Genomic DNA, 144,179 nt, shown 5'->3' on the forward strand with positions numbered 1-144,179 from the left:
GTTTCTTTTCAGCACTGTAGCCAGGCTGACTGAGAGTCAAAGCTCTATTGAGCCTTGTATTCCTTTAGCCATTAGCAGTAATGATTTTATGAGCTTTTTTAATGACAAAATTCTAACTATTAGAGGCAAAATTCATGACCTCCTGTCCTCAAACGGAACCAATCTTCCCTCACTACAGCTGTAAGATCTAATATATATCTAGATAGCTTCTCCTCGATTTCTCTTCAACAATTTACCTCAATCATTTCTTCATCTAAATCATCAACGTGTCTCTTAGACCCCAACCCAACTAGGCTACTTAAGGAAGTCTTACCTTTAGTTAACACTCACATATTAGACATGATCAATATATCTTTATTAACAGGCTATGTACCACAGTCTTTTAAGGTAGCTGTTAGGGCTGCATGATAAATCGATTTTAAATTGAAATCGGATTTTTTTAGTTAGGCCGATGTTAAAAAAAAGAAAATCTTAAAATCGTTTTTCCCTTTAACTAGGGCAATTATGGTACGGCTCTCTCACGTGTCTCTGTGCTACGTGCATCCGGGTTTCTGTAGTAACCTCCTAAAAGCTAAAATGACATGGCGTCGCCGTTGGCAAGAGGCAGTGAGAATTTTGTTGGGAAACCATGAAAGAGCAAGTCTGTCATCTGGAAGTGGTATGGCTTTGCAGTTGCAGACGAAGAGCAAACCACTCCTCATTGTGTAGTGTGTGTGAAAGCCGTGGCTACGAAAGATAGCAGCACAACTAATTTTTTTCAACACCTTAAGAAGAAGCATGCGTGTGAGTGGGAGCAGTGTGTTAGCAACATCATTTTCATTTGGTGTTCCATATAGCAAGACAGCCGTCAAGTGGAAAAGAATTACGGATGCGGTGCCATTTCACATAGCAAAAGACATGGTCCCGATATATACTGTTGAAAAGACTGGTTTCAAACACATGCTGAACGTGATAGACTCCCGCTATGAGCTACCAAGCCACAAGCATTTTAGCGACGTGGTCTTGCCCCCTTCTGTACAATGCCACTCGTGCTAGAGTGACAAAGCAGCTGGAAGATGTGCCATTCTTCTCGGCTACGACGGACCTGTGGTCCAGCCAAACGATGCAGCCATACCTGAGTTTGACGGCGCATTTTATCACCGACGAGTGGACTCTGTAACATGTCTGCCTACAGACCTCCTTCTTCCCAGAGGACTATAAAGGTAACTTAAGGGTTCTGTTTGCCTGTTATGTCCCAGTGCTCTTGTAGACATTAACGTTTTTTCTTGTTTTATTTTATTGGTATACTTTTAGATTTGTGAGTCATGTTAAATTGTACACACAATTCAACTTGCTGTTGCCATGTGTACAATCCTGTGAGTTGTCTTCTTATAAAGAAACTATTTATTACTAAGGTGAAGAGACTGCCCAGGGGTTGAGAGATGCACTTGAGTCCTGGCACCTGAGTGAAGACCGGCTCGTTTGTATGACAACGGACAGCGGCACCAATATGATAAAGGCTTTGAGACGGAACGAGTGGCCCAGCCTACAGTGCCTTGGGCATAAACTGCACAACGCCATCGGTAAGTGTCAAACATGGCAACGCATGATTGCATTTATTTATCTGAAGTGTAGTGCTTTCTAGATGAATCAATATGATAGCATATATCACACACACACGCACAGACACAACTATGTATGTGCTAAACGTGATCCTAAATGCATCAACATTTAGCCTCTTAACATATATGTGAATGTAGTCCCATGTGATGTCACAGTGTTTGTTTGTTTTTTCTATATTTCTTTTTATACAGAGAATGGTGTGAAGAACCCATGGATTGATCGTGCCATCGGAGTCTGTAAGAAGGTTGTCAGTTCTTTTTCACTTAGTTGGAAAAGAAGAAGAGAGCTGGCTGAAGTACAGACAGAGCTCGGCCTACCCGTTCATCAGCTCATCACCGAGTCCCCAACCAGGTGGGGATCCAGACAAGCAATGATAGAACGTGTCCTTTGAGCAAGAGAAAGCCATAGCACGTGTCCTGGGGTCAGAGATGAAAAGCAGGCACCTCGTGCCCACCTGGCAAGAACTTGAGGTTTTGGAGTCAGTGAATAAAGCTGTTAAACCACTGGAAGATTTCACTGATGCACTGTCTGGGGAGAGTTATGTGACTGTCTCCTTCATCAAACCAACTCTCAGCATGTTCAGAAACAATCTCCTCAAGCCAGCAGATGACGATACTGAGCTCACACAAACTATCAAAGAAAACATTCTGAGTTACATGACTGACAAATACAGTAACCCTGACCAAGACGAACTCTTGGACATGGCCTCACTTATGGATCCCAGATTCCACATGACGTACATTCGCCCTGAGAGAGAGTGGAACCCATTAAGAACAGAGCTGTCACAGAGCTGCTGCGTCTGGCCACTGACAACACCACACCAGAGCCTGGCCCAGCTGTGCAGGTGCGCCAGGAAGGAGAAGAAGAAGCTCAGACTGGCCCTAGCCCTGCACCCAAGAAGACGAGGAGCTTGGCAAGCTTGTTCCAGAAGAAGGATGTGCCCCCTTCCACCCTGTCAGAGGAAGACCAAATCAGAACTGAGCTAGAAACCTACCTGTTGACCACTAAGATAAGGGAGGATGCTGATCCACTTCAGTGGTGGAAGAAACACGAAGACAACTTCCCCAGGCTCAGCAAGCTACCCAAGAAATACCTCTCAATCCCTGCGATGAGTGCCCCATCAGAGAGGCTCTTTAGTGTTGGAAGGAACATTGTAACATGCCACAGGGTGTCCCTCAAGCCAGATGTTGTAGACAGGCTTGTGTTCCTTGCAAAAAACTTGCAATTGCCAATGTGACTAACAAATGTAATGAGTGACTGAAACAATCTGACTGACTGGCTGGCTGACTGACACAATCTGACTGACTGACTGACTGACTGACTGACACAAACTGATTACATTACAGAAGCATCTCTACCTCTCTCATTATGATAAATCAAATGAGTCTCATGATTTTGTTATTTAGCATGCAAATAACATTTATTTTTTTTGCACAAGTGCTTTTTTTCCCCCAGTAGGCGTGCAAATAGCAATTAATGTTTGCGTTTTTTGTCTCAGGGATATAGGACATTTTTTAAAGCTTTATTTTACAAAATGTCAAAGTTTTGCACTTTGAATATTCATCTTTATTTAAGAGGATAGGAAAACCTTTTATTTTTTTAAGGGAAGTTTTGTCACTTTATCCCAAGGGGGAATCATTTATGTTTAGGCTATTCAATAATTTTTGAAATAAAACAAAATATTTGAAATAATTTATTCTCATCTCATTTGTATGTAGCCCTGTGGGATATAGAGTTCATAGTCCATACATACAGTTAAATAAATAAATAGTTAATAAATAAGTAATTCATCTTAATTCATAGTAATTCATAAATATATATCTAAACTTGTTAAAACGTTAAAAGCATTAAAAGTGATGTTTTGGGCAGTTTCTATGTTGGCCATGTAGCCCTACTTGTTGTAATATTTCATGATTAGAAATATAGGTATTGAAGGTAAAATCTGAGTAAATAATTTGGAAGGTAACCAATTGGGATTGAAGTATACAATAAAAAAAAAAAAAAAAAAAAAAATCGAAATTTTCAGAGAGAAAAATCGGGATTTTATTTTTAGCTAAAATCGTGCAGCCCTAGAAGCTGTAATTAAACCTCTTCTAAAAAAGCCCACCCTGGATCCAGAGGTGTTAGCCAACTATAGACCAATTTCTAATCTTCCCTTTCTTTCAAAGATCCTTGAGAAAGTAGTCGCAGACCAGCTGTGTGATTTTCTCCATGATAATAATTTATTTGAGGAATTTCAGTCAGGATTTAGAGTGCATCATAGCACTGAGACAGCACTAGTTAAACGCAGCGGCACGTGTACTGACAGGAACTAAGACACCAGATCACATTTCTCCTGTTTTAGCTTCTCTGCACTGGCTCCCTGTGAAATCCAGAACTGAATTTAAAATCCTACTCTTAACATACAAAGCTTTAAATGGTCAGGCTCCGTCATATCTTAGAGAGCTCATAGTGCCATATTATCCCACCAGAACACTGCGCTCTGAGAACGCAGGGTTACTCGTGGTCCCTAAAGTCTCCAGAAGTAGATCAGGAGCCAGAGCCTTCAGCTATCAGGCTCCTCTCCTGTGGAATCATCTTCCTGTTACGGTCCGGGAAGCAGACACCGTCTCCACATTTAAGACTAGATTTAAGACTTTCCTTTTTGATAAAGGCGCGAACCCTCTAGGGGGGTCCAGGGGCGTGCTCCCCCGGGAGAAAATTTTGTATATTTGATTTAAAGGCATCAATCTGGTGAATTCTGAGAGCCAAGTTATGATGGCAGAATATGCCTAGATTTCAACATCTTTGTCTTTTTTACGTGTGAAAAATGTTGAATTTTAATGATAAAAACACTAGTGGTATGTTATGGTGAGGGGTTACACTTAAAATATGGCTAAGGATTAGTGGTTAAGAAAAATGACATACTGATCTGCCTCTGGCGGGCCAGTGTTTTCCCTGTATGCAACTAGCAGCGGCAGTGCGATTTAGCTCTTTAGAAACTACCGTTATATATTTGGCGCTACAGTTGCTTCATATCCAGGCCTATAATAATAATAATAATAATAATAATACATTTTATTTGTATAGCGTTTTTCAAAACACTCAAAGACACTTTACAAAAACAGAAAAAACAAGACAAAAACAACATAAGAGCAGCAAAACACAGTTAAGAGAAGAACAGGTCTATCTAAATCAAATCAAATCAAATCAACTTTATTTATATGGCACTTTTCATACAACAGTAACACAAAGTGCCTCACAGAGGTTAAAAACAACAAAGACAAAGACAACGTCAGCACTCGTGCAGCTGAATTCTGTAATAATTGTAGATTTGAGATATTCTTTTTGGGAAGACCAGAGAGCAGGGCATTACAATAATCTAACCTACAGGAGATAAAAGCATGCACCAGCACCTCCGTGCTGGCCTGAGAGAGAAACGGGCGGACTCTGGCTATATTCTTAAGGTGGTAGAAACCTGCCTTTGTTATGTTTTTAATATGTGGAATAAAACAGAGCTCAGAGTCAAAAATCACACCCAGATTTTTTACAGATTGTGTTGGTTTAAAATCCTGTAGTTTTGGTAAAAGTTTCTCTCTCGGGCCTTCAGGACCAATGACTAAAACCTCTGTTTTGTCCTGGTTGAGCTGCAGGAAGTTCGCTGCCATCCATGACTTTATATCTAAAATGCAGTTAAGAAGGGCATCAATTGGCCCTGTGTCATCAGGAGACACGGCGATGTACAGTTGCGTATCATCAGCATAACTATGAAAGCTGATGCCGTGCCTCCTGATGATGTCCCCCAGAGGAAGCATGTAGAGATTAAAAAGAGTTGGACCTAAAATTGACCCCTGGGGGACCCCACACTTTATCTCATGGGTTCCTGAGGAGCATGCATCCATACTTACAAAGAAGTGTCAATCAGTAAGGTAAGAGACGAACCAGTTAAAAACAGTACCAGAGTGGCCGACCAGGTGCCTCAGTCTATTTAATAAAATGTGATGGTCTACTGTATCGAAGGCGGCGGTTAGATCCAGTATTACCAAGACTGTGAGTTTATGGTTATCTAAATTGCACCTAATGTCATTTAAAATCTTTAAAAGGGCTGTCTCGGTACTGTGGTTCATCCTAAAACCAGACTGATACTTCTCTAAAGTGTTATTTGTATTTAAAAAATCATTTACTTGGTTAAAAACCAGTTTTTCTAAAATGTTGCTTAAAAATGGTAAGTTGGATACAGGTCGATAATTATTAAAAATGTTGGGGTCTAAATTGCTCTTCTTCAGAAGGGGCCTCACCACTGCCGTTTTCAAGGAGGCCGGGAAGACACCTGTCTGAAGAGAGCAATTCACCATGTACACTAGCTGTTCCTCAAAGAATCCATAAAATGTTTTAAAAAATGGTGTGGGAATTGGGTCTAAAAGGCAGGTTGTGGGCTTTACTTGGGAGAAAACTCGACCAAGTGTCCTCGCATCAACCAGGGCAAAACTCTCCAGTGTTTCCTCAGGTAAAAGCAATGATCCAGGTGTGTCGACAGTTAAAATCTGTTGAGATAAGAGACTGGATCTGATGTCATTGATTTTACTTCTGAAGTGGTCTGCAAAGTCTTCACAAAGGGCATTGGTTGTTGTCTTAGGTGATCTGTTAAAATTACTGTTTGTTAAAATATCAATTGCGGAGAAGAGGAATTTGGGATTGTTTTTATTGTCAGAGATTAGTTTTTTGAAGTGGGAAATTCTTGCCTGTTTGACTGCGTTATTGTAGGTTTTGAGATGTTGACGTAATATTTCGTAGTGGACTGTTAGGTTTGATTTTCTCCACCTTCTCTCAGCACTTCTGCAGTATCTTTTCAGTTGTTTGATTTCCTGATTTCTCCATGAGGGAGTAGGTTTTGTTCTAATTGTTTTGATTAAAAGTGGAGCCACTGAGTCCAGCGTTGACTTGAGTTTGTTGTTAAAATTGTCCACAATAAAATCACAGGGTGCAGGTAAAATTTCAGCAGGAGTGCTCTGTAAAATCTGGATAAAATTTGCAGCCACTTCAGACGTTAGGTAGCATTTCCTCACTGTTCTCACCGGGGCCTCCTGTTGGTTAAAACTGGTGATGTTAAAAAACACACAAAAGTGGTTGGACACAGCCAGATCCACAACAGAGAACACACCCACGGACAGGCCATAGGTTATGACCAGGTCCAGGGTGTGCCCTCTGCTGTGGGTCGGTTGTGTGATATGTTGTTTAAAATCTAAACAGTCTAAGAGGTTTAAAAATTCTCTGGATACTGGGTCTGAGGTGTTGTCAATGTGTAGATTAAAATCACCAGTTATTAAAATCCTGTTGTAGGTGGAGTGAATGATTGATAATAATTAAGAGAAATCACTGATAAAAGAAGTGGAGTACTGGGGTGGTCTGTAAACCGTTATGCAAAGGATAGGAGGGCTGCTAAAAACAAAGGCATGATGCTCAAATGACGTGTAACTGCTAAAAGAAACTTCATTTGAGGACATTGTGGTTTTTGTTACTGATGCAGTTCCGCCTCCTCTTTTACCTCCCCTAATAGAATATAAAAAGTTAAAATTTGGTGGGGAAGCCTCGGTGAGAACAACAGGTGCGTCGGTGCCAAGCCATGTCTCTGTAAGGAGAATACTGTCTAGGTTATTGTCTAAAATTAAATCATTTATGATAAAAGATTTGTTTAAAAGGGAGCGCACGTTCAGCACTGCCATTTTAATGTTTGTGCTGAACGTGCGCTCTTCGTGACTTTTCAAATGGATGTTAAAAACACGGTTAGGTCTAAAAACATTCCTGGGTTTCAACTTTCTAAGTGTAATGATAGTTTTTATGGTGTGAATGTCCTGTGTTTCCGGTTGCAGAGAAGGTGCTGCTGAGGGAGAAGTGTGTGTGGTGCAATGTGTAGTGGAGGAGGGTGGAGGTGGGTGAGCAGTGAGTCAGGAGGTGGCTGTGGTGCAGGATCGGACGGTCAGGTCGATGTTGACTGATAAAAGCCGTGATCCCTCCTGGTTTGGGTGGAGGCCGTCCCGTTTAAAAAGGTGGGGTCTGTTTAAAAAAGCTATAAAATTGTCCACAAAAGGGATACTTTTGGACAGGCAGTATCCCTTCAGCCACAGGTGCAGCTGACGAAGGCGGCTGGTGATGACGTCACCATAACGAGGCGGGGGAAGCGGGCCAGAAATAATTAGCCGCTTCCCTGCGTCCAGCAGGCGGTCCACCAGGGAGATGAAGTCCTGCTTGAGGACCTCTGACTGCTGGTTCCTGAGGTCGTTGATACCGACCTCCAGGACCAGCGTGGAGGCCGAGCTGTGCCGTGCAGTCAGCTGGAGGACGGAGGATGCAATCTCATTGACACGGGCACCAGGGTGGCAGAAGGTGCAGCGGTTGTGCACTTCCACGTGCCTGACCATGGAGGTCCCGATCACTAGCACAGAGGGGGTGCGCTGCTCCCGAGTGCTCGCCTCCGGCTGCCTGGAGGTTCGACGGTGACGGGATGGAGCCCGATGTTTGTGGCGCCGGGCCGCGGTTCCTCCTGACCGGGATGGAGGGGAGGGGTCAGGCTGGACAAGCAGACGCCGATTCCTGGACTGGTGAGAGCCACGGCCAGCTGGATGTAGGCCTACAGGTTCCACGGGCGAGCTGGACAAAGCATCCACAGGAGGGAAGACCTGCAGGCTTAGGATGTCATACCTGTTATCCAGCAGTAGCTCCGGAGGCGGAGAAGGAGGAGATGGATGAGCCCCAGAGCCCCTGGCCACCACCGACCAGGGCTCCCTCGGCTTGAGTGGAGTTGAGCTCACTGGTGCTCCCGCTCCACCCTCCGTGATGAAGCGCTGCGGCTCCGCGGGGCGAAGGCAGGAGGTGGAGAGTGCCGATGATTTGGGCTTGGCTCCCTGGCAGTGCCAGCGGGACTCGGCTGGTGCTGGTGTCGGAGTTCCGGTGGTTATGGAGCCGGTCCACGGCAGGGTGGTGATGTTCGTGGCCATCATGCTCCGGTCACCAGCGCTGGATGCCGTCAGGTGAGCAATATGTTTCGCCTGGGTCGTGGCGACGGTGGTAAAATCCAGGAGGATCTTTTCCCTCTCCTTGAGGTCGGCCTGCAGTCCAGAGATGCTCTCCCTCAGTTTTGACAGGGTCAGGAGGCAGGACTCACACACCGCCAGTGGTTCATTAATAAAAGAAGCGAGAAATTGGATTAAAAGCTGTGTTTTACCGGACCGAAGTGGCGGGGAAACCAGTGACGCCACGCATGCGCAAGCTCAGAAGAAACTATAGCTTGTCCTTTTATTAAACAAACTAAATAGCCTCATGTTATTTATTTTATTTACATGATGGCATGTCACTTCTGTCTCTACATGGTCACTTGTTTACAATTCTCCTCTGCCCTCTGTGTCGCGCACGGCAGAGTCTCGCCCCAATGCGCACACACACACACACATACACACACGCGTGCACACACACACACATGCGCACGCACGCACACATACACACACACACACACACACACACACACAAAGACATGTGCGTACATACACAAACACAGGTGAGCAACACACTAAAGTGCAGCTCGGGCCGCATTTTCCTGACCAGGGGTACGTCCCAAGTCTCAAGTAATTTTATACTGCTACCTCCTAATGTTGTGTAGATTACATACAAAGTCAATGCAAAGACGCGATTAGACGCAAATTCGTGCCGGGCAGCACGATGGACATGTCTAGCGCGACGCGATGGACGCAATAGACGCGCAGGCATGGCGCGATAGCCGCGAAATTTGCATCCATCGCCTCATCGCTCGAGTTGAAAATATTGAACTTTTGAGGCGAATTCGCGTGACGCTGTGCTGCGAAAGCCAATCAGCGTTGAGATTCTCCCGACGTCTTGACACCCTGACGTCCAGTGGCTGATGCCAAGATGGAGGAGAAACTCATTGTTGCGGTGTGTTATGATGTGTGTTATTACATTATTATACTTTTGATCCATTTATTGAAATTGAATCACAGCAAAATGTGGGTTCATACCACTATAGTGGTGATGTGTGACTTGCTAGATACAGTGAATATTTACTGATTTTGACACAACAATAAACTGCTACTCACCGGAGACAGATGGACAGGCGCTCTGCAGCTGAAATGGAGCACATGTAGTTAGTGTCCTGCCGGGAGATCCTGGTGCCAACCCTCGCCAACAGGTCCTCAAACTGGGCCCCAGTCAGCCTGAAGTATTGCTGGAACCGACCGTCGTCCAGGCAGAGCTCCTGTAGGAGACGGTGGAACTCGCCGAGCTCAGTGCGCCTCCGCAGGGTATCATGCACCCAGAACCGACGGCGGCGTTTGGCCCTCAGATGAATCTGGGACCTCCAGAGCAGGTACAGTGCAGCGATCGTGGTGATCTCAGCCATGGTCAATGAAAGAAAGAAATGGCGGAAGTAATGTTGTTGTTATCTAGTGAAAATGGGCGGGCTCGTACTCGCGCATCTGATGCGATAACGCAAATTTTACATAAATGGCCCAGCGTCCAAACTCGAGCGAGTAGCGCGATGGATTTTCATTTACTCGCATGAGTAAATCGCATTCATCGCGTTTGGTGGGAACACACGGTAACTCCTTACTTGAATCGGAAGTCGTTTTAGGTCTGCCATCTTTAAGGCCGTCTCATGTCTCTTATTAGGTTTGTTCGAGATGAGCCAGTCCTGCGCAGATTCGATCACTGGCGATCGGCGCACAATGCATGCCGGTTAGTTTTGTGTCCGACTTCATCCCAACTTGCTCTGACATATTACAAAAGTGGACGGCGATAAAACCGCGAGAGCGAGGCGGCCGCAGTTTGTAGAGCCAGGCGCTGCAGTTGCTCTCCACCGACTGCACTGCCTGGCTCTCACCTGATCTAACAGCTCATTCGTTCAGATGTCGACTCAACAAGATGACGTTTTAGATAAACTAGGCTACTCATTTTTGTTGTATTTTAGAGATTAAGATTGTAGCCTATTTGTCTGACCTGAAGGTTTATTCTGTGAACAGAAAACATGTTATGTGACTGATGGTGAAAACAAACTGATATATGGGCCTGATCACTTTTTTAATGAATTGACATCATTCCAGACAGGATGTTAGTGTGTCTGTGACTTCCTGTATGGACTGAAGGCTGCTGGAAACTGTCGGGAAACTGTCCGACTTCACCACAGCTTTTTGTCACCGCCCCCCGCTGCGGCCGCCTGCTCTTGTCTACTTTTCAGGCGAGGCGGAGTTCATCTCGAACAAGCCTATTCCTGCCAGTAAGGAGTTAGCAATAGGAGTTAGGAGGGATCTGTTGGGTGCGATGAGTAAGGTAACACGAGAGGTTCCTAACAGGAAGTCTTTTTCAGCTTGAGGCCCTGACGTATAAATACCTGCCCCCTACGTCATTTGAACGAGATGGCGGAGAAACAGCGCAAGTGTACCCGTTAGATACATTCTTTGCAATGAAACGCTGTAATTCACACGTCTACGTGACTACGAAGAGTAACGTTAATGATATTTCGTGCAAGACTGTCATGTTGTAATTAAGTTTATTTCATTCACAACCCGTTGCATTGTTCAGCGGACTGTCGGTGATGTGTGGCTGTTAAATGTACAGCTGCTCATGTCCAGAACCACACGTGTTGATATAACACCACGCACGCACACACACACACACACACACACACACACACACACACACACATACACACACAAACACACAAACACATTTGCCTATCATTAATTGTCCTGCATGTCATGTGAGTGGAATAATGTTTAATAGCTTGTAAGTAATATTAATTATTAATTATTAATATTAATATTAATTAATATTATTACTTTCATCAATGTTGTTGTAAGCTACTGTCATTACCGTCTGTCCAGCATCTCTCTCTGTCTCATTGTGTCATACAGATTACTGTTAATTATCACGTTGATCTGTTCTGTACGACATCTATTGCACGTCTGTCCATCCTGGAAGAGGGATCCCTCCTCAGTTGCTCTTCCTGAGGTTTCTACCATTTTTTCCCCCGTTAAAGGGTTTTTTTGGGGAGTTTTTCCTTATCCGCTACTGACAGGTCTGATATATGTCTTATTCACTCAGCAGCTGACTTGTTGAATGATGGCGAGTGGATTTAATAATAGTGATAATAATGATGATGATGCTCATCACAGTGACAGTGGCAGGGCTACAGACAGTTCTTTAACTCTGACAAACTTCGGCAAATGACTTAATAACAATGGTAATACATGCAAAAGTGTGTGACCAAAGTCATGACGGCGGGGGCTGGGGGTTACAGCTTTGAACAGCGAATATAATGTGACTTGGGATGTACGCCAAACGCTGGCTCCGTTATGCAGCAGATCCAGCTGTGCCGCCGTCATCAGAAAAGGACGTCGCTTTTACGTGACGCTTCAGAGTAAGGCCATTTCATGTCTCTTAATCAGCAATCCTCGCTCCTCACTCCTAACTCCTGACTCCTTGCATGTTTTCCTAAGTGGGAGGGACTAAACAGTTAGGTAAGGTGGCTAGGTAAGGTGGTTAGCAGTAATTTTAAGGGACTTGGGACGTACCTTGGATCCCCAAGTCCGAGACAATTATAACCGAGCCTGGCCCGAACCCGCAGCACGGCACTAATGCTGTTACGTTCAGGCGTTGTCACGTAAATAACAAATTCCAGCACTTGAATAGGCCATAGCACAACACAGCAGCATGTCAAGTGAGCCGAACCAGAGCAAAATTTTTGATTTGTTATCCACCCCTATCCATAGTTGAATGCCTCCGGGACAGGGCCATTTATGGCAACCCTCAGGCAGGCAGCTAGGTGCTCTCCCTGCAGCCTGTTGTGGAGATCAGTTTTGACCTGGAATGGAAAGTAATTATCATGAGCCAAATGAGAAAGAAAAAGTTTTCAGAGCTTAGTTCAATGGTGCTGTGTGTTGCCGTGCAGGCTCAGAGTTGTCTTAAATACAGCCACTCTACTGATGTTTTCCGGGTGTTTCCAAGAATGCTTCACAAAGTGGATGTCAGTAGGCTATTCCTCAGTATTCTGCTTAAAAATGCGTTCTGCTCTATCAACTCAAGCTCACGCTAGCGCTAGGAGAGCGACGTCTTTGGTGAGGCCAGGGAGGGGGGAGTCAAAGAATTCTCAGTCGGTGCTCAAGCTGGTGCACTACAGAGTGACGTTCATTGTTGTCATGTGACATTGGTCACATTGATGAGTTTTAAATTGACACATGTATTCCAATGCATTTTATACCCCGATGAAGACTGCCTGACACTGAAACACACTGGTCTATCCATTGTCTTTGTCATTGACAGTCATTGCTTTTTATTCCTATGTGACTATTTGCCCTATCCTTGAAAAGCACCCATTTTCTACAATAACCTACATCCTGTGTCTTGACCCAGTGCAACACTCTCAAGTTTTTCTTCATACATAAATTGCAATGATGCCCCAAACAACAAATGACTATCAACAAGAGCTGGATGACACTGTCTGACTGTCTGGGACGAAGTATGCCAATAATTTAAAAAATAGTAAAGATACAAACAAATAGGTGAAGAAAACTATTATTTACGAACAGCTATTTCTGTCACATTGGGCACTTTTTGTCCTCCCTACATGCCATCTCCTCAGCCCATTCAGTAATTTTCCATTTACCCCACCTACCCCACCTGTGTCACCACACCTACCTGCCAGCCTATCACCTGTCCACTCATTTCCCGCTCCTGCCGGCCCGCCATGCTCACCTTATCAGGCTAATGCCTCTCACCTGTGGATCATTGCCGCCTGTCACTATAAAGACACCCGCTTCACAGACACTCCTAGCAAGACTGTTCTGATGCAAGCGGAGTGGATGTGTGATTAACTTTGTAAATTCACATGGAAAAAGAACACTCTGCTTGTTCAAACAAAGCTCTCCCAATTAGTGTAGAGTGTCAGATTAGATTTACAAACCCACCATCAGCAAAGAAAGCTTAGTATTGTATGCACCATAAAAGGATATGTTTATACATGGTACATAGGCTGTCCTACATGTTATGTTGGCCCAATTGAATATGCAACTGAGTTGGGGGTTCCTGCTCCGTTTCTCTTTCAGCCAAGGGGTCCTTGGCCTGAAAAACAATGACCACTTAAGACCACTGGTCTTAAGTTTAAAATTTTAAGAGCTGTTTTTCTTTACATGTAGCCTCACTACAAATTGTAAAGTGCATTGATCTCATCACAACACTTCTTGCCTTTTTTTTTTTTTACTATTTTACATCAAGGTAAGAACTCATGTACTAAGATGATGTCCCACTTCTTGTATTATTATTGTATATTACAGTAATCCTGTCTGCTAATTCAATTGTTTTCTAACCATCAGACACAGGCATTAATGGACGCAATGCCAGAACTATTTGAATAGCTGACTAAGTCAAAGATGGAGGCTATGATTCACAGGTCTGGATTCAGGCTAAGGTCAAGCTCCAAATCAGTTAGATCCTACATTTCCCACAATGCAACCAATAGTGTATATTTGGTTGACAGTTATCAGGATTACATCCCCTGACTTGACAAAGCATCTCCAGAGCCTCAGAGGTCACTACACAACTGTTGTTACAGACAGGGTGACAAATAAACAGATGTTAGTGCATTAAAAGGTCGGTTTTCTCCTTTAATAGTAATAATCAATTAATGATAAATGATCTCTCTGAAATCATGCTGCTTATTATTGTGTTATATTTACATATTGCATCATTTTAAATGAATAAAAACCACATTGAAGTACTAGTCTGTTAATTTACAGCTTAGAGCACGACACCCTTTAATTCCATGATCTCTAATGGTCCCTCACATGGCAGCCACTTTTACATCACAAGACAAAAGAAACATACCACAGACTTCTTCTTTAATGGCAGAATTTAATAACTTTTATTAAGACAGTGGTTCAGTGAGAAAGAAAGTTGCTGTTCAAAAATGATGACACTGTCCAAAAGCATGCATATACAGTATTCAACTTTTTTATATTTAGATATCTTTAAATTTTTAAAGTTTATGTTTTTTAAATGATTCTGATAATGTGTCATGGCATCCTTTCTTCATCTCCAGTGGTAGTTCTTCTCATCTCAGCTGCGTATGTTGCATCTGATTATTTTGAATGAAAAAAAGTAACTTCACATGATCCTGAGCACATACAATAATCTGTGAAACAAAAGTGTATGTTGTCTTACCTGCTGTTAATCATGATATAAAATCTTGTGTGACCTCACTCCTTTGGTTTAATGGGCACTTCTGTGTTGATTAGTGATGTTATATCTGTGGGAAAAGACATAATTACTTGTTACGCATGCATCCTGGCACGCAGCACAAACAATACTGACCACAGACCACTAACCCTCAAAGTCGATGAAGATGATGAGGTCATCGTTCTTGAGATAATTGCGCCGCCTGAGGTCAAAGTGCTTGACAAAATTCCGCCAGCCCCATGATTCACTTTTGTAGCAATCACAGGAAGGGTCATATGTCCCCACTTTGGCGGGATTGTCCCAAAAGAACTTTCCATCTGGGGCTAGAGGGCACAAAAAAAACAATCTGTCATGTGAGTAGTGATCCCACTATTTCAATCATACTGTAGTCATCCAAAAACCTGTGACCTCGTATTGTTGGAAGCTGGCATATGTGTTTGCTTAGTGTTTCAGAGTCCAATTGAACATGTTTGCAACTTTCACAGTACTATGTTTGATTCATTGTACTGCCTGTTGAATTTGTGTGCATGATGCCACTGCAGTGCTTTTGTCTTAATCTGTCTGGGGATAATGGATATGCAACACTTACTCTTCCTCATATCAGTTGTGAGGCTGCGAGCGGTGGACATCCTCAGCTTAATGTCTGGGTCTTGGTCCATCACAACCAAGGTGGCCTGTCTGTTTACTGCTGGCCACTGCATCACCACATCATTTGCCCCGCTGGCCAGGAAGAAATACAGCCCTGTGTAGTTCCCAGTGTAATCAGCATAAGTCGACAGTGGCCAGATACGGACACCGTAACCGTAGCCTTCAGGGCTGTAGAAACGAGGGCTGTCAATGAATGTGTCACGGTCAGCCGTTTCCATGATCGTGGAGAAGTTCTGGATCCTCCACACGCCGTTGGGGCAGCGTGTCTCCGTTAGGCTGATGTCGTCGATGAAGATGCCACCAGCAGATGCAGAGGGATCACCGGGCACAGCTTGGAAAGCATAACGGAATTTTACTCCTACTTCCATTGGGACATGGGCGATCTTCCATGTGTGGTCAGAATCAGCTGGGTCACAGGAAAAGGACAAGAGGACAAATCTTACCATATGTGGCAATATGGTTTGTACATTAAGTGGTTTTGCTTGACATTAGCTGTTAGTCCTCATGTTACAGTATGTACTGTAAAGGACTGGTTTGACATTTTGGAAAGTACTCTCAATCACTTTCTTGCCAAGAGTTGGACGAAATAATACATACCATTCTCAAGTCTGTCCATTAAGTATGAATCTAGATTAATCTTAGCATAAAGACTGAAAGCATCCTGAAGTTGTCAAATACTGCCATTTTATCAGTGATTTTGGCCTCGCTGCTGTTTGTTATAGCTGCTGTTTGTTATATGTCAGTCAGTGTTATGATATGCAGCCGGTCGGCTGGATGGCACCAGTCATGGCAGTATGATACACCACTGGACAACGTCAGGTTGAAATGCAGCCAGTAACGACTTAATGTAAGGAGCTGGAAAGTCCCTATAGGAAGGATGGGAGGGGTGGTGGATGGGTCCAACAAACCCTATACTTTCATCTGGGAGCCTGGTGTTCGCCTCCTGTATGAAAGTAGAGCCAACCCATGATGGCTTTTTTCCCCATTTAAGTTTTTTTGGGGGGGAATCTTTCCATAATCACTGTGAGGGTCCAAGGACAGAGAGATGTCGTATGCTGTAACTTGCTGTTATTTGTGATATGGGCTTTATAAATAAATTGAAATTGAATTGACATAGAGTTTTTTTCTAAACCTAACCAGGTCCTTTTATTGGTGTCTCATCAGGAAACGATAACAGCAGATGCTGAAGGATACCTAGAACATTATATGTAGACCTGGAGGTCCACTGATAAAGTGTATTTTGTTTGTTTAATCTGGAACAATTTCTTTTCTAGGCCAGCGATTTCCTGGAACTGCACCTCTTCAAAAACCAAATGACTTGAAGATGAGGCAACTAATGCACCACTAATGACACAGAAGCAAACTTTAGTTCACTTTTCTGAACCTGTCACCAGTGACTGTGTGTGTATGAATGATGTTAGTAACTGTCTATCTTGTATATTTTATGATGTCTGGAAATAACTTGATTTTGAATATCAGCTGAGAGCTGATGAGCAGCTAAACCAATGTGCAAATGAATATTTGCCTTGATGCAAAGCTGTGTATTTCCAAGTAGCTGCTGTGAAATGTGTCCACCATAAATAAATACCATAAAAGGTGTGTATTTTCTTCATTCTACGAATGGTGCCTGTGCCATCATCCATCTTAACCCAGATCACCAGCCTGTCCTTGGAGCTTCCCGTCATCTTGTAGAAGAACTGCAGACACTGAAGCTTCCTCTTGGGATAGAGGGTTCGGGATTCCAGGAGTGCAGACTCCTGAGGCTTCCCAGTCATGGTGCTAAAGTGCATGAAGTAGCCAGCATCTAAAAATTAAAGCCAAGATAAGCCCTTACAGCATACAACTTTATTTTTGCTCATTGCTGTCATGCTGTCTGAACTGAAAATAATCTAACTGGGAGACAATTATCTAACTCTGACCTCTGCATTTTCCCAGAAGTGTGTGATCCTCAGCACCCACACTGCTCTTGGTATGGACCCAGTCGGCACCATCAGTGGAGGCCTGGATCATCCCGCAGATGCTGGCATACTCAAAGGCACACTGGTCTAGCAGGGTGAGAGGACCAGCTGGGGAGGGATGGGGGTGACCGTTTGGAGTCATTTGAAAGTTTTCATCCATTTTATGCTGAGCAAGATTTAGTGCACACCGAATCTTACTTCCTAAAGACTCTCATTACTCTCTCATCACTTCTGTCCAGTAATATTTAATTCTGTCAATTGTCAGCTTTTAAGAAAATACAGAGCAACATAGGTAATTATGCAACATATACGTACAGCAGTTATACATCCGGTTCAGCCTTAGGGTATCCATCTCGCTGAAGTCGAGGTACTGACCAATGATGTTGTAGAACTCTGGAATCTTGGTGGTGATAGTGGGGATGGAGTCATTCTTATTGAAGGAGAAGGGCCTGTAATGCATCACAGACTCGTAGTCGTATGCCGTGTTTTGATCGGTGACGTAGTCATCGTTGTATTTGTTGAAGTTGTGTTCAAGTCCTGAGGAAAATTTCATGTTGATGTAGTCATTCTTACCATAAGGAATGCCATCAGAGTTAAAGACATGCTGCATGTTACAACCCATTCTCATTCCAAAGTCATCAGATACCGCCGCTTGGTCAGTGATTTTGGTGTCGCACACCGATGAAAAACTCATCCTTTCACATGGTACGATACGGCAGTGGGCAGCATCAGTGCGTAACATCACCAGACAGCATCAGTTTGAAACATTACCAATAACAGCGTAATTTGAGGAGCTGGAAAGTCCATACAGGGTGGATGGGAGGGGAGGTGGAGGGGTCCAAAAAATCCATACTTTCACCCGGGAGCCCGGTGTTTGCTTCTCATATCAATGTTGAGCTTAATCATGATGTTTTTAACTATACCTAACCATGCGCTTTTGTTGCACAAGGAAATAATGTAAATTCAAGGTGTTTTACCATGGTTGTAAGTTTATGCTGAAAAATACATTGCATGCTTGCATTTAACAGGCGTAAATTGACACGGTGTCCCAAAATGTCAACAACAGACTCACCCAGGATACCTACCAGGATACCTACCTGTCATTATGTCGACATGAAAGTCCACTTACCAAACACTGATATTTGATGCGTTGGGAGTCAGAACGTGTTGTATGCTATCCTGTCTGGGTTCAAAGTATCTAACTAGACAACATTACATTTCACAGCATTAGTCTTATTAATAAAAATATTGTTTTTACAGAACATGAATGACAAAAGAAAGGAAATGATGGACCATGAAGTTCTCAGACTAACCTGGTATAACCTGATCCAGCCAGATGTCAACATAGTCATCCCTGTCTGTTCGGGACTGTTCATGATAAAACCCCAGAGCGTGGAGTAGCTCATGTTCAATCACTGCCTTGTGGTCACAGCCTGTGCCCAAAGACAGAATCTGGCCAATCTGCTGGTCACCAACACTGGAGAAACATCTATGAAAGTACAGACAGTCAAGGAACGTTAGCTTAAACTTGAACCCATGAATAAAGCTGCTTTCAGAGAGTCATTAGTTAATTTTAATGTTTTACTCTATAAACTGGTATCTACTGTTTAGCAGTTATTAGCAGAAGATTTTGTAAATGCAGCCATACCCTCCTCTCTTTTCAAACTTGATGAATGTCTTCTCTCCCTCATAAGGCTTGAAGTCAACACAAGACTTGAGCCGATACATTTCAAAAGCCTGGTGGACGCAGCCCTTGGCATTCAAATCTAAGGATTGAAAGGAACAGTCACAACAGAATATTTTTTTCATGCAGATGGTTAGTAGTGTTTGAGACAGCCTTCAAGCTGAGGAAGACAACTAAATTTTGGCGTCACTGGACAAAAATCCCATAATGAAGTGTATTAAATCTTAAGTCTAAAAGAGAGAATGACAATAAACAAAATAAAACATATCAATATTGGCAAAGCATTTCAGAGATGGAGAGAAAATGTTTCTAATAGTTTAGCCTTCTGCTAAACAGGGCTAAAGGCTCACGGCTGCAGCTTCAAGTTCATTTTTCTGAAGCTAACATGTCCTTCACCTAACTCCCCATCACTATAGACCACCTCGCCAGGAGGAGAGCTGGCAGCAGCTCCAGTGGCAGACCCCCAGTCAGCAGCCACAGTAGCCCGAACCTAGCTACCAGATCAACAAACGTTCTGTTGCTGCCTTTACACAGGTTAGACCAGATGCTGCTGCTGCCCACCTGCCACTGTGACAACCAGTGCTAGGGGGTTTGCGCTCATCAAATTTAGGTTGCGATAGTTGATTGAATGTCCAAACTGCTGCCCATTCTCCTCCTCAAAAAAGCAGTCCACAGTGGCAGGGTTCGAGGAGGAGGGACTGTGGGATGGCTAGCAGCTAATTCTTGTCTTACTTGTGGTCTGATAAACAGAAAGAGAGCAGAGCAAGAAGAAGCTGAGCGAGCAAGCTGGAAATAAGATGAAATAAACACTGTGTTCCTGTATAAAGCGCATGCACATGCCCATGATCATCTGGTGGGAGGGGCTTAGGAACAGAGTGGGGAGAGCTGCAGGAGGGGTTGTTGTTTTGTTTTGTTTTGTTTTTGTTGTTTTTTTCCCCAGATTTCTGCCTACCCCAGGGGTCTGTTTCACAAAGCAGGTTTAGTGAAAACTCAGAGTCTGTTAACCCTGAAATGAGGGAAACTCTGAGTTTTCCGTTTCAAAAAGGGAGGTAACTCAAACCAGAGAAAGAGGAGTAACTCTAGCCTGTTTCAGAGAGAGAGGTAACTTAAGCTCTCGGTCAGTTACCGTAGTAACAGACTCTATGAACCTAACCTGGTCGGGACCAGGTTTTTGTCAATGAACCTCGAGTTTCTCTCTGTCTCCGCCCTCTTTCAGAGCCACACAGTCCATTTGATTTCCTCATTCATTCAGTCAGCAGGCGAGTTTTGGCGTAGCCTAGTTCTGCTGTCTGTCATTTTAAAAAATCAGAGTCAGTATATTAGAAGTCCATTAGGCACAGTAGGTGGCGACTTTTTTCACTAACATGGCATGTCCTTTTGATAACGATCCCTTGGATGAAGGTGCAGCATTACTGCGCAGAGAATTAAATATTCATCGGGAGATGGTTATCAAACCACGCATAGATGTTTTAGCATTTCCACACAATTATCTTTTTGAGCTGTACCGTTTCACGTCACAGTCCATCATCTACATACACAACCTAATCCGTCCTTACATTTGCAACATTACCAATCGTAGTCATGCTCTCACATCCCAGCAGATATTATGTGTTGCGCTGCGTTTCTTTGCAAATGGAAGTTTTTGTACAATGTCGGAGACGCTGAGCACTTGAGTAAGGCAACTGTACGCAGGGCGGTCAGAAAACTGTGCTCGTTTTACGGGCATCTGCCTTCTTTCTGTTCGCTGAGTAGAAGTCTGTGTTAGTTTAAATAGGCTTAATTATTTAACAGAACATGATATAGATGAGAAGACATTTATGTGTGTGAAAACAGCATTATGTTGGGGATAAAACAACTGCACAGTCAAACAGCCACTTAATATTTACTTTACAATGTAAAACATGATCAGAATGAGGTACCCCCATGAGATTATGCCGAGGTCTTACCTGTTTGAACAATGTTTTTATATTTCATCCTAAACTGCTGCCAAGTGCACTTCTCCCCTGCGGGATTGCACCTAAATGAAATAAATTAATAGGCTACCATTCAAGCAGTTTTCCCCTGTAATATTATTGTGATTGCAAAGGACTACATTTAAACTTACGCATTGACCCAAGCAGCAATGTTCTCCCACGCCGTCTCCCTCTCTTTTGCAGCTGCAGCAGTGTTGCACTTCTTTTTGAAAACGTGTTCAAACTCGCAGTATGAGCGCATTAAGATTTCTAATTCTAGTGGGGTGAAAAACGCCCTCCCCGTCCCCGTTGCCATGGTGACTCGTCGAATCGGGGCTCCATTGATGCTGGCTTTTTATAGTTGTGGTGCACGCGCTTAACTCCAGGTGAAACTACTCTGAGTTGATTAAACTGATTCAAATCAGCTGTTCTGGAACCGGAAACTCAGAGTTTCCTATCTCAGAGTAGATCAACTCAGAGTTCAGGATTAGACTCAGAGTTTGTTGAACCTGCTTTGTGAAACGGACCCCAGCTAAACAACTGCTTGAGTTTTTCAAAGATAGCCAGATATTTTATTACTTAGAAAAACTCTCTGTGACTGGACTGGACTGGACTCCCAGTCATATGACCGTTAGTATTTTCTAGTGATGGCCTCATGAAGCCTCATGAAGAATTTTCTTTATTTTCTGAGCCCACTATATGGCACTTTTTTTTTGATAAAAGGTTGAAAGCACACTGGATTGCTATTATTTGAGCCTCTCGTTTTAAACCAAGAGCACCATCTAGAGGGCTCAGAAAATAAGGAAAATGCTTCATGAGGCTTCATGAGGCCATCACTAGTATTTACAGACCACACAGTGTTCAAAGCCTGCTGAATATTAAAAAGAAACTCACCCAAATCATCACCCAGAATGTAAGGAATTGGAAATTTCCATCTGTATCTTTTGTCAATCATGGCATTCTTTCCTTGCTGTTGCATAAAAGAGAGAAAGGACATAAGCAAATTATGACCATAAACCTTATCAAGACTAATAAAAAAAAACATACAATAAAATCAAATAGATATAACACAGTGGTTACTCAAGAGCAAAAGAACCAACAGTGCCAACAGGCAGATATTAGATTGCACACAATTGCCAATAAAAAACAGTCAAGGAACGATTGCAATGATTAAGCAAAAGCATTTATCTCCAAAATAAGAAAATATTCTCATCAAAATACAACTTACTGGAACATAAATGTCTCCTTCAAACAAGTTGGCATCTGATCCTGCAGCACAGGAACAAATTATATTTCAGTCAGCAAAAAACACACAGCTTGATTCAATATTTTACTCATTACCTCAGCAAAGAAAGGAACATTTAAGTATTAAAATGTTGTAGCTCACCCAGGTTTAGGATTGGGTTCTCATCCTCACCATTCTTATACACCTCTGTAACACAAACAGTCTCAGAATCTTTTCACAGCCATTCAACATCTGTTTTTTTCTTCAAGTAAAGATTATGTTTTGACCTACCATGTATCTCAGAGGAAACAGGTATCTGAATAAAAGGAAACCAGTGTAAGTCAGCACAAGTTAGCAACCATATCACATTGTGCTTACCTTAATCATTAATCAATAAATATACTTACAGTATATGAAGTGGCTAGGGCCACCAATCCAAACAATAGCAGCACTCGCTTCATCATCATGCTGTGTAGAGTCAATGGTGCTGCTTTGCTTTAAATGTGCATGTTGACCAGATGTGACCTTTAACCCTCTATAAAGTTTATCCTGGGTGTAAAGAGTAACTGAAGGACTTCGACTCAGCAGTGTTACTGATTGGTGAGCTGATTTATGAAGTGTTCGCGCAAATGGCTGCAGTGGCATGCTTTTTTTAATGCCACTTGTTTCTGTTATCTGAATGATTATCTGATTTTGTAATAGCATCTCATAGCACACCTAAATTCAGAAATTTCCTCATGTTGGCCTCAGTTTTCCCACATTGTCTCCAATTTTCCAAACATAAGGTTTGCAGTTAGACTGGAGAATCATAGATCTGAAAGTAATTTCTGGACATCAATAAAAGTACTGGTTCTGGTATGTCTTTTGTTATAAGCATTAACCAGTAACTAACCTGTTCATTTTTAAGGAAACTAGAATTACCGCCCCATGGTCGCACCAGTCAAGTTTCTTTTACAGTTTACATCCACATCTGGGAAAACATGAATGTCTGACACCCATTGTGCCCCCAGCAGCACAGAATGTCTATACGATCAGCACACTTTCAAGGTGAACACCAAAGATAAGTTTCACTAATTAAATATCTGATCAAATGTTTCCCCTTCCATTCCTGAGATATGACACTGAATAATGGCAGGAAAGTGTTTTATGCAAAACCTTATGATGTCACAGTGAAGCTGACCTTTGACCCTTTGAATATAAAATGTCATCACTTCATTATTTTGTCCTATTAAATATTTGTGTGTAACTGCATATTATATGAATTTTTAACTGAGTAGGTGGAACCTTGTATGGTTGCCTCAGACACCGGTGTATGAATGTGTGTGTGAATGGGTAAATGTGGCAAGTAGTGTGGAAAACTGCAAGTCAATTTACCGTAATATAATTATAATTAGTATACAGTCCAATGGCTTTGCAAAATGTTCTCACATTTCAACTGATTCATGGCTAGTGTGCTCACTGCTACAAAATGTTTGAGCCATGGCAAACTTTATAGAGTAATCAAATACAAATTTCCCTGTGTGAAACTAATATCTTTCTTTTTTGAATTAGACTTTTGTCATTGTTATTATTATTATTATTACTATCCACTATAGCTAGAAGATGGCTGGTTGTCACTTTATCCTCTCATACTTTGCATTTGCTTTGGATTGCAAATGTGTACTCCAGCCATAACAACTAAGGCACGTCAGCACCCACTTGTGGCTCATCAGATGTATGTTATAGCCATTCACACTGAGACAGTGATTATTGTTTGTCCATGGATTATGTAATGAACATTGTCAGTGGAGGATATTGGCTTAACAGCCATAAATCCACAGTTCAGGAAAAGCGAGACATTGAGAACATTTTAAATGCTGGATTTAAAGTATCCTAGTAGGCTACATAAAAATGTCATGAATATGCTGGCTTATGAGAGGTGAGGGGGGTGGTGCAAAAAGTGGGAGGCATGTCAAATAATTTTTTAAGCAGTGGGGAGGGATTTATATATACTGAACAAAAATATAAACGCAACACTTTTGTTTTTGCTCCCATTTTTCAAGAGCTGAACTCAAAGATCTAAAACATTTTCTATACACACAAAAGACCATTTCCCTCAAATATTGTTAACAAATCTGTCTAAATCTGCGTTAGTGAGCACTTCTCCTTTGCCGAGATAATCCATCCCACCTCACAGGTGTGGCATATCAAGATGCTGATTAGACAGCATGAATATTGCACAGGTGTGCCTTAGGCTGGCCACAATAAAAGGTCACTCTGAAATGTGCAGTTTTGCTTTATTGGGGGGGTCTGGGGGGTTTAGAAAACCAGTCAGTATCTGGTGTGACCACCATTTGCCTCACGCAGTGCAACACATCTCCTTCGCATAGAGTTGATCAGGTTGTTGATTGTGGCCTGTGGAATGTTGGTCCACTCCTCTTCAATGGCTATGTGAAGTTGCTGGATATTGGCAGGAACTGGAACATGCTGTCGTATATGCCGATCCAGAGCATCCCAAACATGCTCAATGGGTGACATGTCCGGTGAGTATGCTGGCCATGCAAGAACTGGGATGTTTTCAGCTTCCAGGAATTGTGTATAGATCCTTGCAACATGGGGCCATGCATATTATTATTATATGCATTATGGGGCCAGGCACAACAATGGGCCTCAGTATCTCGTCACGGTATCTCTGTGCATTCAAAATGCCATCAGTAAAATGCACCTGTGTTCATTGTCCATAACATATGCCTGCCCATACCACGACGCCACACACGCTGTCTGCCATCTGCCCTGAACAGTGAAAACTGGGATTCATCCGTGAAGAGAACACCTCTCCAACATGCCAGACGCCATCGAATGTGAGCATTTGCCCACTCAAGTCGGTTACGACAACGAACTGCAGTCAGGTCGAGACCCCGATGAGGACAACGAGCATGCAGATGAGCTTCCCTGAGATGGTTTCTGACAGATTATGCAGAAATTCTTTGGTTATGCAAACCAATTGTTGCAGCAGCTGTCTGGGTGGCTGGTCTCAGACGATCTTGGAGGTGAACACGCTGGATGTGGAGGTCCTGGACTGGTGTGGTGAGGCCGGTTGGATGTACTGCCAAATTGTCTTTGGAGACGGCTTATGGTAGAGAAATGAACATTCAGCATGCCAATTGCACGCTCCCTCAAAACTTCAACGACATCTGTGGCATTGTGCTGTGTGATAAAACTGAACATTTTAGAGTGGCCTTTTATTGTGGCCAGCCTAAGGCACACCTGTGCAATAATCATGCTGTCTAATCAGCATCTTGATATGCCACACCTGTGAGGTGGGATGGATTATCTCGGCAAAGGAGAAGTGCTCACTAACACAGATTTAGACAGATTTGTAAACAATATTTGAGGGAAATGGTCTTTTGTGTGTATAGAAAATGTTTTAGATCTTTGAGTTCAGCTCATGAAAAATGGGAGCAAAAACAAAAGTGTTGCGTTTATATTTTTGTTCAGTGTGTATATACAGTACAGGCCAAAAGTTTGGACACACCTTCTCATTCAATGCGTTTTCTTTATTTTCATGACTATTTACATTGTAGATTCTCACTGAAGGCATCAAAACTATGAATGAACACATGTGGAGTTATGTACTTAACAAAAAAAGGTGAAATAACTGAAAACATGTTTTATATTCTAGTTTCTTCAAAATAGCCACCCTTTGCTCTGATTACTGCTTTGCACACTCTTGGCATTCTCTCCATGAGCTTCAAGAGGTAGTCACCTGAAATGGTTTTCCAACAGTCTTGAAGGAGTTCCCAGAGGTGTTTAGCACTTGTTGGCCCCTTTGCCTTCACTCTGCGGTCCAGCTCACCCCAAACCATCTCGATTGGGTTCAGGTCCGGTGACTGTGGAGGCCAGGTCATCTGCCGCAGCACTCCATCACTCTCCTTCTTGGTCAAATAGCCCTTACACAGCCTGGAGGTGTGTTTGGGGTCATTGTCCTGTTGAAAAATAAATGATCGTCCAACTAAACGCAAACCGGATGGGATGGCATGTCGCTGCAGGATGCTGTGGTAGCCATGCTGGTTCAGTGTGCCTTCAATTTTGAATAAATCCCCAACAGTGTCACCAGCAAAACACCCCCACACCATCACACCTCCTCCTCCATGCTTCACAGTGGGAACCAGGCATGTGGAATCCATCCGTTCACCTTTTCTGCGTCTCACAAAGACACGGCGGTTGGAACCAAAGATCTCAAATTTGGACTCATCAGACCAAAGCACAGATTTCCACTGGTCTAATGTCCATTCCTTGTGTTTCTTGGCCCAAACAAATCTCTTCTGCTTGTTGCCTCTCCTTAGCAGTGGTTTCCTAGCAGCTATTTGACCATGAAGGCCTGATTGGCGCAGTCTCCTCTTAACAGTTGTTCTAGAGATGGGTCTGCTGCTAGAACTCTGTGTGGCATTCATCTGGTCTCTGATCTGAGCTGCTGTTAACTTGCGATTTCTGAGGCTGGTGACTCGGATGAACTTATCCTCAGAAGCAGAGGTGACTCTTGGTCTTCCTTTCCTGGGTCGGTCCTCATGTGTGCCAGTTTCGTTGTAGCGCTTGATGGTTTTTGCGACTCCACTTGGGGACACATTTAAAGTTTTTGCAATTTTCCGGACTGACTGACCTTCATTTCTTAAAGTAATGATGGCCACTGGTTTTTCTTTAGTTAGCTGATTGGTTCTTGCCATAATATGAATTTTAACAGTTGTCCAATAGGGCTGTCGGCTGTGTATTAACCTGACTTCTGCACAACACAACTGATGGTCCCAACCCCATTGATAAAGCAAGAAATTCCACTAATTAACCCTGATAAGGCACACCTGTGAAGTGGAAACCATTTCAGGTGACTACCTCTTGAAGCTCATGGAGAGAATGCCAAGAGTGTGCAAAGCAGTAATCAGAGCAAAGGGTGGCTATTTTGAAGAAACTAGAATATAAAACATGTTTTCAGTTATTTCACCTTTTTTTGTTAAGTACATAACTCCACATGTGTTCATTCATAGTTTTGATGCCTTCAGTGAGAATCTACAATGTAAATAGTCATGAAAATAAAGAAAACGCATTGAATGAGAAGGTGTGTCCAAACTTTTGGCCTGTACTGTATATTTATATATATATATATATATATATATATATATGTGTGTGTGTGTGTATATATGTATATGTATATATATATACACACACATATATATACAGTACAGGCCAAAAGTTTGGACACACCTTCTCATTCAATGCGTTTTCTTTATTTTCATGACTACTTACATTGTAGATTCTCACTGAAGGCATCAAAACTATGAATGAACACGTGGAGTTATGTACTTAACAAAAAAAGGTGAAATAACTGAAAACATGTTTTATATTCTAGTTTCTTCAAAATAGCCACCCTTTGCTCTGATTACTGCTTTGCACACTCTTGGCATTCTCTCCATGAGCTTCAAGAGGTAGTCACCTGAAATGGTTTTCCAACAGTCTTGAAGGAGTTCCCAGAGGTGTTTAGCACTTGTTGGCTTCTTTGCCTTCACTCTGCGGTCCAGCTCACCCCAAACCATCTCGATTGGGTTCAGGTCCGGTGACTGTGGAGGCCAGGTCATCTGCTGCAGCACTCCATCACTCTCCTTCTTGGTCAAATAGCCCTTACACAGCCTGGAGGTGTGTTTGGGGTCATTGTCCTGTTGAAAAATAAATGATCGTCCAACTAAACGCAAACCGGATGGGATGGCATGTCGCTGCAGGATGCTGTGGTAGCCATGCTGGTTCAGTGTGCCTTCAATTTTGAATAAATCCCCAACAGTGTCACCAGCAAAACACCCCCACACCATCACACCTCCTCCTCCATGCTTCACAGTGGGAACCAGGCATGTGGAATCCATCCGTTCACCTTTTCTGCGTCTCACAAAGACACGGCGGTTGGAACCAAAGATCTCAAATTTGGACTCATCAGACCAAAGCACAGATTTCCACTGGTCTAATGTCCATTCCTTGTGTTTCTTGGCCCAAACAAATCTCTTCTGCTTGTTGCCTCTCCTTAGCAGTGGTTTCCTAGCAGCTATTTGACCATGAAGGCCTGATTCGCGCAGTCTCCTCTTAACAGTTGTTCTAGAGATGGGTCTGCTGCTAGAACTCTGTGTGGCATTCATCTGGTCTCTGATCTGAGCTGCTGTTAACTTGCGATTTCTGAGGCTGGTGACTCGGATGAACTTATCCTCAGAAGCAGAGGTGACTCTTGGTCTTCCTTTCCTGGGTCGGTCCTCATGTGTGCCAGTTTCGTTGTAGCGCTTGATGGTTTTTGTGACTCCACTTGGGGACACATGTAAAGTTTTTGCAATTTTCCGGACTGACTGACCTTCATTTCTTAAAGTAATGATGGCCACTGGTTTTTCTTTAGTTAGCTGATTGGTTCTTGCCATAATATGAATTTTAACAGTTGTCCAATAGGGCTGTCGGCTGTGTATTAACCTGACTTCTGCACAACACAACTGATGGTCCCAACCCCATTGATAAAGCAAGAAATTCCACTAATTAACCCTGATAAGGCACACCTGTGAAGTGGAAACCATTTCAGGTGACTACCTCTTGAAGCTCATGGAGAGAATGCCAAGAGTGTGCAAAGCAGTAATCAGAGCAAAGGGTGGCTATTTTGAAGAAACTAGAATATAAAACATGTTTTCAGTTATTTCACCTTTTTTTGTTAAGTACATAACTCCACATGTGTTCATTCATAGTTTTGATGCCTTCAGTGAGAATCTACAATGTAAATAGTCATGAAAATAAAGAAAACGCATTGAATGAGAAGGTGTGTCCAAACTTTTGGCCTGTACTGTATATATATATATATATATATATATATATATATATATACACATACATATATGTATTGGATTAGGTCAGGTGCATTTGAATTTATTTTACTGCCAGTTTTTGGAGAAAACATGCCTTCCAAAGTTTTCTTTAAAAATCACAGAAATTACATCATTTATCACAGCCAGAAACTATGAAAACAGAAATTATCAATGGACTTTCAACTTACAACATGCTACGAACACACAAAAAATATAGTGCAGCTGCATAACTGACGAATTGCTCATTTTGTGATAAAAACACCAAATTTGGTGTAGTAGTTTCCCCTCACAACTACATGGGATTTATTAATTTATTTGTTTTGTACTTGCTGTGAATATAATCTAATCAATCTTATTTCCACATGTATTTTGTATCAGCTCCACGTTAAGGAAATATTTGAAAACAGAGGTAGTCATGTGTGTCCTGGGCAACAAAAAAAAAAGTTCCTCAAATGAATGATTAGAGAAAAATAAATTCAAACACTGACTGAAAAAATTATTGCAAGGTATTAAATTATAAGATCATTTTTTCCTTCATTTTTCCATTCAATCTTGAGGCTACTTAAGTCAAATATTGGTCAAATTGTGTGCAGAACACTAGGGTGGAGGAAAAATATAGTATGGCTGTCAACTCTCAGTTTTCCAGTTATACCTAACATGAAATTCCAAGACTTTTAAGGGACCACAGTATGCAGATATCTGAAAAATGACAATATTCCAAAATCAGCGTAACTTTGGAGCATTATTTGACCCCCTTTCTGACAAGATAGCTTGACATGGTTGGTAACATTTGATGCATCAGGCCCTCTTGTTGATACCTGTGTCTTCTCTGTAGGTTTTATTCACTAAAATTTAGTCTACCTTACCTTCAGCTCTGCCTGTCATACCTGGTGCTTCTGCACTCTTTTTTTTACCAGACATTTATACATTGCCTCTCTGCTCCTTTTATTCCTTTGTTCTCTCTGTGCCCTGATTATCTTTTAGGAGCCCCTGGCCCTGATTTTTGGTGAGGCACTCTGACTTAGTTTGCAGCACAGCGTTTTGGGGCTCACCTCATACATCCATGGCATTTATGGTGGAAATGTCTTTAAATGTCCTTCTAAACTTTGAGAGAGACGTGTCCGTTGTGTACGTCCCCCCCCCAAAAAAAAACATCTACACCTATGTTCAGTACCACTACAGCACCGTCTTTTGGCCGAGTGGGTAAGTTAAGGCGACAGATCGACTGCAACTATTATGTTCACTTGACCTGGTAAGTGGTGGTAAGTCTGTAAACTGGTTAGAAACAGAAAAACGACTGAACGAAAGCTACACGTATTCGTTAGCTAACGCTAGTGAAAAAGTTATATCCAACTGAATGCTAGTTTAGCGGTGTTGCAAAATACTTTAGGTAACGTTAATGCTAACGTTACCAATTCACGTCGCGGGGATGTGCAGTGCTTGGTTATGGGTGAAGGACGGGGTATTGCACATGACACAGATACGTCGTAGTCAACATTAGCTTGACTTATTAGCACATTAGCATTCCGCAATAGCACGTTTAAGCCTGCAAGATAATGTTTTCAGTCATGACTATAACAAGATGCATTACATTGATATAGCTTCATAGTGACTGTGTTTACTGGACATGGTACCGCGGACGAGGTGGCCGAGTGGTTAAGGCGATGGACTGCTAATCCATTGTGCTCTGCACGCGTGGGTTCGAATCCCATCCTCGTCGATAGGTTTTGTTTTTCAGCAGTATTCTATTAAAACTGTGCAATATGGTCAGTGCTATTCGTGTTTTACCAAATTTACATTATGACCATATTACATGACCGCCCCTTTAGATAGTGTTACCAGCAAACAGCAGCTGGTGAAGCCATTTTGCAGATGCGCCACCCATTCACATTTATTATTTATTATGATGCACTTTTTAATTTGAATTTTCCTTGTCTTTCGTTTTCATGCCTTGGAATCTCCTGCGTTTTGTTGTTGTTTGCCTTGGTCGTTATCATGATGAAGATATGATGTCTGGTAGGATGAGGGGATGGTAGGTGTGGTTTAGTCTATATGAGGGACAGGTGAACAGGTGTGCAGGAGAGGGCAAACAATTTTCAACCGCACAATGAACCGAGGTGATTTATCAATTTTCTGTTTGTCCTGAGCCGAAATAAAAGGCCGTATGATAATTTAAAGTGAGTGCACGTTGATTTTGTGACCGCTCCTACAGCAGCATAGCATTTTTCTTTAATAAATCAGCTAATTATGCAATCATGATAAAATAGGCTACTTGATTTAATTTGATTAAAACAAAATCTTACAAACAAATATACTACAAATAGCCCTCACCATACTAACATGATGTACATTACAATACTACTTTTCATTTTCTTGTGCAACATCATGTGCAATAATACCATGGCAATCTGTTTTAGTTCAATTTTGTAACTCTTGCACCTCTGTTGTTACTCTATTAGGAGCTGATTTTTGCTTTTTGATCCTTAAACACTTTATATTTTGTATATTTTGACTGAAGTGATATTTAATAATCTATTGTTTTAAAAACTGGGCCCAGTGTGTGACCCTGACTCGGGTAACCCACCAATTATTCTGGCTGTTACTAGTTTGTGAACGTTAATTGTTGTTACTGTAATTTGTGTTACTATACTCAAAGCATTCTCTGGCACAAGAATTTCCCTCAGGATAAATAAAGTTCTATTGAACTGAACTAAATTAAAGCAGGCAATACTGCATTATTTTTGACACAGAAGACTTTCACATCAAATCACAACCCTTTATTTTCCTTCTTCTAGTTTCATTTCAAATAATCCTCATCTGCCTGATAGGCTCTGTTTTGACATCCTCTGCTTGTGTCCATATGTTTCTCATCGCAGCTCTCCTGGGAATCAGCAAGGCATTTCATATGTCCTGTAGCTCCATAATGACTCCCATCCAGTCCCGGAGAGAGTTGGATCGTCTCTGCCTGTCCTTCCATCAGGTTGTCTGTGGCTTTGCTGCTTTTTCTCTATTAGTGAGAAAGAGGAAATGCACTGAGTGAAATACAGTAAAAAAACAAAAAACAAAAACAAAAACATCCATTGGCCTGTCAGTTTGTTTTCAACAGAGTGGGAATTTTTTTCTCATTTTGTAGCCCTTGAATTTTACATTACCTTCTGATTTCGATGATGCTGATCTATAGCATACTGGTATTTGGCTGCAGTCAATCCTAGTGCACCAGCCAGTCTCTCTCCAAGGAAATCACAAGCTAATTTTGGCAACAAAGATGCAGTAATTCAGTGAGACTTTTGTCATAGCTATGGATAGGTCTACTGTTGATTTGGTATGTTTAGCTGCAATTAATTGTAAGGTTACGTACTCAGCAGTGAAATCCTCCCAACTAGAATGGCCACATTCTTGAATGACAGCCTAGCCTGAGAAAGAAGAGGCAGAAAAAACAGATGACATGACTGCCACTTAATGACATCTAATATGAAATGTCGCCGGTGTCCTACCTTCTCTGCAGGTTCCAAGAAGGGAGGTCTGTTTGAGACCTGCTCCTCCTCCTTACTGTCTTCCTCCTCCAGAGTTTCTCCATTGGAGAAGTGGATGATCCTCCTCTGTTTGGACAGGGCAGGACTCCCAAACTCTGTCTCCTGTATGTCTGCTGATGTCTGACAGATTGGACAGGTCTATACAGAAGCTGTTGATTGTATTGACATGCTGTCTTTATATGACATTATCTATGTCCTGCATGTTGTTATTTTATAGGCTTTTTTACACACACACACACACACACACACACACACACACACACACTGCATCAGACTACAGAGTGGAATGAGTCACACACACCTGTTAGCTGTTAACTTCCACCTTGTTACTGAACACAATGTAAGCTAACATGTCTGTTTGTCTTGCTTCATTATTACAACACTTACTTCCTGGTGCCTGCTGTTCATTCTTCACACGCTTAAGTCTTTCTTTGTCGCTGCAGTGCAACACAGTCAAGTCTTTCTCGTGTCACAGCTGTACTGTGTGTCCATCCATCCAAGCTGACTCTGCGTTGTGGAGAAAAACAACAACAGGATCACTCCTGAAACCTGAGAAGGCAAATACAGTAGTGCAAACGGTATCGCAGACAGGTAGTTAGAGGGCTGGCACTGTAACCCTCAGTTTCACTTTAAGGCTTAAGGGGCTGGGCTTGCTGTGCTGTTGAAAATGTTGAAATTTTTATACAGCTTGTCACCTTGATTCTAATTTCTGATACATTAATTAGCCTCACTGGATTAGTTTAAAGATATAAAACATAGAAAACATAATGACTAAAAGTTGACTTAAATGTCAGGAATTTTCATCAACTGAAATGTTTTGAATTTTTGTTGACTAAAACTAGACTAAAACTATTAAGGATAAAAATGACTTAAACTACTAAGCATTTTTGTCTAAAGGATAAGACTAAATCTAAAATAGTGGTCAAAATGAACACTTTTTAATTGGCAGTAATGTTCAACATTCAAAAGTTGCAATTTGATTGACAAAGAATGTATTGTATAATTTCCATCTTAAAATGGGATGATTATATTGGATACTAACTGCTTAAAGTGTATTTTTAGGATTTGTGACCCGCCACATGTCTTTGAAACGAAGGCTTTCTGTTACAAATTTATATTCTGGAAGTTCAAGCCTTGGTAACCCTGAGCTCCTCCAGAGCCACACAAGTAGTGATGTCCAAATAAAGCCTTGTGAAACACTGTCTGCATTTTCAGAGACCACCAGATGGCGCTCTTTGCTCAACTGTTGAAAGCACACTGAATTGCAATTCATTGAGCATTTTTCTTTCAACAAACGGCGTCATCTAGTGGGCTCAGAAATTTTTAAAAAATGGTTCACGAGGCCTCTGCGTTGGAGACTCCTCGGCTCTTATTGGTTGTTTTTGTGCAGCTGTGGTAAATTCAAATAAATACTATCAGAATCACTATGAGACAGAGGGACTTTTTCCCCCCACAGATAATCTGTCTCACGTACTACTGTCAGATATTGTGAGAGTGCCACAAAAACAAGTTTATATAACATTACCAACTGCACCTTTAAATCATGTTGACATACATTAGCACAAGTCATGGAAGAATGGAGTTTTATGGATGATTTAATACTGCTATAGAAATACATTTTACATGAAGGACACCACTAGAGAAAGAATAATGAGCTACAAGAGTGGAATAGTGAATGGACACACCCTTTTCATAAACAGATGCCTTGAAAGAATAAAGGTCTAGCATTGGTCTGATTTCTTATCATTTAAATTGCTGTTCCAGGTAAAGTGAACAGTGTTTACATGGCTTGGCTATTATAACTCCATCAGATCCCCACTGCAACCCCTGCACAACTCAACATAAAGTGTAAAAGTGTTACAATGTGCTATAATAAATTCAGCAAGACAGCTTGTCTGCTTTTCACTGCTGTTGGAGTCTAGCTCAGGGAAGCCAATATACATGTAGGGGCATAAATGAGTACATGTGAGCAGTATAATACAATATATGCAAGTCTCCCGCAGTTTAGTTTAGTTTAACCGACACGACTTTATTTTCAAAGCGGGAGAGGTTTGACAGCATCAGTCAATCAGCGGAGTAGCTCTTCAGCAGCACATAAAATAATTAAGACACCACACTTCATCTGATAATGCTCATTCTCCAATCTCTGTCTTAAAGGAAAGGAAACACTCAATAGATGTAGTGTACATACATTGTGTGTGTGTATTGACAACAGCACTTTCTCAGCAATTGAAAAGTTTACATTTGTAACGCCCAGGCCACACTGCCTGCAGAGCAGTGCGTGTGTCACAGAACCTCTTTTATTTGTTTTTGGTGCCTATGTTAACAAGTTAAAGTACGTACGTAAGCACGTAAGCAGTGTTGCTCAGTGGAGAACAGCAGTCTTGTCTCCTTTTTTCCATGTAACATGCAGTTTCAGCAAAAATATAAAGTGAAAATGGTGTTTTAACAATCATATTAAAATTATACCGTACAGTTTACTACAGTTTTAATGTCTTCATCAGTCACAGTTGGATACATATAATCTTTTTAACTCAACGTTCCCTATTTCCGTTTTAAAATAAAAGGCTTTTGACAGTGTTTCTGTCGACAGAATCCCTTCATTTGTTGATAAAAGGTGAAGTGAAATATGTGCTGACAAGGCAGTGGCTTTCAGGTTCCATAAATTAGTAGAGTACTGTCTTTTAATTGTGGAAGGCAGAGCAGCAGGCAGCTCTGCAGCAGCAACGCTGTCTGTGTGGAATCCTGAACACCATACACATGAGCTGCAGCAGTTCAGCGAGGTAGCCGTCACATGCTGCTCACACAGGCAGTGTGGCCCGGATGTAAGCATTTTACTGTATGTGTTAGTGGGTGTTCTGGTGCATCCACTGAAACGCTAAAATCAACATCACCTGAAACAAAGGATTTGATTTACATAGAACTGTATACTATCAGAAGTGCTTTTAACTAAAATATCATTACATAACAACAGAAATAAATTAAGATCTACTACTAGCAGGGATATATCACAGATTCCCTAGGCATGTTATAGAATGATTGATCCAGTAATAAAGTTTTCTTAAATGAATAGAAGTTAAAAAAAAACAGCTATGTTGTGTTATGTACAAAAAGAGCTACAGTACATACATCATGTGATCCAAATTAAGTGTTGACTGTAAACTACTATAGCTAATATAAACCAAATGCACCAGCAATGACACATGCAGTCCTGTTCTTTTTGTCTGTCCACTACTCATTTAAATTTCAATTTTGTTCAGTATCATGTGTTGAAATGCATTCAAATCATCTAACAGTATTTTAAGATACAGGCTGATTGTGAGTTTCCAGAGTTTTCTGCTGTGTCTTTGTTTAGATCCATATCTTGAGGCTGTTTCTCAGCATGTTTAGTAGGCCAGTGTCCGATATTTGAGTCCTCTTTAATTAGACCAGAGCACTCTAGGGCTAGAAAGGTGAAAACCAGACACTTCTGTAATACCCCTTTTACACCAAAGTAGTTCTCGTTCTTGAACCGGTTCTGTTCAGGTTTTTGGAACCTTGGTCCACCAGTATTGAGAGGCAACACTGTCATCGAGATTGGATGGTGTTGCACAATGCACAGCAGACGTAGACAGTAGTGATGGCCAAATGAAGCCTCATGAAGCATTTTCTTTATTTTATGAGCCCACTAGACGGTGCTCTCGGGTTTAAAGAAAGAGGCTCCAAGGCTGGCATTTCAATGTGCTTTCAACCATTTGTTGAACAAAAAGCATCATCTAGTAGGCTTATAAAACAAAGACAATGCTTCATGAGGCTTCATTTGGCCATCACCAGTAATTAGTGGTAACAACATGGTGGATCTCATTGATTACCCGTGAGCTTTTGTTCTATTATTACAGATATTTGTTTTTATCCAATAAACAAGCATGGACTATAGGGCTGCCCCCTTAAAGTTGGAGATTCGAACCATCAGTCAGAGACCCCTGAATCGACTGAGATTGCTTCATGTCAAGCAGTCTTTTTTTTTTTTTACTAGTCAGTGTGTTGTTCAGTGTACTTCTGGGGGAGTTTTGGCCCACAGATTTTGCTGCAGAGTGAGTGCCCTTTGCTTTCATGCTACTCTTTGTTACAGGTAGCTGGGGATGCAGCAGCAGAGATGAGGAGAGACTCTGCATCATAAGACTCTGAGATAACATTATCTCTTTTCTGCTGAGAAGTGGTGAGTTTACAGCTCACTGCAACTTAACGCGACACAGTCTCTGGCTTTTGTGTAATATCTAATGTCAGCAAAAAATGTTTCAGATCCCCCATCTGCGCAGTTAACTTGGTAACTATATTACATTGAATGCAGCTGTCACTGTGCTTCCCGCTGAGCCTGCTCGCTGAACTGTTCAAACGAAAGGGGCAGGAACCCGAATGGAACCAGTTCCATGTTGGTGGAAAAGGGGTACAAGAGGCCACAGTGAGCAGGTTTACATTGCAGCCAAAGGCACCATTAATATGACTACTTTACCAATAAGGCTTATTTATCATCATTTTACTTGTAATTCCGACATGTGAGGACCTAATTCAAAGTCATCATTTCTGCTGACTGGCTCTGGCTTATATGCTAGGATACTGGCTGTAATACCCAAATACAATACACAGCATAAAATTTAAAACACCATGGATTAATATGACAAAAAAAGACATTTTTCCTATGGAGGTTTACATAAAGAGAAATATGAATGCCATCATTACAATAGATGGTACTGAAGCATGAGGCTAAAAGTGGAGAGTGCTTAGAGTTTAGGAGAGGACACAGCCTGTGTCCTTCTGAGGCTTCAGATCTGGCTCCTTCACTGGTTTCACCTCCTCCTCCTTGGGTTTGGCCTACAACAGTCACACAGATGTGAAACAACACAGCGTCAGAAGCAGATGGAAATTATTAATCCGGTTTTCTTCAGAGTAAAGACTTGATAAGGTGTTTGTGAATGCTGTATCCCAGCCTATGTTGCAATAAAGGTGGGGAACTGCAGTACCTTGTCATTTTTGGATCCCTTGGTCAGGTCAAAGGTGGCATAGACTTCAGCAGTGCACTGCTCACTGAGAGGCGGCAGCTCAAAGGGGATTGGCTCAGCCAGGCCGTAACTCGCCTTCAGCTCCAGCTGAGGCGCCTCAGCTGGGACCTTGTGGAAGTATCTGAGGAAATACATCCAGTGTTAACATTAGAAAAAAAATTAAAGGCTTTGTTATGATTGGCTGAGCCATGTTTGAAGTCACTGTAAAATACTCTGCATCAATTGTAACTATTGAGACACAGAGCTCAAGAGAGCTACTGCTAACTGAAGCCTGAATCATCCACCATTTGCCAGGACAAATATGGCCAGAATTACGCAATGCAGTCATTTCATGAACGCACAAAAACTCAAAAAAATGCTGTGAAGGAAACAAAGAACATTCAAGGATTTATGTTTGAGCAGCAGGGGATCAACTGTGTGTCCTGTCACTTTGCTGCCGGCCAATAAACCATACACGATCTAACCAACTTCAGCTAGCCTACATGTTTTTAGTTGTAGACTATTACGCTCACTTTTCCCTCACTATGTTGTCCATTACTAGCAAGCTTGTGGAAAATGAGCACAACATGATGGGGACTTTATATCTCTAACTCCTAATGTTACGGATACTAGAGCCCATAGAGGTTAACTTATATCGCTCCATGTTGCCGCAATTTTGTAAAACAGACGGCACTTTCCACTGCAGCAAGAACTACATTGCTTGGAGAAAGAATGATCATTCATTCATTCATTTTCTGTATACTCTTATTCTGTTAGGGGTTGCAGGGGGGCTGTAGCTTATCCCAGCTAACATTGGGGGGGTACACCCTGGATAGGCAGAATGATTGTTATCAACACAGTTGCATTTTTTTTCTGGGTGTTCATTTTATGAAACATTGCCAGGTACATAACAGTTAATAAAAATGCAATAAGCCACTTGACGCCATGGTTTACACTGGTTTTAGAATGGTATAGGGGGTTTTATGCGCAGACCACACTGCCTGCATGAGCAGTACGTGACAGTTACCTCGCAGATCTCCTGCGGCTTGCATAGTGTACAGTGTTCACACAGTGTGCAGTGTTCACACAGACAGTGTTGCTGCTGCAGAGCGGCCTGCTAATACAACTACAGTATTTCCACAGTTAAATGCTGATACTCCACTCATTTATGGAGCTGTGCAAGCCACTGCATTGTCAACATGGTCATGCAAATATTTCACACAATCCTCTATCAAAAAACAAGGAGATTTTGTTGACAGAAACATTGTCAGAGTGTTTTTATTTTGAAACTGAAACAGGGAAGGTGGAGTAGAAAAAAAAATTCCATGTCAGTGACAGATAAAGACATTGAAACTGTAGTCAAAGTTTGTATATTTTCAATATGATTATCAAAAGACAATTTTTGCTGAAAATCGCATGCGTCACACAGAAAAAAATAGGCGAAACTTTTATTCTGTGGATGTTCCACAGCTGAGGCGCATCTGAGCAGCGCTGCTCATGTTGGCAGTGTGGCTGCTCTAACTTGGAAACACAAGCACTGAAAACAAAAGGTTCTGCAACACATATGCACTGCTCATGCTGGTAATTTGGCCCAGGCTTTAAACTCAGCCCCTTGTTGTGCCTATCAACGCCCCTTGGCCATTCTAAAGTCACTGTAAACCATAGCCTCTCATGGTTTATTGCTTAAATTTCAGAGTGGACAACAAATGTAGATTTTAATTTTGATCATTTCGATCGCTTCTTGAGGCTTAAGGCTTACCTAGCTCTATTTAGCAACCAAAAATGTTCCAACTGGGGAATACAATATGTACATCCAACTAAAAAGTGTGCACACCACTAACTTTTATAAAAAATGTTGTGAAAATGAAGCTGCTCCACCTAAAATGCTCCCACTTAACAATAACTGTGTTTCACACATTGTCAGAGATAAAGATGTTTCCATTTAAGAACAACAGCGTATGTACAGTATACAGTCTACATGCAAGAGTGTATGTGTCTGCCCTGACTGACTCACATGAAGCCATTTTCTCTCTGACACTTCTCCAGCGTGTTTTTAATGAGGCCGCCCAGTTTGAGGAAGAACAGCTGCTCTGATGGTTTGGCTGTGGTTCCTGGGCCTTTGGTCTGACGATACTCTTTACACAGCGCCTCGGCACGGGAGTAACCTAAACAGAGAAGCCTTCAAGTTAATAAATAACAAATCCAGGCAGTGAAGCAAGGGAAGCGACAAAGCTCTTCATTTCATGATGAGATGATGCAGCAACACACAGGAAACAAACACAGGAAACACCTGTGTAATGATACCCTATATGCAAAAATTCATTAAGTGTCAACTGCATCTTACATAACATAGAGCTGAGCAGTATATTCAGGTTATATCATTATTGTAATATTAGAGTAGATATTTTCTTGGATTTCAAATATGGTAATGTGTTGTGTTTTCCTGGTTTTAAAGACTACATTACAGTACAGTGATGCCATTTTCTGAATTTAGACTGTTTCCGCTGTTCTATTCTTTGCCTTTAATCATACAGTGACTATATCCACATTACTTATGATTATTCATCAGAAATCTCATTGTGTCAAAAATTTCAGAAAGCACCAATAGTCAAACCATTGCAATGTTGATATTTAGGTATTTGCTGAAAAATATGATTTGATATTTTATTTTCTCCATATCACCTGAACCCAAGTGAGCACACAATTTATTCTCTAAGCACTAACAGTAATATTACTGCATAATCTCAACTCTACCCTGCTTTATTGTGTAAGTCAATCTTGCATAACGGACTTGAAATAAAGATTACATGCATAATATTCTGTCAATGTTTTTCAGGCCATGGACCTCTTAGCTGAAAGTGAAGTGGAGCAGGGGCCCACTACTGTGTATACTGAATTGAACTGCACTGGATTTTAAACCGGGCAGATTGAGGTTGTAAAGCAGAGAGCCACATCAGCCTTTGGGCTATAGCCTTAAACTGTACCTGCTTTTCAGGTGGCTAAGTTGTTGCAAAAGGCAAAATATGCTGCATTCATGTTAACGTGTATTTTCAGATGTATATGAATATTTTAAAAGAAAATTAAAAAAAACTCTCAGTAACTCTGAGCGACCCCTAGGGGTCCTGGCTCCCCCTGTTGAAGACCCAGGCTGTAAATAATGTTACATCACACTAACTGCATTCATGTCACATGGCGCATATCTGAGTGACTTTTATTAACAAGACACGATGAGTGTATTAAAATTAGGGCTGCACAGTTTTTGCTAAAAATGTGAATCACAATTTTTTTCCCCCTAAGAATTGAGATCTCCATTCTTTCACACAACACTGATTTTTCCTCAACAAAAACATTTATTGAACTCGTAGATGCTCAAGTGAAAAACATGTCTGCTTGTTGTTGAGATAGCACTTTAACAGATGACAACATAAGACATATCAAGGTGCTGGACTTAAACTTGAAAGTCTCTTCTAACGAAAAAAAAACCCTTTTTGTCTCTTTTTGTGCTAGTTTAGAACATCAAAGTGATGAACTGAAATGCTTAGTTACAGGTGTAGAATAAATAACATACACAGACCATTATGACGCGCTTGTCTTGAGTTAAGTCACTGTAAAACAGTTGATGTTTCATTTTACTATAAATTCTTCACAATAAGAGTCCCAAATTGTTTTATTATTTAATAGCTTCTATTGTGAAGCAGCCACACCAGTAAATAATGAGTTTTCATCTGCAGTGATTTAACACAAATCCTATTCATCTGAAAGTGAACATGAAATGGTAAAATGCAGTAGATACCTGAACACAGGATAAAAACTAAACTTCAATCCACAGAGATTCAGTTCAAAGCTACAAAAGTTCTGAACATATAGACACTTTGAAAACTCATGTATACTTCACAGACATGAGCTGAGCCACAATACACACTTGTTGGAGGGAGAGGAGCCTGTCAATTTCAGCTCAACTAGTTTGGGGTTGATATGTGTCTATCTTTGGTTTTAGGTGGATTACAACGATAAATTATACTTATCTGGAAGATTTTACTTCCCTTACAGTAAAGTAACAAGAGGTTGTTAACTCAAGTAACGTCGCCTGTGACTCTCTCTCTCTCTTTGCCCCTGTGATGAGCAACAGGAAAACACAGTAAAGGCTCTCACACTGATCTAAAATGAAACGAGTGCACATACAGTAGGTAAAAAACAAAAACAGAATATTCTGTTTTGTTTGGGGGGTGGGGGATCCCATTGAGAGAGGAAACACTTGATAGTAACTGGGAATGTTCTGCAGCAAATAAGCCACATGTGAATGCAGCATGACATGAATGCATAGGGAAATGGGAGTGAGTGAATCACCATTATGTAGAAATTAGATTGCACAAATGTATGAACCGAGATCATGATTTTATTTTTTATGATTAATTGTGCAGCCCTAATAAAAATCAGCCTAAAAGAATAACAACATACTTTTTACTAATGTGTTTGGTGACAAAGAAACAATGACAGGTTTATTGTTTCTTTGCTTCTTTGCTTGAAGCTGAATTATTGGCTGAAGGTAACTTGATGAACAGATACATAAAAAACATGTACAAATACATGAATACAATATGTGGTTAAAAGCAAAATTTTTAGGTGCAACAATGGATGACACAAATGTTGAATCCAAGACACAGATATACATACACTTTTCTGCCTCCTGCAGAGATCTTATAGCCTCACCACACTTGTCACTTGCCAGCAGTGTCTGTCCATGATAGCAGTATGCCTGTAAACACAATGAATGAGTACAATCAGGAGCCTTATTTGTCTTTTTTTTTTCTTTTGTAAAGACAGCAGATTCCATCCAAGGTTCTTTTACAGGGACAAAAGTCTGCTAAACTGCATTATGATATGCATGAACTTACATAAGCCATGTAAAAGTGCTGTTTCAGCTGAAGGTACTTCCTCCATTTGCTACTGCACTCTGGCTCCAAGGTGTTCAATGTGTGGTCTGCAGACAGAAATACTGACCTTTAATAGTCTTTTATAGAAGAGTTATAGCTTTAGCACTCTCTTGGTGACTGACCAACAGTCACATTACTACCATAGCTGTCACATGGTGTGTTAGAGTGGTGCAGCTGCAAAGGGCACCACGCTTTGCAAGGGCCTTTTATTACATCCAACATACTTCCTGTCAGTTTTACACAAATGCAGCAGTTTTTGGTTTGTATACTAAAAGATATGATTAGCAAAGGCACTGCAACAAAGTGATGCACTCTGAGCATGTGTTACTCTTAGGACATGACACAGGACCTGATCCAGGAAGCAACTGCAGCACCCCAAACATAACATGACACTGGTGCCAAACTAAAAGGTGCCATTGTGACTGAAAGGAAAACTTTGTAAAAACTAATTTTCTTTGGTTTTAAGTAAAAATTGTCAAATGAGACCACCCTATTATGTTGCAGTTGGGTATACATAATACCGTTGAAAAGTTTTGTGGGTTTAACAAAGTGCAGTTAGAAATATACTAGGCTGGATTTTCCTGTATAGACTCAATGTTTCGACTCATACAGTCTCAGTCATCACGTGTATTTATCTCTGCCTGGATTTTCTTATTTTTTTCTTATTTTCTGTGTTTAGGATATTTATGGGAGTGTACTGCACTCATGCACACTGGTTCTGAATGTGGGCTTTAGCAGGCAGCCACTCTCTCCTCTTCCTGGTACTGCACATCGCCACGGAATCTTTTAGTGGTACGCAGTACTGGACCATACCAGCTTACTTTCAAGCACTTGCTTCCGCCATCCTTTCACGTGTAGGTATGCCATGTGTAGTTCTACCTCCTTGTCACCCCCTCGCTCTGAATGTAGGCATGGACTGTAACGCTATATGGCGTATACTGCCCCCATCAGTTCCAGAAGAGTCATAGCACCGATTCTTAAGCTGGTATCGGTTCTTCCGGTTTTTCAAAAAAATAGAGTATCGCCGTTTTTTTCATCATGGAATCGAAAGGTATCGTGAGTATCGGTTCTCATGTCATCACTAGTTCTTAAGACATCCCATTCACAAGAACGACACAGAATCAAGGACACAGTGACTTTGACCTTTGACCAACAAAATCTAATCAGTTCAAAGCCTAAGTCCAAGTGAACGTATGCACCAAATGTGAGGAAATTTCCTCAGGGTGTTGTTGAGATATTGTGTTAACAAGAATGGGATGGACAGATGGAAGGACAAACCACAGACGTAATGCCTCTGGCTACAGCTATCGCCGGCACGGAAGCATTAAAAAAACACACCCTTAAACCTTTACACCAAATTTTGAAATGTTTCATCTCAATGTTAACCATAATGCAAGTGCATTGCATTTCTACAGACTTGTGCTTCACAACTGATCTTGACCTGGGATGGCCACAGGATATATATGTCAGTGATAAGGACCTCCCGTGTCGAGTTCGCACAGAGCCTTGCATCCCTCCCATGACAGCTCTGATTATTACACAGTATTTTACACAAAACTGACATGAAGTATAAAAAATAATGGCCAAATATAAATACTTCAATAAATCTTTTCAAAATCACAAGTGCCAAAATACTGACCAGCTTTCTGATAGAAGTTTGCCGTCTCAAATGCCAGTGCTGCGATGAGTGTGGCGTTGTGCTTTAGTTCAATCGCTCTGGCAATTGTCACTATAAAAAAGAGAAATAGATGGTAAATACCTAAAATATGGATACAAATTAATACATTTTGAAAATGATAAGCAATCATTATTGATGTAATATTTATCATGGTGATGAGTATCTGCTGTCACTGGACTCAGATGTTGGTCAGCTGCTGCTTCAATCAGTTAGTTAGTTTGTGTTATAGTGTGACTTTGGTGAATCTGAACTAACCCTTATAAAAGGTCACACAATACCACAAACAAAACAAACTTAAAGCTGCAAGCAGCGATGAACGGGGCTGTCACACCTCTGCGCAACTCAGGTGTGCTGGCAGGACGCCGTCTGACGCAACAGTTCATTTCTGTTAAAGTCAGGCACAGCACTCAGTGAGATGGCATATCCTTCATGAAGTGTGGGGGCTGTAATGGCCTATTTCACATTTTGTACGATTTCCTCTCTCCACTAGAGGGCGCTGGAGAACACACTATTGATATGTCATGTTTTTGTACATCGAATATAAAACACAGCATTTAAATTTCAGGTAAATCAAAAGATAAGTGTCTGATAAGATGTACTTCTTGTCACCACTAGGTGGCGCTATGACTATCGAGGAATATGGTTGGATAGATGTGTTCAGGGCGGGACTATTGTGAATCCTGTGAAGTTTGGTGGAGATTGGACCATGTACTCAAAGTTAGAGCAATTTGTATTTCATGGAAAGACATCAAAATTCAATGCTCCACAGCAGGCGTGCCCTTCAACATGAGGCAGATCTTGTAATAATTTTTGATCACAATGTAGTCAAGCTCACACAAACCAAGTTTGAAGCCAAACCTATAAAACAGGCATTGTGTAGGAATTTCTCCCATCTAGTGTTGAGATTGTATATTGCATTCAAACGGAGAGCACACTCTAGCGCCTCACTGTTTCAAACGCGTATTGCGTATAACGCATATAACGGTAGCTGCTGTGTACCAAAAAGCAATGATAACGTTGATGAAACCATGTCATCCAATACTACATGGAGTATTCATTCAGGCTCCTACACAGACATACGCGACGCGAGTTGACAAACCCCCTCCTCACCATGCTGGCTGTGTTTACAACGTAGGACTGTTGGGGCAGGTTTAAATCGAAACAAACCAATCACGTCTTGTCTTTTGACGACTGACAAGTGGCTCATCCTCACACACCTCATCCCTCTCCTCACAACACTGCTGTTAGTGACCAGCGCCGCTAACAGCACTAACAGCGCTGTTAGCTGTGATTCTCCTTCAGCAGCTCTCTCCACCTGGGAAAGGCTACCCCGATGTTGACCCTCATTTTTTTTTAAATCGCCGGTCACGTTGCCTTTTTGCCTTTTTTCAAATGCACCGGCACGTGTGACTTGGGCTGTGACGCTATGTATTTTTTCTCACAGCAGTGACAGAGTGACCGCAGTATGTTTTTTTAACAACCAAGCATGCAACGCCTTAAATATAGCATTTTCCACCATTTCTGATATGTCCGCAAAGTTTCATGAGTTTTGAGTATGTTAAGTCCCTCCCAAAGGCAATTTATTTCAATTAAGAAGAAGAAGAAGAATTCCTTGCATTTCAATAGGGTCCCCGCACCGCATGGTGCTCAGGCTCTAATAACTGTTTGAGGCTGCGGTAGACCAGTCCTGTGTTCAGTGATGTTAAATCACTAGTTTTCTCAATGGAGTCTGGCTTTGAAGAGAGCGATAGAACGACTTAATATTTCCAGTTGGAAATCACTGTCTGACACTAAGGTAAAGCATTAAATATATTTTCAATACAGCATACACTAAAACTGATAATGATTTTTTTAGTTACATCTTGTATAGCAGCAGTATATTGCTGAGCTTCCATTGTGGGACTCCAGCCTGCTTCTCCAAATTGGGAGTGTGCTGACAGACATCTGCTGTTTGTAATACACTGTCTATGGATAGGTACCCCATACTACCCCACTTCAAAAAATTGGAACTATCCCTTCAATATTCAGATTGTATTATTTCAGGTTATAATATGATGTGTAAGATAAATGTGTTGCCTCTTAAGGGGACATTCTGTCGTGAATGGAGATCTGTTAAAGCACACAGATATTGTCACTATCATGTCACAATGCTACAGTAAGCAACAAAGCAACAGCAACGCAACATGCAACTCAGACAGTGTAAGTGTGAAATATTTTTTGGGGATTTTTGGATAAGAGACAGATATAATAACACAAACAAGGTGTATTAATCTAATAGAAATGTGTCTGACACGCAAAGAGCATGCCTGGTGCAGGTTAGTTATGGCTAATAAGTACAGGTCTATACACATGTAGCGTTATGGTAGCTAGAGCAGAGTTGAAGCCTGAAGCAACTGTACCTTCTTGTGCCTCTGCTTGGCACTGGATGATATATGCATCAGTGGCTCTGGGCTCCAGATCTCGGCCCTTTTCGGCTGGGGTGATGAGACGAGGGATGTGGACTTCCTGTGGCAAACATGCCAGAGAATTTCTTGTTTTAAAAATCAGCTTTTAAGTTATTAATGTATTGTTTATCTATGCATTTCTTTGCTTTTGTGTTTAAGAGACTGTATTTATCTGACTGAGGCTTGTGTACTGCCAACAGAAGGAACAAGATCAGCTGCCATCTCTGGTCCTCATTTTTCAAATTTTTATATTCTTTTTTAATTAAAAAAAGTGCAGCAAAATTTGAAAACCTCTGCTTTAGACCAATACGTTATTTGCAAAATGGCACATTGGGGTCACTAAAAGGGAGTTTATTAACATATACTTTATTAAGGGGTTTCTCTGTAAAAAGTGCAATAACAGGAGCTTATGAAAGCACTCAATATTAATTCAGAGGCCTAATTATTCACATAAAACAGATACTAGTGAACAGTCAATTTAGTTCTTAAGTATACCACAGAAATAACTCATATCAGGAAATATTAAGAGCAAGACTGGGGGTGAGTTGCCATCACAGCATCAAACATCCAAGTCCCACAGCTCCAGAATAATATATGGAGAAGCCTGTCTGTAGCTGTAGCTCACCTTGAGGGTTTTGAATATACCAGCAGCAACTTTCAGGCTCCGGTGAACATCTTTCGCTTCAGCCTCTGTTATGCTATTGAACAGGAAATCATGACAGTAACAGACATTTAGTATAGTAACAAAGCAGTGTACAATTTTAAGGATTACTCAATGTTTGACTGATGCTACATAAATTAATATAACAATACAGACAAAAAAAAAACACATACTTTTCTTTCCCCGCTAGTCTCGAGGCAAACTTGGTGTACCAGAGGGCTACATTGAAGGCCATGGAGACCAGTTCAAAGACTGCATCCTGCTGGGCACTGGAGGAGAGTATGGAAAGATGGCAGGTTATGCAGACTGCTAGAAGCACACAAGTCAACAATGCTAACATTACAAAGGAGCAGCACCTACAAGACACAGCTTACTGTAGATGTAGGTTCTGCAGGCTAACGACTATGATCAGAAAGTCAGTAGGTCCTATCTTACACCCGGCGCAAAGAGGCACACAGCATAGTGAAACTGTATATATCTGAGTGGTTGAATTCATGTTACACCCAAAACACACCTATGATTGATTATGGGACTAAAGACAGCCCCTTTGCTCCTTGTGCCTTACTTTTGCCCAGATACTGTCTCGTTAAACTGGCAATGTGGAGTTGGACACGCATTCTTGCCATGCACTTTACACCATGTGCTGTAGATTGTTCAAACAGGACCCTCTTTATGTCTCATAGGACTTTGTGGTAAAAATGTCATGAGCTGGGTTATGTATAGTCTTCACTGCTGTGAGGTATTAACACAGGATTAGATCCAATGAGATAATAGATAACACCAGGGGTGGGGACAAAAATTGATACAGCATAGTATCACAATATTTTGCGTGGCAATACTATACTGACAGATGAATGCCAAATATTATTTTTTTTATCATATAAATAATAATAATATCACATAAATATTGCAAATACAAATTAAGCCTTTGGCAGCCTATTAGAATCAGAGACTCAATTGCTTTTTCAGTCCACTAGATACATTTTGTTGTAGAAAAATGTCTTAATTGAAATGAACAAACCAAAAACTTTATTTTATTAGATAAAACTGATGTTGACAAATTTTTCCATTGGGGACCTAATTTGCAGTTGGAAAAAGATTAACAAATATATTGCAATATATTGCAATATATTATATTTATCACAACACTCAACATATTACAAAATGTTTAAAATCACAATACTTTTGTATCATGACCTAAGTATGGGGATAGTATTGTATCATGAGGCCTCTGGTGATTCCCAACCCCACTAGTAAGATGTGTCTACATAGGCAGGTTCACAACATGTGGACATTCTGCTTGACTCACATACAGGGATACACGGATGGGTGAAATAATACATCATTAATTAGGATAATTTTCATGACATTGTGTAAAATGTGAACGTAGCAGAGATCAAAGCAGAGCTGCACACTTAAATACAAGGGGTAGTGTAACTTCATTTATTATTTCAGATGCTAAAAGTTTTGTTCTTTTTCCTCTGTCAAGTTTATAACTACAGATCTTTAACTAAGTTTTGTTTCTTAAATGTCACAGTATATATTTGCTGCAGTGACATTACTGCCCTTACTGCATTACTCTCAGCACACATCCGCTTGCTTCTCCAATCTGTCAAATTCACCAAGTAAATAGCAGTGTGCCTGGTCCAGGCGCAACTGGCTTTTAAAGGGAATGGGAGATGACACTGGTTGGTTGGTTGAATTTATGTTTCACCCAAAACACACCTTATGACAACTCAAGGACTAAAACCAACTGCCCAGATTATGCGCTGCTTAACAAGCAAAAGTGGAGTTGGACATGGTCTAACTACACTTAAGACCATGCACTTAAGATGGTTTTAATAAGGGCCCTCTTTATGTCTTATTTGCGTTAGTGGTAAAAATGTGATGAGCTAAATAGAGCTGGGTTATGTGTAGTTTTCATTGCTGTGAGGACCGTCACACAGGATTAGACACAGTAAACAACACCAATGTTCAATGTTTATCTGTGTGTTCACTAGATTGCCTCTCAAGTCATGACTAAGAGTCATGAAGTCATGTTTTTGATGTGTTTCCCAGTTGTTAGTAATCACTTCTGACCAGAAATTCTCATTCAGTATTCCTTCATACTTGCAGCCATGGGCAGTGCTTCAAATATAAATGAAACACCTGTCCTGAATAAACATTTTAAACTGTTTACTCTGCCCATCCTTAAAAGTGCAACCCATCCACATGACAGTGCCACGCAACCATGAACACTAAATTAAATGCTTCTAATGAGACCTAAACTATTCAGTTACCTTGGTGTGTTTCCTTGTAAGGTGTCAGTCCACTTGAAGTTCTGGATGAACCTCATCTTGTTCTCCTGTGTAGTTCCATCCAAGGAGATGATAAAGCCTATTGTATCATGAACCAATATTTAAAAAAGAGAGGCAGTAGTCAGTCAGGTCCAAAGAAACATTTAAAAATAAAATGAATTCAATAGTAGAAGGCAAACATGCAGAAACACATTTTACAATAATTATCAACATAAGTACGTATGCAAAGTACTTTTATAAAATCAGTGATTTTCATCAATGATATGCCAAGACCTTGCTCAATAATGTAAAGTATTAGCACACTTATGTGGCTTTTAACTCTTTAACATCAAGTTTTTCTTTTAATTTCGCTTTAAAGGGAAACTGTGTTTTTCCAACCTGGATCCTATTTTCCCATGTTTTCTATCTATGGCCCTTTTTTACAAAGAGGTCACACTACAGAGCCGCTACAAAGTCCCTTCTCTTCCTTTCCTCTCTGAGTTAGCCACTAACTGCTATCATTTTTAAATCTTTCGCAGTGGGTCGCACACATAACACGTCTTCAAAATGTCACACCCATCCCGTCCATGGTCCCATCCTGCCGGCTGCTCTGTTTACACAGATAAGTTTTCAGCACTCTACTTCACATGGTGGCTTAAAGGCGAGACAACTCTGTATCCCCATCCTGCAATCATACCTTAAACACAGCACAGCCAGGCAGCATAACGGTGCAATATTCCCACTTTAAACAGGCAATGTATTTCTGAACTTGGTCCAGTATTGCGAGGGAGCTCTGTAGCCGGCAACAGCAAAATAGACTGTAGTATCGCCACTCTGGGCAGGTGTGCCCCATCAATTTAAGTCCACTACGTCCAAGTGTTTGTTTTAGCTACTGACAGGCTCAGATTGTTGAGTGTCTGACAACATTACAGAAAGGATCCCCACAGAGAAATTAAACGTTTCCTCTCACTTATTCTGTTCTGTTTTGTGTCCAAGTCTCGCTAATGAGAAGTCTCGTTCTGAAATCTTGCTGCCTTTTTCACACTGTCAATCAGATAAATATTCAGCCATGACACTAAAAATCTTCTAGATAAGATATGCTTTATATACTCCAACGCAACAAAATAATTAGCACTCCTCTCTGCATCTTTCACTTGCATTTCCACCGTTCTCTTCCTGAAACAAGTCACCTCTCGTAAGATTAAAGAACAAGACCTTTCATTAACAAGGCTTCGACATAAAACAGAGTTGTAAAACACTCATAATAACAATCTGATATGGTCAATGGCAAAAACAAGCACTTTAAGTGGAAGTACATTGACGGTATAGTTACATGCAGCGAATGGTTACATTTTGGTCTGTTTCACTGCTGCAACCTGCAGCGCTCTCTCAGTACTGGATCAATTTCAAACATTGTTATTATTTATCACATTAATCACAGACACAAAAACATGGGGAAATAGGGTCCAGGTCGTTAAAAAATGCAGTTCCCCTTGTATCATAAAAGCTGGAAACACTTTCTTTTTCCTCCATGTCTGATAGCACCATATGCAGCATATTCTCTATCCTAAACTCTTTATTGAACCAATGTGATGTTTACACTGGGACTCCATGTTTTTATGGCTGCACCATTCCATCAGATGGACATAATCAAATGTCTCGCAAGTCAGTTTAGACACATTTTCTGGTATCTTGGGAAATGTTGGGATCTCTACCAGAATTAAAATACAGTTCTGTTATTTTGAAGAGTGTTTGACCCAACAATAAGAGTTTAATTTGCATTTAACAGGAGAACCACAATATTTAAAAAAAAAAAAAAAATCAAAACAAAACTGAAAAACACTGTTGGTATCAGTGATTTGGCTTTTGTGGGGTCCCGAAGGGGTCTATCCTAGGCCCCCTCTTATTTACCATATACATGCTCAGGCAAATCATGCTTAAACATAATATTGATTTTAATTGCTATGTAGACTATATGCAACTGTGTGTCCCATTAAAGCCGGAAGCCTGTTTCTTGTTTTATGTCCTACTTAACTGAAATCAAGAGCTGGATGTCCAAAAATGTCCTGCAGCTGAATGACTCAAAAATAATAGAAATATCTAGACAATCAACACAGTTTCAAGGTGGACACCCAAGACTCATGTCACCAATTCAGTATCCGACCAAATGTCTCCCCTTCTGTTCCTGAGTTATGACTTTAAGTAATGGCCAGAAAAAGTGTTTTTGAAGAACAGTATGATGTCACTGTGAAGTTGACCTTTGACCCTTTTTCATATACAATGTCATCATTTCATCATTTTATCCTATTAGACATTTCTGTGAAATTTTGCCATACAAAACATTTTTTGTGAGGTCACAGTAACCTTGACCTTGACCACATTCTTATTAGTTTATCGCTAAGTTCCTGAAGGTGTTCTTGAGATGTCGTGTTCATTATAATGAGACAGATGAGGTCTTTGACCTTTGACCACCAAAATCATTTCTTCCTTAAGTCCAAGCAGACAGTTGTGCCATTGAAATTGAAAGGCATTCTTGAGCTATCATGCTCACAAAAATAGAATGGACAGATGGACAACCCAAAAACACAATGCCTCTGGCCAGGGGTAACGCCAGCACGGAGGCATGGAAGAGGCCCATAAACTGGGTGTCATATTTGACTTTGCGTTGTCTTTTGATACCCAGGTAACTAAAATGGTGCAGTCCTGCTTTGTCCGACCAAGACATTTAACAAAGATCCTGTCATTTCTTGCCTCTGCAGATTTAGAAAAAGTGATGCTTTATTTCCTCCAGACTTGATTACTGCAATGCACTTTAGTCTGGCATCAAGAGACAAAATATCCAGAGACTCCAACTCATACAAAACACTGCTGCCAGGCTTTTATCTCATACTAGGAGAAGCTTGCTGCCCTTCACTGGCTACCTCTGAGTTTTAGAATTGATTTTAAGGTTTTACTCCTTGTTGGTAAAGCCTTAAATGGCCAGGCTCCTGCCTATATCGATGATCAGTTAATTCCATCTGAGCCTGAATGCTGTCTGAGATCCTCCTACAAGGCTCTACTGGTGGTTCTTAAATGTCAACTTGCCACTAAAGGGGCCCAAGTTTTTGCTGTCCACAGCCCTTAACTGTGGAACTCCCTACTTGATAATCGTGGGCTGACGAACTCAGTGACCTGTTTTAAATCCCTTCATAGAACTCATTTATCATTTGGTTGTTTCATAACTGATGGTATTTACTGTTACTTTATATACTATTTTAAACTGTTTTTTGTCTCCTACATGTTTTATAGATTCATTGTGTTTATCTTGTAAAGCACTTTGTAACTTTGTTTTGAAATGTGTGATATCAATTTTAAAAAAATAGTTTACAGGGGTAAGCACCTTAAAAGAACAGAGAAAAGAATAGATAAGATTACACATTAAGATTCTGGAGTGTAAACACACCTTGGAGGAGGGAGAAGTATGCATCTGTGGCATTTTTCATTATCTCAGGGTTGCACGTGACATCAGTGAACATCTCCAGCAGTCTGGCCCTGGTAGTCCTCAGGTCACTGAATGTGTCAGACAAACAGCATCAACTGATGCCTCTAAAAAATATGCTGATAATAACAGTATTCAGAGGGATTATATCCAACAAGGCACTGCCATCTTGTAAAGCAAAAGGGTGACAGTGCAAATAATAGTAGCATGTCCCAGAACACTGAATCATCATTAGGGGGGGTAAGGAGACAAGACAAAACAGTGCACTGCGATATTATTGTCCGTGATAATGGTCACACAGTCACAGTCCAGTTTTATAACAGTGTTTTCAGTGTAATAAATGGAGATAAGACGTACTTGCATATCTTGTTGGCAGCGGGGCTCCCTGCCACTCCATAAAAATTAAAGGACACGGGCGCTGTTGCCTTCAGTGGGTTTCTGTGAAACCAATGAGCCATCCTGTGGATGAGTACACACCTTAGGAAGGTGAAAAATACAGAATGACAAGCAGTTAATAAATACGTTGTATTTCTGATATTAACACGTTCTGAGTGGCGTTCCATGTAGTTTTTATTTTTTAGTGATGTAGTCATTATTAAGTGGGCAGCATTAGCTATCTTAGCATGTGTGTCATCTTGGCTAACGTCATCTTAACAATATGGTAGAACGCTAGACCTCGCTAGCCGCCGTGTTAGCACTCCCACAAGACACTGTTTGCCCGTTCACAAAGTTACCTCGCTGAAACATTGATACAACGCCTCTCGCGTTACTTAGGGCTGCTATGAATTGTGTTTCTACCATCAATTATGTGTCTTGTGGACAAAAGTCCATTACGTAAGCTACGGAGAGCAACGGCTAGCAGCTAACAGTGGCTACATCTGGAAACGTAAACATGACTAATTAAATCGATGTGACAACTGATTCATTATGTGGCCAGATGAACTGAAAGAATCCATATAAATATGGTTTAAGTGTTAGTGTTTACCTGTCGCCCCGGCGCTGTAGATTTCAGGTTGGGTGGTCCTTATGGAAAGTCTGACAGACAGACAACAACTTACTTCCGGAAATAAACACGGAGTAGAAGCTGACCAATAGAAGCGCACGGTTCAATCACATGACGTGTGTCCGGAAAATATCTCAGATCTCAGATCAGCCTCTCTTTTGTTCAGGGTTCAGTGGATCAAAAGGCTGTAAACATACCATGATTTGATTATTTTTGACAGCTGTCAGACGTGTCACTGGTATCCTGTCTGGAATCACTATTAAAGGCGATGCCCTCAGTTATTTAAGTTTAGTTTAATGTACTTTCTCCCAGCAAAGGACTGTGAGCACAAGCAACAGGATGCTGACTGCAGTTCACTTAATGGCCTCAGACAAGTATGTCTCTAATAATAAGCATTAGACATTAGCTGGGTTTTTTTGTGATAACTCCCTCTGTGCTGTTTGCTACTTGCATTGGCTTCAAAGCTACATTTAGTGTAACTATTAAAAAAAACTGAGTTACTTGTGGTGGACGTAAGGTCACGCATTTTCCCCCAGTCACTCAGGGATGCTCAAGGAAAACTATTTGTAGCTCCGGGAAGGGTCAAGATTTAAAAAAAAAAAAAAAAAAAAAAAATTAAGACACACCCCGGCCATCCCCTCCTCTGATGAATAAAGTACAGTCCTTTACATTTTTGTGCCTTGAGTAAACCTCCTGTATAATGATCGAAGACCTCCAGGTTGCTACTTAAAGTAAATGGAACTGTACCAATTAACCTGTGTCAATCAAAACCAAACTGAATTTTGAGTACATAATAATTTAATTTCATAACACATAAATTTCTACAACTGCATTAAAAATGGAATCTTTACAATAAAGTTCTAACATTTTTATAACCCATAATAAGACAAACAATTAAAGTTCAGCCTTTTATTCTTTTTCCCATTTGGCAAACATTAAGTGAACAAAGGTCAGCTATTTCAAGTGATTATCAGAAAGAAAACAGGCAAAAAAAAAAGTCTCATTCTCAAGAAATGTACATCACACCAACCACCCACATACACACACACCTCAGTGAAAGTCATTTTACAAAGTAAATCTTTGTGTGTTCGGCCATCTTTGTCCTGTTCATTAAGAACTGACTGTGCTTTATAACATAAAATATAAGATTATTAATTTCATTACACATTCATTTCATATTTATTTCCCAGGAATCTCCATAAGGCACACTGAGGTGTACCAATATCAGATTAAACAACTTATGTGAAGCTGCTGTCACCCATTGTCAGCAGGACACCAAAGAGATGCAATTATTTTATCTGATGTATAAAGAATAGTTCTGTGAAATTAACATTCACATTCAATAAAGAAAGACACTGCAAAAATATACCTCAGGTGAACTACAAGCACTGACAAAGGAATTAAGTACTAATAAGTAGCATTTGGGCAAAAACAATGTTATCAGTGCACCTTTAAAAGTCTCATTTAAAACAAGTTTAGGCACAGGGCAATGATCGAAAGGCACTTTTGGTCAGTTGTAAGGCAATAACAGCATCAATATGCTTGAGTTAACTCTCCATGTTTCCCACTGCAATAAGGCAACTTCAGCCATAATGGGACACAAATAAAAAGTTTCACCAACTATTGAATAAATGTCAGAAAAGGAACCGCAACACTTTTATATAAAATCCCATCTCAACCCTAACCCAGAGTCACAGACAACCCTGGTGTTTGCACAACAAAAGATCTTGGACAAGACTCCAAAAGGTCAAAGGCCATTCAGAACGCAAATATAGAGTCACAACCAAAAGAGGAAAAAAATCAATATCAAGCCAGTCCTCTTGTTGCAACCAGGGGTCAATACAGTGGGGAGTAGGAAACTGACTGAAGTGATGTCAGCTGACCTCACCTCTAAAGAAAATACCCCTGGTTCTAACAGTAAGAAAGTGAAGGTTACATGTGGTAACACAAATTCCATGTTGTGCTTGAAATTATTCTGACATTAAAAAGGATAGTTTGGCTTTTTTTGAAGTGGGGTTGCAAGAGGTACTCATCAATATACACAGCAGATGTCAGTCAGCACGCGCCCGGTTTGAGGAAGCAGACAGGAATATCGCCATGATCTAAGCAATGTACTGCTGTGGACGAGGCAGCAGCAAAATGTATTTCAGCCACCTAGACAAAAAATCAGTATCAGGTGATGCATAAACTTTGGGTAAGTACCTCTTTCAAACCCACTTCCATAGGGATAGTTTGCATTTTTAAGAGATGTTTGTCAGTATGCCCCCAGTTTGCCAAAACAGCTGGAGTGCCAAAATGTAAGCTAAGCAATGTACTGCTGTGGATTGGGGGCAACAGCAAAATGTATTTTAGCCTCCAAATAAAGTCCCACCTAAAAAAAAAAGTGTACATTATATTGAGAGTATTTTCACTGCTTTACCTTTCTGTCAGAGAGCCCATAACAACAGGGAATCCGTCAACGGCTTCAGTTCCACGTTTACGCTCTCGTCAAAGCCACCAGACTCCATTGACAAAAACAGTCATTTTCGCTTGCTGAGCACTGGAGCTGCTGGTCTACTGTTAGTTTGTAGTATTGTGTGACTTTGGTGAATCCAAACTAACCCTTTTAAACACCAAAGTTACACAATAACACAAACACAATAACTGATCGAGGCAGCGGTAGACCAGTAGCTCCTGCGCTCAGCGATGTTTAAACACTGTGTTTTTTCCAGTGGAGTCTGGCTTTGGAAAGAGCGATATGGAAGCATCACTTCCCCCTTCCCCCTTCCCCCGTCAAATACTCTCAGATTTTTTTTAAGTGGGACTTCTTTTAGGTGGCTAAAATACATTTTATTGCTGGCCCCCCATCAACAGCAGTGCATTGCTAAACTTCCATCCCATTCCATTCCACATGCTGATCACCTTCTACTATAGGTAAGAAATTGACGATGGATAAGTACGTCATACAACCCCACTTCCAAAAATTAAAACTATCCATTCAAAACAGTCAACTTCAAAGAAACAGTTTCTAAATAAACTACTTTCCTGTTATATTTAAGATTGTCATGCACATTTTGATTGAACTTGTAAGTCTGTACATTACATGAGCCTTTTTGTTGTTGCACTTAAAATCGTACCATAAAAAGCACATGTAAAAAGCATCACAGCTGAATGGTTCACAAAAGCAATGCAAGACATTCCCAACACACCAACACATTGAACTTTGTGACTAAAACAACATCCTGTGCAATGTTCTCAGTCAAAGAAATATATTTGCAAATAAAATTGCAAATAAGTGTGTGTCTATGCACACTATGACATACTTCCCATCACTGTGCAATAAATCTAATCTAATGTTTTGGCTTGAAAGACATTCAGAGATAAACAAACCTGGTTGCAGGATATTGAACAGCTTGCATTATACACACGAATATCAAGAAAGTCTTTGGCACTTGTGCAGCTTTGGTGATTAAAAACAAAAGACAAGTTTAGCTGTGTACATGCAGCATTCTTGGACTTGAATTGGTCCTTTTTCATGGAAGACCTTGCTAGGAGAGAAAATTAGTACACTCCAAATGAAAACTGCAGACTCCGAAACCCTGAAAAGTTACATATGAATGGCACATCTGCAGAATACCAATTAACATTTTTTCCCCATATTACTTGGAGAAAAGATATAGTTCAAAGGCGTGTGGCGTAGTTATTGCACAGAAAATGGTCTCGAACATCTCCCCATCCTCCGTTCTTCATGTGCTCCTTGTGCTCCACTGCTTCTGCACCACTAAGGACAAGAGAAGGAGGGAAGAGGCTGTCCTTGCCTGTTTTAAGGCTCTCCTCAACCTTCTGTGAGGCCCACTCTGGCCTGCAGTTCTCCTTCTGGTGAAGGCCACAGTCTCCTGTGTGGAGGACCCTGGAGCCCTGTGCCACAAGCACTTTGACAGGCTTCGATATGCAGGTTCCTGAGAGGTGCTGCAGAGTCCAGTCCCAGTTGTAGTCATCGTAGGTGCAAAACTCATTGTTACAGCCCATTAGTTTGTAGTACATCTCCCTGGAGATAGCCATGCCTATGTTGTGTTTGGTGGACAACCATCCAGTGGTCAACACCTTATTGGACAGTCTGGTAAAATCAGTCAGGTCATTGTGGTTACCCAAAGCCAGCATGTCGCAATCTGGGCAGCTGCTTTTCCTGAACTCTATCATTAATTTATAGAAATGGAAAAAGTCAGGTAAGATGTAGTTGTCCTCCTCCAGAAAGACCACAAAGCCGCTGTAGCCCTGCATCGCCTGCACTCGCTCCCACACAAAGTGCAGCTTCCACCACCAGTGGTGTTTGGTTTGAGTGATGAAGGCCTCTCTGTAGTGTCCATAGGAGTCAGGGTGTTCTGCGTTGATGCATCCTGTTTTCAGAGCGTTGTCCTTGGATATGTCTCGGGGGCAGTCTCGTGGATCCTTCCCAGGAAACTCATTGGGATACAGCTGGGTGCTGAAAGGGAAATAAATTTGCAGTACTTTGCAGAAAGTTATCCCTTGCACAATGGCGTTGATTTCCTCTGAAAAGTAGTCATGGCTAAAAATGAGGAGGAAGCTGTGGACCTCAGCAGCTTTCTCCAGTGACTTGATGAGCAGTCTGAGGTATTCAGGCCTGTTGTGGACCTGCACAACCAGCACCAGCTGAGGCTCCCCTGGAAACTTGTCCGCATTGTGAACACACTGCTTGTAATTAGCACTGTAAACGGACTGAGTCAATTCTGGAAGCGAATTAAAGTTAAACTTCACCGTGTCAAAAACTTGCATGCCCTGATTTACCTGAATGTCATTTTTAAGTCCAGCTGTGTCATCATCGGACACTAACAACACACGTGTTAAAGACAGGAGCGTCACGAGCACGAAGGAAACACCCAGCAGCGCGAGCAGATTCCTTTTGAGCAGCCGAAACCTCATTTTCTCAAATTAAAAACAGACCTTGGCAAACAACAGCGACGGCTTTCATTCACCTTATCGCACGAGCCTTCATTGTAAACTCATTTGCAACACTGCTTCCCCGTGCAGTGCAACTCCAACTCTTGTTCTTAACAGTCCAACGTCGCGTGACGCGTGTCCTAAACCAAGTGTCAAACGTTTCTTGATGGCTGCTTCTCCTCTCGTTGGACTGTCTGTCCACATGAAAGCCGTGCAGTTTGCCAAATACTCGCTCCAGCCGCTTGTTTTAACCACCTGTGGAAAAAGTAGAAAAAGCGAGGTGACTAAGTTATGTACACGTTATGTGTTACATTGGCGTTAACAGGAAGCTAGGTCGCCGCGGTTAGCTTCGTTTGACTTACCCAAACTAGGTGCACTGTGTCAACAGGCTCATACCAGGAAGAGGATGATGGGACTATGATACATCTAAGACTACAACTTATTGACTGCTGACGTGTACAACCCAGCCAACGGGGGAGAGACTGAGTTCCTGCTCAACGAATCATTGTCCTACCTATAGTTGTGTAATATGAGAAGGACATGTAAATCAGACAGTGTTTGAATCGTTAAAAGCAGGAAAATCTACTTCAGAAAGCAAATACCTTTACAGCAATAACACTGGAACAGGGCAGTAATCACCCTCCATGGGGGTGTGGGAGGAATGCCCCCCCCCCCAGGGTACATTTTTAGAAATTTAACAGCTAATAGGACCATTTTAAATTATTTTGAAAAAAAAACATTGATTATTCATTACTTACTATGCCATAACCTATGCATGTGGCCTATGCTATTGTGTGCATTTATACTACTGTACTTTATATTACATTTATACTATATAGCCTACCATACTGTCTGTGTCACTCTGCAGTTACACCTCCAAAACGCTAGTCAGTGGTGGGGTTTCTGTGAAGTGCTATAAAGTTTATTTAATTATAAACACGCCCAACACACACATTAAACATGGCTTAATAGAGGCAATTTCAAACACAACTACACAAATTGGCTTTACTGTAACCTGCAGGATTCACAGACAAAACACTTGTCTCTTCCTGGACACATTTTCCCCACAAATACATATTATTAGCACAAGTCTATGTCATTTGATGTTGTTGCCTATAAATTAGACAAGCGGCTAGCAAAGATTTCCTCTACTCATATGAAGCCAGGGACAACAGCAAAGTTTAATAAAGGTAACATCACAAAATTCGACTCCATTACAGCTCACAAGGTTCACCAACAAAACAACTGTCTTATACTAAGCACATTTTCCAAACATATACAACATGCTAACGTAATTAGTACAAGCCTGTGGCATTTTACGTTGCGACTAGCAGACTTCTCCTCTACCCATATGAAGCCAGGATAAATCACATACAAGACTTTAAATGGTATCTGGGGGCTTTATTGTCTTCACAAGTTATTGTTTCTTATTTGTGAAATAAAAGTAAATAGACGCTTTGTGTCCACTGTGGGAAATGGTTTTTAGCACAAAAATAGGCAGGAGGTCTGTGGGGGTGCGATGTGGTTACACTACTGTGGAGGTGCGCATCAGGCTACCATGTTGACGCGATATGTACAATGTTGGTTCGACGCAAAAGTATAAATCCCACCTTAGTGCTATTTGGTAGAGAGTGCAGAGTTCCCTCAGCAATGAGTCCTAAAACCTGGATATTAGTATTTTAGCTCCCTCGGTTCCCTCGTCTTGATGTCAGTGGGTTGGTAGAATGGGTTTTTTGGTTAGATGCCTGAAATAAGGTCTGTGGTTAACACAAGCTTAAGAGATTTTTACGTTTTGTTCTACAACATGCAATATGTCGGTACCCACTGCATTTTAAAGCTTTTATGTGTTTAAAAAAGGCTTTGCTAACAAGTTGCTAATGAGACTACAGAGCGCCATCACGCAGAACATTGCTTTGCAGCTTCATTGTGGTGGCGACATTAAGTCATGCAACCATATATAGCCTAAGGCCCTGATCGCACAGAAAGCAATTTGCAGGTTGCAAAATGTGAGGTGCATCACACTGCCTTTTTTTTTTTTCAATTAAATGCCACTAGTAAAAAAAAAAAAAAACGCTTGCTACGCCTTTATAACGTTGTCAGGCAACCACCCCATCACCTCCTTACCCTAACCTTCCCATGTAATCAATCTACTGTTTGTTTTTATTTTATTTCACAGTAATTAGTGGCTAGTCCCTAAAATGTTCAAGCAGAGGGTACTTGCTGTAGAGATCTGTGTGGGTACATGACACCCTAAAAAAGAGCGTGGATTACAGGGAGTACCACTTGTTGGTCAAGGAGCTTCGCCTCCTTGATGGCCCTCTCCAGGCATATTTTGGGATGATTCGGGGGCAGTGTGACAACCTGCTGTCTGTCATCGAGCCTAGCATAACAAAAATGAATACTAACTTCAGGGAGTCCATTGGTTCTGCTGAGTGACTGAGCACCACCAGTTTCTACTCCATTGTTTACCAACTGAAAACTTCTTCTCACTACCACCCCAGAAGGCCTGCCTCTCAAATCATCCATTTGGACAATAGGAAAAAAGCAGAGAGGACATGAGGTGTTTTTTCTGCTCTCAGTTGAAGTTTTTTTTTAACTTGAGGAGTTGCGCTGTGGCAAAAATGCCAGGTACCTAGAGCACAGAAATGCAAGGTGCATAACAACACAAAAACAGAAAGCAAAGAGCTTCATTTTCATTAAAAACAATTACAAAAAGCGGCCTCCAGCTGTTAAAACCCTTTTTGTGTGATTGGGGCCTAATGTTAGCATTTTATTTCTGGCAATTGAATTTAGGCCTCAAAAATTATAAAAGTGGTGTTAATTTGTGAAGATCATCGTGCTGAATAAAAGAAGTATGGATCATAAATGTTTGGTTGCCCCAGAGCTTATTTCCTGTAATAAACCAAACTCCAATGGAAAAATCACATAGGCTGGATGCTAACTTCCTCATTGGCCTACAGAAAAGCATCATCCCTGGAGCACTCTATGCAACAGCAGTTGCCCCAAGTGTCAAAACTTGACACTGTCCAATGCATCTCATACTGATGCTCAAGCTGCCTCAGTGTGTCAGTATCTAACGCTAAGGGCCACAACCCAAGTATTTGATGAGTTGAGAGTGAGACCAGGTTGGTTTATTCATGAGTATAATTACATGTCGTAGCACTGCAAATTTTTTCTTTATATTTTTTTTATCAATATTTTGATGAAAATATCAACAGTAGTATTACTGTCTAGCACTGGGACAATGTTTCACTCTTTCTCTTTCTTCACAGTATGGAAATTATTAGTGAGTGTATAGTTACCTTTTAGGTCTTCTACACTCTTGGCATTAATATATGACCCATTTAACATTATTCTTTATTATTCAATCATTTAACATTAAATAAGTGGATTGTTTGAAAGGAAGTATTCTAGATTTACTTCAACAAGAACTGTTCAGCTCTCAGGGGCAAAAAAGTTTCCCTCTGGCCTGTAGGTGACCTGTTCAGGTTTGACTGGTTGAATTAGAATCCATTTTGTTGTTAGGAATCTCACCCAAACACCTAACAAAGGGGTGTGGGGTGTAATAACTGAAACTACAAGACTGGAAAACTTGATACCTCTGATAGAGGGGGGATTTACAACAGGAGATGCAACATGAGATGCAGGAACTGGTGTCAGATACTGGGACACTATTAGACTTAAACAGGACACTGTAGCATTGGAGAATACCTGAGCTATCTGTTAAGCATTGCATGATATGCAGATATTCAGTGGTGATGACTCATAAAAAGTCAGATGTGTTGTTCTCTAAATCTTGTTTCCTCGACTATTAGTCAAAAACAGTCATAACTGTATTAATGTCATATGTTCTTTTCTACTAATCTTGACTGCCTGAGGTCATCGCTGTTACAAGACAAGGTGAGCCGATGGGTTTCTTCCTGAAGTTAAACATCTCATGATGCCATAAAACCTTTATGTCAAAAAGCCTCCCACAGCTAAATGACAACAAGTGCCAGGCAAAGCTTGCCTAGAGCACCACATGAGAAAATGATGATCGTAATGCATTTTAACAGTATATGAACCTACACAACAGCAAATTATGTCATGGTGGGAATTCATTAACGTATAATGTTGCTTCAAGGCAACATTTGCATTTTAGTGAATTTCTAATACTTAACTATCACATAAAGTACATTCAGCAATTAAAAATACACTTAACTCATCTATTATTATTGTGAATTTTTCTAGATTGGAACAAGACATTTTCAAATCATTTTTTTGGAGAGTTGATAGAGCTGAACCATGTGAGGAAGGCCCCAAAAAATGGGCCTAACATGGTCTCCAGATAGTCATGTCACAATATAAACAGTGCTATTGGTTTCTTTAGGGCTCTGGCTCTTTATTTAAAGTACTGCAACTTGAATAAGGATGTACTGAGTGAGTGTAAACGGCCAAAAATGATATGTTACCTAGAGGCAACACCATTCTATAGGGACCATATGTTGATGCTTACTGGAACACTTTTCAAAATCAAAACTGACCACTGATAGACTTATACACCTACACACTTATTCCTCATATGCTCACAGGGGCTGCAATCTATCCCAGCATGCATTAGCTGAAAGCAGAAACCGCCGGTAGCTGACACATTTAACAGGGCCCATTGTTTCCTGATCATTCCCTGGAACAGAAGTGACATATAACTATGAATTCTTCAGAGGAAGGAGTATGTAATTTGTTACTAATTATAGGGGAAATAGACACAATGTTCAATTGGTACACTTCCTGGGGCGTCAGTGTAGTTTTGGGACCACTGTGTAAACTGCAACATGCGTGGCTGACATCCAGCCAGAGAGTTTTGTTGCATGTCACCCTCCTCTGTCTCTCCACATTTCCTGTCTGTCCTTTTACAATATACACTGCCTGGCCAAAAAAAAAGTCGCCACCTGGATTTAACTAAGCAAATAGGTACGAGCCTCTTATTGGATAATTACTGCATGGGCGATTATCTTTCAGCTGGCAACAAGTTATTTAACCCCAACTGGTGCAATGAGTTGCTTCTCATTTCCTAAACAACCATGTCGAAAGACACATCCCGTGGTCGTGGAAAAGATGTTAGTCTGTTTGAGAAGGGTCAAATCATTGGCATGCATCAAGCAGAGAAAACATCTAAGGAGGTTGCAGAAACTACTAAAATTGGGTTAAGAACTGTCCAACGCATTATTAAAAACTGGAAGGATAGTGGGGACCCATCGTCTTCGAGGAAGAAATGTGGCCGGAAAAAAATCCTCAATGATCGTGATCGGCGATCACTTAAACGTTTGGTGAGATCAAATCGAAGAAAAACAACAGTAGAACTCAGGGCTATGTTTAATAGTGAAAGTAAGAGCATTTCCACACGCACAATGCGAAGGGAACTCAAGGGATTGGGACTGAACAGCTGTGTAGCCTTAAGAAAACCACTAATCAGTGAGGCTAACCGGAAAAAAAGGCTTCAATTTGCTAGGGAGCATAAAGATTGGACTCTGGAGCAATGGAAGAAGGTCATGTGGTCTGGTCCAGATTTACCCTGTTCCAGAGTGATGGGCGCATCAGGGTAAGAAGAGAGGCAGATGAAGTGATGCACCCATCATGCCTAGTGCCTACTGTACAAGCCTGTGGGGGCAGTGTTATGATCTGGGGTTGCTGCAGTTGGTCAGGTCTAGGTTCAGCAACAGTATGTGCTCAAAGAATGAGGTCAGCTGACTACCTGAATATACTGAATGACCAGGTTATTCCATCAATGGATTTTTTCTTCCCTGATGGCACGGGCATATTCCAAGATGACAATGCCAGGATTCATTGGGCTCAAATTGTGAAAGACTGGTTCAGGGAGCATGAGACATCATTTTCACACATGGATTGGCCACCACAGAGTCCAGACCTTAACCCCATTGAGAATCTTTGGGATGTGCTGGAGAAGGCTTTGCGCAGCGGTCAGACTCTACCATCATCAGTGCAAGATCTTGGTGAAAAATTAATGCAACACTGGATGGAAATAAATCTTGTGACATTGCAGAAGCTTATCGAAACAATGCCACAGCGAATGCGTGCCGTAATCAAAGCTAAAGGCGGTCCAACAAAATATTAGAGTGTATGACCTTTTTTTTTGGTGGTGACTTTTTTTTTGGCCAGGCAGTGTACTTTCAGCTGAAGGCAAAACTTCCTCCAAAAGATTATCTCAAAAGAGCACACTTCAATGAATTCATTCAATAAATTCAATTCAAAAATATCTGAATGATAAAGTTTCACATTCATTAAACTCTTAACACCCGTCTTGTGTTCTGGACACCCCCAATCACTCTTTAACAGCTCAAAAAATTCTTAAGATTGTTTGTATTAGCTTGATATGTAACTTTTACTAATTTGGTGGGAACTGCTTCTAAACATGATTTTTATTTGATGGCATGTTTAACAGGTCCACTACAGAAAATAAGATGTCAACCACAAAACATGGTTAAAAAAATGGATGTTGAAATGCTCTATATCTGGGATTGGTGTTGGCAGTACTTTTTACCCAGCAGTATCCCTCCCAAATCCCAAATAATTGTTTACCCACCATAGACTGTAAGTACACAGACAGAGACATGACTTCTGTGGATGATGGGGTTTCTCATGGGAACAGATTGTATATGTTGTAAATCTGTTTTTCAGAGGGATATCGGCTCTATATCCGGCAGTTCAGACTGTGTATCTGTACTGTATATATCCTAAATTTGGAAATTGTTTAAGTGTCTTGCACAGCCAGGACCTTTATTGTGTGGAGTGAAAGAGAGAAAGAGTGTATTTGGATTTGTGTCACTGGAGTTTAGTAGTAGTGTGTTCATAAGAGACTTCTAACATCATATTAAACCTCTCTGGAGTTCAACTGACCCTGAGGTAATAGCAGTCATTGGCAGATTATAGGACAGGATGCATAAAAGGTCTTCCTAACCCCCCTGGGGCAGGTATAACATGCTGTTGTTTCTCTTGAGCTGATGGGCTCATATTGCATAAAGAACTCAGTGCATCTAAAGTCCTGCAGATGAAGTGAGAGCATATAAACACTCACTTAAAATGAATTATGTCACAAGAAAGACACCATCTTTTATAGTTTTTTTCTTGAGTGTTTCTTTTTTGAGCATGAAGTGACTGGATTTTGGTGGTCATACGTCAAAGGTCAAGGTGATTATCACCTGGTCCATCTCATTCTTGTGAACATGATATCTCTAGAACACCTTGAGGGAATTTTTCAAATTTGGCACAAATGACCACTTGGACTTAATGATGAACTGATTAGATTTTGGGGATCAAAGGTCAGTGTGACCTCAAAAAAACATGTTTTTAGCCATAACTCAGGAATTCACACACTAATTATGGCAAAATTTCTCACAAATATCTAAATGGATATGATGTTGAAGTGATGACATTTTGTAACCAAAGGGTCAAAGGTCAACTTCACTGTGACACCATAATGTTGTGCAAAAACACTTTTCTGGACATTATTCAATATCATATCTCAGGAACAGAAGGGGAGACAATTGGTTAAATACTGAATTGGTGACACTAATCTTGGGTGTCCAAGATATTGATATATCAACTTTTTTTCTCACCTAATTTTAGTGATCTTCAAGTCTCTTCTGTATTGGAATTAACATCATATTATGCATGCATACTCTTATCATGATGGCCCAACAGCAGATGGAGACATGAAATAAAATACTTTTCAATGTACATAACATTCATTCATTGTGTGAAATAAGAAGCACACTGGGTGATTCTGATAATTCATTTTAAAGTTCCAGCTTATTTATATACAACCCCAATTCCAAAAAAGTTGGTACATTGTGTAAAACATAATTTAAAAAGTGCAATTATTTTCAAATCCTTTTTGAGCTATTTTCAATTGAATACAGAAAAAAGACAAGATATGTAATGTTCAAACTGATGAACTTTATTGTTTTTTTGTGAAATGTACACTCACTCTGAATTTAATGCCTGCAACATGTTCCAAAAATGTTTGGTCACGGGCAAAGACTGGGGAAGTTGTTGAATGCTCAAAAAACATGTGACTGGAACACTGAACAAGTAAACAAATTGACTGGTAACAGGTAATAGTATTATGATCAGGTAGGAAAGGGGCATCCTCAAAAGGCTCAGTCGTTCACAAGCAAGGACAGTTCAAGGTTCACTACTTTGTAGTGAAATATTGTGTGGTAAACAGGCCAACAGTTGAAGAACAACATTTCTCAACATACAGTTACTGATCTCAGAATGTAAGGGGCAAGGCTGAAAACCAACATTAAATGTGACCTTTGACCCCTCAGGCTGCACTGCATTAAAAACCAACATGATTGCACAAAGTATTTTACTACATTGGCTCAGGAACACTTTGGAAAAACATGGTCAGTAAACACAGTTCATCGCTGCATCTACAAATGCAAGTGAAGACTCAAAGATTCAAAGTGAAAGTCATATATCAACAACATCCAGAAACACTGCTGATTTCTCTGGACCCGAGCTCATCTGAGATGGACTGACACAAAGTGAAAAAGTGTGCTGTGGTCTGACAAGTCCAGATTGTTTTTTGGAAATCATGGACGTTGTGTCCTCCAGTCTAAAGAGGAAAAGGACCGTCCAGTTTGTTACCAGCTCAAAGTTCAAAGCTAGCATCAGTGATGGTATCAGGGTGTGTGTTAATGCCCATGGCATCATGGGTAAAGTGGCATCTATACTTCTGTGTCGAATCAACATAATACCTACAGTTTAGGCTCTGCGTTGACACAGAGCCCACACCATACCCTATACCATAGCCTGACATGCACCTCCCCAAAAATGTAATTACATGTCACGGCAACACAGACCTCCTGTCTATTTTTGTAAGCTGAAAACCATTTCCCTCAGTGGAAACAGAGCTTTAGTTTACTTTTATTTCACAGATAAGAAACAATAAATTGTGAAGACAATAAAGCCCCTGCAAAATAGCATTTTAAGTCTTGTGTGTGATTTATCCTGGCTTCATATGGGTAGAGGAAATCTCGGCTAGTCGCTATAGGCTAATTAATACCATGTAAACTGGCATAGGCTTGCGCTAAAAATGTTAGCATGTATTTGGTTGGAAAATTTGTTCAGTATAAGACAGCTGTTGTAATGGAGCCTGATTTTGTAATGTTACCTTTGTTAAATGTTGGTGTTATCCCTGGCTTGCTATGAGCACATTTATACATGGAAAAATGCCATAGGCTCATTCTAATAACTTTGACATGTTGTGTTAGTGGGAAAAATGTGTCCAGCAAATAACAAGTGCTTTGTCTGTGAATCCTGCAAGTTATGATGAAGCAGATTTGTGTTCTTGTGTTTGAAATTATCACTATTAAGCCATGTTTAATGTGTGTTTTGAGCGTTTTTTTTAATCAACTCAACTTTATAGCACTTCAGAGAAACCCCACCGCTGACTAGGGTTTCGGAGGTGTAACTGCAGAGTGACACAGACACACCACAGCACATGTATAAATGCTCTCAACGGTGTAAGCCATGTGCGTGGGCTATGATGTAGGCTGTGCATAGAGCTGATGCAAAAGTATAAATCCGCCTTTACTTCACATCTGTAACGGCACCATGAATGCTGAAAAGGTACATACAGGTTTTAGAGCAACATATGCTGCCGTCCAGTTGACGTCTTTTTCAGGGACGTCCTTGCTTATTACAGCAAAACAATGAGACACATTCTGCACGTGTTCCAACAACGTGGCTTCGTAGTAAAAAAATGCAGGAACTAGATTGACCTGCCTGCAGTCCAGACCTGACTGCTATTGAACATGTGTGACACATTATGAAGCACAAAATACGACAACAGAAAACCCGGACTGTTGAGACACTGAAGTTGTATATCAAGCAAGAATGGGAAATACTTTCTCTTTCAAAACTTAAACAATTAGTGTCCTCAGTTCCCAAACACCTACAGAGTGGAAACGAGACAGTGATATCACTCATTGGTAAACATGATCCTGTCCCAACTTTTTTGAAACATGTTGCAGGCATCAAATTCAGAATGTATATTTACAAAAAAACAACAAAGTTTATGAGTTTGAACTTTAAATAGCTTGTCTTTGTACTGTACTTAACTGAATATAGGTCAAAAGGATTTAAAAATCATTGCATTCTGTTTTTATTTATGTTTTACACAGCATCGCAACTTTTTTGGAATTGGGGTTGTATCAAAGACTTGGCTTCTGACAGGAAGAAGCTTCCTGGAAGAGTGAGTCAAACTGCTCTACAATTTGATATGCATTTCTTGTCACTATTTCTCCATTTCCCAGACTTTAATTATACCCAGGCAGGCCGGTCCCACTGCAGCTGGGCTTTCTCATGTCTTGGAACAAGCCTCTTGTGTAGCATCAACAACAGCCTGAGTCTCAGCCAGGAAAACATTCCCCGCTTCTTTGCCTTCCACTAACTCACACAAGATTGAAAAACTTTATAGTGAATTTATTTCATTGCATATTGTGGTTCACTTGCTTGGTAGAGTATGACTCCCCTGGGTTTCTGCTCAGATTCCAGTGAAATAAAAAAACAGTTTCAGAATAATGACACTTGCTACCTGTTCATGCAGGAAGAAGCTTTCAGTCCTAGTCTGTGGCCCACATGATAGGGAAAGTGTTAAAGGGATAGTGCACCCAAAAATGAAAATTCAGCTATTATCTACTCACACATATGCCGACAGAGACTCAGGTGAAGTTTTAGAGTGCTCACATCCCTTGCGGAGAGCGGCGGGGGGAGCGGCTAGCACACCCAGTGGCATACAGCGCCCCAGACTAACGTCCAAGAACACAAAATTGAAACCACAAAATATCTCCAACATGCCCATCCGTAGTGATCCAAATGTGCTGAAGCCGCGACATAAAAAGTTGTTTGGAAAAATGTCATTTGAACTCTGTTTTTAACCTCACTGTAGCCTGTAGCTCTGACTGCTTCTCTGTGCTAACTAAACTAACTAAATTTAAACTTTCAGCTAACATACTTAAATGGCTGAAGTCCTTCTTGGATGATCGCACTCAATGTGTCAGGATCAAAAATAAAATATCATCTTTTCAAATTTGTAGTATGGGTGTTCCCCAAGGATCAATTCTTGGTCCCCTTTTGTTCTGTATACATCAATCGCCTTCCAACGATCTGTGACAATGTAGAAACGGTAATGTACGCCGACGACACAGTCATATTTGCCCATGGAAAAAATCACGATGAAGTCGCTGCTACACTATCAGATGCTATGGAGAGAATATCAGAGTGGCTCAACCAGTCATGCCTCACACTGAACACAGACATAACAGTGACTATGTACTTTCATAAACAGAATAAGAAATATGGATATCCTAAAATACTTGTAAAAGGACAAACAATAAAAAATGTTGAGGAATTTAAATACCTGGGGGTTACTCTTGACTCAAATCTGAGCTTTAAAAAACACATGGCTCATGTTTTGAAATTCAACATCATGAACTTCCGTCATATCAGGAACTCTTTGACAAGTGATGCTGCAAAAATGTACTTCAATGCTACGATACTCCCCTACATGAGATACTGCATGCCATGTTGGACCCAAGCTAACCAGACCACTCTAAATCCAATTAAAGCATTGAAGGTTCTGGACAGAAAACCAAGACAGCACCACCACTGCAGCATTCTCTGCAAATACATTTTACTAAGCTTCGACAATGTAAGTACATTATCAAACATTTGCTTAGTACATAAAATAATCAATAATGCGGCTCCCCCACCATTGAAAAAAATCATACTCCCCTGCTCTGAACAGAGAACAAGAGTTTTAAGATCTGCAATGAGAGGAGACTGTAAAATCCCACAAAGAAAGTCATCCTTTGGTCAATCTGCCTTCTCCATCAAGGCCATCGGAGAATGGAATAGACTCCCTAGTGACCTGAAAATCAACAAGAATTATCGCAGTTTCTGCCTTGCCACAAAGAAATGGTTCCTGAGTAAGCAATGTTGCCAACACTAGGTGGTGCTGTCAGATTTCCTGTCTGATTTTCTGTCATTATGTCTATGTTTTGCGTTTTTCTCTTCTGCTGTTTATCTGAGCTTTGTTACAGATATTTCTGTCATATTACCATTGTTGGTATTTAATCATCCCTACAATCCCGAATTACCATCATTGGTATTTAGTTTCCTTATTGTTGTCCTCTCAGCTATAATCAACTCTGTAACTTTTTTTAAAAAAAATTTTTATTGCTGCTACAAGCACTTTGTCGACCACCAACAAGAAAACCAGCATTTTATCTATGCACATTCCTGCCTTGCACTTTATATCAGGAGCTGCTACTTGGACTGCCTTTTAGTGTTTTGCATGTTGTTCCTCCCTGCACTGTGACAACTTGCTCATTTTAAATGTGGAAATTCTATGTCTGTATTGTCTCTGTGCTGTCCACTGTTCATCTGTGTTTTAGGTTTCTCCTTTGTATTTTAGATTGTGGTCTGTGTCTATTGTGAATTATATGTTGGGACTACAGATGGAAATTAGCAGTTATAGCTAAATCTGGTGCAACCATCTCCTCATTTCTTGTAAATGATTAATGCTATTGTGCACTGTCCATTGATAAATGAAATAAACTAAACTAAATTGCCTGCATTGAATCACAAAATGGCATCTCTGTAAAAAGCATCCGCAACAAGTCTACTGACCCACAGAGGCAGACGTGGGAAATATTCATTATGGGGGTGGGTGATATATCAGATATGCTATCACAGCTTGTTCCATGTGTGATATATAAAATAAATGAATGTATCATGAACATGGAGTATGAATGGTCAAATTTTTTTTAAGCTGCCAGCATGAGACTTGCTTCGGCATTACAGTACAATCATCACCACCCATCCGAGTCACTTTCCCCTGAACAATAGCGTGATAGCAGGCAAGGTGTGTTTCTCATCCACAGGGCTCCAGACAGCTACTTTTTAGTTGTATTTTGCAGCAAGTAGGTGAGTGGGAAAAGTCAGAGATTTGTGACACTGAGAGGAGTTCTTCAAAAAGATTTCTTCATTCATTTTCGCCCATCACAAAGTTGTGGTCCCAAGATCCGGTCTAATCCGACAACAGAAGTGAAAGAAAGTGCTCCTGCTTTTGATCTGGTTTATATTACTGCTAACATGTCTGCGCATATGACATTTGCCTTTAATGGAGTGTTTTTACATTATAGCTGCTTCTGTTATTAATCTGGTTACTTCCTCTGTCACCACAATGGTGTAATGTAAAGTAGATTAATTACGAAACAAAATGCTTCAGTTTATTGTTGATAGCAGCTTAGTTTAAATAAGTTACAAAGCCATACAGCTGTACTCACTATTAATTTCCCTTTGACATGATAATTGACAGGCTAAATCTCTATGTCCCCAGGTGCCTCCTGCACCAAGGGAAAAGCATGCCAGGCCTGCATTTGCGGCGGTCTACACCATCACAACCACACTGTGTGAAAAATGTGCACATTGCCTGTTGTTAATAGCCTGTGCTGAAGCATCCTGTCAAACTCAATAGAGATTAGAGAAGATGAAAACATGATAATCAATGATAAGCACTGCTGAGAAATCTTCTGCAAGACTCCTTAATTTACCACTCCATAATCATTCTTATATTTGTTATGCTCTTTACATGTTACTGAACGGATGTCATGTGTCAAACAACTGCACTGGCTTCCTGTTAAGTTCCGGATCACCTTCAAACTTCTCCTGCTCACCTACAAATCTCTGCACACCCTTGCCCCTCAGTATTTAACAGACCTCCTTCATGTCCACCACCCGCGATCTGTGGACTTGGGCCTCCTTTCAATTCCTCATACTAGAAGGCAAACCTTTGGGAGCAGGGCCTTCAGTGTGGCAGCTCCCACCCTCTGGAACTCGCTTCCGCTGGAGAGTCGCCAGGCACCAACTCTGGACTCTTTTAAATCTCAGCTAAAGAGGCACCTTTTCCTGCTGGCTTTCGCTAAGCTAGTTGTGTTTTCTGTTTGTTCATGTCATGTGATTTTGTGGTTGTCTGTGTGATTTTGTGGTTGTTTGCAATTGTGAAGCGACCTTGGGTTCCTTGAAAGGCACTATATAAAATTGATTTATTATTATTATTATTATTATTATTATTATTATTATGTGATTATTTGACCTATTGTAGAAGGTGTATTCCAAACTGTGCTGTGTGTACAATTTTTTCTACCAACAAGAAAACATAAATTGCAGAGGATGACACGTCATGAAAGCTATGTATCTTTCTGTTCATCTGAAACAGGAAACCGTGCTGTTCCTGTGAAGCTCATTAGTCAGAACAGAGTATGTGCAGCCCAGGCAGATAAACACCATCAACTTACAAAATAAGCACGAGTCAGACACTGAAAACATGAGTCATACACTCAGTGTGGTTACCTACTGTAGCCACTAGATGGTAGCAGTCAACCACAGAGCAATGGATCAGCTTTCCAATGTAGACTATGGTCACAGTAACTGAATTTCCTGTGGTTTATCTTAATAAACTCCTGCATACACCCAACATAGTGGCTTATCAGTGTCTACTCTGCCATAATTCTGATAAATATTGCTCCTTCATACTGATTCCCCATTTCTAATGTGATGTGAGTTCTCCTGAGTGCACATGTGTATTAACTGTAATTTGGGAAATGATATAGGTTTTTTTGTCATTTGCACATTTGAACACTTTGAAGGTTAGCCTGCTTCACACAGGCAAGGCCGTGCCAGGTAAACAGAGCTGAAGGCCCCTGTGTGTCTGTGGATCTCCCTATACAACAGCTTTTTCCAATCTGAACTTTGGATCAGAGTTTTATCTGCAGGCTCTCAACAAATATTAGTGGTTGTATTTGGCTGCATCACAAGAACTGCTGTTTATTATTTCTCTGAAACATAGCACTAAGAAACTTCAATTCAAAATAACCAGAGGGTTCATTTCCTGAAGAAAGTGAATGTGAGAGCTGTAAGGTGTTAGCTGCGGCTACAGCAACCTACAGGTGAAATTGTATCAAATGCTACAGACCTGTTGAGTATCCCCATCTCTACAACTGTGCTGAATTTGATTACCATGGAATATTTTATATTAATACATTACATATTATTAGTTAACCCTTTAAAGTCTGCAATAGAAATGGTCCTCCAGTGCCTACATTGGTATTTTTGCTTATTGTAATGTCATTTCTTGGAGTGTCTTCAAATGCTTCATATCCCAAAAATCTGTACAACTTAAGATACGAGGTTATGTAATTCATAAACCATAATAACTGATAAAAGCACTGAAACTGTGGCATTAAAAAATACAAAAATGAAATATGTTTTCCCATCAAATTTTACAAAATAAAAACACAAAACATGTTGATCAATGAGATTTCTCATAAGAAACATACACAAAATATTTCTTAATCGCCCTTAAGTTATTTGAACTATGTACATTATTTAGTTCTTGAGATATGCTCATTTTTATGAGCACAGTACAAAGGCATTGTGATGGATTCATCATTCATTCTAGTGGCACCACCATGCGTTTTTGCACCACACATAACAGACGTGACATCATTTCAAGTGTAAAACTTAATGACACGGAGGACAGAAACTTTAGCTTTCTGCTGCAAAAAGAATGAATGTTCAAGCTATCATGGTTTTATTTTAGAACGATATACGTATACAGGATTATGCAAACAATGATCTCCCACAGCCATTGCGGGGAAATTCTGGTGAAAGTCAGGCAGAATACTGCATTTACACTGCATTTAAATTAAGGTAACATAAGGTAATGAAAGGGAAGACAGAGGCCTTAGCTTTCTGCTGCAAAAATAATTATTGCTCTGTCTGTTATGGTTTTCATTGTTGTTCAATATTGCAAATACTGAAAACAGCGATCTCATGTGGCCATTAAGAAGAAATACCTGTGTAATTCTGTTGGTTAAATACTACATTTGCACTGTGCACAAGAAAAGGTAATAAGGTTATGACACGATGGCGAGGAGGACAGAAGCCTTAGCTTTGTACAGCAAAGAAAATGAATGCTCTATGGTTCTCATTTTTGGTCAATATATGTATAAATGATTATGCAAACAGCAATCACCCATGGCCATTACAAGGAAATACTGACATACTTATGGCAAAATATCATGTTTGTATGGCACATACAGTAAGGTAACAAAAGGCCATGACATGATGACAGGAAAGAAAGAAGCTTTTGCTTTCTGCTGCAAGAAGACTGAATGTTGGAGCTATTGTGGTTCATAATTTACATCAGTTAAAATAGAATCACACAAACAACCATCACCTGTGGCCGTCTGTGGGAGATACATTTTTGAAGGACAAAAATCTGATATTTCTGATATTTTACACACGTGTGTAATGTGGATGTATGTACAACCTTCCCAGATTTGGTTGTAATCCAATTTAGCATTGAAGAGTTACAGCCCCATAGGTTTATCTGGCCACGCCTTCAAAGATTTGGTAACACATTACAGACAAACAGAGTTTTGTTCAGGGTCATATAAATATAATATGTACCATGTTTGGTGAAGATTAGATGAAATATGTGCTAGAAGGAGTAGATAGATAGCAATAAACAACAAAAAAGTAAATGAAAAAGAATAAAGAGACAAGATAACGTGTGTGAGGGTTATCACCAGCTCTCACATGAAATGTGCAGAGGTGCAAAGAACAGCACAGATTATACATCATTAATATATTCCTCATCAACAGGAAGCCCTCCATCTGCATACTGCATGTCTGAAAAGTACACAGTGTCCTAACCCTCATGACAAAAAAAAAAGAAAAAAGTGGAATGAATCAATAGATTCTCTTCTCTTCCTCTCTGATGAAGTCATGGAGCCATTTGTCATGCCTTACAAGCTATTTGACAAAACAGCCACATGGGATACAGAATTGTTCAGTTTTTGAAATATGAAGTTTCATTCTTGTATATACAATTTACGTATTCAATCTAATTCTCTGCTCTGGTATTTGCTGTTTAGAACCCCCCTTTTTTGTTTGTTTGTTTGTTTGTTTGTCATTTGTGTGTCGTGGCTGTTGTTGTTTGATGTATGTATTTGTGTGTTGTTATGAACTTAAAATAAAATAAAATACATATAGAAACCCCTCATGTGCAATACGACTTACTGATGCCATGAAGTCACTGATATCCCAAGTATAGGGTTGACTTTTGTTTGCAGTGTGGCACCACCTGCTGTTGAGTCAGCTGTGAATTAGTTCCAGGATTTAATGACATGCCCTCTTTTATAATGAGTAGTACACTCTGTTGGTGAGCCGTCTCACAGTTAACGTTTGTTGTTGGAAAGTCACAGAGCTCAGTTAAAGACACAATTGTGACTGGGGTACCCCCACAGTATAATGTGCTGCAGTATTTAGGATAATATCTGTGCAGGTAAGTGTCATTGTGGATATGTTGTGCCTGAGAAAGCTTTACAAGAGTCAAACATTCTCTCGTCATTGAACAACAGGCTGAGGGTTAGCTGGAGCTTTTCAACCAACAGCACCACCTGAGAGTATTGGTCATCTCCAAGAGTCAAGGACAGAGATGCAAACTACTACAAAGCAAAAAAAAAGTACAAAGACAGAAAAAACACTTACAAATACGCACAAAATGGTAACAAAGAGATGCAAGACAACTACAAAGACACACAAAATGAATAAAAGAGACTCAAAACAACTACAAAGAGACACAAAATGACCACAGAGACACAAAATGACTACAAAGAGACATACAGTGACTACAAAGAGACACCACATGACTGAAAAGAGGCACAAGATGACCACAAAGAGACACAAAAGGACCACAGAAACACAAAATGACAATGGATAGACACAAAAATAATATCACAAAGAGACACACAGTGACTAGTCTCGCCACCAGACAATCAGAGATCTCCGCCTTCTGATAGTCTGGGGACACTCCTTTCTAAAGTGTGTTTAACACACCGCCGAAAACGGCCGGCAACAAAGCAACGCCTCTTGCGTTTTTGAAAAGGACATGCCTTCTCGGAAATGTGCGCTCCCCCTTTTCTCATCCGCAAGGAAACAAACACACAGAGAGCTTGAAAATGGATGCCGAGAGATTTAACCAAAGAGCATGAATACCAAGAGGCGAAGCTCAATAGAACGCCCCATAGCAACAGACTCGTCCATGGTTTCCTCTTACCGCCGCCATTTTGGACTCTCAGCTGACCGCAGCAGACCCGCTAGCATACAAAAACACACAGACAAACTGAAGTAGGCTATATCGCTAATAATTATGCTTACAATGCTACTCACCTCGTGATAGCTTGGTCACAGCTGCTTTTTCACGTTTTTGTAAAGCAAAATATAAACTTTAAAAAAAAAAAAAAAACGAAGAAAAACGGCCTAGATGGTATCTCTACATATTACATCCACTTATGAGAAGATGAACTTAATTACTCCTTCAAAATCACCCCAGAAGCCAAAATACCAAAAAATAAAAATAAAAATGAAAATCAATATTTTAACTAGAAACACGTTAATGGCTATATATATATATATATATATATATATATATATATATATATATATATATATATATATGTATATATACATATATATATAAAGACAGATATAAATGACAACATATCACGATTATGCACATTCAGAACAAATAATATATATGTGTGTATATATATATATATATATATATATATATATAGTACTATGTACAGTATGTAAAGTGCTGATTGTTCTTTCATAGGGGATAGTGATAATAAAATAATAATATATATATTTTAATGATAAACAGTTTTTCATCCGTTGCTTTCTCTTCTAACATTTTATGTTAAACAAAAGCATTATAACAAATAAAAGCTCATCCATGTGAATAAAAATAATGTGATTAGGCTACTATAACTCTAGTTTCAGTGCACTGACAAGTGCAGTTTTGCAAGTGTTATCTTCCCTCCAAAACTGGCATATTAAATTGATATTAAAACACTTTAAAACGTACACCTCAGGAGTTCTTACCTATCGGGATCCTTCGGGAAACGGTGGAAGGCCAGGTGCGGGGTGTTCCACTGATAGTTGTTGCAGTTAACTGCACTACACTGTTTTCTTTTACTTTTTTTCTCCTCTCTCCTTGACATCTTAAATGTTGTCTGGGCGCAACAGTCCAAGCTCAACAGTCCAAAATGGCTGCAGCGCCCCTAGTGGCTGTTGGCAAAAATTCAACGGAGCTTCGCCTCTTGGTATCCATGCTGAGGAGGAATGGCTGCTGGAAGGCTTTAGCTCTGGAGATTGGTGGTGTAACGTTACCTGTGAATGCTGTATCCCAATGCTCACAGAAGAGGAATACCTCTGTTGCAAGGAATGGGACCGGTTGCAGCCTTAGATAAATGGTAAACAACAAACATGGCACCACACCGGTAAGGTAAGACAACACATTTACATGTCATTTTCTATATGTTCTCTAACGATATGAGACGGTTTTTGTGGAGAAAAAGCTTGTTCAGTGGACTAACTTTGCACTTGAAAGGATGCCCGTTCAATTAAGTTTTAACAGGTCTGACGCTAGAAAATATTTTTTTCCAGCGGATGTCTTAGTTACAACATGATTGAGCTAACTGGAGTAGTTTCATGTCGTATCCGACAACGGGAGGCTTTTAACAGATGACGTCCTGATGTTAGCTTTGCTGCTGTTAGCTGTCCCTGTCAGCTGCAGCAACTGATGCTTTCTAGACATCGTGATTTCCCAAAACTGAATAAATACCACACATAGCAACACAAAACTGCTTTGCTAGCTCAATCATGTTGTAACTAAGATATCCACTGGAAAAATATTTTTTTCACAGACCGTTTAATGAGTTATTACCTATTACAGACACTGCTAACGGCTAAGAAATAGTAATGTTTGTTCAATCATTGTGTTTATAGACTTTACAAACATCGGATTAGTCTAAACGGTGATACAGTGATGTGAAAAATGTGAGATATATATATATATATATATATATATATATATATATATATATATAGCTAAAAGCTTTGGTGGTAGTATTTGTAAACAACAAGGCGATTCCCTCCATAGTCCGGCCGGACGGATGAGTCATGGCCTTGTAAAAGATTATGTTTGTTTCTTTTAGCTGGCGAGAATGTTTCGCCGCAAACGCGACAAACATCCACTAACTTTGACGCTGTTTTCTGCGAGCGCGGCTGAGCCATTTTGTACCACTACACGTGTTTCTAGTGGGACTATGTTTACAAGCACAAGAGTTCAGCGAGCCACCGAAGGACCACCCTGCAGATTTACTATTGGTTCTGCAACGTAGGGAGTTTTTTTAAACTCTGAAATCCGCCCATCTAAACACAAAATCAGGGAGAAAGTCATCAGTCTTTAGTTAAGCAAAGCGTCTAAAGACTGACTTGTGAGTCTACACAGTGACTATGCATGTCTCTTGCTCCTATATAGGAGAGGTGCCTACTCTGAGCAGCCCATTGTCTTACCATCTGTCCATGCTCAAAAGGACAAATAAAAGAAAGTTCAAAATCAAAGCAGCAGAGTCTGAGATGTCCTGACTTTCAGCCCCTAACATTTTTCAAGCTCTGAAAACACTGTATCCCACTTTCCTCATAATGCAAAATCAGTGGGTGTCCCTTTAGGGGTCCCCTTGCCTTCGAAGACAATGTGGTTTATCATCTTCATACCTTTGAAATCCCCCACATATGCGTCTTTCATGCAACAATCCCGTGAGGTATGTTAGCAGTTTAACTGAAAACAATGTCAGAATTCAGCTTTCAAAGCCATCTGTTTATAGTTTAGGATAAAAGTTTGGATAAAAATACTTGTTTTCCATTAAGGAAGCAGCTGAAAAGGCTCTTTTTGGACACACTCTTGTATTTCACCATAGGCAGTGTGGAGAATTTGATTCAAATGCTTGGCTAAATGTAAATACTGCTGTATCTTAACACTGTCCAGTACAAACAGCATTCCTCTGCTGGGAGGTCCCCACATCGAAAAAAAGCAAACGTAAAGGTCTCCTCTTACAGGCCACCCCAGTATGTTTTAAGCGCTGTACATCTCTGACACAGACTGAGCGTTACCATCTTAAAGACACATCCTTCCTCTATAACTGTAAAAATGAACACTCAGTTGGGACTGGAAAAATGTCCACAAGAACAAGAGAGCAATTATTCTGATAGACATGCTTCCATCTGCTGCAGAGAAATATTACCAAGCTTCATAGGAAATTAACTTGCGACTGCAGAAACAACAGGATATGAGTGTGGAAATCATTTTGGATTATGTAATGTTGTTGCTCTCTGTGTGCATGTCTTCTCACCACGTGTGGAACTGACTGTTTTCTTTCACTCTTCAGACGCCATGTATAAACTCAGAATGCAATTACTGCACATAATGAAAAAATAATAACACCCTTACCTGTCGAGCTTATAATGTACTGCATGTACTTTTTATATATTATGTAATAAGAGATCACATTTTGCACAGGTTATTACATGATAGGCAACAGCTGGGGCGGCTGTGGCTTAGAGGTAGAGCGGGTCGTCCACCAATCGGCAGTCTGCATGTTGAAGTATCCTTGAGCAAGATACTGAACTCCAAATTGCTCCCGATGATGCTTCCATCGGTGAGTGTGTGAGTGAGTTAAAAAACAAACAAACTGAGTAGCAGGTGGCACCTTGCATGGTAGTCTCAGCCACCAGTGTATAAATGTTTGAATGTGACTGCAGATCCATTTACCATACATACAGTCCATTTACCATACATACATACAGTACATTAATAAATTTGCTTACATTTTGATAAGCAAATACCAACAACAGTTTATAAAACTAAAGACATTATAGTGTCCCGATGGCCACTGGGTTCAATCCTCAGGCCAAGCATATTAGCAATGGACTGCAGGGAAGCCATTGAGGGATCTATACCTCTTTATTGCACCAGGGGTGTATTGGGGGATGCTCCTCACTCACTACCGCTACCAAGGTAGCAAGACAATTAACGTCCAAAATGCTAATCAAGGACATCTTAGCTGTCTTAGGCCCTGATCACAGAGAAAGTGTTTTGCAAGTTGCGCACTGCCCTGCTTTTTTTTAATATTGAATGCCACTAGTAAAAAAAACAAAAAAACAACAAAAAAAAAAGCTTGCTGCGCCTTTTTATTGTTGCCAGGCAACCACCCTATCACGACCTTACCCTGACTTTGCCATGTAATGAGTCTATCATTGATTTAATTATTTAATTATTTAACAGTAATTAGTAGCAGGTTCCTAAAATGTTCAGGTAGAGGGTATTTGCTCTGGCTCTGGTTGAGGGTGAGAAGCTGTCAGCCCAAATTTGTCGGGCACAGGGAAACGGATATCTGTGTGGGTACATGAGACCCTAAAGAAGAGGGTGGATCACAGGGAGTAGCACCAGTTGGCCCAGGAGCTTCACCTCCTTGATGGCCTCCACACTTTAGGATGACTCAAGGGTAGTTTGGCAACCTGCTGTCTATCATCAGGCTGTATAGCTCTGAGCATCCAGCAACCACTGCCACCAAAAATGACAAAAAAAAGAGATAATGTGAGGTGCTTTTCTGCTCTGAGTTGAAGTTTTTTTCAACTCAGTAAAAACCCCAGGCACCTTGAGCACAAAAACATGAGGTGCGTCGCAATGCAAAAACAGCAAGCAAAAAGCTTCATTCTTATTAAAAACAATTACAAACAGTCGCCTCCAGCTGCTAAAACACTTTCTGTGTGATCAGGGCCTTAATGCTGCCCTAAGACACAAGAAGAGAGGGGGCTTCCTGAAGAAGGCCTCAGGAGAGCATTCTGTGCAGCAGCCTTTTATCATTCATGATCATAGACTAAAAATAAGAGCCGTAGCAACCATGACATCACCCATTGGTTTGTGAACTCCCATTTTGAAGCCTCGATTTTGCCATCTTGGTTTTTTGGAGCTAGGTGTGACCATACTGGAGCTGTGGAGGGGCGAGGGGTGGATCTGACTGAGAAGTCAAGGATACTAACGGCAGACAGCCTGTCACTTAAAGTGACCCACTCTTAATTATGCATAACTTTAAGCCTCAATAATATGTAAGTAGGTGAGTTATATAAAAATTAAATCCCCCCACCCCACAACTACAGTTGTCATCAATGTTGAAATTAGCTACAGTGACCAAAACAGTTTTTTTGTATCAGACTGTAAACATGTTTATTTCTGAACATGTCCTCAAGTGGAAGAAGTAAAATAAAATAAAACATTTTTTTTAAAAGACGAAAAAGATAATATTAAGAATAAATGAAACAAACAAAAATCCCATTCACATAGGATTTCATTTGACTCATTATAATCAACCTGGTATGAAGAAACAGGCTAACTGAAGAGTGATATTTAGATCTCATACACTAATACAGTAGATCAGGCTAGTAAATCTCATGCAAGATCAGACACCTCAAATTCAAACACAGGATAGGACAAAATAAATTCCCCAGTGGTTTACCATCAGTTCCACAATCACACTCAATTGAGCATCACATGTAGCCTGCTCATTTCTGTAAATCTGTGATTTGTTATTATATCAGAGACAGTCAAATATTGTTATTAATAGGCTATTGCTTGATCAAGATTTTAGCCATTTGATGTCGCCAGGGTTATTAAATTGGTTTACTGATCTGGCCGAGTACACCTTGGCCTCTTTGTGATCCCTGAAAGAGGTGGTAATGTTAGCAAATGTAACAATTGGCTTGCATGGAAGTTGTAGTCAATACCTAATATTTGCCTCCTGCAGACATGCCCGCACCTCACTAAAAAGAGAGATCTGCTTTTGATCAGATCAGCTGTTAAGTCAAGGTAGATGTGTATTCTCTTGCCTTTAAACATCAGTGCTGGTCTCCCCTGCCAAGTGTATAACAAGCCTCTTCATCTCTAGGCTAAACAGCCATGCAATCATACACTGTGTGGAATACTGAGTGTAGCTGCTAGAAAAGCAGTTACAAGGAAATGACTTTAGCCAGACGCCCCATCCATAGGGAACTTGGATGATATCATTTATGAATTAAGTTATTTTATTATTCTTCATTTAATTACATTTTGATGACATATGCATAAGTAGTATGCCAAGCTCATCTGCAGTCCTAAGTCTTGTCAGACTTAATGTGCTGTAGATTTTTGAGTTGTGACACAATTGATGTCATATTTACAGCTCTGCTCCAGCAGAAGCCACATATGGTGGTGTGTGAATTTTCCATCTGAATGGAATAACAAAATCAGCAAACTGTTTTCTTGCACAAATAATGCTCACCCTCTTACACAATATTTACAGCATTACAAAGGTTATAAAACTGTCACAAAAGTCTTCAGTGAGGCCTCGACATGATGCAGTCATATATTTCATTCATACAGTTGTGGAAAACATCTTATATCTTCAGTACTTAAAGGGAAATTTCGGTTTATTTCAACCTGTCTCCTATCGTCCTAAATTTCAAGTGACTAGTGACATAAAAATAATAGTTAACATGTTAGCCGTTAGCCTAGATACAGCCGGGGCGCATAGTAGCGTCAGACCTGTTAAAATGTAAGTGAACGGGCATACTTCAAGTGCAAAGTTAGTCCACTAAACAAGCTTTTTTTTCCACAAAGACTGCCTCATATCGTTAGGATAAATGTCAGAGAACATATAGAAAACGACATGTAAACGTGTTGTCTTACCTTAGCGGTGCGGTGCCGTGTTTGTTTACCATCTAGCTCTGCTTTCCAAAGCGCGAACGATAGGAGACAGGTTGAAATAAATCGAAATTTTCCTTTAAGTACCCCAAAAATGCCCCAACTGCAGAAAATTACAATTCAATTACAGACACAAAGACAAGAACACTAACAAACACATACAAAGTAGCACACATTACAGAAGATAACCAAACATGTTGGAATATGTAAAGCCACAGACTTGCAATAAAACAAATCTAAAAGTAAAAGGGGGTCAGAGAAAAGAATCTAAAGCAAGGTGCATTTTCATGCATTAGAACATGCATTGAAAAAATTAATCTTATTATTAAAACATTGACCACTATGCTGTGAAGCTTCATTGTTGTGTTAAGAGCAATCTTGGAACCCATCAGCAATCAGTCTAACAACGATAAGCCTCTGGGAGCAACGGCCAATATTTCCAGGGTCAGTTGTAGCCAGCAGATATCCAGGCCAGGACTTTCTCCTTTGAGCACAGGCTGTTGTCAGATCTTTTTTTTCTGTATGTTTTGCAATGCACCCAAATTTGTCAACACGGAGACAGGCGCGAGTGTTTGTAATAAGACAGGTCTGGGTGGTGGATGGGTCACAAAAAATTGACTTTCACACTCGTCTTTCCCCTGGAGTCGCATGTTCGGATCTGTGTGAACTTTGAGTCATTTTAAAGTACGTCCTCACCATGTTTCTTTTTCTAAACATAACCTCAGTAAATTTATGTTAATTAAGTAACTGTATGCATGTCTGGACGACAACTTGGCTAATCTCAATAAACAAAAAAAGGTGATTAAAAGCTAATTCATTATCAGACAATTTCCAATGTGTTCCAAGGTTGCATTTCAGCCAATGGGTTTTGCCTCTTTTGCTCTCCATATGGACTGTTTACCTGCAGGCAACCAAAGCCAAGTGATAAGTCAATGCTACTCAGACTACAAAGAGAATCTAAAACACTTCTGATTCCAAAGTCTTGTCTTGCCTACAGATTCTGCATACGTACACAGATATCTGTTTATAGATTATGTTGGCATATAGCGGTGAGGTTGCAGTATGCAACCAACTGAAATTTTTCCCATGTGCAACGCATGTAGAAAAACTACAGTGCCCGACACGAAATGGTCCTGTCTAGAGCTCTGTTTTAGGATGGCAGACTCTGTGGAAGAGGACCAGGCCCCCAGGAAATGAGCCAGGCTTTGAAGCCAATTTTTGTAGTGGCCAGACAGTGTTACTGCAGTTTCTGGAGTCTGTCCAGTGATGCCAATAGGCCCAAAAAGAATTTTTCCCCATAGATGTCTGCAAATCAGTGGGAATAATTCATTTTAGTGACACAACCCCCACAAAATGACTTGGTCCACTATCAGGATTTGATTGCTTTGTTGTCTGACAACATTTGGAAAGTCTAGAAGAGTGACAAGTTTAAATTATTTTATCCTCATTTAAAGTTAGTGAAGTGCAAGCCATTAGGCCAGCAGGAGTTAGACACTTGGCCGCTGACAGCGACCAAGCAGTGAGGCAACAAGGACGCAGGAATTCGTGACAAAACTGTGGGTTATTATTTACCCAAAAAAATGCATGAAAAATTACAAACCAAGAACTGAAAAACTAGGCCCATAAAAGAGGTCAACATAAACTATACTCAATATAATAGCTAAACAAGTAGTTAACTGAACAAACTAGCCTGACACAAGAGGGAGCACATATAGTGGCCTGGCCAAACCAAATAATACACAAGGGGTAACCAAAATGGACGGCATCTACAACTAAATACAAAGCAAGACTAACTAAACCCAAATCCCATGACAACACATCCAATGACGTGGCTCCAGGATTTAAGAGTCCTTAGCCCTCAGGCACACCCTCTGCTCCACCAGGAAAGGACCTCCCCAAACAACCACAGTAACCCAAACACAAAGAAACAGATAATTAATATCAAATAATTTGCCTGTGTGACTCTACAATGCTAGAATGTGTACACAGAAATTAGACAATGTTAGGTTAAAAGCAAATAAACAGATTGTAAATCAAACCAACTGTGTGCTGTTAATTGTTTGGGTATGGCTGACTGTAAATTAAATTAACCTGTGTAGGTAACTGATGAGTTTAAAGAGTGTGGATTGGGAAAACATTACAATGTTTGGCTGTGGCCATCACAGCTGCACTCATTAGCCTCAGTATGCCTGCTCAATGGGCTGCACAGTGTAAAATTACCAATCGTGTGGGTTATTTCGTGTGTGGCAGTTGAACCATTTCGGCTTGTCCACTTGTCCTAAGTGTTGGTTCTTGTGTTTCACTTTTCTCCAAATTGTTACATTATGACATTTAGATGTTTGGGTGGGATAGAGACATAGCTAATGAAAATTAAATCCAAACCTCAAACAATCTCATCCTCAAGTTTTTCAGCTCATTGTGAAAAATGATTTGGACACATTCCTACATGCTGGAACAACACTGGGTTAAGATTTACCGTTGTACTCAATCCACATGACAGAGATTAAATGCTGTTTTAAATTCATCATAATTCAAAAATTGTTTCCACAAGTTGTTTAAGGAGAGATGAAAAGCTGAAAATGGATCTGCCAGGATTCTCCTGAGACACTGAGAGGCCACAGCAGGGGATTACATTATAGCTGCACACACACAAGAGGTCCCCTGCTTTTATCCTGGCTGGACCTCCCTCTGATTACATCACTCATGTGTTCACTGTGACAGCAAGTATCACACTCAGGACAGTGCTGTAGACCATAATGAAAACTTTATGCTGGATCCCTGCTAATAAAAATATTATGCAGATACTATGCATTTGTGTTTATACCATGTATGTATGAAGAGACCGGGAGAGCAGTGTTGGAGGTGGGGCCCTGTTCATTCTTATGAAAGTTGCTCAGTGGTGCACGAAGCCAAAAAAGTTTGATTTCCAAGCTACAAAATGACCTGAATCTTTCGCATTGTTGGGCTCATAGAGCAAGCATATTAGAGACCAAGGGCAGATTTGTACTTGTGAATCAGCAGAGCCTACACTGTGTAGGCCTACACCATTGTGAGCATTTGTACTTGTGCGATGGTGTGTCTGTGTCACTCTGCAGTTACACCTCCAAAACACCAGTCAGCGGTGGGGTTTCTGTGACGTGTGGTAAAGTTTAGGTCATTCAAAACACATCCAAGACACACAATAAACATGGCTTAAAAGTGACAATTTCAAACACAAGTACACAAATTGGCTTCATTATAACTTGCAGGATTCACAGACAAAACACTTGTCTTTTGATAGGCACATTTACCCCAACACGGCTAGCAGACTTTTCCTCATATGGAGCCAGGGACAACAGCAACATTTAACAAAGGTAACGTTAGAAAATTCTGCTCTATAACAACTCACAAGGTTCACCAACGAAACACCTGTCTTATACTAAAAACATTTTCCAAACAAATACAACATGCTAATGTTATTAGCACAAGCCTATGGCATTTTACATTGTATAAATTAGCCTGGCAACTAGCAGAGATTTCCTCTACCCATATGAAGCCAGGATAAATCATACACAAGACTTAAAATGCTATTTTGTGGGTGCTTTATTGTCTTCACAAGTTGTTGTTACTTATCTGTGAAATAAAAGTAAATAAGAGCTTTGTTTCCACTGAGGGAAATGGTTTTCACCTTACAAAAAATTGACAGGAAGTCTATATCGATGCGACATGTAGTAACATTTCTGAGGAGGTGCATGTCAGGCTACGCTGTATGTTACGGCGTAAGCTCTGCCTTGATGCAGAGCCTACACCATAGGTACAGTATCGATTCAATGCAGAAGTATAAATGCCGCTTTACTTCTGTTTAGCGCTTCGCTAAGTTGAATTGGGGTAAAAGCATTTAATCTTGCAGCTCCTCTTGACTTTCGAAATGTTAAATTCTGATAGTAAAACATGTTATTTCACGGGGATCACGGCACTCAAAGAAATTACACTCACTTATTTATAGCCATCTCTTTCACAATGTAAGTCTTTAGGAAAAAGTATTTTCGGGCCCAATGTCATCACGTGACAGACCAAGCAGTTGTAATTACACCATTGGCCATGATGAAAATTGGCTTCAAAGCCCAGCCCACATCCTGAGGGCACCTAAAGGTGTAACATTAGGCAGTGAAGCTATTGTTTTACTAAAGAATCAGAGGTAATATAATTACTTACTCTTAAAGTTGCACAAATAAATATTTTTTACAATGGGTCAAATAATTTAAAAATAAACAAACTGTGAACTGGGGAATGTTCAGTTGAGCACTTAGCAGCTAAAGAGCAAAACATTTTTCTCAGGTGTTGGTGGAAACCAAAACAGAACTACAACTAGTATTGCAGGTACTTTTATCAGATAAACAGAATCTCAACTTCAAATGCTGTTGCTCCAGTTCATTTGTAAATATGTAACTTTTTGCAAACACATTCACTATGTCAGCTTTATAATATAATATGTTGATGTTGTGTTTACAGCTTGTTGCAGTGCCCCCCCCCAAAAAGCCTCATAACAATGTGTATAACGTGTCAAAACTTCAACAGAATCATTCAGCACAGCACAATTTTTAACTTTCTGATAATCTGCATGCTCACTGTTTTCCAAAAGGGGATATTTTCACCAAATACGAGAGCTCTTCGGTGGATTATCACATTAAAAGTAACATTTGCCAAATGTTGTGGGTTTTGTAATTGTTTCCAGTTGTTTGTTAACTGAATGAAAAAAGTCTGGACTGAGCTCGTTGGATACGTCAGGGGTTGACATAGCAACTAGGGGAATAGAAATTAACAGCAGAATGTGTTCTTGACCAGTCCCATTGGTTGAAACCTCCCTTTATACAATGTCAGAAAAGATCCCTTGCATGATGATAAAACAGATGACCTCATCATGTTCAGAGCCACAACAGTGAAGCTCAGCCCTGCTGGGGTTAGAAGCAGCTGGTTCAGCTCAGATAAAAACTTTGAGCTGCCTACTAACAACACATGCTTGTGTAAAGATCAGACAGACAGAAAGTATATGTATTCTTGAATTTTTACAAGGAACCGAATGAGAATATTTTACTTTAAATGTCTCTATAAGGGTTGTAGCCTATATTAAGTATGAATTGAGTTTCACTCCAAAATGCACTCTATGTATCCTTGAGGCCTTGCTAACACATATGATGCATTTCTTTCCTTATAAACTGTTTGTGAAGCCAGTTTCCTTAAAGGGACTACACTTTATTTATCAGTGGAGGGGCGTGGCCGGGATGGCAGTGGCAGTAACAGCCTGAATATCAATAACTTAATACAGTGTCCATTATTAGATTTTAAAAAACTGAAACTGAAAGTCACATTTAAAAGTCTGTTGACCATCTGTTTTCACCATAGACTGTATTCTGGCTGTGATACAGGGGTGCCCAAACTTTTGCATTCCTCTGTATACAAAAATGTAAAAGCTTAAAGCTGCGGGTGTTTTTTCTCATGGGGCCACTTCTACTGGTAGGAAGTAAAAACACATAAAGAAACAAACAAATGCAATTTATTAAAGTTACCAACTACAGCTTGGGACATGGTGCATGGGTCAAACCTGGACTTTCAAGCAGAAGATAGATGGTTATGTCCTGCATGAAAGCAAAAGTCAACGTAGTTACATGACTTTACGGACTGTACCCAACTACTAAGTTTATGTCACGTAGGCTATGTCCTGTACCAAAACCACAATCTTTTCCTAAACTTAAACAGCAATTTTCATTTCTCTTAACATATCCAAGTGTTTTTCTTTCTAACCAAACTACACTTACTCTTACTCTTACTAACCAAACTATATGGAGCTACATTTGTTTCTTTATTATTCAATCAAACAGAGTAGGTTTTGCAATCAAAAAAAAGATTAGAGAGCAAAAGTATCAATATTGCAATCAAAAAATGTTTTATTGCAAGTAAAAAATGATTGATCAAAAAATGCAGATCCAAAAGTTTTGTTTGCAAATCCTAAAAGTTTGGTTTGCAAATTCTAAAGTTTGTTTGTGAGTCATTTTTTTCGTTTGCAAGTGAAAAAGTTTTGTGAGTAAAAAGTTGAACCTGGTGGGCGGGGCCTTAACTGAAAGCTGTAAGACATGTCTCTATTGGCCAGTCTCAATCTGAATGATAGCTTCTCTCGGTTGGCGGATTGCAAACAATTTAAAGGTGCATACCCCTACTTACTGTACAAGAGTGTGCAACATCATGTCATTTAGCCTGTGTGTTAAATTCTACTCATCAGCCTAGTACGCTTGCAAAGCAACATGGGAGTTCTGTAGTTCACGGGGAATTCAGTGCGGGATCTGTGGCGAAAATCAATTCTGAAACCGAAGTTTTTCAGGCTCCGGTTTCCAAAAAAAAATTTGTCCAGACAAGTGGTGTGATAAAAACATATGATACACATGCCAAAGCAGTAGGTGTAACTTCTAACGGAAAGGCCATTTTAACCAATCAGAAGTCAAAGTCAATACTGGAATAGGGAAGTGCGGAAAATAAAAACAACCCAATCCACAAAAGTAATGTGACCTAATTCAACAGCAGAGGCACCTGAACGACCAACTACACTACCATGAAAGTAGCGACGGGCCTGCCAACGGAGGTCCGACCCGGCCGGATCCAGAACCTCTGTTGGCAGGCTCGTCGCTGCTTTCGTAGTAGTGTAGTCGGGGTAGCTAGCAACAGGAGCAGCCTCCTTCATTGGTCCTTAGGTCGAGCAGCTGGATATGCCAGCCAAAGACAGCAGATAGCACACTCACAAATAAAGTTAGTGTGACATATAGGGTATTTATGTGTATCTGCCCACTCAATTGTGACATTATTTTATGCATATGATAACGATTTTGTATCTTTACAGATACCATACAGATACCCCCCATTCAATGTAAAGCATAACTAATCTGAGTAAAGGCACGAGAGCAAATCTGGGTATATAAACGGTTGGTTCTTCAGTGGGAAGTTACACCTAGACTAAAGCTAAGACCAGCAAAATCACCATTTGTTTTCATTTATTCTTTCAGGCTAAATGTCACCTAAGCACCTTCAGATTTTATCAGTCGTGTACCCTTAATAGATAATTTGTTCATATAGTTTGTATTGTGCTTCGTGATATTGTTTTAGGGAACTGTAACATAAGGTAACTGCATATGAGTGGATGCAACCGTCACTAATGCTAGCATGGTTCCTCAGGGATTTAAGCTGTTATTACTTTAATCTCGACAATCTAACCTGTGACAACACATTAGCTAAGGTTGTAAGGACTGTAACTGTTGGTAGCTGTTGTTGATTTTGTTTAAATATGTTGAATTAGAATTTTATGGGTTATTGTTTGTCAGACGATTAAGCTAAGCTAACTGACGCTAACATCAGCTGTCACTTGTTGCCATAGCAACGGTAAACATTCACATATGGGCTAAGCGCAGATTGCAGAATCAAGCTTCATTGTAAATATAGTTAAGATTCGTTGTATTTAACACAGGATGTGGGATTTTAGTAGTTAGTAAACTTTTAGAAAAGAGCTATTTACTGTCACTCTGATGTCAAACAATGGAGACAGGTAATAAAATATTGCGGTTATCCTATCTACACGCAACCGCTGGCACCGGAGTCTTCCGAAAACTTCACCCAGGACTCCGGTTGCGTGTGGCCAAACAGCCAAATCGCATTGAATAATACACGGTTTCAGAAGTACACGGGTCCATGTGACTAGGCCTAATAATAGCAAGAATGTTTTATTTGAACTGGTGCATGTAGATTGCTTTTGTTTAGCCAGGGCAGAACTATTCGACGGCATTAATGGTCAGTACCGTCAATGTCCCGGGGTGTAGCAGTAATGCATTTCCAGTGGGAGAGAGGGTACCGTGGGTGTAGCCCAGTCTGTATGGAGCCACGTCAAACCCACTAATAGAAACTATCCTCTCATCCATCAGCGTAGGCCCCGCCCATTAAGTGCAGTTGAACTTGCGAGCAAAACTTTAACTCACAAGCAAAGAGGACTGATTTGCAAGCAAAACTTTTTAACTTGCAAGCAAAGAGTAGTGATTTATAAGCAAAATGATCACATGTTTTTACTTACAAACTTGATTTTTGATTGCAGTTCAAGAAATATGCTCTCAAAACAGTTTTATATGATTGCAACAAAAAGACACAAAAATACATCCATAAAACTACAAGCGTTTGTGATAGACTTTGCACTAGCACTGTTTTCGTGTTGTTTCGTGTTTAACACAATTCGTACCCATCGCCTCGTTGTTTTAAGGTCGTGTCCATTTCGTGTATTTCTGTGAGACTGTGTTGACCTGTCGCATCCTCTCTGTAATGCATAGCATGCCTTGTAGCCTGCATAGAAAATGGTGGTTTGTGGTGTGTGTAACAGGGTGGATGTTTGAGAGAGAAACATGACAGAGGCTGTGTGTTAGACAAAGAATAGAAAAATAGAGAGGAGTTCGGAAAAAGTAGGTAAGAAGTGAAAAATCATGGAACAAATAAAGCACAAGGAGATCCAGACTTGGAAACATGTTCAGCAAGCCACGCAGCAAGTTACTGAGCCAGTTTTGCTGTGTGCCAGGGTCATGACATGGAGATGGTGAGAAGTAAGTGGAAGCAGATGAGAGCACGCTAGTCATGCGAGAATGCCCTCAACTGACACCCCAGCTTGTTTCTGGTGCCAGGAAATGAGAAAATGTGTGTGTATAGTTGTGCTTGTGTGTGTGTGGTTATTTGATTGGCTGTATTTCCATGTATGTGAGTGTGTGTATGTGCATGTGAATGCAGGGATCAGCGAGGTAGTTGGTGGTGTTTAAAGGGGGATCTTTTCTCTTATCAGACAGAAATGCAAGTCTTAAGTAGGTTGTTTCCAGTTCAGTCTGTCAAGACTGATACTGAGTCCCCTTTATTCCTATAATGTGCTCTCTTTCAGTGCACACAGAGACTTTGCTCTCGTACTTTTTGTTAAAAGCAACACTAAAGACCTCACACTTCCTGCTCCAGAGATTTCTCTGATCCCCATTGACAAATTGTGAAACCAAATTACTGTGGATCTAGGGTCATTTCCAAGCCGGCCTCAGTCAAAAACAGCTGATATTTTAATCAACCCGAGAATTTCTACATCTGCCAAGAATCTTGTGCAAGGAACAATATCTCATCATTTTAACCTCCTGAAGCCTCCCCTCCCATTCCTCTGTCCTTCGGTAAAAGAAGATGGGGCTTGTAAACCTTGACTTCTATCCAATTATCACAAGGCTGCCTCATGTAACCAAGCTACAGTTGTAATATGTCTTGTAGGAGTGCTTTCAAAGGATATTTATCTTGATTTTGAAGCCTGTAACACCTAGCCATTCCAAAAGTCTCATTATCTGAGAGTGAGTTATTAACCCTTTAAAGTCTGCAATAGAGATGGTACTCCAGGGCCTACATTGGTATTTTTGCTTGTTGTCATTTCTTGGAGTATCTTCAAATGCTTCATAACTCTAAAATCTGTACAACCTAAACTAAAAGATGATGTAAGTCAATAAACAATAATAGTGTAAATTGTGTCATAAAAATTAAAACATTTTACAGGTTTTTTTCCCCATCAAAACATATTGATCCAAAAATACTTTTTAATGGAAAGGCATAAACAAAATATTCCTCAACACTCCATAGGTTATTTGAACTATGTACATTATTAAGTTTTTGCGATATGCTCATTTTAATGAACAGAGTACAAAAGCCTTTGTGATGGTTTCATCATTCATTCCTCTGGCATTTTTGTATAGTTTGCACCACACACAATGTAGTGCAATGACGCCTTTATGAGCGTCTTTACACAGAAAATGAAGCATTAGCTTTTTTTACTGCAAAAAGAATGAATGCTCTATGTATTATGTATTAAGTTTATGTATACAGGTTTATGAAAACAATGATCTCCCATGTCCATTATGGGGAAATACAGACATAGTTATGGTGAAATACCACATTTGCACGGCACATAAGGTAAAGGATTTATACTTCTGAGTCGAATCGACGCTGTGCTTATGACTCTGCATTGGCACAGAGCGTATGCGGTAGACTAGATTAACCCATGCCGTAGGTTACATGTTGTAGCGATGCAGACCTCCCGTTTATTTTTGTAAACTGAGAACCATTTCCCTCGGTGGAAACGAAGCTTTCATTTACTTTTATTTCACAGATAAGAATCAATAAATTGTTAAGACAATAAAGCCCCAACAAAATAACATTTTAAGTCTTGTGTGTGATTTATTCTGGCTTCATATGGGTAGAGGAAATCCCCGGTTGTTGCTAGACTAATTTATACAATGTAAAATGCCATAAGCTTGAACTAATAATGTTAGCATGTTTTATTTGATTGGAAAATGTTTTTAGTATAAGACAGTTGTTTTGTCAGTGAACCTTGTGGAGTTGTAATGGAGCCAAATTTTGTAACATTACCTTTGTTAAATGTTGCTGTTTTTCCTGACTTCGTATGAGTAGAGGAAGTCTCTGCTAGCCACGAGGTTAATTTATACACTTTAAAATGCCATAGGCTCATGCTAATAACATTAGCATGTTGTTGTCACTATTAGCCATATTTAATGTATATTTTAGATGTGTTTTAAAACAACTAAACTTTACAGCACTTCACAGACACACCATCACACAAGTATAAATGCTCACAATGGTGTAGACCATATGCATGGACTACAGCATAGGCTCTGCAGAGAGCTGACACACAAGTATAAATCCATCTTAAGGTTGTGTAAGCTAATAACACAATGGCAGGGAAGACAGACGCCTAAGCTTTCTGCTGCAAAAAGAATGACTATTCTAGCTATTATAGTTCTTAATTTAGATCAATTTAAACAGGAACATGCAAACAACCATCTCCCACAGCTGTATGCAAAATATCCATTTTTTAAAGGATTACAAACTGATACCAGCTGACTGTTTTTGTGTTTATTATCTCTTAGTAGTTAATTGCTTAGCATATTAGAATTTTTTAATTTTTTTTTCCTAATTCCATAATTACCTTCCTTCCTGCAAATGTTCTGCATGCAGGGGCAAAGCACCAAATTCTGGGCAGTGTACAGTGGTGCTCCAGCAGCATAAGCACTCACTCACTCTTCTTTAGCTGCATTTAGAGACAAATTTTAGTGCAGGGGCAGACTTAACCATTTTGTGCCTTTAAGGGGTTTGAGGGGCCTCAGAGAGCTTGCCCTATCTTTATTTTATTTTTTTTTACACAAAGTTTAGCCAGTTTTAGTGACGTTATGGCACTAATAACATAGAAATAAAACAGTGCAAACAAAATCAAACTTTTCATTCCAGGCTATTTTAGGCCCCACCTCCCATGGGCCCCTGAGTAATAGGTCCTACTCTCCCCCCACTACAACGCCCCATCTACATGATCACAGGGCTACTGCAAATTTTTATGACTTTCTCTTTAGATGAAAATTTCAATATTTTTACTGCTCAGATCTCATATTCAGGGCAGTAGATCCGAGTTTCAGCTTCAGTTTTTTCATAAGAGATATGGGGCAAATTACTTACAGTACACTTAAATATGTTTTTGACATTTGAGGAGCGAAACAGACAATGCAATAACAGAATCTTGATTCACATTTGATCAGCGTTGCCTTGTGTTTCACTGACTGACATGATTGACAGCTGAAACTCGTCGCCTCTGATTGGTTGCTTCTCTCAGCCAATGCTTATTCTAGTAAATGCCATTAGAAACACTAAATGGAGGGGGAGGAACAGGATTTATTTTCACAAATTGGCTGTCTACTGTCAGGATGTAGGGACAGTTTCAGCAAACATGACAAAGTCATCTACTGTAGCCTTGAATTAAAGTTAAAACTTAAATCAGTCACTATACTCTAAAAAATGATTCATGGGGTTTGTGGATAAAATAAAGACATTAAAATAAAGATGTTTTTCAGCAAAAAATAAATGTTTGTTACATCAAAATTTCATCAGAAGTTGATTGAAATCAGAAACTTTTTTTTTTCATTTTTAAATAGGATGGAATTGAAATAAATAAGTTAGAATATCTTATATAAACTAATTTGACCATTAAACATCACCACGTTTGGATAAATATTAAGTTGGTTCAACTGCATTAAGCTCAAGTCAAAGTAAATTATGTTGGTTGTACTAAAATCATTGAGTTTGTCAGATCATAAAAGACTCATAGGATTTACTCAATGAGGCTAAAGTTGGAACAGCTTGAAAAGATAAATGCAAATTGTCACCATAATTTTTTAATTTGAACTAGTGGATTGTTTTTTATAGTGTATTACTACTATTAACAAACTTAAATTAGCTGTGGAACTTCATTTGACTTATGAAATATCTTCAGGTTTAGGGCAGCAGTAGCTCAGTCCTCGAGGACTTAGTTGGGAACTGCTGGTTCACTGAACTCCCATCTCTCTGTCCAAGGCAACCCCCTCGCTCTGATATCTCTCCATTTATTGCAAGTATAGGTCCTGTTTGTGCATGTGTGTGTATTTTGAGCCTGTGTGTATATGACAACAGAGTGAAAAAAAAATAATTTCCCCTCTGGGATTAATAAAGCTTACCATCTTCTAAAATGATGAGAGCTCCAGAAGTCTCTGACATTGGTGAAAAATAGCTTTACAAGGTCTGACTGTACAAAATTGCACAGTAAACTGTACAGTATGTATATTTCAGTCAGGTGGTTTTCATCTATTATTTATAGCTGCTACTGTATGACATTATTGAGCTTACTTAATTCCCCCAGAATGTTTTGCCTGCTCCAGTCTGATTAAAATCTTTTTCCATTTCACCCAGTGCATACATATGAGATTGTTGTTGTGCTTGGTGGGTTTTTGTAATCCATTCTCTTGACTTTGGAGCAGCAAAGACATAAATTAAACTGTTTAAATTGATCTGTGGTGATGCATATATGTACAGCATAATACTGTTCACTGTGTAGGTGTGTGTGTGTGTGTATTTTATATCCATACAGGTACATTTTATGTATATATATACATATATATATAAACATTTTAGAGATGCTTTTATATATTTAATATATTTATATATTAATATACTTTTTCTACTGTTTTTAGATAAGCCACATTGCACATTACAAACAAACAATTTGGGTTCTTTTAGTTCTTTTATTTTAGCTTTTGTGCTCAGTTGTTGTTTGTTGTACCTATGTTTAACCCTGTAAGACCCAGATATAGAAAAAAATGAGCAATTTTTTTTTGACCTCTCAGATATTGTTTTAGGAGGCCTCTGATGTAGAAATCAAAGAGTTTTCAAATTTTTTACATTTTAGTAAGTTTTTAGGGAAATGTTGTAAATTTGCAACGTTGGGCATAGTTGGGAGCAGAACTTCTGTGTTTGTACTCACTTTGTCTGAACAGATATACAGAACATTTAAGTATTCATTTGCAGGGTTGATTGCTTACTTAGCCCCATAAAAGTATATATCATGAGTAATAATCACACAGCAATCATAGTTTTATGAATAAGCATTTATAAATAAAAATATTGGAAAAAAAATATATTTACAAAACTTTTTCCTCCGTCACTTTCAATGTGGTTTACTACATTCAGACAATACTGTCTGGCTGGCCTATTATGCTCTCTGCTTATCATACTAAAAGGAACACATGCATCCCCCCAGAGCACTTACAGGTTCACATTCAAGACCATTCGCACCTGTCCCTGAACAATGCAACAGGCATTGGATCGTTAAATTCATGGGCTAAAGAGATACTGTTGGTCCACTGATCCCAATTAAGGTGATAAAAACCTTTGGATGATGGCAAATACATTCACTTTCTTATTTTCATTTTCAAGACCATATCACATTACATACAATAACAGAAGGATGGCACATGGCGTGGCCAAAGTACAACCAATGTTACTCAAACAGAGGAAGAACGTTCTTTAGACAAAACACCCAGTTAACAGATGACTTTAGATGGACGGTTCAAATAATACTTTGGCTAATACCTTTCTCTGGAAGTCTTTAAGCTTCATTCTGACAATCAAACTGAATATGAAACTCATGTCCCACACCATCATCATCATCGTCATCACCATCACAGAGGTTACAGATCCTCTGGTTTCTGTCCAGCCCGTCACATCTTCACTGACTTCAGGACTTCTGGTGTTATTTACTCTAAAGTTACAAACAGCCTTTTTTGTTTTCATGCCACAGATCCTTCTCCAGTTTAAACTCTTGTTTAAATATATATTATATACCACATGATGTCACACTGCTGAGCTCACTTTACCACTTTTGTATTAGCCTCTGTTCATCAGTTAGTTTGAACCAGCTGATGTTGTTACACTTTGGTGTAGTGATGGGCAAAGCAGTTCTTTATATGTTACTGAATCACTAAAGGAACACATGCACATCCCCCCAGAGCACTTACAGGTTCACATTCAAGACCATTTGCACCTGTCCCTGAACAATGCAGCAGGCATCCCCCCAACAAATCCAGAACATTCAGAACCTGTTTTTCTATCTCCTAATGCTACAAACTGCTGCTTGGGCAACACTGAGAAAAATAGCTCAGGATCATTTAGAAGTTAAAAAACAAACAAAAAACTACAAAGATACAGGGAGTTTCAAATACTGCTATAGATGTTGGAGTTTCAAATACCCTATATAATTTATTCATGCGTTTAATTATGGTCTAAGCTAAACTAAGTAAAAATTTAACAGAAAAGCACATTTAGAGCTTCATTACAATGAATCATCTAATACTTTAAATTTCTACTACATTTTTTTTCAGTTTATGACCATGTGAGAAGTGCAGTGACCTTATGTAATGTGTAAGGAGCACAGGCTATTTTGACTACCACACTGACCCAACATTGTAGAATTACAACATAGACATAACAAGCTATAAATCAAATTTGATGAATGTTTTCCAAAATAACTAAATATGTACATGTTCTAGACATTGTAATAAACACAAAAAAAATATTTAAGGAATTTTACTTACTTTAATCCTGACAAATCCAGTCATGCAAAAAAAGGAGATGAGCTCAACGGGAAGTTTGCAGGTAGAGTGAGTTCATAGCCAGATGACCAGACCTATAAAAACTTCTTCTATCCAATAGCATTGTGAGGACAAACAATAGGACCCATTAACTATGTAAATGTGAAAAAACATTTACAGGCCTTTTTTTAGAATTGTTAAAAGTGATATTGTAAATTTGCAACAGTGGGTTTTACAGGGTTAAGTGTCTTCTGTTTGTTTTTGATTGTGAATGTAGCTGCAGCATAAAGTAATGTCCTGTAAGGATCAATAAAGTATATATCTATCTATAAAGAAATGTGCAGCTGTAGACTGTAAGGCCCAGCTTTTCAAAGATTTTGTGGTAAAACATCATCCAAACATAGAATGAGCATGACTCTCCCTGTTAGTTTGAGCAGAACATGGGTCTACCAGACAGACTACAGCTTTTATCCATCCACTCCCAACAGCTTCACTCTGCCAGTTAGGCTAAACACAGTTGGTCCTGGTTGAAAACACAGTTAATCCTCAGCTGTGGGAAGTTGAGCCACTTGACTGCTTGTGACTTGCCTGCAAAAAATAAGCAGGCTTTTATGAGAGTATGTGAATTATGGAGTTTAGATTTTCCACAACAATCATTCATTTCTGTCATCAGCTGCAGATCAGTCTTCAGGGCTGTAACTCTTGTGTTTGTTGGTGCAGACGAACGGCACGATGGTGAGATAGGACACTGTGCAACGGAAGCTCCACATCTGGTTTTAGGCCTCTTGGATCACACTAAGGGAATACAGGCCCAGTGTCACGAGAGATTTCACTGATTCCCATATGCCAAATATACAAGTGTTGGACAGACAGCTGTAAGGCAGAGAGACATTGAACTGTAGCCCTGCGCTGCGAGTCACCAAGGGGAGGAATGTTTGAAAACAAATGGAGTGTGATTGATGGCGGTGGAGGAGAAACCAGGAAGTGGCAGTGGTGAGGGGCTGGGGGACTTCTTGAACAATCAAAACCAACACTTGAGGAAACAAGTGGGGGAAAGAATGTTTGTTTGTTTTTAGTCACAGTTACCATAGAGCCCAGTGTCCAACAATCTGTGATGCAGTTTGATGGACTGGAGGTAGCACATACTTTTGAAATTGGTGCTACATGACCAGTGAAGACAGAGTAAAAGTGCTGTGGCATTCGCTTTTGCTCAAGAGGTAGAAAACCTACAACTACCGGAATGCACTGCGCCGCACACTCAAACTGGTCTCACTTTGAAGTCGTCGAATACCAGCGCTTGGTCAATGACTTCCAGTGTCAGACACCTTCTGAAAAAGCCATCCTTTCCCGTCTGCGTGATACACTACGGAAACGCATTGCATTCACTGGATAAAAAAAAAAAAGAGACACCTTATCTTGTAATTACGAGATAAGAACTCGTAATTACGAGATCAGGAAAGGTGCCACATTGGCCACTGCTTCGCTCAGAATCACATAGGCCTACTGCACATCCACGAAGGGGGGTCGGAACTACTGTAACCAGCTGCCACTCGGGTGGTGCCATCTTGACTATATCCCATATCTTTATTATAAAGTGTATATATTGTAAATTACGACGGAGTATTACACTAAGCAAGGACAACAGTGCGCACCGTATATATTTTGATCTAATTCATACTTCAGATTTATATTGTTTAGCATTACTTGGTGACATAAAAGAACGAATTTCATTCTGCAAGGAAACGCGTGTCCTTACTGTGCATATTGAATCTTGAATCTATGTTTTATGAAGACCCTGTGTGCGCTCAGAGCTGTGGCACAAGTTACGCACCAAAATCTGGCGGAAGAAAAATAATAATAAGACGAAAAATAAGTAGGCTGTGTGTGACTTATGTGCTGATAGTGGTGGGTAATCGATGTGCCTGACATCGATTGATTTAGTTTCATAATTACCCGTAATTACGAGATCATTTCTCATAATTACGAGATCCTGATCTCATAATTACGAGATCTTTTCTCGTAATTACGAGAAAAGATTTCGTAATTACGAGATAAGGTGTCTCTTTTTTTTTTTTTATCCAGTGAATGCAATGCGCTTCCGTAATACACAGACAGTCGCTGCTATTGTTTAAAGTGCAACTTGCAGGTTAAATTTTTTAAATATATATATACATAACCTTGTCTGTAAATTACCATATGAGAAGTTAATTCAGAATTTATTATGGTTTACACGACATAAGGCGCTCTAATTTCACAGACAACTGGGTGTGGCCAGGCGGATTTTGCAAGTTTGGCACACCGTGCGTGCTGGCGCAGCTACTCGTCTGTCCCACCTCCGTCCGTCCTACCTGCGCAAGTCAAAAAGAGGGAGGAGAGAAGGTGTGAAGTGGGTTTTACACACATCACACCAATCAAATGAGCCCCTCTCCTCGCCCTTAAATGCGCCGCGCGAAGGCGTAATGAGAGTTTACTCAATTCGCCATGGCAGAAGAGAGCAGCAGCGTCAGATGGCCAAACTTCTCCCAGGAAGAAACTGATGTTTTGGTCCGGGAGGTCTGCTCGCAGTGTCCGAATATACGGAACTGTGAGCAGACCTCCACGGGCTGATGATGCAAAGGTAGCCTGGGAGGAGGTCACCACAATTGTAAATCAATGATGCGTTTCTCTCGTGCGCGCGCGCTCTCTCTTTCTCTTCGCACTCTCACTCTGTTTCTTTTCTTTTGACTTTTCTAAGATGACAGATGCTGAATATATACTCCCTATCTGATGCTGTGGCTGTTTGTGGTTGGCTGAAAGGGATGTGAACTCATTAGTTTGCAGCTGTGTTAATCAAATCAGGTTGAGTTTCCATTACGCGTGCCAAACATGCCAAACGGTGCCAATCCCCTTTGATCTGGCATCAGATGTGACGGGACAGTTGATATAGAGATACATTTATGTGCTGATTGCAGATAGTTGCATTGAATAGTGTTTTTTTGGGTATTTATTGCATTGTTAATGTGCCTGATATTCTGGAAACCTGCCTGTGAGGTTTTGGCAACGTGTGCGCACTGTCCGCCGGTCAGCCAAACTTCGGCTTACACCGGCTGCGCTCCGCCTGCGCTGACAGTAGACCTGGTTTCAGCTGGCGAGCTTTTAGTGCACCTTCAGCGAAGCCTTTTGGCACGAAACTGTCACTGCGCCAAGCTGGATCTGTCAACACCTCCCCCTGCTGCGCTGCCACACCCATCTCAGTGCACCTCGGTCTGCCAAACTACCAAACTGAGCGCGTCTCGGGTTGCGCTGCTCGAAACTGGGAGTATCATTTAAGTAGGCTATCTCGTGGCCGGGGCGAGTGTCCTCTTTTTTGGAAATCAAAATATGGTCACCCTAATCAACTTTCACTCAGGAGGCCGGTGTTTACTTCCTGTAAGAATGTAAAAACACATGCATGTGTTGACTAACAGCGTTGTATGGTAATTAGGACGGGCCCCAGTCCACATTATTATGATGGGCCCCAGTGTAAGATTTTGCATCTAAACTAGCTATGACTTGACATTGGACAACATCAAAATACATATTACCCAGCAATCATCAGGGCAAATATGTATATGACAAAAATACCAAAGAAAATAAGAAAGTATCAATTCAATTAAATATTTTTGATAGTTTATTTGTTGTTTTATACACTTGTTTATGTAAAGTAAACACATAATTTTATTGTAGAATAGATTGCTACTGAGGGCATATATAGCAGTTGGCCCCATTTTTTTAATTTAACAAAGACAGAGATACTTCTGAAAGAGTTACAAGAGCCTGTACTCTGGCCTACACGCTGTTGAAGGGGCCTGCTCTCTCTACAGGCCCCCCCATGCCATGGGCCCCAGTACAACCGCACTGCCTGGAGTGTTTATATTAACGCCCCTGGACTGAATGCAAACTGTACATTTCCTGTGAAAAAAAATGTATTTTGCAAACACACAATGCATGTAACAGGCTGAAGTAACGTGGCATCCCAGAACATCAACAACTATCAAACCCAGGGTACCTTGCACGTCATATTTCAACATGGGAAGTCCATGACCAAACATCAAAATGTGACGAGGTGAGAATGTGTTGCATATTTTCATGAATTTCAAAAGCCAACTTTCAGTAAGATGACGTTAGTCCAGCAAGATCATACTGTTCGCTTTATTTAATATATATACTCATATACATACATATATATATATATATATATATATATATATATTAATTGCAAATCATCATGGATATTTTTTGTCATGTTCAACTGTCATGGGAAATGATTTCAGATGCAAATATCAAACCACACTGACCCACTACAGATCCAAAAATAAAAACCTTTGTTACCTCGACTGTTGCAGTTTGGATAATGTCCTATTTAAAGAGTAATGTGTGTTCTAGATGAGAATGAGAATGTAATCAAATCTCAGAGCAGACATTCATTTCTCCAGAGGACCATCAAAGTATCATGTATAAGCACAGTAGAGAAGTTCAACACATTGGCAGGCATCAAAACTCTTCCAGTTGGAATAAACAAGACGTCTCTCCTTGGACAACACACAGTGTTCTGAAATATAACCATGGAAACTTTCCAGAAGTTATGAGCACACATGTAGCTCATCTTCTCCTGTTTCAAAGTTTTTAAAGATGTGTCTTCAAGTCCAGCCTGTCCTGAGGGCAGCTTCCATGACACTGCAAACTAATAAAAATGGGTCTATGTGTTGATATGGGTGCTTTTATTTGTATATGTGATCTTTACACTGATCCAAAAAGGCAATACTATTGTAGCACCGATTTTCCAGTAATAAAAATGCAACCTTCCCACAGTCTCAGCAGACAGACAGCTCTGTCATCCCCTCTAAAGAAAACAGCTGGAAGATTACTGAGGAAATACCAACTACACAACACAGCAGGAGTCAGAGTGTGTGTGTGTGTGTGTGTGTGTGTGTGTGTGTGTGTGTGTGTGTGTGCGTGTGTGTGCGCGCGTGCGTGCGTGCGTGCGTGTGTATGCCTGCATTGATTTTGTGAAGCCTTCAAGCTCCATATGTAAAAATTAGCATTGGGCAAAGGTAAATTATAATGTTCTCATGAGGTGTTCAGTGTATCTTGTAAAATGTAGCTTTTGGTGAGAAACTTGAATAAATCCTGCTGTTTGAAAAATGTGTCGATGTTTTCACAGCACTATAAAATAGATGTTAGAGAGGGATTATGATGTATGGATAATGATGTAAAAAGGCTTTTTGCTCATTTTTAAAAAAATGTAATTTTCATGTTAAAGAAAGTTATTTTAAGGTTGTTATTAGGTTGTTGCTTAAATGTGTATCATTAAACCTTGTGCTTATTCAAAGGTAGTGTTATGAAGGATTGCCAGACTTTAAAACTGTTTGTTTATTTTTTATAGTGTAGATTTCTGTGTTTCCCTGGCACAAAAGAAGAATAAATAACAAACCAATATAAAATCATCAGTATTGGCTATTAGCTGAAATTGTAATTTTAAAGGTAGAGGGAATCTCTTGCGCTTCAGCCCTTCCGCAATTGGAGGTCAGTGCTTCTCAGAACAGGACAATATACAGTAGATCAAAAATAACCCCGTGGAGGAATCCACAAGAAAAGCACTGGAGCACTCAGATCACTTGTGATGAATTTATTAATGACTAACATTTCGACGCCAACTGCGTTTTCATCAGAATCAAAAAAAAAAAAAAAGAAAAAAAAAAAAACTCTGATGAAGACGCAATTGGCGTCAAAACGTTAGTCATTAATAAATTCATCACAAGTGATCTGAGTGCTCCAGTGCTTTTCTTGAAGATTCCTCCATAGGGTTATTTTGATTTGTAATTTTAAACATTGGTATCAGTTATCGGCCAAGAATTCCAAAATCAGTGCATCCCTAGTTCAATTAGACAGTTCATTTGTACATTTTAATATCTTGTCTTATATTATGTTATTGTTTATTCTTCTGAACAAGTGTTTTTTTTCTTTTAAGCACATATTTTTTATCTAGTATCTTGTTTATTTGCAGTTTGGTAATAAACATGCAGTACTTTGACTGCTGAGCTGCCCTGGGCTCGTCTAGGGCACCAAGTATGCTAGGACCGCCACAGCCCAGAGATTGCTGCTTGACATGCATATATTCTTTATGGTATACACTTCATACTTAGAATATAACTATTATTCTGTTGCTCTGCATCTTTTAACAGTGCAGGAATGCCTTATGTTGGCATAGGCTCATTTCCTGACATTTTTCAGCTTTCAGTTTAAAACATTTAGAAAAACAATCAAAACTGCTTAAATTTGATCACTTTAATCAAAAAGTGATCAAATGTAAGCAGTTACATTACTTTGATGAGGTTATTAAAACAGTTACATGACTTGCAATTTTTTACAGGGTAACTAGTAATCTCTTACATTTCAAAAACGACATTCCCAACACTGGCCATGGGGCATACTTGATTTGGACTCATGCATGATTTTCTTGTGAGGAACCCATTCATACTAAGATATGAAACTGAAAATCACCATTGTCACAGCCTTGTAAGTTACAAGGCTGACTTTGTTCATAGTGTCTTCATCTCCAGGACAGCTGAACAAACTCCTGCTGATTTTTTTCTTTTTTTTTATGTCAAACTTCAATGTTTATGTCTTTATTTTGAGTACTAGTTTTGGGAGGTCCTCTTTTTCACACCCAATCGGAGTGATAGGGTGTATGTATGTATTATATGATACTATATAAGAATAATAATAACTATGAGAGGCCCTTTGAGACATAATTCATACTTGGTTTCACATGTAACATCATACTCTCATACATACACCACTATACTCTTACACAAACACTACTATACCCTCTTACATGCACAGTAATACTCTCATACATACACCACTGTGAGAGAGTATAGTACTATATGTGAGAGAGTATAGTACTGTGTGTGAGAGAGTATAGTGATGTGTTTGAGAGACTATAGTACTGTGTGAGAGAATATAGTACTGTGAGTGAGAGAATATAGTGATATGTTTGAGAGAGTATAGTACTGTGTGAGAGAGAGTATAGTGATGTGTTTGAGAGAGTATAGTACTGTGTGAGAGAGTATAGTACTGTGTGTGAGAGTATAGTACTGTGTTTGAGAGAGTATAGTACTGTGTGTGAGAGAGTATAGTGAAGTGTTTGAGAGAGTATAGTACTGTGTGTGAGAGAGTATAGTGCTGTGTTAGAGAGAGTATAGTACTGTGTGTGAGAGAGTATAGTGATGTGTTTGAGAGAGTATAGTATTGTGTGAGAGAGTACAGTACTGTGTGTGAGAGAGTATAGTACTGTGTTTGAGAGAGTCTAGTACTGTGTGTGAGAGAGTATAGTGATGTGTTTGAGAGAGTATAGTACTGTGTGAGAGAGTATACTGTGTGTGAGAGTATAGTACTGTGTGTGAGAGAGTATAGTACTGTGTGAGAGAGTATAGTGATGTGTTTGAGTAGTACTGTGTGTGAGAGAGTATAGTACTGTGTTTGAGAGTATAGTACTGTGTGTGAGAGAGTATAGTGATGTGTTTGAGTAGTACTGTGTGTGAGAGAGTATAGTGCTGTGTTAGAGAGAGTATAGTACTGTGTGTGAGAGAGTATAGTGATGTGTTTGAGAGAGTATAGTATTGTGTGAGAGTACAGTACTGTGTGTGAGAGAGTATAGTACTGTGTTTGAGAGAGTATAGTACTGTGTGTGAGAGAGTATAGTGATGTGTTTGAGAGAGTATAGTACTGTGTGAGAGAGTATACTGTGTGTGAGAGTATAGTACTGTGTGTGAGAGAGTATAGTACTGTGCCTGAGAGAGTATAGTACTGTGTTAGAGAGAGTATAGTACTGTGTGTGAATGAGTATAGTGATGTGTTTGAGAGAGTATAGTAAGGATAGACCGATACAAATATCGGGCCGATATTTGAGTTTTTTACTTGTATCGGCATCGGCCGCTATGCACGTGGGTTCGCGGATTTATTTTTCCCTGGCACTTTTTTTCATTTGAAAGTATGTGGTTAAGTTGAACAAAGCTGTTGAATCCTACTGTGTACAGTAGTTGTTGTTTTATTTATGCTTCAGCTTAAATATTTGTTTATTTTATAAAGACATTACTGGAAGATTTAAGAGCACTGAACTCTTTTTTATTTGAATGTATAATAATAATAATAATAATAATAATAATATTCTACCTGTTCTACCTCAACTTTCCATCTTGTTTTAGTATTTTTTACTGTTCAATAAATGTTTCTTATTTTAAACTTGAGACCTGTAATATTTGTTATCATTGTGTCATTTTTTTTTATGTAAATTGAGGGAGCAAAAGCAGTATCGGCCCCAAATATCGGCTCAAGATAATCGGCAGTCCATAATCGGTCATCGGCTAAGGGTGATGGAAAAAAATCGGTATCAGCATCGGCCCTAAAAAATCCATATCGGAGAAAATGATGCAGCTGGATTTTTTTGAAAGTGGAATAACTTTTGCTATCTTCCATGCCAGTGGACAAATACCTTTTTCAATACTCAAATTAATATTATGGCAGACAGGAACAGCAATTAAATTGGCAACAATTCTAAGAAATTTGACATCTAGATTATTTACACCTGGTGGTCTGCCCCTGCATTTATTAAGCAGACACTCAACAACTGTAATTCTAGCTCAAATTGTTTACCTTATCAGGAAATGAATCATTAAAATAAACAGCAATTTGTACTGGTTTCATGATTTTTTATTTTATTTTTTATATACTTTTATTAATCCCCCTGAGGGGAAATTAAATTTTTCATTCTTGCTGTCAATTACACACAGGTCCGAAAGACACACACATGCACAAACAGGACCTATACACGCACAAAGTGGAGAGATGTCAGAGTGAGGGGGCTGCCTTGGTCAGGCGCCCCGAGCGGTTGTGGGGTTTGGTGCCTTGCTCAAGAGCACCTCTCCAGCCACCAGTCCACACTCCATATTTAGTCCGGACGGGGACTCAAACAGACGACCCTCCGGTTCCCAACCCAAGTCCTTATGAACTGAGCTACTGCCGTGTTGAAATGAATGAGGAGGACAAATTAATAGAAACTGTCAGAATATCATAATACAGTTCACTAGCAGTACAAACTACCTTCTCCAAAATGATCACAGTTGAATCAACACCTCCTTAAAACAGTTTGAACAAAAACTGAACATTAAAACCTTCATGAATGTAAGTTTTATTGCAAGATAATTGGATTAGACTACATTAATTTTAACTAGGTAGACCTAATAAACTGGCAACTGAGTGTATATTTGCAATGTATTTACCTTTTGAACCTTCTCATAGAGGTCTGTATCAGCAATGTCTTCCAAGACAGGCTTTGAGGAATTGGCACCAACAAGACGAGAATACAGTGTTGGTGCAATGAATCCTGGTGGAGGACCCCCATGGACAAGACTTGCAGCAATGGCCCGGCCAGTGATAAAATATCGATCTTCTCTTAAAGCTGAAGCAAACATGGCATGGAAGACAAAACACAAGATATAATGGATGCCACAAAACCTAGGACAAAACTAGGACTGGGAAAAGGGATATTGTAAAAAAGTCAATACACTGGAACCAAAAATATGGCACATACCTGAACTGTCCAAAGCCAAGTTCAACTTGCCGTCTCTTCCTTCAAACATTGGTGACAGTGCTAGAGCTTCCATGAGCAACCCTAACTCCGAGGGCCACAAAGGTCCACAGCCTCTTCATCCATTCCCAAGTCATCTGAAAACTTGATACACATCTGGTACCTGGGATTACAGGACAGTCGTCTGAAGCCCTGCAGAGCGCCATCCAATACTGAAGATCTATTAATGTTGAATCTGCATCTTTGGTTACTGTCAATTTGGAATGCAAGACTGAGGAGCACCTCCTGTGCCAATTTAGTGTTTTGGTGTTGAGATTCCTTGTTGGAACGAAAAAGAAAAAAGTATAAAAATAGAGATAAGGTCATACTTTTTGGACAATGTATTATCCTCAATTATATCAAATAAGCATAGGTCATAATTCATCTTTTTAACCATTACTGCTAACTACATTCTAAACCATATTATAGCCCTGGTAGATATAAATGTTGGTGTTTCTATCTTTGTCTATACTTGAGACTTTGATGAAGATCAGATCACATTTTATTACCAATTCATGCAGAAAACCTGGTCATTCCTCTGACTTTTTCTGCTGTGCATCTGAAATGATTAGGGCTGTAATGAATACCATTTTTTGGGCTTTGTAGCTTCAGCAACAAGTATTTGAATTTATTTGAAATTTCACTCCAGCTTGGGGGGTCCGATAGGAGTGATAGGTGTGCAGAGCAACGAGAAAGAGGGGGACAATGGCCTGCACTGACTCGCTCTCCCCCGCTGACTCTTGTCATCTCTACCTTTCTCTCTTCACTCTCCTCACCACCTCTTCGTATTGGACTCTGCTGAAGTTACTATGCTCATTAAACAATGTCATATCAACCAGTCACTTACGCATGACTCTCAAGACTGGCCATTATAGCCTGGTTTAATTCATCGTCATCATCAGAACAAAGGTCGGAGATGGAACCCATGATCAAAAGGTAGTTGTCATTGCTAGCTGATGGAGTCTGGTTCACTGTGGCAACACTATCTAAGTCAATGACACTGGTCACTTGCTGTGTTGCAGAGGGCTGGTTAGCTCTGGCCATGGTATCACTGGTCGCTTGTTGCGTTGCAGAGGGCTGGTTAGCTCTGGCCCTTCTTGTAAAAGGATAACTAGAAATCTGCTGTGTTGATGCAATTTGGTTTCCCCTGGCCCTTGTAGTCATACAGTTACTAGTCTCACTGGCAGTGGTAGTTCTGTGGTCACTAGAAGCTGATGTAATGTCAACCTCCACACAAGTGTCCTCTGAATCTGTGCTGTCAAACTAAAACACAACAAAAATGTTGATGATAAGATGTTGAGGTTAAGCCTATTGGCAAACCATGAGAATTGTATGCTCCAGTTGAGACAGAAATGCACTGCTTCACATTATTTTTAAATAGCTTACCGGAAATGGAAGATTCCTTGATGGCCTAATGTACACCGCCTTTGATTTGAATACCTTGTGAATCATAAAGGCATTCAGTTCCTGGCCCTCACGCAGCTTCGGGGAAACTAGTTTGTTTCCACAGGTCATCAAAAGTTCAATACTAAAAAAAAAAAACATTTAGAAATAAAATTCAATTTCAAAATCAGCAATCAACTCATAAACTTTCATGTGCAACGTCTTAATATGCCAACAATATAATACCTGACATCCTCAGGAATTCTGTCCTTGAATGCTTCTCTTATCTCTGCAATGACCATCCTGCAGTCCCACATTTTCCTCATTTCAAAGGCACTTAAAATATAGCCACTTTCATGAAGTCTTCTTTTTGTTTTGTGTTTGCAAACTTCATCCCATGTGGAATTGGGTAATAATATGACATCCTTGTTGAAGGTAGGGTGATTTGGGGCAGTAGGCCTAAAAAAGAAAGCATTATCATTACATTTAGTCAAAATGCTTTCGAACGAAAACAAAAGGAGGCGCTGCAATAGGCTGCCATCTGCATTGCGCCATCTTGAATCAAAGGCAAGGCAATCAAACATTAAAGCAACCCTTACCATTCTGGAAATTTTACACTTTTCTTTGTTTAGGTTAAAATGCTATTAATAAGCTGATGGCACACTAAAATGTAAGTGAATTCCACCAGAAATACAAACTCATCATTATACCATTCTCATATGGTTCTAAGAAAACTCCGACCAATCATTGCATTCGGACCGAATGCAATGATTGGTCGGAGTTTTCTCCTGTCCTGTCTGTCTTCCCCACATGGAGGCCTCCGACAGACGTAACTGCTCGCATAACACCCCCCCCACACCCTCCACCCCTGAGTCTGTGAGACAACAAATATGCTAGAAACAGGGAGGCTTGTGGATATAAACTAGTAACAGAGACGCTTGTGGATATAAACTAGTAACCTGAGATGATCATGGTTTCGCCTGGAGTTGTCCCGAAGGGAAGACACTGGCAGCGCTGTGACAGGACGCAGGAGCAGGGGAGCGCGGAGGGGTTAGCGCTATGCCAACAGCCAACCCCGTCAAACCAGCTGTTCCCAGCAGCCTTCTGGCGAACGTCCGCTTGCTGGACACGAAATGGATTACATCCAACAACGGAGATCCACTCACTGAGGAGTGAGGGACTGTTGCGTCCTTGTGTTCACTGAGACATGGATGAATGGTAACATATAAGACGCTGGTACTGAGCTAAGGAGGCTAATGCTACATATAGAGCAGACAGGGAGGCTGCATCATCTGGTAAGCTCTGTGGTGTATAACGTTACACAAACAATTTAAGGTGCTGTGATGTGAAGAGGATCTCCCAGTTCTGCTCTCAGGATGTGGAATTTTTGACAGGGAGGCTTGTGGATGTAAACTAGTAACCTGAGATGACAATGGTTTTGCCTGGAGCTGTCCCAAAGGGAAGATGCCGGCAGCGCTGTGACAGGACGCAGGAGCAGGGGAGCGCGGAGGGGTTAGCTCTATGCTAACAGCTAACTCCGTCAAACCAGCTGTTCCCAGCAGCCTTCTGGCGAACGTCCGCTCGCTGGACTCGAAATGGATTACATCCGACAACGGGGAGCCACTAACTGAGGAGTGAGGGACTGTTGCGTCCTTGTGTTCACTGAAACATGGATGAATGGTAACATATAAGACGCCGGTGTTGAGCTAAGGAGGCTAACGCTACACAGAGCAAACAGGAAGACTGCATCATCTGGTAAGCTCCGTGGTGTGCTGTGATGTGTCTTTATATGTTGCACAAATTGTTTTTAAATGTTTTGTTTCTTTTTGCTTGGGGTATGCGAAATGTCAGTTCGGTTTTTTGTGCTGCGCATAAAAATGACAAAGAAGTTCAGTTCAGTTCATAATGTTATATGACAACACAGCACCCAGTTGCTAATGGCTAACATTAGCCTACTGTAGCGTAGCCTCTGAAACATTAACGTTATCTTCCTTGTGTGTTTCCACTTACTAGTAACGTTAACGCTACTATCTAATGTTAGCACTGTAACCTTATTCTAAAACTCATCAGTTATCACTGACTTCGGTTGAGTTTTAAAACTCCGGGGTTGCATTTGTAACGTTACACTCGCCCTCCTCTTCCATGTATCTAATGTTACCATGACAACGCCTATGTCTATCATAGATGTAATGAGGAAGTTTTGTGTGAAATGCAAGAAAGGTAAGGGTTGCTTTAAGAGGACTTTGACTCAAAAAAGCCTTGGCTGAATATATATTGCATTACATACAATTTTCATCTGTAATAGAAATGCTTGCTCAACCACGTCGAGAGGAAGATAAACTTGAATGGTGCAAGTGACAAAGTCAGTGCGACCACAGAAACAGATTTAACCTGTTGCACTGTAGACTCACAAGTCAGTCTTTAGACGCTTTGCTTAACTAAAGACTGATGACTTTCTCCCTGATTTTGTGTTTAGATGGGCGGATACAATTTCAGAGTTTAAAAAAACTCCCTACGTTGCAGAACCAATAGTAAATCTGCAGGGCGGTCCTTCGGTGGCTCGCTGAACTCTTGTGCTTGTAAACATAGTCCCACTAGAAAGACGTGTAGCGGTACAAAATGGCTCAGCCGCGCTCGCAGAAAACGCCGTCAAAGTTCAGTGGACGTTTGTCGCGTTTGCGGTGACACATTCTCACCAACTAAAAGAAACAAACATAATCTTTTAGAAGGCCATGACTCATCCGTCCTCCTTCTTCCTTCTTTCTGCTGTCTTCGTTGGTTCATTTATACACGCAAAATGCGTTCTCTGGCTGGCTGGATTGTCTGCTCGGTCTGCCGTACATACATGGCTGCGCAAGATGGCGACCTCTCTAAAGCAAGGCCCTTGCTATATATATATATAAAAGCATAATTATAAGGCTACGAAAACCAAACAAATTTTATTTTATAGCGATCATACACTTGTATAAACGCATTAATGGGTAGAATATTCAGATTCAGATTCAGATTGACAATAAACCATGCCAAATATTACACACTGGCCCTTTAAAGCTGACCAGCTGCACTATACTTTTTATTTTAATTGAGTAAAACTGTTAAAGCAGAAATGTATATTTATATTTTTCATTCAAAAAATGTGTTAAAAAACAGCAGGATTTAATTTTTCACTTTTATATTTCTATTTTCATTCAAACAATGTGAAAAAGCAGGATTTTATATATATTTGTTTCATTCAGAAATTGTGTAAAAAGAGTTAACTGCTGAGGTTACCAATAAGTAAAAGATATTTAATCGTTGTCTATTTTTTTCATTACTGTACCGAAAAAAAACGAACCGTGACTTGTGTACCGAGGTATGTACCGAACCGAGATTTTTGTGTACCGTTACACCCCTAATGATCATATATGTAACAGAAGTATAAACGATTTATAGTTTCCTACTAGAAACTATATAGTTTATATTGCTTATGTGGTTTAACTTTTTTTACTTTTTAAAAGGGCATGAATAGACAAACATGCCACAAATCACCTCTAACAGCTCACAACTGTACTTTACTTAGGATAAGCCAGGCTTACAACCTTATTAAAAGAACAATGTCAAGTTTCTTTGTGGCAAACTATCGGCAATGTAAAGTCAGCACTATTAACTTTAGCTAGAGCTGTTATCTTAATAAATATATGTGTACAAGATTCTTTGTAGTCTCTCATTAATTCTTTGCATTGAACATACATTTTAACTGGTTAATATTTATGCAACATGTAGCCTAGTGGTTAAGAACACTTTCAGGTTTATATTTTCTTAAACAGGATAATCTAAGTATAACAGGCTTTGTTTCACACATATGGTGAAATAACAATGATTATTATTTAGTAATAGCTAGATTTTAATAATACTATTATGGATTCTGTTTCAGTTGCATCCATCTGTTGTTTTAGGATATGGAGTGAAATCATTTTTAAAAACACATGTGTAACAGAGTTCTGCATGTGAAACGAGTTGTTTCAGTTCCCTAACTGTGGTCAGTGGAGACTTATTTACTGCTCCAGTGTCACTAACTTTGGAGTTAATCACAGTCACTGTACTGGGCTATTGCTAAACAAAACTCAGCAATTCAGCTTGATTCTCATTTACTTCGAGTAGATAAGTTACTGTACTTCATTCCAAACATTCACTGTTATATTCAATCTTACTGCTACAATAAGCTGACTCTGCTCTGAGGATTAGCTCACCTGCCTGAGCGCAGCCACGCGGAGTAGTGACTGAACTGGAACGCAGCTGAAACGCGACACAGCTGATCTCTCTCCCTCTGTCTCACTGCGCTATTCTCCTGTTCTACAGGCCAACGTGTGCTCAATGACTGACGTGGCTAGCAGAGTTATTTCTTTCTCGTGTAGCCCCGCTACAGTTACTCTGACGCATGAGTAGCCTAGTTTTTTTTATCCAGGTTAGACTGGACACACATAATTGCATCACTTAAAACAGCAGATGAACCATGCTAACTGGATTTAAGTTATGAAATGGTTCCACACAATAAACTGACTGGTGACGTTATTAAGTCTAGAGTGAGATGTCATTTTAAGGTGGAGACAATGTTGGTTGAAAATACCTGACATTAACAGCTGAATGTTTAACGTTATTTATTTTATTTTGCCTCCCATAATACTGCACACTTGTCTAGCATCCATTGACACAGACAGAGAAGAAGACACACGAAGAGCAGCATGTGTTTGATACCATATATGTTTATCCTGTCTCCTGGCTGTTCATCAATACTAAGAGCTGTTCTGGTGAAACAGGGAGGATGCTAACCATCATCAGCATCATAACTTTCTGTAAGTTGGACTAGCTCCTAAAAAATCATTTCTGTTCATGGAGGCAAAGCCAAAATGAAGGAATGCTCACAGTGATTAAAGGCTTTGGTTGAGGATTAATTATCACTCCATGAATAGTTCTGGTGAATGCACTGACAGCAGGCCAGGGGTGGAGACTGCTGGTAATGAAGATTAGATATGATCTGTTTTTGTAATTAGTTTTTGTTTTCCTAACTGACTAATTCAATCACAGACATTTAAAAGCTTTAAAGATAAAATAATTGATTTTCATCCTTAAATTGGTTGCTCTTTTGAACACATTTGAACACTATGCAGTGTGAGGTATTTCAAGAATGAGCTGAAAACATCCTCAGCAAATGTTCAACCCTGAGGCTGGATTTTAAGGTATGCTAGCTCCCTCTGTGCCTGGATTATGCAGCACATTCAAGGCCAATAAGTCCAGCAATGTAAACTATGTGCTGGTGTTGTTTTACAGGGCCAGATTTTATAGGAGCATTTAAAATGAACAAGATAAAATCCCCCAGCTTGATTTATACCCTGCCTGTTGCATAACCATGAACTCATGTCAGTGACGGCTTTGGCGCATGTACAGTACAGTGTGTATTGTTGTGCTGTTGCTGAAAATCCTGCTCTGGTTGTTTTCCATTGGTCAGGCCTCAGACTGGAGGCCCACACCTCAGAAAATTATTCTGACCCATGAAAACTGAGACTGGTTTCCCACATGTTTTGAATCTGGTGAGACTGAATAGTGAGCCATGCTGTAGATTCTGAGTTCCACTATTATTGAATCTGATTAATTTAGTTGTCGGTCACCCAGAGAAACAGAGAACAACACATCCATCTGAAAACTGAACAATTAGGGGAGGATGAAGAAGACTGAGGAGAATTTTAAATGGGTGTTTACTGCAGTGTAATGGATCTTCTGACTTACTTTTTCCTTTCTTTCTCTTTCTCTCTTCACCAGATCTCACCGCAGGCCAAAAGCACAGCTGCTGCTAATGTCACGCTAGTGCTAAATGTTCAGTACTTAGGAATCCAATTAATCATTACAAATAAATATGGAAAAAATCAGATACACTTTTATAGAAAAGTCATAAAACTTGAGCTATTTTTAATCCATATTGCCATCAGGACTATATTCACATGCACGCACTGACCCGGCTGCTGGCCACACTCCAGTCAGAACAGGACAGATTAGAGTTAAGTTGTTTACATGAACCTCTGACATCACACACTTGACTGCCGTTGCCTTGAATAAACCAGTTAGCAAAATGTTCCTGTCCTCCTTCACACTGTTCTCAGTTTCAACTCAAGAAATTAACAAGGAATTGGAAGAACTTCGATTTGTCTTTAAAATGGGCTGGCTCGTGCTACTGACATGTGGCCTTAAAGATTTTAAAATAATTTATTAAATTTGTCCTCTGACTAGGCTCTTTGTTAGTGAATGGTTATACTGGGAATCATTTCAGCTTTGACTTTATCCCCATCCAGACACTGAGCAGAGTCCTTTCCAAAGCTGTGGTGTTCCAGGAAGTTTTATAAGGAGATTCGTTGTGCCAATTATCCAAACACTGGAGAGTACTTTTTGCAATATAAATCAACACAGCTCTTACTTCTGATTATTCCACTAAGTAACTTTAATGTGAGACTTTTTCTTTGCAATGATGGCTCTTTCTGTGGTTTGCCTTGTTGAAAATGCATTATGGAGTACTTGTGGTCTCCCAAAAGAAACCTGTAAAAAAAACAACCAAATGTTGACGTCTATGTGGTTTCAGCAACAATGGCCTCTGGTTGTAGGAAGAAGTAACCACCCTGCAAGCAAAAGGGAACATCTATACATGGAACAGAATACAACTGGCAGTGCAGCAAGCTACAGTCCTGCTGGATTTATGATTTGGCGAATTAGTGGTGTATTTTATTATGATATCATAGCCACAGTAATTAAATGGCCTCCATAGTGACACAAACAATTTTGCTGCCAAAGGGGATGTGTGGACAAAGACACATTTTCCTCTCAAATCATCAGCTAATAAAAATCACATCCAAGAACTGAGAGCCAGGTACCTTATCAGGGAAAGGGCAGTGTCCTGAGTCCTTGAATATGTTGACTAACAAGCACTGAAAAGTTCTTTTCACTCTTTGTTTAACAAGAGCTGGCATACACAGTGGGATAAAGGCTCAAGGCCACTTAGGAGAGCAGACGGCCAACAAGGTGGAACCTGAACGGCTAAAAATACTCAAGAGGTAACACTGTTAACATTTACAAAATTAGTATTGGCAAGATGGAAGTGCTTTTCACTGTAACTCATGTAAATTTATTCTGTAATGGAATTAACAAGGCATGGTAATTGTTTTAACTCTGATTAGGAGCACAATACTGGAAGTTGTTGGTTAAGCTTTTGTCCTTTTTGTTCCCCTAATATCCTCTTCATTATCAATGTGCAACAATATTTGTTTTTTATCACTGACTGTGTAAAATAATCGGCATAGCCAACAAGACGTCACCCATTGTTTTGTGGGACTCTTGCTTTGACACCATGAGTTTGTCATTTTGGCTGCCGCCATCTTGGATATTTTGGAGCCAGAGGTGAACATATTTGGAGAAGAAGGTGGAAAAAACCCTAATGCTAGCTGCTAGCTTGCTCAGCACCGTATATTTACAGCTATGGTGAACTGTGGTGATGTTAAGTAAAGTAAACACAGATCCAAACATGCGACTCCAGGAGGAAGTTCCAAGCAAAAGTCTGTTTTATTCAGAACTCCTTCCTTGTTTACTGCCATGAGCGAATTGGTCACAAGATCACTGCCTTTCAAAATACATGGGATATATTAGGACTTGTTGGGTGCAACGCTTTTTGTAGGAAATGTACAATACGTGATAATAGCCTGATTTAAGCCTTGATAACATGTAAATGGGTGAGTTATATAAAAAATCACCCCCTGTAAAGTTGTGATGAATGATGAAATTAGCTGTAGAGATCAAAACTGTTCTTTGTACCAGGCTTCAAATATGTTTATGTCTGCTGTAAAGTTGGGCATTTTTAACATGGGAGTTAAAAGGGATTGACACGTTTTTAGTGCCAGCCTGAAGTGGCCATAAGAGGAACTGCAGTTTTTGGCACTTTGGTATTGGCTTCATTTTTCTGCCCTGGAGATTACTGTTTGATCACGACCGCAGGCTGAGCTGAAACCTGTTAATGTTTGAAACTGCTGAGCAGGGTAAGTTACTATACCACTACTACAGCACTAAATCAAAAAAGCTAACAATTAAACAGGTTTAAAGTAACTGTGGCCTTTAGTTTTTTTTTTTATCTTAATCGATTGCATTTTATTCTGTTAATTTAAATTTAAACGTTAATTTTGCTGTAAAATTATTTCAACTTGTTCAAGAGGGACCCTTCCAAAAATAAACCGACCATTTTCAACAAACTTAACTTCTTCAGGGAGAAATGGTACATTCTGCCTTATGAGAATTGCAACACTTCTGGAATTAGAAGTGAAAGAGGGATGAAATACTTTGCCAGCCCATCCAGATTTAGATTAGAGCTGCTCATGAGTTGAAAATAGATGAGTTTTTTGTAAGAGTGTCACATTTACTTTTTGTTGATTCAGATATGAAATTTCTTTTCTTTTTTCCAATCCCCCCATTCTTTTAACATTGTAAGTTATGAAGTTGTATTTAAGCATTTAGTTTAAACAACAGGGCAGTACTTGTAGAAGGAAAAAAAGGAAAGAAAAGCAAAACAAAACAAACAAAAAAGCACACAGAGCAATTTGTGTCTCACTGCACAGCCATACACACATTCCTGTCCAGCCTCTATCTGTGAACATGTTGCTACAATGTTTGTTTGCGCAAAATATAGTTTAATGTGTTGTTATCAAGTTGACTTTATTTGACTTTAATGTGGCCATTAGTAGAAGTACAGTTATTGGAACTTTCCAGTTGGCTAAATTTTTCAGCCCTGGAAGTTGCCCCTTAGATTTTATACATGGCAGAGACGTATTGAGCATGCACTGGCTGAGTGGCAGCAAGTTCGAGTGGCTCTGTTTGTTGAGATTTGTTTCTTCCTTATCTGTGTTCGTTCTTTTGTACATCTTCGTTGTTTTTTGGGGGCCATGGAGAGGATACGCTACACAAGGAAGGACCTCCTTGCGTTGAAACGGCAAAATCACACAATTAAACACCCTATTCCGGAAGAGGTGAGGGCACTGTATCGGGGCTGTAGAGCCGGGGCTAGGCGAAAGGCTAGCAGACGGAGATTCGAGCCCTGTTTACCCTCCATCCTCATGGGTAATGTCAACTCCCTGTCCAACAAGTGCGACAAGCTGGAAGCACTTGTGAAGACACAGCGCACGTACAGGGAAAGTAGCTTGCTTTCCTTCACGGAGTCCTGGCTGGATAATAACATCGCAGACTCGTGTGTGGACTTAAAGGGGCAATAAGCGAAATTCATCATTTCTAGATTGAAGGAATGAAAAAATCGCTATGGTAAGAACTAGAGGTGTAATTTCATCTGGAGTATAGCATGATGTCACAAACCCTCTCTCTGTGTTGATCTCCAGTCCATTGTTTACAAGCCGGTCCAGCTGCGTGTTCATGTACGTTCATGTGAATCCCCACCCTCACCCCTCTCAGAGCCCTTGGCTCTCCCTCCCTATAAAAGGCTACAGCCAGTGAGCAATGGCAGCTCACATTTTCGAAGTGAAATGGCGGAGTCAATTGTCTGTTTTAATTAGTGTTACAGTAACATTAGGCACATGTCGCTATGTCGATTCAATTAAATTTAATGTTACAATCGTAGCATGGGTTAATGTCCGGAGCTTGAGTTATTAGCGGCTCTGTCCCAGCAATGGGTCAGGCTTACGGTTGTGTTAGGTGAGTAGCCCGGCAGCCCAGCTAACATTTGCAATTAGCATTGTAAAATGTAGCCCAGCGGGCTAGAGGTAGAGGGAGGTGTGGCTCATGACACACTTTGTTTTGATCTACAGGCAGTGCACAACACCAAACCTAGCGGTGAAGCGATTTCGCTTTTTGCCCCTTTAACCGGCTTCACTATGGTACGTGCCGACAGGGATGCGGGAGCTAGTGGTAAGAAGAAAGGTCAGGGGCTGGTTGTGTATGTGAACAACAGATGGTGTAACCCCGGTCATATAACGGTTAAGGACAGAATCTGCTCACGGCATACTGAACTGCTAGCTGTGGGTCTTCGACCTTATTATATACCGAGGAAGTTCAGCTACATCATCGCCATTGTTGTTTACGTCCCACCTCGGGCTGTAGTGGCAGACACGTGTGATGTCATCCAGGAGACTGTCGCGAGAATACAGACTCAACACCCTGAGGTAGTTATCGCTATCTCTGGAGACTTTAATCACGCCAGCCTCATCTCTCATCTACCTAACTTTGTGCAATATGTTGACAGCCTCACGAGAGTAAATAATGTACTGGACCTTCTGCATGTGAATGTTAAGGATGCACAGGGTTGCAGCCCTCGCACTACTAGGTAGATCAGACCACAACTTGGTCTATCTCCAGCCCTCTTACATCCCCTGTGTACGAAGGCTGCATGCTTCCTAACATTCATTCAGGAGGTGGACACCAGAAGCCAGTGATTCCCTGAAGAACTGCTTTGAGTGTACACACTGGTCTGTACTGTTGGGAACCCAGGATGAAGACATGGTCTGTGATATTGACAACACAGTGGACTGTATCACAGACTACATTAACTTCTGCGGGGACACTGTTATTCTGGTAAGGACAGTACGCTGTTTTCCAAATAACAAGCACTGGATTACCAGCAACATTAAAGGGCTCCTGAACATGAGGAAGCACGCCTTTAGGGAGGGTGACAGGGAGAAGCTCAGGCAAGGAGGATTACAGGGAGAAGGTGGAGAGCAAGATGCAGCACAATAACACCAGGGAGGTGTGGAGGGGAATGAGAACCATTACAGGCTATGGTAGAGGTTGTCAGGTTTGACACTCCCTCTACAGCGGGCACAGCTCCTTCTGCCCTCCCTCCTCCCCGACCAGCAGCTCCAGCACCAATAGCTGCAGTGCCTCCACCAGCTGCAGCACCTACAACAGCAGAAGTGGCAGCAGCACCTCCATTGGCAGCAATGGCTGCACCTCCATCAGCAGCAGCAGCAGCACCTCCACTGGCAGCAGCGGTGGCGGCAACACCTCAATCTGCAGCGGCGGTGGCAGCACTTCCACCACCAGCAGCGGTGGCAGCGGCACCGCCACCAGCAAAGGTGGAGGCGGCAGCACCCCCACCAGCAATGGCGAGGGCGTCAGCAGCACCCTCAACAGCAGCGACAGCAGCACCTCCATCAACAGTGGCAGGACCTCAACCAGCGGCGGTGGCGGCGGTGGCGGCGGTGGCGGTGGCACCTACACCAGCAGCGGTGAACCTCCACCAACACCTACACCAGCAGTTGGTGGAGGCTCACTGCAGCCCCCACACCCGCAGCGGCGGCGGCCAGGCCCCCCCTGACCCTCACAATAGATGAGGTGAGAGCAAAGCTCAGGAGGCTATGCCCAAGCAAAGTAGTGGGGCCGGATGGTGTGCCCCAGACTTCTTAAGGACTGTGCAGTGCAGCTAGCTGAGCCCCTCCAGTGCATCTTCAACAGGAGCCTCCAGCAAGGGAGGGTCCCAGGTCTGTGGAAGACTTCCTGTCTCCCGGTCCCTAAAGCAGGGTGTCCAGCCAGGATGAATGACTACAGGCCGGTGGCTCTTACCTCACACATAATGAAGACACTGGAGAGGCTGATCCTCTGACTCCTGAGGCCTCAAGTGGAACACGCCCAAGACCCCCTCCAGTTTGCCTACAGGAGCGCATTGGAGTGGAGGACGCAGTTCTCTACATGTTCCACAGGGCTCATTCTCACTTGGATGGGTCCAGTGTCTATGTGAGACTGATGTTCTTCAATTTCTCCAGTGCGTTTAATATCCGACATCACATTCTGCGGGACAAACTTGAGGGGATGGAGTTAGACACCTGCGTCACCTCCTGGCTCTCAGACTACCTGACAGGCCGACCACAGTTCGTCAGGCTGGAGAACTGTGTGTCTGAGACGGTCTTGAGCAGCACTGGGGCTCCGCAGGGGACAGTACTGGCACCATTCCTATTCACCCTTTACACGTCAGACTTTCAGCACCACTCTGAGTCCTGCCATGTCCAGAAGTACTCAGGCGACACTGTGATCATGGCGTGTATCCGGTGTGATGGGGAAGGCGAATATAGGGAGCTGGTGAGGACCATCAGTCACTGGAGTGGCATGAACCACCTTGTGCTGAACACGTGTCCACTCCGCTCCTGCCGGTCAGCATCGTGGGAGTGGATATTAAGGTGGTGGGATCATACCGGTACCTGGGCGTCCTCCTTGACAACAGGCTGGACTGGTCAACCAACTCTGATGCCCTCTTCAAGAAAGGTCAGAATCAGCTCCACTTCCTTTGCAGGCTGCGGTCCTTTAACGTGTGCGGTGACATGCTGTACATGTTTTACAAGTCAGTGGGGGAGAGTGCTCTGCTGTATGCTGTAGTCTGCTGGGGAGGAAGTACCTATCTATCTGTTTATCTATCTATCTATCTATCTATCTATCTATTATTTTCATTTTTATTAATTTATTTTTTGGATGATATGAACATCTTATAGGCAGCAGTTCTTTACTCATAAGTGAAGGTGTGATTTCCCATCTTCTTTTTGGGTTTGGGAAAGTGGTTCTTTGGAAAATTTTAAATTCACATTCCTTCCATTCTAAAATCCTTTTAACTACTAGCTCATCTGTTAACATTAGTTAAGAAAGCATTATGTTTTTAGGCTATCGATTGCGGGCAAGGTATAACTCTTTCTGTCGGGTTCTAGGTATACCCCTCTGAAAGGGTTCCAGTGGAATCTTTGTAAAAAGTTCTACCAGAAACCAAAAAGGCTTCTCTTATGGGGGCACCCTGAAGAACTCTGTATGGTTCTAGTTAGCACCTTTATTTCTAAGAGTGCAGCACTTTCTTTGGTTCATTTAATGTTATCATAACCAATAGAAATCTTGTCCAACCCTACAAAATAAGGTCCAAGTTGTAATTAACTGCAGTTATCCTTTAGTGATTCCAGGTTAGTGTTTTTGCCATTTTCTTCCTACTCATGCCTGTCACACATCATCATCATAATCATCGTAAGAGAAAAAAGTAAACAAACTTCAGCAGGCTCGAAAACATTGAACTGAAAATGAACTGTCTCATGCTTGCTGCCAGTAGACTGGTTTCCCAGGATTTTTCTTTCCCAAAAAAGAAGATACTCCAAGACCATTTTAGATTAGCTTTCTTGATTCAAAGGTCAACAGAATCCCTTGTGGCAAAATGTGCTTTATGTCTTACATCTGGAGTGGGAAATTAATCATTAGCTGACAAAATAAGGCACAGTACTTGAGAAAATGTCCTTTTCTGTGGGAATGACCTTTTTTTCTATGAATCCAAAGGAACTATTCAGAAGTAGTCCATGACGTCAAATCATCTCTGTGATAGAGTTACCACAAAATTTGCTGTTATTCTTTTAGATACAACATGTCTGAATCATGAATTGCACATTCACACTCACAGACACACACTCCTCTTGACTCACTCACTTTTCATCCTCACATTATCTCCACATGCAGATTAAACTAGTGTTCACTGACACACAGTGAGCGCTGATCCAGGCCAGACAGACACAGCAGGTCACAGATGACGCCAAAGGCCTGCCAGTAACGACTTCACACAGGAGACTTTCTCCTCTCACAGATGGTTTGCCTTTTATGTTTTTTCCACTGCTATTGTAAAGAGGGGGCTGACATGGCTGCCAGCTCAAATACTACTCACTGTCCACAACATTGTTAGCGGGACACAACGCACATGGAAATTTTTGTTGGCCGCAACTGAACACTCAAACTTAATCAGCCCAGTCACCAAAGGAACATGTTGGCATTGTACGTTTCTATAAACCACAAATATGTTACATCTGCGTGTTTCATAAATATTATATCGACGTTTCCAAAGTCGTTCTCTTTGTCTCAGGATATTATGTATAAACCTTCCAGTCACAGGCGACCAATGGGATCCAAAGGATTAGAGATTTAGGAAATAGATTTCTAATATTAATATTAGTATTAGAAATATTTGAAGTATTTTGAGAATAAAGTAATAATTTCACAAGACAAAGCCACTATATTCTGAGATAAAAAAATAATAAAATATTATCAAAATAAAGTCATAGAGTAATGAGAAAAAGATTGCTTCAAGAACAAAATACCATTCATTGTGTTTAAATTAAATTTATTGGATGTCCATGTCTCAGCATTTCCTGACAGTCCATACTGTAGCTCACCGTTACCTTCTTTAACTATAAATACTTGAGTTCTGACTGCTGTGTTAATTTTGATAGGAATACAGCTTGGATCTACTGTGCTTGACACAGCATAGCTAAAACGTTCTCATCCCAAGTCATTGCATCTATATATTATGCGCTAGGTGTCCTCCTTTGTCTGCCATTGACATTCCAGAACACTGCAACCAACGTTGGGTTGTCAACAAAAGCACATGTTTAGGTTATAGAAAAAAAACCATCATGGTTTGGCTCTACATTCAAAACAAACTACAAACTGCAGGCTCCCAGGTGAAAGTCCAGGTATGTTGGAAGAGAGTCTGGAAATGTTGCGGTGGAGGAAGAAAGCAGTCTGGGTAATATTTTTTATGTGTCGTTCGAATGAAAGGGTGCTGTCCAGAATGACACAGAGGCTCTTGACATGGCTGGAGAAGGGTTCTGGGAAGTTATTAATGATGACGTGTGGGACGTGGGTGCTTTGAGTTTTGGCCAGGGTGTTTTTTTGGAACCGATGAGCTGGGCCTCTGTTTTGCTGCCATTGAGCCTCAGAAAGTTCCTGCTCATCCAACTCCTGCTGTCCTCAAGGTAGGCGGTGAGGGAGGTGGGAGGAAGGGCAGTGGAGTGTTTAGATAAGATGTAGACCTGTGTGTCTTCTGCATAGCAGTGGAAATGAACACCATGGTGATGGCGGATTGTGTTCAGGGGAATGAGGTAGATGATGAATAAAAGTGGACCCAATACTGACCCCTCGGGGACACCCAGTGAAACAGCAGAACACCTTGACCTGTGGTTCCTCATCTGGACAAACTGTTGACTGACAGTGAGATAGGATGTGAACCACGAAAGTGCGACACCAGTGATCCCAATATCAGCCATGCGTTCCAGGAGTAGTGGGTGGGAGATGGTGTCGAACACAGCACTGAGACCAAGGAGGATAAGGATATTAAGCAGTTCAGAATCAGCTGCACGGAGGTCATAAGTGATTTTAACCAGGGCTTTTTCAGTACTGTGGCAGAAATCAGTTTGGAAGGGTTCATGGAGGTTGTTTGAGCCAAGGTTGGACTGAAGTTGGGTGGCAACCACCTTCTCCAGTATTTTGGAAATGAAGGGGAGGTTTGAGATTGGCCTGTAGTGGTTAAGGTCAACTGGGTCAGCACCGGGTTTTTTGAGGGTGGGTGTAATTGCGGCCTGTTTGAGAGTGAGGGGTACAGTTCCAGAGGTAAGGGAGAAGTTCATTATTGCAGTGATCATGCGGGACATGGATGGCAGGTAGACTTTGAGGAGAGTAGTGGGAAGGGGATTGAGCTGACGGTTGGTTTTGCTGAGAGATGGTTTCTTCTGTTGCATGGATGAAGTTGGAGAGGGGTCTAATGAGTGGTTAGCCCGTTGTAACCATCCAGGGTGCGTCATTTGAGGAGGTAAATGGACCTGCATTTGTATAGCTCCTTTCTAGTCATCTGGTGACCACTCAAAGCGCTTTTTACACTACGAGTCACATTCACTCATTCACACACACATTCATACACTGGTGGCCGAGAATACCATACAAGGTGCCACCTGCTACTCAGTTTTAACACACCCACACACCGATGGAACAGCCATCCAGAGCAATTTGGGGTTCAGTATCTTGCTCAAGGATACTTCGACATGCAGCCTGGAGGGATCGAACCGCCGATCTTTCGATTGGTGGACGACACGCTCTACCTCTGAGCCACAGCCAAGGTGAATGAAGACTGCAGCTGTACTTGGATGGTGTTGATTTTGTTCATGAAGAAGTCCAGATAGGCAGAGCATTGATCAGTAAAAGTGTTTGCGGGGAGGGTTTTAGGAGGTTGGAGTAGGTGGCTGACTGATGTGAAAAGGGCTATGTTATCTTTGGCAGTACTAATGAGGCTGTAGTAGTACGAGGATTTGGAAGTGGAAAGAGCATTCTTGTAGTAATGTAGATGTGGCATCTAGTCTCCCGTGTGCCCAATTCATGTCTCTTGTTCTGTATGCTATTTTATGCTCTGTGAGGTGACCTTGGGTGTTTTAAAAGGCACTTCTTGAATAAAATATATTATTATTATTATTAGTAGTAGTAGTAGTAGTATTCTTATTATTTCTCAATTCAGCATGTTAAGCCATCAGTGCCAAGCATAACTGTATTTCCATTTGTTGCAATAAATGGTTAAATCTATGATGAGTGTTCCTTAATGATCTGAGATTATGTGACACTTACATTGCACACAGTTGGACTTTACTTAACTAGTTACCTGACTTCTAAAGGTAAATGGTAGCACTAGAGCTTATTAAGGGGCTTCATAGCAAAAGGGGTGAAAACATAAGCACACACCACATTTTACAAGGCACCATAAAAGCATTGCAATATGTTATGAATATATCTGGGAATTGCTGAGACATGATGAGTATGACACTGTCATTCAGCAGATCCAGTTAAAGGTATTGGACTTTGTGGTTAACATTGGAGCTGAAGGAATTTCCACTGTAATGTCATGACAAGTATTTCCTTAATTACTATGAGTTGTGCTGTATGACTCTCAGAGCATGACATTAATACACTGTTATTAATCATAAAACTATAAGGAAGCCACAGAGGTCCTATCATATTCATTGTGATGTCAGAATTAGATGTTGCAACATTAACTGAGACACTGGAGCACAAGAGTCACCAAGTAAAAATAAAAGTTTCCTGTCCTAACTGGAGCAAATCACATTTAAGTCTATTGAATGATACAATTTTCATTTTCATTTAAGTAAAAAACTTTGTGTGAAAAAATAAAAACTGGGGATGAACTTTTGTAGGCTACTAAAACTTTTGTATTTATTATATGGTACTATAATAAAGAGATACACAATTACCCATTTTTTCTGAATAGTTGAGTTGCTCCATAATCCATCCATGTTTCTCCTGGCAACTATGTAGCACTCCTGGTTGGGTTACTCTCTGCTATCTCAAATAGGGTATTTTGGGGGCATTTTATGCCCTTATTAGACAATGATCATTGGAGAGCTAAAAGGAAATGAAGGGAGAGATGGGAGTGTTGTGCAACCAAGTTCCCCATATTCATATTTTGAAAAAGTAGAATAAAAATTGAAACTTACAGTCATCTGTGATAGTAATTATTTCTGTGTGCTTTGGAATTAAAAAAATAATGCCCAGTTGACACATACCTAAATTCCTTTCTTACCTCGGTGCATTCACTGACATCAATCTACTGGGTGGAACAGAGCAACCGACCTTTGGATTCTTTGTCTGCGGTTGACTGACTCCTCTAACTCAGTGAAGACTGCAGACAGCAGCTATGCTGAGTCATACATTAGTGTTGTACTACCGTCATCTGCTGTAACAAAGCAAACCCTGCCTCACAGAGGATTTGCAGTTGTATTATAAATCGCCTAGCAACCATGTGTGACACCATCCGAGAGGTCTATTAGAGCCTGCTGGTAGTATCATGCATCTTGGGTGATCCCATTAGAATGCATCTCGACATGTGTCTGGAGTAGAGCTTAGATCGGGCCCAAAAAATCCAGCCCGACCCGGCCCGAGCCCGTGCACGTTATGTCCGGGACCGGCCCGGCCCGTCCAATTAACTGTAATTATGGGCCCGGGCCCGATATAAACCCGACATTTTTCAATAAGTTGGCTGTTATAATTAAGAATATTAAACCACAATTCTTGTTATTTGAATGACAGAAATATAGGATCTTAAAGAATGGCGCAACGCGGAAGCATGATTATGTAATAAAACAGGTGTTTATTTTAGGATCCAGGTGGTGAAGGGCTGTGCGCGCACAATGTTGCAACATTGGACGTGTGGAAAGGATGACGCAGTTATTCAGCAATTAAACCACCGTTTATTACTAAACAGTACATGTTACTGTTGGCCGTAACCACACCAAAACAACCAACAAAACAAGAACTTAGCTGTAACTCCATCTGTGCACTGCTGCTCTCTCCTCCAGCTCACTCATACACACACCAGCACGCGCACTCACACAGCCCTCCTCATCCCCGTCACACTCGCACCCCACACCTCATTCAATCCCAAACATGCCATTAACTCACAGAACATTGACATTATAACAGAACATTTACTGCAGGTAAATGCAATACATAGCCTATAACATTATCAAATCATAGCTTTAAAAAAAAAAAAAAAAATGTCATATCTGACCGGCCACTGACGCAGTGGCCCAACCGGGAAAACTCCCGGTACTCCCGATGGCCAGTCCGCCTCCGTGTCTCTGTGTCTGTCTATGTGTCAGCCCTGCGATAGTTTGGAGACCTGTCCAGGGTGTACCCTGCCTCTAGCCCAATGTCAGCTGGGATAGGCTCCAGCCACCTGTGACCCTCGAGAGGATAAGCAGTTACGAAAATGAATGGATGGATCATTAGAACACCACAGCTAAAGGAAGGTAAACTCTGCACCAGGGATAGTTGATGAGAGTCTGTCCGCAAAGACTACACAACTAACTGTTAGCAAAACACAGCTGATATTAATTTACTTTAATTAAAGTCCAGGTAAAGCAAAATCAGTGATTTCTTTCTTAACACATTATATATGTTAGAAAGCAGTTTTTGAAAACATGCAATAAGACAGAACTGGCCTAAAATCCTGGCTCAGTGATGCAATGCTGCCATTCTGAACATAATTAACATAATTTCTCCATGTGTTAACTACGTTACTAGTAATATTAGAGAGCATGGCATCAATGTTGTTTTGACACTGATGCCAATGTGGCAAGCTGACATGTTCGCTGACAAGTTTGCTACGTTTGACAAGCTCTCTTAGCTCTTTAAGGCTAACACATCATCTTTGGTAAATGGCACAAGTATATAAACCCAGGCAAACAGCTGTCACTAACGAACCTTTCAGTCTTTCAGCCTATTTGGTTACCCTTCCTGCCAGCAGTTACTGTCACTGCTGTGGATGTGTGCTTTGATTTGAAACCTGATTTCAACCTAGGGGTGTAACGGTACACAGAAATCACGGTTCGGTACGTACCTCAGTACACAAGTCATGGTTCGTTTTTTTTTCGGTACAGTAATGAAAAAAATAGACAACTATTAAATATCTTTTACTTATTGGTAACCTTATTAAAACATCCCATCACAGCAATTAACTATTTTTACACAATTGCTGAATGAAACAAATATATATAAAATCCTGCTTTTTCACATTGTTTGAATGAAAATAGAAATATTAAAGTGAAAAATAAAATCCTGCTGTCACATTTTTTGAATGAAAAATATAAATATAAATTTCTGCTTAAACAGTTTTATTCAATTAAAATAAAAAGTATAGTGCAGCTGGTCAGCTTTAAAGCCTATTCAGATTCAGTTTTACTAGGAACTTACTTAGCTTTCCCACTTTGTTAAAGTGCAGTAAACAAAACATGCTTATATCTAAAGTGCAGCTTAAACAATTTTACTCAACTCCAATGGCGTTGATTATTTCTTTAGCGCGATGGTCAGGGACATGCTTTTTCTAGTCGTGCCGGTTAACGTTCAAACTCGGTTGGTGTCACTTTAGATGCGTTAGCACTTGTTTCCAAGTACATACCCGACCGCTGTTCTGCAGTGTCGGCACACTGCTTTTGTCTTGTCAACTTGTTTATTTCCATCTTCGTATTTTACCCTGAAACCAAAGTGTTTCCAAACGGAGGACTTAAGTTTTGCGGGTGGGTCTGGTTCGTCAGGCTCACTTGCCATGTTGTCAAAATGCGAGAATGCGCTGCACAAAGTGAAAGCGGAGATTTACGGTCGGACTCGGTCCGTCACTCAATTATGTCCGTCGGGGAACTAGATATTTTAAATGGTTCGGCTTGCAAAAACGGAATTAAAATAAAACAAAATAAAATAAAATAATATCCTGCGCCCAATAATTCAGTACAGGGTCGTGCCGAACCGAAAGTCGCGTACCGAACGGTTCGACACAAATACATGTACCGTTACGGCCCTATTTCAACCTAATATTTTTAATCATTCAAATTTGGCTGGGTGGTTAGTAACACATTTTTCAGTGGTGTGACAAACTCATTACACATGTATCTTTATTTTTTCCCAGACTTCAACAGGTTTAACAATAGAATAAAGCTGTTTTGGTGTCAGTGTGAGTTTGTTGGGACCATTTACTGGTAGGAGTGTGGCTCCGGAGAGGGTCCTTCTTCAATCTGTCTAACCTGTGGAACCTTACAACAGCAGAAGTAAGTCATCTGGTGGGAAATCAGATAAGCAGGGATGTCAGCAGAGTAGGCAGTCCTTCAGTGTGGCCGAGGACGCATCAGCGTACACACTGCTGAAAGAATGTGGTCATATGAGACCCAGACCACTTACAAATGCGGTCTAAGTGATCACATCACAAGAGGCATTGGTTGCATTCACACCTGTACATAGGGCTGTCTATTGTGACCCGATCACCTGAGACGCATGTTAATACCAGTTGTAAACAGGGCCTTAGTGAGAGCTGTTTTTCTAAAATGACTAAAAACAGTATATCACCATTAGACCTAATGTTTCACACATGATGTATGAAGACTTTTAAGTCGACTTTAGTTGAGAGCCAGGACATTTTTTATTAACAGTCTACCTCCTGACCAAATCCTACACAGCCATGATGTCCTTGCTGATAATACCCACATCTAAATCCATTGATATTAATGGCTTGACATGAATTGCAGAGTGCGAAGCCAACCCGGAGCTTCAGGTCACTGTTATTTAACCACAGTCAAACATATAAATGATGTAATAGACTACACCAATAATATTCATCCAACCTTGTCATCCATTATGTCCATATCATGAGTTTTTTAGTTCCGTTGTACTTTAGTTGTTCAATTGTGGATCCAAAAGCTAAGCTCCTGATTCTAAAGAAATAGAACAAATGTTTAAGAAAATGTACTTATTTCACAAACTGTCACATTTTTTAAGTGTTTCTATGTAGTTTTAGTTAATGATGTTTTGTGAGAGAGCAGCAATGTCATTAGTAGAGGAAGCAATCTCATACAGTACGTGTAAGTGGTGATGTTACATTTCTGACCAGCAGGTCTGTAAGAACCGACAACTACCAATATGGCCATCGAAGGGTCCAGAAACACCAAGAGGGTGATCAGCCGTCGGTCATCGTTGAGCTGTCTGTGAGTGTCTGTTGTGTCTAGTTTTGGTAGTGTGTCCCACCCTGTTGGCACTAGTCGGCAGCGGAGCAGTCAGTGAATGAAATCGCTCTGATTGGCTGTTCGGCTCAGTGGACAAGAAAAGAAACAGAGTTGAGGAAAGTAAACAAATGGCTGAGGTCAAGACCTAACCCTAACCCAGCCATTTAGCTCTCCACAGAAACAGCTTTTTTACAGATGGTGTAATCTTTGCTTCCAGAATTTATTGAACTTTAACTGAGTCCATACTTCCCTCTACCTGTGAAATGTTCCCCGTGTCACTGGCTGCAACACAAGCCCAAAGTATGATTGATTCACCCCTGTGTTTAACAGTTGGAAAGGTGTTCTTTTAATGAAATTCTCCAAACATACCTTTGCTCATTGTGTCCAAAAAGTTCTAATTTAACTTCATCAGTCCACAGGACTTGTTTCCAAAAAACATCAGACTTGTTTAGATATTCCTTCCCAAACTTCTTACACTGAATTTTGTAGTGAGGATGCAGAAAAGGTTTTCTTCTGATGACTCTTCCATGAAGGTCATATTTGTACAGGTGTCACTGCACCACCACTCTGCTGCTTAATTTTTCTGCAGGTCTTTTGCAGTCAAACAGTGGTTTTGATTTGCTTTTCTAACAATCCTACAAGCAGCTCTCTCAAAAAGTTTTGTTGGTCTTCCAGACCTCAAGTTGACCTCCATGGTTCCTGTTAAAGCTATAGCTGGTAATGTTGGAGACCTAGCAAGATTTGAAAGTGGCACCTCCTTTAAGCTCCACCCCCTCCTCCCCATCCCATCAGTGCTCCGTCCAAAGCCACGCCCCCATAATGCACCGATGTTGACTGTGGTTTGTCCTCTCGCTTTATCCAAAGCCTTTTTCGTCGCAGCCTTTTCTGCCTCCGACTTTCTTTTCTTAGCCTGTTTAGCGGGGCGAGCCGTTACAAGTAATGCTGGAAGTGGTACTTTTGGCTGCATTTTCTCTGCCATTGTTCAGCAAACTTATTCTCCTGCTAACTCGGTATTTCTGCTGAGGAGTGTGCTGAATATTTCCGGCAACGGTGACACGTGATGAGTGCACGCAGGGAGGAAGGAGGGACCGAGGGGGGCGTGGGCAGGACGAGACATGAAAGCATCTGATTGGTTCTTTCCACTTGCACCGAGAGGCAGGGATTGGTCAGTTTTTACAGGCCTGCAGCTGCCACAGAGGTCGGATTTTTTTCGTTCCTTTTTCTGAACACATTATGTATTGACTACTCTCAGGATGGAAGGACCATTTCACCCAGTATAACAGTCCCTCCAGAAAAATGTGATTATTTGATCGCATAATTCAAAGCATAATCAGCCAAAGTCCGCATATTTATGCGGGGGGCGCATTTTTTCAAAGACACCACACTTTTGTCGCATAAATCGCCGATTTTCGTGCAAAATGCGCGAAATATGCAGAGCTTGCATGATTTCATAATCCCCGCATTTTCGTTGCAAAAAAGTCACATATATCTTAGCAGAAAGTTGAAATATTAATTGGAGGGGTTTTCCTTGTGAATGCTCTCTGTAATGTACAAACAGCTGTTGTGTCTGTCTGAGGCTTGCTGTGCGCGTCACGTAATAAGACAGAGCGCGCACTGGGCAGAGTGACTCGGTGTGATGTTTCTTCTCTCTCAGTCCTGTGGGGAGGAGGGAAGAAACCTTCCAGTGAAATAACTCTCGATCTAAGAGAGCTGGTTATGATTTTAGGCAGGAATGTGGGATTCGGCCTCAGAGTAGCTGCGCTCCCGTCATCTCTGATAAACGAGACAAGAAGGGGAGACTGAAAGTGCACATAAATCACTCACTCTCTTAGCCAAAGTCAGGGCTAAGAGAAGTGCTGTCTTTAATGACAGTAGGTTGAGAGAGATTTGTGACAGAGGCTCGAAGGGAGGTTCTCCCAGAGCGCGTAACAGCAGGGGTAAATCCCACTGCGGGGCCAAAGAGCGCATGACAGGTTTCTGTCATCTGACTCCTTTCAAAAAGCGCGTAACCAGCGGGTGCGCAAAAACGGATCTCTCTCCATAGCCTTTATGACATAATATATATTTTATTTATTCATTTTTACAGAAGTTGTAGCATATTCCTTCTGTAAAGTTACAGAACTTGTTTGACTCAGCAATGTTTTGTAAGTTTGAGCCATGTGTTTATTAAGGGCTGAAATAAGACAAGATGAGAACTTAAATATTCCCTGCACTTTCTGTGATATAGTATGCTTGCTTATCATAGGAAGTAATTAGAAATGACTCTTTACATTAAGGTAGTAGCCTAGTGAGAACAGGGTGTTGGGGAAATCACTTTTTTTCTCTTTTTCATCAAATCCCGCAGTGGGATTTTTGCAAGTTCCTCACAATTTCATCGCATAAAATTGCCTATGGGGTGCTGTTTGTAAAGTGGCTTAAGCTGAAAATAACATCAACATTTTGCCACATTTAGCTTCAGAGAATGTTTAAAAAAGTGTTGTGAATTTTTTAACATCACCTTTTACCACATTTACAGCAATATTTCTTAACTTAGAAATATATTAAATAGTTAAATCTAAATATTAAATGTGGCACCTAAATGTTAAATGTTAAATCTAAATTTTAAATCTAAATATTAAATCTAAATCTAAATATTAAATCTAAATGCTAATCTAAATCTAAATATTAAATCTAAATGCTAAATCTAACTCTAAATCTAAATCTAAATCTAAATACTAAATCTAAATCTAAATGTTAAATCTAAATGCTAAATCTAAATCTAAATGTTAAATCTAAATATTAAATCTAAATGTTAAATCTAAATGCTAAATCTAAATCTAAATGTTAAATCTAAATCTAAAAGTTAAATCTAAATGCTAAATCTAAATGTTAAATGTTAAATCTAAATGCTAAATCTAAATCTAAATGTTAAATCTAAATGCTAAATCTAAATGTTAAATCTAAATATTAAATCTAAATCAAAATGTTAAATCTAAATGCTAAATCTTAATCTAAATGTTAAATCTAAATCTAAATGCTAAATCTAAATCTAAATGTTAAATCTAAATATTAAATCTAAATATTAAATCTAAATCTAAATGTTAAATCTAAATGCTAAATCTAAATCTAAATGGTAAATTTAAATATTAAATCTAAATCTAAATGCTAAATGTTAAATCTAAATGTTCTGGGTGAAACTAAATATTTAGCTAATATGCAAATTCACACTGCCGGTCACCGGAAGTACCAAAATAAAAGCTCGAGGTGGTCAGACTGTGTTTATAGAATCAAATAACAAATTAAAACCAACTTATCGGGGGAAATGAACACTTGAACATACATTAGCATGATAATAACTACCTAAAATAACAAAAAACATGTTTGGAGAAATTTTATTTGACGTGTACTTTGAGTTGTTAGTGTCCCTTTGGAGGGAATCGCCTTGTTGTTAACAAATACTTCCGGGTAGAAAACCAGCAGAGGATAGCTACATATATATATGAATATCACACATTTTTCACCTCACTATATCACCGTTTAGACTAATCTGATGTTGGTAAAGTCTATAAACACAATGACTGAACAAACATGAAGCATTTGCAGATTCTCCAAAAAATAATAATAATAACAATAATGATAAATTTAATTTATAAAGCACTTTTCATTTATGAAAAATGTCAAAGTGCTACAGCACACAGTAAAACAGTAAACAGTAAAAAAGTAGATCATTAAAACATTATAAAAACAAATTCAAAGAGTCCTAGGCCGAGTCAAAAGCTTTTTTAAAAAGGAAAGTCTTTAAGCCTTTCTTAAAGGCATCCACTGTCTATGGGGCTCTGAGGTGGCTGGGTAGGGAGTTCCAGAGACGAGGGGCAGCAGAACAAAAGGCATGGCCTCCCATAGTGTGGAGCTTGGTTCTGGGGAGGTGGAGAAGGTATTGGTTTTGGGAGCATAGATTACGGGTTGAAGCTTGCTGGGTGAGTAATTCATTGAGATAATCTGGGGCATTTCCATGGATACACTGATGGGTGATGAGAGCAAGTTTGTAGCTGATTCTGGCAGAGATGGGGAGCCAGTGAAGGGTGTGGAGTACGGGTGTTATGTGTTGATGTGTGATGTTTTGTGACTTTCATCAGGATCCTAGCAGCACTGTTCTGAATAAGTTGTAATTTTTGCAGACTTTTGCCAGGAATTCCAATTAGAAGGGCGTTGCAGTAATCCAGCCTGGAGGAGACAAAGGCATGGACTAGTTTCTCTGCATCAGAAAGGGTGAGAGAGGGACGGAGTTTAGCGATGTTCTTAAGGTAAAAAAAGCAGGATTTACACAAATATTTAATGTGATTTTCAAATGTTAGGTGAGGGTCCAGTCTCACGCCAAGGTTAGTAACTGTAGATGAAAGGGGGATGTCCTGACCGGAGAAGGTGAGGGTGGTTATGGAAGATGACTGGACCTGATGAGGGGTGCCAATAAGTATGGCTTCGGATTTGGAACATCACATTATTGTGATGGAAATGACATCACAATAAGCAAAAAATACCAATGTAGGCACCAGAGGACCATTTCGCTTACTAAAGGTCTTCATTTAACATTCACTGTATTATTTACTTACCTTTTTATTCATTAATATTACGCTGGTGTATATAAAACACTGACTCTACATCTAAAATGAACATGTGATTTACACACTATTAATCTATTCCTGTTGATATATTTGAATGTGTTTTTGCAAATGGTTTTCATCCACTCTCTTCTGTTACTGAAGAACTAAAACCAACAGCTATGTCTTAACTTTCATCTGTGTTTGCTATTTGAAAATGCTCTGAGTACATGACCCTGAAAATGAAGCCATCTCAGCACTTGTATATCAGATTGATGACTTGGGGAAAGGTTGGAGTTTGACATCCAAACATTTCCCATACATGTGCTTCCTCTGTTATAACAAAGGCATAATTTACATTTTGAACTAAATGTGTTCTGTCTTTCTGCTTGTTTAGAATATAATGTTTATGAGTCACTCAGCACTTAAAATATGTTTGTGTTGGAACTGGACCACAATATGTCATCTGGAGTCAGGTCCATCTGTGCTGTGTTGATGCTACAGCACAGACAATGAATATCAATGTTTATCGACACTTCCTTTTATAACTTTGATTTTTATTAATTTCAACATACTTAAATATACAAAAAATGGAAAATACATTTTTAATTATTTCCATCCATCATTATGTTGGTCTTGCCTCTACATGTAATTGTCCTTTCTTTCATCAGTATTTCTGTTTTTCCTGGTTCTCTAATCTATGCCATTTCTTATTCCAGCTTGTTACTGCAGGCTCAAGTTATGTGTCTGTTTTCCAACAAGGATCTGTCTTTAATGATCCATTAGTCCTGTGCATGGGGCATCTACTGTTGTTGCCAAATTTTGCAGTATGTTCTGCCTGTGCCATTGAAAATATTTGGACTAGATATCCATTCCTTCCTCCAATTTTCCTGTGGTAATGTTAGAAGATAAAATATCTAATCAGGACAAGTCTTAATTTATGAGGTAAACTTTCTCTTTCAGCACTACCTCCATTCATTACAGATACACTAACTATAACATTTCAGGCAGCTTCTGTGAGCTAAGCTCTGCCTGAGCCAGCCAACTCTTGGATGCCCACCACATCGCAGTCTCTTCTAGCCCTCAGATAAATATGAGAACATAAATAGGAGGAAACACATCTAGGAAGCAGTGTGTTTGCAAGACGAGAGAGCAGGCTGAGACAAGGAGTACAAACAAAGACTCAGCATTTAGAGAAGATTAAAGTTCTGTAGAGGCTCAGTTATTGGCAAGAAATAAAGACACTAAAGGTCTGCTTTTAATTAAGGTGTCAGCTCATGGAACATGTTAACATGTGATAAGATAAATGAAAGCTGAGGAACTCACAAATGCACATCTTGCATATAAATTATACATCATATTGCCTGAAGTTTTCTTTACTAAACAATTGTCAATTGAAAGATCTGGTTTAGGTTGAATTTAGCATTGTACTCATTTTAGCATTTAGCATTGTACTCATTTTAGCATTGCTATAGGCCAAAATCAACATTTCTAGAGTAGCAACTGATCAAATTACTTAAAGTGAAAGGTTTTGCTTATAGAACCCATTGCAAATTATGACTATGCAGTTCCCCTTAGCACTATAATGAGTTTGAGCTTCTTTCAGCTCATATTTTTGTTTTTACAGTCCACGACTTTACTGTTGTGGTTCACTGCTCTCACTGCATTGTTTTTCGGGCCACAGCAGGCAGCAGTTTTCACTGAAAAAAAAAGGATAACTCCACTGTACACTACTTGCTCTGCACCGACAGCAAGCAGACAGACACAGTTATCAACTTGCTGGTGAACATATTGGAGCATTTAGCAGATAAAGAACCACATATTTCACTCAGGGATTGTTGGAGACCAAAGACAGAATTAAAAGGAGAGTGAATTCTGGACTTTCGTTCATCAGGTGATTGAGACAAACATTTTATTATTGTAACAACCAGGTCATTCCTTCTACCAAGCAGCAAACTGTGGAGCTGAAAATGAAGCCAACATAAAAATTCCAAAAACTGCTGTCTGAGCGGCCACTTGAAGCTGGCTCCAGAAGATAGTCCTATAGACCCCCATGTTAAAATGCCCAACTGTACAGCAGAAATAAACATGTTTACAGCCTGATGCAAAAAACAAAAAATAAAAAAAAACAGTTTTGGTCTTTTTTTGGTCTTCTCGTGAGGAGAAGGAAAGAAAAGTTGGAAAGTAAAGAGGTCGAGTTTTGCCGACACGTTTCTGCCTCTGCCCTGACAAAGGCCAACAGGCTGAAACACGTTGGCAAAACTCGACCTCTTTACTTTCCAACTTTTCTTTTCTTCTCTTCACAAGTGTCACCTGCAGGGGCGGGCTGGCCATAGGGAGGTTCGGGAGTATTCCCGAACGGCCGGTCTGTTCCAGACCGAACCGGCCGGTGGTCGGTGGTCAGAGTGGAATGTCAGACTGGGTCAGTCTAATATTTTGCATATGAAGGGGAGGTACGAGCGGTTAGCAAGCACTGCCAACATGGCCCTATCATCCCAGACTTGGAGTTCTCAACAGGTTGGGCCGGCCCAACAAACCCGACCGGACCCATGGGTTCAGAAAAATATGCAAATGACTCAGGCCGGGTTGGGCCTCGGGCTTCCTTTTTTTTTCGGGCAGACAATTAGGCTAATGCTGGTGTGTCAGCTGCGTCGGGTCTGGGCTTAAAAACCTGCAGGCCGGGTCGGGCCGGGCTGTAATTTTCAGGCCCATTGAGAACTCTAGTTTGTGTTTTTGGATGTGTTCAGGGCACACAGAACATTAAAGGTAGCCTATCAGCAATGCATAAATCATTAATCTGCTTTATCAATTAAAAATAAAATCCATACTGGCTGACCAGAAAAATGCACAAATTTCTTTATTGCAAAAGAAAACATAGCCTATTACAGGACAGTCTCTGTTCAAAGTTAAAATAATAATATTTGAATATATAGGCTATACATCCTGTTTTCCTGTTCTGTTTCTACATTAATATATAGCCATTTTTACGAGCTCAAGAAAAATACATTAAAGTGAGTAATTCATTTACAGCGTGTGTGTGTGTGTGTGTGTGTGTGTGTGTGTGTGTGTGTCTGTGTGTGTGGTGCTTTGGTTATGTTGATTTTTATATTGTATTTGTGTCCTAACACTGTGGATTCTTTGCAGAAGTACTATAACGTTTATCATTGTTGCTGTTATTGTTATTATTAGCTGACAAGGCCAGTGTCAGTCATGGAGTTGATGCAGAGGGACAGGATAATGCCAGTCATAGGAGTGAGGAGGAGGAAGAGACAGATGAGGAGGGACAGGAGAAGGAGGAGGAGGAGAAGAAGGAGGAAGAGGAGGAGGAGGAGAAGGAGGAGGAAGAGGAGGAGGAGGAAAGTGGAGCAGGAACCACCAAAAAAAAAGTGCCAGGTACAGGTGCAGTGTTTCAGGATTGGGTTGGCAATAGGTCTTTGCATAGAATTATATTGTATTCAATACACTCTACTGACTGACTAATCTGTGTGTGTTGTGTTTAATATCATTAGATTGTTTTTATACTGCAAATAAAGTATTCGTGTTAAAATTACGGTTCCACTTGCGTCCGTCGTGTGATTGGAAAAAAGGCCTCTCCAAACCAAGCTCCCGGACTGAATTGCAACCCCAGCCCACCACTGGTCACGTGGGATCCGCCAGCAGACCACAACATTACAGTAAGTGGCCTCTGGCACCATTAACATTGAAATTAGCTATTGAGACCAAAACCTTTTTTGTTCCAGGTTGTACACATGTTTATTTCTGTTTCAGTTGCAGCAAAACATCTTGGTTAGGTTTAGGAAACGTATATAGTTTGGGTTAAAATAACTATGGTTAAAACATAACTTAATTCACTTAATTCATTTAATAAGTTAACTACATCACATGACCTATATTACATAAATAAATCCAGAGCAGTTTATTAGGTTTCACTTTCAGTTTTGTTTGGCTTAGGCACCAATAGTACAGGGTTAGATTTAGAAAACAGGACACGATTATGGTGAAAATAAGTGTATCATGTTATGTTAGCTCTTAAAATGAGATGAAATCTGTTTTTGTTAGACCAAACCATCCACCCACCCACTCTGACCTCTTATACAGACTTTATGGCTCTTTATACCACCATTATGTCACCTTACTTTGTTCCCATTATAAGTACCATGGCCATTAGAGGTTTCCGCCTAACAATAAACATAGGGCTGGCCCTTTTCAACCCACTGGTACGTGCAGCAGGACCCCTCTAACCCATATATATATATGTGACTGATAACCACTGATAATACCCATTCAGTCTAGAGGTAGAAATTCAAAAGGCTCTTTTTAGGGAAGGTAAACCAGGCGTCATAGTAGTTCATAAATGGGTCTTAGCAACAAGGCTGTTGCCTTGGAATGATTCTGTGGCCTCTTTCCAGATGTGTTGTGTTGAGTGGAAAAATATGGGCTGAGATTTCACTGCTGTTTAAAACTTCACAGTGCAACATTTAATTAGTAGCCTGTAACCAATTGACTATTTGTTCATCAGCGACATGAATTTACTGAAAGAGGATATCTGAAAGGAAGACTTAAGCATCTATCATTTTTTGCATGAATTCTCCATTCTACATTATTCCTTCAGGGACACTGGACTATCCAAAAGTGAAAGCTCTACCACAAAACAATTACATAAATCAATTAAATTCTCACAAAGTGCAGACATTTCTCCAGATTCGCTTGATGTTATTATGGATTGCAGATGGTGAAATCCCTAAATTCCTTGAAATGCTGTTCTTAAGGTGCAGACCACGGATGGATTGGGGGGCTTCATGATGGGGCAGGCTATGGGACAGTGGTGTCCGGTAGCCCTCCATGCTGCCCCCCGGCCCATCCTTATCTGTTCTCCAATTTTAAAGCACCACATACACCTACATCTTGGGGGACAGATGGGAACAGGTTCCAGGTGCCTTATGGCTGCACGGGCTGCAGGACAGCAGTGTGCTGTAGCCATCAGCCTTGCCCCCACCTGTCTCCTATGTCCCTCAATTTTAATGCACCACATCACACTTATGGGCACTCACATTCACATTCACGGTGTAGGGTTAATGTTTCTCTGTCAGGGATCGGAGAATCATAGTAAGAGGGGGGGTGGTGGGTTTACACACACTGTAGATACGCATGGCGTGGCTATTGGGGCCCGGCCCTCCTGGGCTGAGGGTTGGAGCCAGGGAGCCCATTTACATCATGGTGGTTTGGCTGGGTTCCCGGTGTCTGGGGGGTCCCGTGGCCCTGTGGTGGGTGGGCCGGGGTGGCGCCCTGGGGGCTCTGTGGGTTCCTGCCGGGGTTCTGCCTCCTGACCGGCTGTGGTTTATGGGCCCTCTGCTAGGGGGTCCCGATGGGGGATTGACTGCTCGTGGCGGTCCGCTCTCTCCTGTGTGTTGGTGGGGGCCCGTCCTGGGGGGTTCGGGCGGGTGGCCCTTCGCGGTCCCCCTGGTTCCCGATTGCGCCGGGGACATATGCCTTGCAGTATCACCGCCTCCTTGCCTCCCTCATCCGCCCGGGCCTGGGTGGGCTCTCATTACTGTCTGGTCCGGCGTCTGCTGGTGGCCGGCGCCTGGTGCGGGCCCGTCCGGTGCGGTGCTGGTTCTCTCCCTGGTGGGCGGTGTCGGTTCCCCGCACCTGGCTCCTTGGGTCGGGGGCGGTCCCTGGGTGCATCCGTGGGTGGGGGCGGGCGGGGTGGTCGGGGGCGGATGGTGGTTGGGGGGGGGGGGGGGGGGGGGGGGGCGGTCCGCGTCGGGCGGTGGGTGGGCGGGCCCTCCTGCCCCGCCTGTCTGGAGTGTGTCTCTGGCTCTCTGGGGGTGCCGGCCTTCGCCGCCCTGGGTCCTTGGGCCTGCGTGGTGTCCTGCAGCCTCTGCGGCTCCCTGGTCTTGGGGTCTGGGCGCTCCTGCGGTCTTGGGGTGCCATACCGCCCCCCTTCCCCCGCAGGGCTGGCCCTGGACCTTGGTGATGGTTTTCATAAACACATTGGGAGGGTTCAAATACACGCATGCATGTTCGATACTTCAGCTCCGTGACGCATCGCAAAGAACCGATGGGATCACTCCAAAGGGGCCCACTTGCTTCTCAAACCTACCACACCGCGCTGGCAACTCTTCTCTGCAATCGGGCTTTCCCCCTCCACCAGGACTCTCACATTTTTGGTGTTCAGTATAGACTTCTCTTTTGTTTTTGTTTTTCAGTACAGTATAGTAGACATGTATACATTTATTTTTGATAATCTGCATGGAGCACAACCACCTCAAGGCCACAATACATCAGCTACACTCCCCTGTTTTTTTTTTCGTTTGTTTGTTTATTTGTTTGTTTTTCCTCCTTCTTCTCCACATGCACTGTCACTATATAACTCAGGACTTAAGCACCTGCCCCCTTCCCCTTGCTTGTTTCTTTACTTTCCCCCTGACACACTTTGGTGTATCACGGCCCTCTCTGACTCATATTAGGAAGTTTTTCCAATAAAGGCTGATAGGCTAGTCTCCAGGGAGGGTGGGTGACGGTCACAACCACGCATTATGGGTATAAAATACTTGACTGCAAGATTAACAGTGCATCAATCTTCACAAGAAGCTTACACCCTTTAGTGGCGCTAAGCTATGAAGACCAATGCAGACAAGAAAAAAGAAAAAAAAAAAAAAAGAAATGCTGTTCTTAAATTGTTGAACTATATGCCCACACAGTTTTTAACAAAGTGGTGAACCTCACACCCTCATTACTGGTAAACAACTGAGCCTGTTGAGGATGCCCCTTTCAAACATTATACTACCACCCATTACTAATTAACCTGTTTACCTGTGGAATGTTCAAAACATGTGTTTTTTGAGTATTACACAACTTTCCGAGTGTTTTGTTGCCCCTTTCCCCGACCTTTTTTTTGAAAAGTGTTTCAGGCATCAAATTCAGACTACATGTATATTTACAAAATAAACAATAAAATGTATGGGTTTGAACATAAATGGAACATTTTAAAAAGGATTTTTAAATTATTGCACTTATTTTTATTTATTCTTTACACCGCAACCTATTTTTTTGGTATGGGAGTTGTAATTATTAAGTATTTTTAGTCAAACAATGGTTCCCTCAGCCTCTGTTCAATCTGTTATCACATCATACCACTTCCGACATGACCTCACCATTCTCCGCTGATGATATCAGTCTGTTGGGGTGTTTCAGCACAACTTCAATTCTGCCTTACTTCACGCTGCTGCAACAAAGCCAAAACTGTTACACAAGATTTCCATTTCATTCTGCCCACTAACTGTTGTTGGACACCACCTTTGAACTTGAGAATGTTCGTGTAGGAATACACCCATTTATCAACCTTTAAGATAAACTGTGCCAGAATAAGAAAAGGAATGATTTTAGTCATGTCTTACATGCTTCATGCTATCATTCTTATGCTATTTTCTTTTTCTCACGGTAGTTCAGTTTAACAGTTTATGCATGCAGCATTTGTATATGTGCACATTGTAATGATCTATTTTAAGAAGTATCCCCTTAGTATATGAAAAGATTTTGATGGGTATCACCTCCAACAGCTTTTATGCCACCAAGATGCGACATACATAGTATAATATGTATAGTATGTAGACATCCATTGAGTTTATAGCTCTATTGTGTACAGTACATCCCCATTAATATTTGAAAATGCTCATTGTTTTACACTAATCAACTGTGAATGAAATCAACATGATGACACATAACATGAGTTGTACGGAGTTATAAAGTGCATTAAAGATGGTAAGATTAAGGGGATTTGGAGGTGTTGGATTGCAGACTGCAACCAGCTGAAGCTTCTCCCAGCTAGAATTTATTCCATGTTCAATGTTCAGGAGGTTTTTACTGGGAGCTGGGAACTAAATATTTGTATCTATAGTTTATGAGTTACTTTAGTTAAACTGCACAGAGAAGTATACTTCCGTATTCAATCAACGCTGTACCTATGCCATAACCTACGCCGTGTCCCCAGAAATGTAACTATATATCGTAGCAACACAGACATACTGTCAATTTTTGTAAGCTGAAAACTATTTCCCTCAGTGGAAACCAAGCTGTTATTTACTTTTATTTCACAGATAAGAAACAATAAATTGTGAAGACAATAAGGCCTCCACAAAATTGCATTTGAAGTCTTGTGTGTGATTTATTCTGGCTTCATGTGAGTAAAGGAAATCTGTTCATCGCTATGAAATGCTAAAGGCTTGTGCTAATAATGTTAGCAAGTTGTATTTGTTTGGAAAACGTATTTAGTATAAGACAGTGGTTTTGTCGGTGAACCTTGTGAGCTGTAATGGAGCTTAATCTTTAAATGTTACCTTTGTTAAATGTTGCCGTTGTCCCTGGCTTCATATGAGTAGAGAAAATTTCTGCTAGCCTCTAGGCTAATTTATACAATGTAT

At 40.5% G+C, this 144,179-nt stretch overlaps 4 protein-coding genes, 1 non-coding gene and 2 pseudogenes across 6 annotated transcripts; 2 read left to right on the top strand and 5 right to left on the bottom strand.

The window, feature by feature from the left end:
* The first annotated feature begins 964 nt into the window (after positions 1-964).
* LOC144466483 (E3 SUMO-protein ligase ZBED1-like) lies at positions 965-2,839 on the top strand (annotated as a pseudogene).
* An 11,634-nt stretch (positions 2,840-14,473) lies between these two features.
* On the bottom strand, positions 14,474-22,814 carry mep1a.1 (meprin A, alpha (PABA peptide hydrolase), tandem duplicate 1). The gene is made up of 14 exons (XM_033648148.2): positions 22,692-22,814; positions 22,576-22,600; positions 22,447-22,491; positions 22,288-22,328; positions 21,954-22,029; positions 19,072-19,189; positions 18,737-18,912; positions 17,739-17,960; positions 17,385-17,531; positions 17,054-17,269; positions 15,407-15,871; positions 14,967-15,140; positions 14,803-14,887; positions 14,474-14,716 (listed from the first exon to the last, which is right to left on the bottom strand). Exons 1-13 carry the CDS (start codon positions 22,749-22,751, stop codon positions 14,838-14,840), a joined length of 1,815 nt encoding a protein of 604 aa, XP_033504039.1. The 5' UTR covers positions 22,752-22,814; the 3' UTR covers positions 14,474-14,716; positions 14,803-14,837.
* Positions 22,815-30,776: 7,962 nt separating this feature from the next.
* trnas-gcu (transfer RNA serine (anticodon GCU)) lies at positions 30,777-30,858 on the top strand. The gene has a single exon. It is a non-coding gene; the product is annotated as a tRNA-Ser (tRNA).
* Positions 30,859-31,900: 1,042 nt separating this feature from the next.
* On the bottom strand, positions 31,901-33,224 carry LOC117270413 (protein FAM177A1). Its single transcript, XM_033648012.2, has 5 exons — positions 33,059-33,224; positions 32,633-32,791; positions 32,497-32,551; positions 32,291-32,385; positions 31,901-32,145 (listed from the first exon to the last, which is right to left on the bottom strand). The coding sequence occupies exons 1-5, from the start codon at positions 33,077-33,079 to the stop codon at positions 31,936-31,938; spliced, it is 540 nt and encodes a 179-aa protein (XP_033503903.1). The 5' UTR covers positions 33,080-33,224; the 3' UTR covers positions 31,901-31,935.
* A 3,470-nt stretch (positions 33,225-36,694) lies between these two features.
* brox (BRO1 domain and CAAX motif containing) lies at positions 36,695-54,274 on the bottom strand. 2 transcript variants are annotated; one of them, XM_033648010.2, is made up of 13 exons: positions 54,146-54,274; positions 53,518-53,637; positions 53,125-53,231; positions 49,686-49,782; positions 47,580-47,675; positions 47,371-47,443; positions 46,701-46,806; positions 44,263-44,352; positions 42,585-42,670; positions 42,364-42,445; positions 39,704-39,854; positions 37,672-37,831; positions 36,695-37,522 (listed from the first exon to the last, which is right to left on the bottom strand). In XM_033648010.2, the coding sequence occupies exons 2-13, from the start codon at positions 53,616-53,618 to the stop codon at positions 37,439-37,441; spliced, it is 1,233 nt and encodes a 410-aa protein (XP_033503901.1). In that variant the 5' UTR covers positions 53,619-53,637; positions 54,146-54,274; the 3' UTR covers positions 36,695-37,438. The 2 variants fall into 2 exon arrangements, with proteins under 2 accessions (XP_033503901.1, XP_033503902.1); XM_033648011.2 differs by having other exon boundaries at positions 53,518-53,619; positions 54,146-54,233.
* Positions 54,275-57,685: 3,411 nt separating this feature from the next.
* On the bottom strand, positions 57,686-59,223 carry si:ch73-91k6.2 (alpha-1,6-mannosyl-glycoprotein 2-beta-N-acetylglucosaminyltransferase). Its single transcript, XM_078174105.1, has one exon. The coding sequence runs from the start codon at positions 59,081-59,083 to the stop codon at positions 57,824-57,826; it is 1,260 nt and encodes a 419-aa protein (XP_078030231.1). The 5' UTR covers positions 59,084-59,223; the 3' UTR covers positions 57,686-57,823.
* A 40,264-nt stretch (positions 59,224-99,487) lies between these two features.
* Positions 99,488-109,196, bottom strand: LOC144466484 (G2/M phase-specific E3 ubiquitin-protein ligase-like; annotated as a pseudogene).
* Positions 109,197-144,179: the final 34,983 nt, after the last annotated feature.

Source organism: Epinephelus lanceolatus, chromosome 13 (assembly GCF_041903045.1).
Source record: "Epinephelus lanceolatus isolate andai-2023 chromosome 13, ASM4190304v1, whole genome shotgun sequence".
NCBI lineage: Eukaryota > Metazoa > Chordata > Actinopteri > Perciformes > Serranidae > Epinephelus > Epinephelus lanceolatus.

Coding starts and splice junctions, on each gene's coding strand:
- brox (XM_033648010.2), bottom strand. CDS start 53,618: ATGGCTCATTGGTTTCACAGAAACCCACTGAAGGCAACAGCGCCCGTG. Junction 42,671..44,262: donor AAACTTCTATCAGAAAGCTG/GTCAGTATTTTG, acceptor TTCTGTCTGCAG/ACCACACATTGAACACCTTG. Junction 37,832..39,703: donor CAGAGAGAAAATGGCTTCAT/GTGAGTCAGTCA, acceptor GTATTTCCTCAG/ATACTTCCACAAGGTCCCAG.
- LOC117270413 (XM_033648012.2), bottom strand. CDS start 33,079: ATGAACAGCAGGCACCAGGAA. Junction 32,792..33,058: donor TGAACAGCAGGCACCAGGAA/GTAAGTGTTGTA, acceptor CCAATCTGTCAG/ACATCAGCAGACATACAGGA. Junction 32,146..32,290: donor AGCATCATCGAAATCAGAAG/GTAATGTAAAAT, acceptor TCTCACTAATAG/AGAAAAAGCAGCAAAGCCAC.
- si:ch73-91k6.2 (XM_078174105.1), bottom strand. CDS start 59,083: ATGAGGTTTCGGCTGCTCAAAAGGAATCTGCTCGCGCTGCTGGGTGTT.
- mep1a.1 (XM_033648148.2), bottom strand. CDS start 22,751: ATGATGATGAAGCGAGTGCTGCTATTGTTTGGATTGGTGGCCCTAGCC. Junction 22,329..22,446: donor GAACCCAATCCTAAACCTGG/GTGAGCTACAAC, acceptor CCTGTGCTGCAG/GATCAGATGCCAACTTGTTT. Junction 17,961..18,736: donor GCTGGATCAGGTTATACCAG/GTTAGTCTGAGA, acceptor AATTTTCCTCAG/GACTTGAACACAACTTCAAC.